General features: G+C 41.1%; 1 long non-coding RNA gene across 1 annotated transcript; it reads left to right on the forward strand.

Annotated features, from left to right (window-relative positions):
* The first annotated feature begins 3595 nt into the window (after positions 1-3595).
* LOC140912127 (uncharacterized) lies at positions 3596-67534 on the forward strand. The gene is made up of 4 exons (XR_012159231.1): positions 3596-3667; positions 6317-6392; positions 66917-67063; positions 67231-67534. It is a non-coding gene; the product is annotated as an uncharacterized lncRNA (long non-coding RNA).
* The last annotated feature ends 76645 nt before the right edge of the window (positions 67535-144179 follow it).

Here is a 144179-nt window from a genome sequence, read left to right on the forward strand (position 1 = left end):
GAGGAGAGCAACAAAAATGGTAAAAGATTTAGAAAACCTGACCTATGAGGAAAGGTTAAAAAAACCTGGGCAAGTTTAGTCTTGAGAAAAGAAGACTGCCCTTATTGTAAGACTATTATCGAGAGGATAGTGATCAGTGGACATGGAGAACAATTGAAGGTCGGACAAGAAGTAAGGAGCTTAATCTGCAGCAAGGGATATTTAGGTTAGCTATTAGGAAAAACTTTCTAACTATAAGGGTAATCAAGCTCTGGAACAGGCTTCTGAGGGAGGTTGTGGAGTCCCCATCACCGGAAGCTTTTAAAAAAACAAGCTGGATAAATACCTGTAAGGATGGTTTAGGTTTACTTGGTCCTGCCACATCACAGGGGGCTGGACTTGAGGTCTTCCCTTCCAGCCCTACATTTCAATGAAAACTGAAAAACAAGAAGTGTTTGTTTCAATGAAACCTGATTTTTTTTCCAATTCTTTTGTTAAAAAGAAAAAAAAAGGGAAGTTTTCTCAGAATTTTTTTTTCTGGGCAGCTTTAGACTGTATCCTTTCTAGGGGTGTGCAACTTACTTAAGGTTACAGTTAAATTTTTGTAGCTGCTATGGAGAGGCTTTAAAAACTAGTTGCTGAAGTGGACAGTTGACATTCCAGTCTTTACTCACCTTTACATTATGTGGCTTTTGAACATATGGTGGTGAAGGCCAACCTTCTCTGTAGGCATTCTTTGATCACCAATGTTCTTCATGAGGCCAAGTGTGTAACAGATTAATGAGAACTCCTTTAATCAAGGCAGTGAGACGTGATGGTGAAGAACAAGTTTCATCTTATTTATTATACCTTCTATAACACTGAAAAGGTAATAGAAGGTATGCCCTAGAATAGGGTATACTGCTAGTTTCATTAATATTTTACTTCACAGTAAAAGTATACTAGGAAATTCTCCCTCTCCTGCACCTGCCCATGTACCAATAAGTTTTGTTTATTATGACTGCACTGTATGCGTATCCCCCAGCACTCACTATAACTTGCCAACTTCCATCCCCACAGCCATAGGGCTCAATGTAGGAAGGGTTCTTTGTGGGAGATCTTTTCTTTGGCTGTTCCAAAGTAATGGTAAGGAACTGGAGGGAATGTTGCCAGGGTTACATGAGGCAGAGCCACATCTAAAAATGAATCCAGCTGCTTTCACCCCATTCCATCTGTCATGTGTATATGCGTGATTGTTCACAAAGGTTTGTTCAAGTCAACAGGGATCAAAAGTTTCATTACAAAATCAAAAACTGAAGAAGTCTTGAAATCTTATGCCTTTCCAGAGGCAGCAAACACATTTTGTTTTGAGCTTTGATTAGACGTTTGAGGGGGCCTAAAAATGGTTCAGATGAAACTCAGCTATAGTCGTTTAGTTTCTAGATTTGAACCTAAGATCGAAATTTACTCATCTGAGTTTTGGAATGAAACTTTTGCACACTGCTAGTATTTCCTTCTTTAATTTCACTTGTGACCAGCAGACAGAACTTTTGTTGTTGTCCATGTTTGCTCACTGGGTTCATTTGCCATATGCAAGTGTTCATCCTTTTAAACAGTACAGAGCTCTGCAGACAGTTCACTTGGGATCGGTCTTCTAAATGATGCTGCTGAAATAGTAGAGCTTGTGGGGGAAGGAGAAGTGGTCTAGGGAAATTTTGTTCTCTATAGTTCAATATTTCATACCTGATCTATTGTAGCCCACTGGCTGGAAAATACTTTATTTTAGACAGAACAAACTTTTATTCTGGGAAAGCCATTTTAGAAGGCTGTTACCATACCTGTGATATTTGAAATATGAATTCATAATTCACAGCTTATCAATAAAAACACATTGACTTTCACAGAGGTTGTCTGGTGGCTTCTAGTACAGCAGTACAAACATTTACTTACATCATGTTCACAGCTGATAAACTGCAGTTGCTAACAGTTTGTTAATTAAATCTTAGTTAAGCTTTGTCCTTCCTGCTTTTGAGCAAACCCTTAACATCTGAGGTTGCAATTTGCATGTATCAGTCAACACAACCGCTGAACAAAGTGCTTGTTTAAGTAATAAGATAAGGAGGTACTCTCTCCACATTTCAGCTTTGACTGCCTCAGAGGTACGGTTTCCCAAGATTCCTAGCTGCTGCTTGTTCAGGCAGCTCTGTGGTTTGCACTGCATATTAATTTCTGTCCAACACGGGAATTCAATTTGTACTGTACATTTCATTTCTTCACAGATTTAGATTTATTTCATGTTCTCTGCTTTTAATTAACTCTCTGGCACAGCTGCTGGACAGGATATAAAAACTCATTGCTCTCCCTGTGTATGAGTACACCACCAATCATTTACCACTTAGATGGTGGTGCAGTAGCTATCAGTTTCTATGGCAACCAGAGCCGTGGTGATTGATTCCTTGCCAGTATGGCATCACCACAGGGAGTGAAGCTTGTGATTTTTGTATGCTTGCAACATCCATCTAATTAAAATGGGATTAGAGAATCATCCCAGTATATGTTCAACAACTACACTGCAATCCATTTATGTAAATGTCAACACTATTCAACACAGTAGTCAGAGTGTTTATGAAGAAATAGTTGCTTTGCTCTTTGGTATTTTGCAATGGGTGAGAGAGGGAATAAAAGGAGAGAAATGCACACAGCATTATTTTGGCTAGTAATAAAGGGAATAAAAGTAGCCTTTGACTGATGTTAAAGCTTTAAACGAATAACATCCCATTTCTGAATTTGAATTGTGCACACAGGAAGCAAAAATGACAGGACTATTATGGCTCTGCTGATGTTGTGATGGCTAACCTGGAAAACCGCACTAAGCCTGTCTTGGCAATTGGTTAATTAATTTAGCATGAATTATTTATTTGTCAAAAGCTCTTAATTCATATGATTGATTTTAGTTCAGTGGTATCCCCCGAGAGCAAAGTAATCCTTGTGCTCTCATAATTTCTTTCATACAGCATTCCTCAAGTCTTCTAGCAGTTACTTGGAATTTTGTGAAACCTTATGTATCAGGTAAGATGACAGACACACAGTATGCAAGGAGACTCCAGATGAAAAGAGAAACTCAGGGATTTTGTGAAGGACTAAAAGTGAAACTAGGTTCTTTGGAGGATTGTTAGATGTAAATGAAAAGAAAAAGGGAAAAGAAAGGCCAGAGGGTAACAGATCTGATGGGAATTTTTCTCTCTATATCAGTGTTTCTTCTGCATAACACTGACAAAATAGTCTGTTAACATGAAATATGGTACTTTGCAGTACTTAATGGTCTCGTGTCAGTGTGCATTTCACTTTGCAATGTATTTATATATTATAAAACTTAGAAACATTTTATAAATGATAGATAAACCTAATAACCCTTGGGATTTTATCTAAAATCCCATTAATGTTGGTCACATGGTCAATTTTAAAACATAATTCTATTTGCCACAGGCAGCAGGAAAAGGATTATGTTGAGGTCAATACTGCACAACACATGTCAGCACTCCCATGTCAGCACACAGCTGGGTCTAGCCCAAGATAAGAATCAGTACAGGGGAGGGAACAAAGTGGCACCAGCTCAGGAGCAAATCCAGCCTCAAGTCTGGAGGCAGAACGCACAATAGGGGAGAGAAGAAGCACTGCTGACTCCTTTGAAGAGATGACTTTGGTGCAGGTAGGATACAGAAAGGGGAGCAGAGTGAGAGTGGGGAGGTGGACACAGAGCAAGCAGAAGGGAAAGAGATGGAACTGAAAAAAAATAGTTGTTTGAATTTTAAATAAATGCATACAGTCTCCAGGTGTTAATATGCTACGGTGAGGGGCATGGTGTAAGAACTTGAACAGAATAGGGACAATAGTAATTGCATGCATTGTCCCTCAAAGGAAAACAGTTCACTTGATTGTACCTACTGCTTCCAGCTTCCAACAATGTACCACAAACCCAGGAACTATTTTGACAGCACTGCTGCCTCGGAACAGTGTTAAGTGCTCTTTCCCATTGCGCTAGTGAGTATTTATATTTTGTAGGTATGCATTAATTTAAATACCTAAAAATAAACAGAACATATGGCTACACCCCACTGAAGTCAATAGCTGTCTGCCCACTGATTCCAGTGGGTTTGGATCAGGTCCAGAGTGAGTATCTACAGACTATGGGTCAAATGCCAGCAGCTATTTGATACCAACAGGAGACTGGACACACCTGAATTGTGGCCTGGGACGTGTATACAGGTTGGAGTGACAGCTGGTTGGAAAATAACACACCATTTCTGTGAAGCTATAGGATTCTTTCCACAAGAATAGCTCTGCCCAGTGGGCTGGGTGGTTACAAAGCCATGCCTTCTTCCCCATCCACACCGTGCTAATCGCTCCACCTCAAGAGAAACATGTCTTATTTCTGCTGATTCAAACACGTAGGGAAAAGTTAGAGGTATATATTTCAGACTAACCAATTTATTTGAGCATAAGCTTTCGTGAACTACAGCTCACTTCATCGGATGCTGTAGCTCACGAAAGCTTATGCTCAAATAAATTGGTTAGTCTCTACGGTGCCACAAGTACTCCTTTTCTTTTTGCGAATACAGACTAACACGGCTGTTACTCTGAAACCAGGTATATATTTTGTTATATATTTTTTATGCTGTGTAGATGTGTTTTGGCCTTATGTTATCCATAGCATCCATGACTGAATTTAAAAGCTTACATGTAATTAGTTATATAAAACTCCCAATTTCCATGTAATGACAATAACTTGAAATCTTGTAGAAAATTAACAGAATTTGACAAAACTGAGAAAACATTAAAAATGAGAAACCCAGTATAACCAGTGTGTATGAAACTGGGTCATAAGCACAGTTATGTTACCTATAGAGCTGGTTAAAGCTTTTTTTGCACAAAAAGAATTTCCTTGAAAAATATCTAAATCAACTTTTTCCTTTGGAAAATGTCAATTTCAATTAATTTTTTCCATTTTCCAAATAGAAAATTCTAAAGAAAAAAAATTTTCAGTTGACATTTTGAAATAAAATGAGAGGTTTTGCTTTGTTTATATTTAAGATGTCATTTGAATTTGGTTTTTGAAAATCAAACTTCTCATTTTCAAGTTTTTGGAATTTTGGTTTCCTCTCTTTTTAATCACAAGAGGGGTAGATGTGATTTTTAAAAAGAGATCAAAACCAGAGAATGGAAAACCGAACTTTCCATTTCCAAAAGCTTTAACAAAATGACAATTAAAATAGAAATGAAACTAAAAGTTTTGTTTCATTTTGACAGTTTAAAATGAAACAGAGTCCTGCATACTGCACACATACAATCAAGATGAAAAGTGATGAGAGGGCATGTTTGCAGTAGAAACCAATGCCTCATAAATCCCAGCACTGGTGTGACTATCATCTTTCTATGGTCTGCTAATAGGAACATAGTGTATAGGAATTGCTTAGATCACCTTAACCTTCATCCAGTGTTGAGAAAAAAAGTTACATTACCTGTGTCATGAGGGAATTTTGTCCCCCAAATAGTCAGAAACTGAGAACAATTCTTTAATGTCTTTAAACTACGATTTGAGGACTTCAGTAGCACAGATATAGGTGTGAGGTTTTTTGCAGGAGTGGTAGGTGAACTTCTGTGGCCTGCGTTGTGCAGGAGGTCAGACTAGATGATCATAATGGTCCCTTCTGACCTAAATATCTATGAGTCTATGAATGTTTTATGTGAAAAAACTTTAACTAAGCAACTAAAAGAATTAACAGGAATCTCATTCAGTGAGAGCCTATATGCAATTTTCACATACCATCATCAACAATGTGGGGTGCTCATTGCATACAAATTCACTGCATAGTGCACACTGCTTGGAGCTCTTCTAGTAAGCAACCTTGGGCGAACGTGGCAGCATCCACTGTCGAGTTTTCTAGGTGCTCCTGTGGTGGCTGGTTTTCAATGATAGCCCAGGGATAAAAGTGCTGCTTTGATGGGCATCAAGGATTCTTCTTTTTAAAACCTGCATCCCCGTGTTGTTCCCTGAGATGGATAAGGAACAAGCACCTTCTTTTTCTTGGTCAAGCGTGATGCCAAGCAGGGTTCTCGCTGACCTAAACAATGACCCTTGCAATGCCAGCAAAAAGCACGTCAAAGAAAAGAAACACTGGCTGTGGATTTATCTTGCACCTGCAGGAGTACATGTGTGCAAGATGTTCCATGTTATGGACATTACTTTTAGGGTCTTCGTCGTGAAGAATCGGGGGTTTTCTTTTTATCCCCTTCTACAGTCGTGTCATGATGTATTGTCAATAGCATTATTACTGACTTGCCCTTCTTTGGAACATAGGAAACCGGAGTGAATTGCCTTGGAAACCCAAACACTGATGATTTTTCTCTGCTGCAATTTGGATGCATCTCACCAGGTATGTCTAGCTCTTTTCAATGGATTGTTCCAACACAGGTCAAATTTCATTCAGCAAGCTGAATACTACTGAATAAGTTATCCCCAAATACATTTCTTCTAGTCTTATGCTAGGGCTGAACTCAAGCTTTTCTCTGTTTGTTTATAGATGAAACTGATGTACAAACAAACAAACAAACGTGTTTTTCCTTCTCGGAGAAACTCTCAACACCATCTACTACAAAGTCACTATCATCTAATACATTGTCATCACATTATGACTCCCTTTCAGAATTGAAAATCTTTTTAATGTAGTCAGAAGCAGAATATCATGCCCATTTGTTCACCATCTCAAATTGCACAACACAGAAAATCACCTCAAGAGTCTCCTGAGTGTGCAGTATTTGGAGCACAATACCTAGACCTAAAATCTCTTGCAAGTGTTGGGCAAAGGCTACCAGCATCAATCCACTGCATGTTGAAGATACCTAATAAGCCAGGATTTGAAGGGACTAACCTCCCTGGAGCACCTTCTCCCTTAGGGTGACTATATGCAGCAACCAGTGTCACTGCAATTCATTGTTAATTAGCACATGCTAACTATCCTTCTCACTAAAAGCAAATGTGCACACAGAACTACTAAAATAGAGGATAACAGTGCAACACATTTAGGGTACATTTGTACCCCAGATACTCTTGATTAGAAAAAATGTTTTTAGTGTTAAATTAATTTTTTTCACTGAGTTGTATTCATCTGCTTAGGTGACAAATGTCCTAAAATAGCATAGCTGGAGTTCATGAAATATCACAACATATATGCTTGTGGGGTACAGCATTACCCCACAAATGTAGAGAAGGGTTATGTAGTTTGAGCCCTCCAGTGGCTCCCACAAATGGTCTTCTGTGTTCCAGTCATTGCCAGACCAGCATGTAGCTAGGCCTTGTATGATGTTTATAGCTACTAAACATGGCTATTTGACCCCAACTGTGCCCATGCAGTTCCTTCCCATTATGCATGTTGTATAAAGAGCAAGAGACAAAAGCTGTCATTGTAGTGAAGGATGGTATTCTAATCTAAGAACACAGTGAAATAGAGACTGATTACCAAGACTTAGTGTTATTGAAGAGAAAATTGCAGCTTGCAGCCACTGAATCTGAGAGTTAACTACACATTTGGCAAAGAGGTAAAAAAAAAAAGGGGGGGGGGATTGGTTTGATAGGTCAGAGGACTGGCTTACATATACAGAGTGTTTGTCCAAGTTTAACCTACCTGATGCCTAGCTACAAATGAAGATTGAAGAGCATTAAAAAGGGAACATTAGCCCATAGCTTCCTTAAAAACATGTCACTCAGGTGTCCCCTAAAATGTTATTGTGCCAAAGTTAGGGATTCAATTAAATCACTGAAGTGCAAAAATGAAGATCTTAACTCTGCTTCAAGTGCTTTTCTCAACATAAACTTCACTATCGAGTCACTATGTCACCATAATATTGTGGACAGGGCTGGCCCCAGGTGTTTTATTATCCAAAGCAAAATGTGGTTTTGGTGCCCGCCCCACATCTCAAAAGATGCAAGCAAATAAAAAAGAAGTGGAGGAGATTTGGCAGCCCCAAGTGGGATGATTTGACACCCAGGCCAGCCTCCTGGTTTGCCTGCCCCTGAGGCCTGCCCTGATTATGGAGCTGTACAAAACTACAGGGAAAATATACATCAAGTAATGAACAAACTGTTGGAACAAAATGAAAATTCTTTAGTGGTATAAGGATGATTCATGGGGTATCACTTCTGAAGATGATTCAGCTTTTCACAAACAGACATTTCTGCATATTATATGTGTCATGCATCACATAACGATGAAAAAAATCAGCAAAGATCCCACAGAATGGACTTCTGAAGTTTTACAATGTACCATCTATGAAGTACTGGTTTATAGACTGGAAAAAAAGAGTTTTTATAAAAAAAATGGAATCCTTATAAACTTTTAAATCGACTGTTCCTTTCACTGTACTCCCTATTACCCCAGCTTTGCATCACAGGATCTGATAGCTTGGACCTCTGTGCCCATCCAGAATCCAGTTGATTCCACAGAAATCTGTGGTAGTGGATTCTGATGCTGGGTCAGGCCCATGTTTATAAAATCATACTCGTTGCTGTCTGTTCGTATACTCATTTCAATAGAGACTTAAATGCTATAGATCTAATCAGGGAGCAGAAATAGTCCAATATACTGTAGGTAACCAATCACACACAATAAATGAATAGCAAATTATCAGATAGAACAATCCATGGGAAGAAAATCATTTGTTCTGATTATGTGTCTAGTCCCTTCCAAGTAATGAATATATTAGCAGAAATGAGGTTCAAATTGCAAATGATTCATTAACATAAAATAAGGGCAATGAGTGCAGCATTTGTAGCAAATGTTGCTCACAAAGAATCATCCAAACATCTGCACTTACCAAGAAAGTTAGGCACATTCCCTCACAAAGAGAATGGAGACCATCTCCCCACACATAGATCGTTTCCAGCTCCCTGCATGCTCCAACAGACACACAGTGGTCTGCACCCGGTGGTTTTCTTTTTTGTTTTTAATTCACAGCAAAGCAGTCAAATTGTCTTTCCTCCATTACTAGCAACTAAATGTAACGATTGTGAAAGGTGCCAGCTAGACAGTCTCACAAACAGAAGACGTCTGTCCACAGAAGCAAGTCCACTCAAGGATGATAAGGCCATTGCAGAGAAACTAAATGAATTATTTGCATCAGTCTTCATAGTTGAGGATGTGAGGGAGATTCCCAAATCTGACCCATTATTTTTAGGTGACAAATTGGGGGAACTTCCCAGATTGAGGTGTTTGCAACTAATTGAGGAGGTTTTAGAACAAACTGGTAACCTAAACAGTAATAAGTCACCCAGACCAGGTGGTGTTCACCCAAGAGCTCTGAAGGAACTCAGATGTGAAATTGCAGAACTACTAACTATAGTCCGTAACCATAATTTAAATCAGCTTCTGTACCAAATGACTGGAGGATAGCTAATGTGACGCCAATTTTTAAAAAGGGCTCCAGAGGTGATCCAGGCAATTATAGGCCAGTAAGCCTGATTTCAGTACCGGGCAAACTAGTTGAAACTATAGTAAAGAAAAAAATTGTCAGACACATAGATGAACATAATTTGTTGGGGAATAGTCAACATGGTTTTTGTAAGGAAATCATGCCTCACCAATCTACTAGAATTCTTTGAGGGGATCAACAAGCATGTGGACAAGGGGGATCCAGTGGATATAGTATATTTAGATTTTCAGAAAGCCTTTGGCAAGGTCCCTCACCAAAGGCTCTTAAGCAAAGTAAGCAGTCATGGGATAAGAGGGAAGGTTCTCTCATGGATTGGTGATTGGTTAAAAGTCAGGGGAAAAAGGGTAGGAAGAAATGGTCAGTTTTCAGAATGGAGAGAGGTAAATAGTGGTGTCCCACGGGGTCTGTACTGGGCCTAGTCCTATTTAACATATTCATAAATGATCTGGAAAAAGGGGTAAACAATGAGGTGGCAAAACTTTCAGAGGATACAAAACTACTCAAGATAGTTAAGTCCCAGTCAGACTGCAAAAAGCTACAAAAAGCTCTCTCAAAACTGGGTGACTGGGCAACAAAATGGCAGATGAAATTTAACGTTGATAAATGCAAAGTAACGTACATTGGAAAACATAATCCCAACTATACATATAAAATGATGGGGTCTAAATTAGCTGTTACCGCTCAAGAAAGAGATCTTGGAGTCATTGTGGATAGTTCTTTGAAAACATCTACTCAATGTGCAGTGGCAGTCAAAAAAGCTAACAGAACGTTGGGACCCATTAAGAAAGGGATAAATAATAAGACAGAAAATATCATATTGCCTCTGTATAAATCCATGCTATGCCCACATCTTGAATACTTCATGCAGATGTGGTCACCCCATCTCAAAAAAGATATATCGGAATTGGAAAAAGTGCAGAAAAGGGCAACAAAAATTATTAGGGGTACGGAATGGCTTCCGTATGAGGAGAGATTAATAAGACTGGGACTTTTCATCTTGGAAAAGAGACAGATAAGGGGAGATATGAATGAGATCTATAAAATCATGACTGGTGTAGAGAAAGTAGATAAGGAAGTGTTGTTTACTTCTCATAACACAAGAACTCGGGGTCACCAAATGAAATTAAGAAGCAGCAGGATTAAAACAAACAAAAGGAAGTATTTTTTTCACACAACGCATAGTCAACCTGTGGAACTCTTCGCCAGAGGATGTTGTGATGGCCAAGACTATAACAGGGTTAAAAAAAGAACTAGATAAATTCATGGAGGATAGGTCCATCAATGGCTATTAGCCAGGATGGGCAGGGATGGTGTCCTTAGCCTCTGGGTGCCAGGAGATGGATCATTTGATGATTATCTGTTCTGTTTATTCTTTCTGGGACACCTGGCATTGGCCACTGTTGGAAGACAGGATACTGGGTTAGATGGACCTTTAGTCTGACCCAGTATGGCTATTCTTATGTTCTTTTCTTCACTCAGCTACAACCAGGGCTTTTTAGGACTCCTTTATACTGCTACAGCCCTTCTACATGATGCAAAGGGGCCAGAGCATGGATAAAGGTCTCACCTATTTCTAAGGCCATTTTATAAGTGCCTGTCTTACACCTGTGCTCCCATTCCATAAATAAAAATACATACATAGTATTTTCCTATCTCTACCTCTAATTTAGTTTTGGAAATGGGAGTGATATTAGTGTGTTTCTTTTGTTCAGAAAATGTTTTGTCTGTGGTTTGTTTGAATCTTGGCTCCAGGAGAAGTATTGCCAGAATAAGGACAAAGGCTTGGGCCCCTTTAATATTTGGGTATCAAGACACTTTTATTTTCAAAGCACATCCAAATGTTTCACCACACAGGCCAACCCACACAGGCATTTAAAGTAAAACATGAAATCTGTACAAAAGGCAAACCTGTGATAAATCTTATATATTTTACTCTTATGTGGGTGATAGAAATAATTACCTCTAGACATATCATTGCACTGCGCACAGTTGGCACACAGGAGATAGCCAGGTGTTGGATGTGATAGGAATGTGCAGCCTGATTATACCTACTAGAATCCAAGTGCTGCAAAATATCTCTTAAATGAAATGGGGGCAAGAATGTAAAGATACCACTTAATTTTTCCATCTGCAGCTAAGTTATGGCAGTGTTTCAAGATGAATTTGTTAATCACATGGGACTTGGGCATGTATGTGGTAATTAAAGGCTAGAAAAAATTTCTAGCAGCCAACAATAACTATCCTAATATGATTAAGTATTTTTTCTTCTTCCTTTGCTAGTTTCGTTTTCCTTTCCCTACTATCTACCCCAATTTATTTATGAGTTTTAAATTTAAAGTCAACACGCTGCTTGTGAAAGGCTCCAGATTCATGACAGTGGAAGCGGAAGTCATTCAGTCTATGATTAAATGGAATTCACCCCTGTGCAGAGGGCCCAGGCAAGATTCGTATACAACTTCAGTCACACTTAATCTCTCAAGATAGTGTGAGTAGTGCACAGGCCTTGGGTAGGCCCTCTCCACATGAGCGGATTTCTCCTAGTCAGTGTATCCACAGTGGCAGTACAAGCTTCTCCATGCTATCCTGCCAATGTCCTCATCACTTTCATGCAAGGATGGGAGTCGGATAACAAAGTTCACTTGTCTCCTCACCTCATTGCTGAGATTGCTTGTACGGGTGCTAAACAGTGTTGATTAGGATTAGTTCTTAAGATATGGACATTTGTTCACTGAGACCATCAATTCTTTGATAAAGGCTCCTGAAGAACCATCAGATGGTAACGAATTTGTATATCCACTGTATTTAAATTATAAAGCTATCTTGCCTAAGTCCACAGCTAATTGCATACTTTATGTATTATTGAGCAACAATGAGGTCTAGGCAATTAAAAACAGAACATGGAGACAAAGCCTGCCCCCCGAGACCTGTGTTTGCATGTGAACAAGGTTTTCCATGAAGGAACAAGAGTTCTCATTCTTGGTTATATTCTCTGATGTTCATTTTTAAAAAAACTTTCTGCTAGACAATGAAGAAGCAGAAATGCTACCATATAATTTAGGTCATCCCAAATAATGAACAATAGTCAAAGTAAACCGTTCACAAACAACTCCTATTGTGAAATGTGCTTGTGTAAACTGTTGTTATGAATGGACTGAATAAGGTCCTGATCTCAAAATGATCTTTATTATGGATACAGAGGTCCCCCCACACAGAGCTCATAGTAATGTTGAGGCCTATATGTGTAAAACTCTGTCAATTTCTATTTGTGAGCAGGAAAATAAGGGATAAATTAGTCAGATCATTTATTTTCAATGAATAATTTGACTAGCTTTAGTAATATTAGTGCATGTCTTTCTCATGGGGCTCACTCATCATTAAGGCACTGCCTCCAGGCCCCTCTGGGGATTAGCTGCTTCAGATACCTCCTCTGGTGGTGTCTCCACCCATCTCTGCAACTCCAGGTGCTCTTTCTTCACAACTTGGCTCTTTGGTTAGATTGCTGTGTGTGTTTGCCCCTTCTGGGGTATCAGAGTCTTTTAAGGCAAAATATCCCAGGCAGTCTGCTCTCCACTGCCTGGTCCGTGCCACTTCCCCAGATCCATCCTGTACTCCAGCTTCCAGCTCAGGGACCCTCTACTCAGCAGCCAAGATGTTTCCCTGAGCCTCTTCCATATCTTCTGGCTCTCTGGATTTGCCAACCCAAAGTCTCTCCTCCCAGGGAGTAACTGTAGGCTACTTGCCTCTATAGCCCCCAACCACCACACTAGGAATGACTGCAAACTACTTCCCTACAGCTAGCTCCCTCTGCTATCAGCTTCATGCCTTTATAAACTGAGCTCAGCTCCTTCCTCCTCAGCTGCGCTCCCTCATTCCATCAGAGGATTACTTAATCCACCTGATTCCACTCAGCTGTGGCCTGTTTGGTTAAGTGGCCCCCTTCTTACCCTACATTAACCCTTTCAGAGCAAGTGTGGGGTGAACATCCCATCACAGTCTTCCATAGTATATGTCTACTACCTCTGTGATAACTAGCTGGATGTACATTTATCACAGGAGAGTGCTTCACATACAGAGTAGATTGTAAGGAATGAAGATCTATATCTTATAGCCCTCGATTCGATAAGCATCTAGAAATTAAGCACCTCACCCAGCACCTGTTGAAGTTAATGGTAGACTCCAACACAAGTGCTGGAAATTGGCATTGTGGAGGTGCTGCCGCACCCCCTGGCTTTAAGTGATTTCCATCATATACAGGGTTTACAATTTGGTTCTGCATCCCTACTATACAAATTGTTCCAGCACCTCTGAATTCCAATTGACTTTAGTGGCATTGTAATAGGCCGAGAGAATCATTTGCAGTAACACATGCATTTCTTTTACATCTGGAATTTTATGTTTACCTAATTTCCTTCAGTTCTTACAACTTAACAACACTTCTCAGATGACCTTGTGGCAAGTAACTTCAATAACAGTTTCCTTTTCATATTGATATTATATTTTTGCCCCTCCATTCTTGTGCTCTGCAAGAGACCTTCCTTTCTTGTTTTCTTCTAAATTCTGTTTTATTTTTATCTGACACTATGAAATACAGGGCATATTTTATCCACGATAACTAGGAATTCTTCACAGTGCAAGGTTTTTGTTTTTCATCTTTTTGAAGAAAGACTTTTATTGATTTTTGCATATCAACAAGTACAGAATGCTTCAAAGAATGTTATTACCGAGATAAAAAGTAAGGAAATCAAAATCACTGTGGCTTTGAAGAACATGAATAGAAAGCCACAGATATTGTTTGGGTGAAGCATCATACTAAACATTGACTATAATATCATTAGCATAGGTCATATAGTTGAATCCAATGGAGTCAACAACCCAGAGAGTCAATAATCAAATAGCAAAAAGCCCGGAAATCACACTGCCAAAAAGATGACAGGACAGTAGACTTTCATTAATTAAGAGGATGAAGCAAGAATTAAGTGTCCCATTGCTAGGACATGGGCCTCTAAGCAGCAGCATCTTTCCCTTCCAAAAGAATCAGACTAGGCCTGAGCCAATATTTCACAATGAACAATGTATCCAAGGATTTTAACCTCTTTCTGCTCACCATGAATCTGTGAATAAATTTCAATGTACTTGAACTTATTTGTTGTTCAGTCTTATCTGGGGACAGGGCTAGATTGTCACAGTTCTTATTCTGTTTTGCAAGGGAGTAATGGGGAGGAAAATCCTTCTTTGCTTTCCTGCTCGGATTCTGCTTCTGGTTCTGTAGAGGACATTAGAAGCCATTTGCCCAATACTACCCACCACATGCAAGTGGGCAGATTGGGAAGGGGCGGGGAGAGGAAAGAGCCCTGGCTCCACCCTCTATTCATTGATGAAAGTACCTGGCTATGCACACAGCGGAGAGTTAGCTGCTCCACAAAAAAGAGTAAATTAAGTTATTCACCTACCAGACCAAGGGGACAGTCGGAGAAGAATTGTGACTCTGAGACAGTTTCTTCTCTGCCCTTATTGCCTGATCTATTAATTATGTATTGATTATATTGATTATTCAATAATTTCTAATCAACACTCTGAGATTTGGTAGGTTCTTGTCCCAAGATCAGGCCCAGTATTTTAGCTGGGAACCCCAGGGTGCACAGTTGCAACACTCACACTTAGGAAAAATCCCTTCTGTATCTACAATAGTTTTATTAACACAATTAGCAAAGTTACAAACATGCCAGGTCAGCAAGGTAGATAGAGACAATACAGAATGTGTGTCTGAGCATCCATATGCTCACACCATCCCTTGCAGAACAACCTGAAGTGTCAGTCATTATATTCCTCATCACCATAGCCAGTGGTTGTCATCCTGGCGCTTCCCAAGAGTTACATCTCCCAAGGCACACAGGCCGGGACACCACTACACCGAATGCATATTCAGTAGGGGTTTCATCCCCCTTTCCTTTTGTGCAGTTCCTCACCCTACTACCGGTGGGGGCCCTTCTCCCATAAGTTACTAGACCTTTTACCTCAAGTCTATTAACATATACATCAATTAGTTTCCATGGCACTCTTGTGGTCAGATATCTGATCATGTTCCTAATTTAAAATATCCCAAGCTGGTATAAACTAGCATCCTGTGGTTACCTGTCAGCAGTTTAGTCATTACAGCATTCTATCTTGTGATATGTTATAATCTCCTGGTTAACTGCTTATGTCAAGGCTTTAGGGGCATTATATCTTGTTTAGCTAAGCTATTATCTTACAGGCCTTGTTGGCTCATTACCTTACTGCTTTAACTTATACTCACGCCATGCCAAGCAAATACCTCTACCCATAGGCTATCATCTGCAAGTGGGCCACTGATGCTACGTGTCACCCCTAACTGAGGGAGGATTTTGTAGTCTCCAAACCCTGTTCAGCTATGCCCTAAATGAAAATCTGATTTTTTTAATGCTAAGAATTGATTGCCAATATTCAGCATTTTAGCTGTGTTTCTTCATTGTTGTTTCGCAATTAGTCACCTGGTATTTTTTCTGTTTCCTGATTGGATGAGGATGCAGAGACTTCTGGGCCACATGCTCGCCACTGCATATTTTTGCAAATAAAATGATCACTCAGGTTTTTGCATAAAATAAACATGAAAAGGGGTGTGAAAATGCTTGCCAGAGTCATTTAACGATATGTTGCTTTTATTCATCTGGCTGAAAGCAGAGCAGGCAACTGATTTTTGAAAATGTAGTTTAGTTTTGTGAATCAAAGTGATTGCAAATAAGATTTGCTTTGATGTGCAAAAATAAAATGCATTTACAAAAAAACAAAAAGAAGTTTCTGTTCCTTTAAGGAAATTAACCCTGGGTCCAGAAATTTGTTTCCTAGGAATGGGACACTTAACTCTTCTTCTTTCTTTCAGATGTGGGTTATATATTTTATTAGCTTCTCAGTGGTCAAATATTATTAGAGTGACAGGTTTTGAATCTATCAAACTGTATGGGGCTGTTGTCTAGCATACTAACCATTATATGGGATTTGAGCACATCTGGATTCTCTGGGACTGGTATATGGAATGCATAGAGGTAATGTATAATGCAGAAACCCTAAATGATGGTGTGATGGGTCAGCTGCCCCTCACTGGCAGAAAAGGGGTTACAAGCACCCCTAACGAGGCTTCTCCAGAGGCAGCCAATTAGAGAAGGGCTGAAGGGAGTAGGCAATCAGGGCCAAACAGGCCCATATGAAAAGGGAGCTACAGGGCAGAGGAAGGCAATCCTCTGCTGGGAGCCTAGGGTGGAAGGACAGTGTCTCTGAAGGGCTGAGAGAACTGCCAGCACCGTGGACAGAGCAGTGCTGCTAGCAAGAACCGGGGTAGCCAGAGACAGCGCCTGGCTGGCTGGCTGCTGGGGTTTGCAGGCTGAGGCTCTGAGGAAAGGAAAAGAGAATGCTGGGGCCATGAGGAAGTGGCCTGACAACTTGCTGCAGTAGCCACTAAGAGGGAAGTGGCTGAACATCAGACTGCAGGTCTCCTGAAAAGGAGGAGCACAGTGTGTGGCTCGGCCAGAGGGCTGCGTCACTGAAGAGGATGCTGCTGTCCTTGGAGAGATGTGGGCCCTAGAGTAGGAGTGATGGTGGTGAGGCACCACCCGAAGAGGGCAGACTACCATACAGAGCTAATTCCCAAGAAAATCAGCAGGAGGCACCCCAGTGGTAAGGAACGCCATTACAGATGGGCTAATCATGGATCTCAAGAGTCCACAACCAAAGAACAAAAAAGAAATTAAATCTCATTTAATGTCAGGCTCTGGGTTGTTGTAGACAATTAGGGTCATATTTATTAACATTCATCAAGATAATCCACATTACAAAGATGGTCTAAGGTATCTTTTTCCCCCTACATCTGCTAGGCTCTTAGTTTGAAACAGAAGAGATGATATCTTTAAGACATTACTTTATAAAGTCAGAGGGGTGGCTCTATTCCCAGGGCTATCCAAAGAGGAAAGTCTATCAATTGCCTTGTATTCTTGCTATGGAATCAACAGAGTTTTAAATATAGGAATTTGGCTTTAGAGTCTGTGTCAGCTCAGTTTAGTGGTGTTCCTAATGGTCTCACATGTTTCTTCTCTGAAGTTTCTTACCCGCGAATAGCTCTGAACCAAATGCTGGAATATGATGCACAAGTCGTACAGAGACTATCAATGGCTCCTAGATATGATGACACTAGGCTCATTGGAAATACCAAAGCAACGGACATATTTGGCCTGGGTGTAATAAAAATGAACATCTCAGATAAACTGTGCAGTGTAAGACTAGCACAGATATTTACATTTCCTTAAAAAGCAAAGTTAATTTCTTTCTAATCACTCTTCTCATGAGGGCCAACATTTTTATCCTTCTATCTTGTGAACTGGATCAGAATGAAAAGTGAGTGCAACTGACTTGATGTCTAAAAGAGAGAGGGGGAAAATGGTCAGATGGAAAGAGGAAGTTGATTCCAACTCCTGTTAAAATAGTGACAGGAAAATTCCCCCCCCCACCTTCTCATTTGTATAATAAATTTTTACTTTATGTGGGTGAAAATATCATCCATAGAGCCTTCAGAAGCTCATATCTGGACCCTACTGTTGTGTTCATGGCATACACACAGAGAAGCTATATAAAAACTTATAGTATTTATACTCTAACCTGACTTTCAGGGTAGTTACCAATGACATTATTTCCGCCCCAGTTCCATTACAGAGATGTGTGAGGCAGGGCTCTCCCCCTTTTCCTCTTCTGTTTGATTTAGCTCTAGAACCTTTAGCTATTGCCATCTGAGCAAATCAATACATACATGGTTTCAGGATGGGCGAAACAGAGCACAAGAATATGCTCTACACCTCTAACCTCTATTAATAAGTTTGGATTCCTCTCAAAATATAAAATTAATTGGGTCAATCAGAAATCTTAGGCATTAACAAATATGCCCATACATTGGGATTTTCAATGACAACCCTCTTTTATGAAATATTTAGGAATACTGATTCCCAAAAACATTCAGGATGTCCTTAAGATAAATATAGAACCAATTATTGCCAAAGTGGCTAATGATTTGGGGGCAATGGCATTCATTGACCCTCAGTTTGAGAGTCAAAATTTATGTATAGAAAATGAATGTCCTTCCCAGAATTTTGTATGTCCTAAAGGGTCTAGTCCTCAAAACTTATTTTAAGTAATTCAGTAATATTTCAGAACGTTCCACTGGGGTGCAGGTAAGAAATCTAGATTGACTCTGAAGAAATTACAGCTCCCCTTATCTCTAAGGGCATTTTGCTTTCCCAGCTTGGAAAATTATCATAACTCCATTTTGGTAAGCCAGGCATCTTTGTGGCAGTTAGAGATAGAATAGAGATCTGGCTACACAACTATATCTAATGTTAAAAAACAGCTATTGAACTGAAACTATTGCTTATTCACTAAAAGACATTTTTTCAAATACACTGGTCCCCACGTAGGCTAATGGTAATGGGCCTCATAGATGCTGACCACTGTTGGAAATGTAACTCCCTTCATGCTACCTGAGCTCTTATTTTTGGAACTGCTCCTGTATCAAAAATTTCTGGTATAAGGTGGGTCAAAGGACCAATTTGATATTGGATGCTAAGTTGGAGCCGTCCCCAGGAAGTGTCATTCTTCTTGGATATATTCCTGATACATGGAGATTACTTGATAACAAGGGTAGTGTGTTTCCAAAGTGTACCTTTGGTTGCTAAAAAATGTATCCTGCAAAAATGGAAAAGACAGTCCCCACCAAATATTGTTGCCTGGTTCAGTGATATGGATGACCTCATAGCTAATGGATGACTGACATTCTGCAGAATAGGAATGCCCCAAATACTGAAACTATTTCAGCTGGCTTTTTAGAGGTCTATTATTAACATAGATTCAGAAGATATATATGTTGCTTCCCTTCCCCTACCTTTATCCTAGCTGTCTTTATATACTTTGTATATTATGATGAACCTGGTATATTAGTGTATCTGTTGTATTTGGAAAATTAATAAAAATTATAAATATGAAAACATGAAATATTCTTCCTGGAAGGTTGCAACATAACACTAATTTATTACTTAGAATTCTGAACAATAAACACACAGAACCCCAAAAGAGAGAGCGAGCGACAAAGCTCCCTAAAATAGAGAGGCACAACTCACGCCACCTGTCTGTCTGCAAACTAGCTGCTGCTAGCTCCAGGTCGTATGCTTCTCTATAGTCTCTTGTCTGCAAGCAGGATCAGGAAAACCACAGAGAATTTAAAGTTATAGATCACAACTTTAACGGTTTTCAATACATTACACTTACCACTGCAATACCTTGAAAAAGTCTATAATATACAAATCTCTGGACTTGATTTGCAAATTCTCTACTGACAGCTTTTTCTGTTTTTCTGCTGGACTGCTGGTAGTGTCTGGGTTCTTTTCCTTGCTGTTTACATAGGCCCTAGCTTTTGACTGCCTCCGGTTCATTTAGACAGTAGGTGTTATCTGGATATTGTAGACTTTAATCACCAGGCCTCTGAACAAGGAGGAAGATAAATACCAGAGAAGGAAGAAGGCCAAAAGGCTAACCAACAGGAGGTCATTGTTATCTGAAACCTTCTGCTGCTGGAATTAAAGAGGAGAGTGCTGAATGGACTCTTTCCTTCTGAAGCTGCTTCTCTGAGATCTATCTTCTTGAAAAGATTCATAGGAGTCAGATGCCCCCAAAACTACTCCCCCTAGTTCAAACAGTTTTTGGTTGCTGTGGACAAATTAAATACAATTTTACTTAACTAGAGTATGTGAACTATGCTTCATTGGTATTTCATTCACTATGTAGGAAACCTGTGAATGAAGTTGGGCAAATACATAAAAAATGTTCTGCAAATATTACCTCAGATAAAACATTTAGACCCTAATCTTGCAAGTTGTTTCATGAGATCAAACTCCTGCATCCACACAGATGTCAGTGGGGCTCCATACCAGTATAAGGTCCATTTACTTAGGGCATTTTTAGGATCAGGGTCTTAATTCATTTCCATTTCATACATAGCCCTTTTGTGCTCACCTATTTCTATGAATATTCTATTAAATTAGTTTACTTTGCAAGATTGTTTGCTGAAACAGATAATTTTAGGCTAGTGTTCGAGAACATTGTGAAAGAAAACAATTTTTGAATTCATAATCATATATGCACAGGAAAATTGATTCTAAAGGTTATGAATCCCCAGTCAAGGAACAGAAACAATAATAGGTTACCCATGTATTCAATGAAAGTTGATCAACATGTTTCCCATTTTGGCAGCTAGTTAATAAATAATCTATAGACCAAGTACTATAGAATGAATTAAGTGATTTTCAAATAACAAGAATGAGAAAATTGTAACCTGCTTTCAGCCAATTTGAAAACAGGAAAGGAGACAAAACTGACTGAATAAAATATTCACTACAGAGTAATCAGAGGCCAAAGCTTGTCCATGAGGAAAGCTGGTCCAGTGGCTGGATGACTAGTCTAGGACTTGAGATACATTTGGTTCAATTTTCTGCTCTGCCACAGACTTCCTGTGGGACCTTGGACAACTCACCTAATCTTTTTGTACCTCTGTTCCCCATCTATATAATGGGATAATAGCACTTCCCTACTTTACAGGGGCTGTTGTAAGGATAAATACCTTAAAGGTTGTAAAAACATGCTACGGTAATGGGAGATGTATAAATACTTATGCTGGATCAGCAGTCAGGAAAAAACATTTAGTCATACAGCAATGGCAATTTTTGGCTTTATGAAGTAATGGGACAGATTATCAGTGGGTGTAAATTGGTATAGCACCATTGACTTTAGCAGAGCTATACCAAAGTATGTCATCTGAGAATCTGGGTAAGAACCGTTGTGCACTGTACCAGCAAAGCACTAAAGTATATGAATAGCCCCAGTGAAGTTAAAATAGGTCTTAAGTGGAACACAGGCAGCTAGTAATTTTTATGCTCTATGAAGATAGAACCTTTATTCTCCATGTTCTGTCTTCATCTTTTTGCTCTGTTTACCTTTTTGCATTTCATTCAGCTTACATACAGTATCTAAAATGGACAGTTTCACTAGCTGTTTATAATTAGCTTTCACTGACTCACTGTAGTGGGGTGGATTGGCCGCCCACAGATCCAGAGAGGGAGGAGCCCCTCATTGAACCCTGGTGGGCGGAGCCACATCATGCTCCACCCTCCCGCTGGAAGTCAGTGAGGGGGACCGGAAGTACAAAAGGCAGGCCAGAGAACCCAGTGGGGAGGCAGCCGCTGGACGAGCCAGATGCCTCCTGTAGCTCCGGAGCTGGGAGGCTGCTGCAGACCCCCAGGGAGCCGAGGACTGGCCAGGACCACCAGGGCCATTTACGGACCCAGGCACGGAGGAGCTGCAAGCCCTGACAGAGGTTTTCTTCCCCGACAACCAGGATGACCCTCTACAGAGCCAGATACACCCTGAGGGGGAGATGGGAAGTGGCGCAGGGGTAGCCGACCCCTGTCTGGCTGCAACGCTGATAGCAAGAGAGTCAGCTCTGGGCTCTGGGCCAGGACACAGTGGAGTGGGTGGGTCTGTGTCCCCACTTCCACCCCAACCCATGGGTGGCAGTCTCCCCCTCTCTTAGGCAAGACTCCTGCACTTGCTGGCCCTCTGCCAGAGATAGGAGGCCCGACTGTTTGCTACCAGCCTGAGTGCAGGCCTGAGCCAGAGACTCTTTGCTGCCCCGACCAGGGGTTGGGGCTCCGTAACTGTGTTTGTTGTTCAGCCCTGATCACAGGCCCAAGCCCACGCTTCCTGTCACCCCATGGATTCCCCATGTCAGGCGACCTCCAGAGACATAGTGGGATGGATTGGCCGCCCTCAAACCCGGAGGGGGAGGAACCCCCCTCCCCAATGGACTACACTCAGACATTAGCACAATGTTGTTGTGTTTGGGTTTCCAACACTGTGGGAGGAGGGGACTATTTAAATGTGATCTTAAATTAAACAATTTCCATTGTTCAAATTTTAATCATGTTTAAACTTTTCTATGAAGAGTAGATTTGTAACTGTACTTTAGAGCTTTACATCACCTGCCAGTTTCTTTAGCTATTTTTAAGTTCTTCAAAATGCCCTCTTTACCTACTTAGTTTTGTCTTCCCTTCTAACATGGCACAGACAATCTTATCGAGAGCTGTTGATTTTTAAACAGGACCTGGAAAACTATAATGACAGCAGTAGTTTTGTACCCTGGGTAACAGAAATATATACATTTCTGGCACATGGGCTAAGTTTTGTATGCTACACCCAAGTAAAATGAGACTTTGAAACAAATCTGGAGACAAGATTTAATTATTTCCTCATCCCCTCAGAAGACACAGTCTTGAGACTGCTCTTCAGATTTTGATGGGTCAGTAGTTTTAAATTGAGGCTGTTAATTGCTTTTTGTTTAGTTGATAAATGAATAAGGCAGAAAGGTTAACAACTTCTTCAGTGCTCATTGCTTTCTTTTAACTGCAGTCCTGAAAGGGGGGAAATCATGATAGAAGATGTACTGATGTTAGGAGGAGGCAATGTGCTTCTACAAGAGAATTTTGCAACCAATTAGTCTTTAGTCTGCACCAAACATTGCTGTTGCTGTGGGTTGGGGAATATTTGGTAAGTATCTGAGGGAATCGTATTTGTAAAATAGCCATTAAGTTTTTGTCTGTATACTGTAATCATTCTGCATCTGATCCAGCTCCCACTGACATCAGCACAAAGACTCTCATCTACTTCAGTGGGATATGATGCACCATGCCTCTAACCAATGAGGATTTTACACATGGGCAGATATATTAAAGGCCAAATCCTACTGGTTTTATTCATGAAAGTAGTCCCGTTGATACACCAACTATGCCTGCTTTGGGGTTAAGGTTGCTCAAGTATATTTCCTATCAATGCAACAAATATAAACAAGGAAATGGCCAATTAAATCACTGTTAACATCCAGACCAACATCTAATCAAATGTCTTATCAACTAAATATCATCATACCCAAATGTACTCAGAGTCAAATCCGCAGTCGGTGTGACTCAATGAAGCTCTCTTGACCTCAATGAAGCTATACTCATTGGCCTCAGGTGAGAATCTGGTCCCCTCACCTCCACAGCAAACTCCTTTTCAGTTCCAACATGGTCCAGTTCCTCCAGATCAAACACATAACCTTTGTTCTAAACTCAGTACAATTCAGAGCTCGTACCAGACACACTTTAGAAAGATGTGTTGTTTCTATCCTAAACCTAAACTTACTGGGGGTCAGGTGGGAAGCCAAGATGTTGGGAATGGGGACTGAAGGTGTCTGGCATATAGAGAATGTAATAATAGTGGGTCAGGGGAGCAGAGCTCTGATAGGAGGCATCAGAGGTTTGGGGGCCAGTCTAAGGGGTAGGGTTTGAGTTCAGGCAGGTGTATGCAGGGACTGGCATGGGAATGTGGAGATCTGGTAGGTGGGGAAATGGCATGGGTCAAGATCAGGCTGCATTTAGAGATACAAGGTTAAGCTATATTTAGATTTTAGGCTTCCAATTGAGCTCTGCATGGATGAACACATTGGCCTAGATTCATCCACCTTTGCTAGCATTGAGAAGTAGCTAACTTCACAAGCATCCCCCCTGAAGCCAATGGCTCTACATACTGAGAGGAGCTACTCAACATGAATAAAAGTGTCAGAATCTTGCCTATTATAATTAAGGCATCTGGTTTGGCAGGTGGAGGAATTTATGATTTAACCTTTATAATGCAGCAGTGCCTAAAAACTATAACCAAAGAGGGGACCCGTTGTGCTAGTCACTGTACAAACATCATAAATGACAGTTCCAGCCAGAGTTTAGTCTGAAACATAGTCCCGATTGTGGTTGTTTTTAAATTGCTCTAAAATGTTACAGAAAAAAATAGGAGTATATGTGACAATGAATAAAGGTTTTATCAGCACTCATTGGCAAGTCCTGCATAACTCACTCATGGCTTCACCCCATGTGAGTAATGCTGCCATTTTCAATTCATGCAGAAAAAAACTTTTATATACAATAGCAAGCATTCCAAATATAGTGGCAAAATCTATGTGATATACTGTGGAATCATATATGATGAGTTGTGCCTACCATGCCCCTTTGAATGTCTCACCTGTCTTCTGTTCCAGAATACATCTTCCCAGGGACTGTTTGTACCATCTGCAATTCCTAAACACATTAACAGGTTTCAGAGTAGCAGCCATGTTCGTTTGTATCCACAAAAAGAACAGGAGTACTTGTGGCACCTTAGAGACTAACAAATTTGTTTGAACATCAGCTTTCATGGGCTACAGCCCACTTCATCAGATGCACAGAATGGAACATATAATAAGAAGATATATATACACAAACAGAGAACATGAAAAGGTTAGAGTTGCTATGGCAACTTCCAGAGGCTAATTAATTAAGATGAGCTATGATCAGCAGGAGAAAAAAAATTGTTGTAGTGATAATCAAGATGGCCCATTTCAGACAGTTGACAAGAAGGTGTGAGGATACTTAACATGGGGAAATAGATTCAATTTGTATAATGATCCAACCACTCCCAGTCTCTATTCAAGCCCAAGTTAATGGTATCTAGTTTGCAAATTAATTCCAGTTCAGCAGTTTCTCATTGGAGTCTGTTTTTGAAGCTTTTCTGTTGCAAAATTGCCACCTTTAAGTCTGTTACTGAGTGACCAGAGAGGTCGAAGTGTTCTCCTACTGGTTGTCTCCCACTGACAAGCCATTTACAACACAAACTTTGCTTCTCTACAAAGGAAGAAAGGACACTAAACTATCTAAACTGCTACATGCCACAAGGAGCCACAACAGTAGTTCCCTTATCCACCCAAAAATATTGTTAATCTTTCCAGCTATACTCTTAGCGAGCAGAAGAGTCTGTCCTATCTCAGGGCCTCTTCTTTTGTCTCTGCAGGCCCACAAACATGATACAGTTCTGCAGTGACCTAGAATCTGGCTTTCAACGTCTCCGAATCAAAGAATATTTCCAACACACCTCTGAACAACATACTAACCCACAGAATCCTTCCTACCAGCACTACAAAAAAGAAGGATTCTGCATGGACTCCTCCTGAAGGTCGAAACAACATACTGGACTTCTACATAGATTGCTTCTATCGACATGCTTGGGCTGAAATTGTGGAAAAGCTCCATCACTTGCCCCATAACCTCAGCCGTGCTGAACACAACACCATCAACAGCCTCAGGAACAATTCTGACATCATAATCAAAAAGGCTGACAAAGGAGGTGCTGTCATCATCATGAATAAGTTGGAATATGAACAAGAGGCTGCTAGGCAGCTCTCTAACTCCCCATTCTACAGGCCATTATCCTCTGATCCCACTGAGGATTACCAAAAGAAACTACACCATCTGCTGAAGAAACTACTGAAAAAGCACAGGAACAGATCTGTGCAGACACATGCCTAGAACCCTGAGCAGGGTTATTCTATCTGCTACCCAAGTTCCATAAACCTGGAAATCCTGGACACCCCATCATCTCAGGCATTGGCACCCTAACAGCAGGATTGTCTGGCTATGTGGACTCTCTCCTCAGGCCCTATGCTACCAACACTCCCAGTTATTTTCAAGACACCACTGACTTCCTGAGGAAGCTACAATCCATTGCAAAAAGAAAAGGAGTACTTGTGGCACCTTAGAGACTAACCAATTTATTTGAGCATGAGCTTTCGTGAGCTACAGCTCACTTCATTGGATGCATACCGTGGAAACTGCTGTAGACAGTATATACACACAGAGACCATGAAACAATACCCCCTCCCACCAATGGTCTCTGTGTGTATATACTGTCTACAGCAGTTTCCATGGTATGCATCCAATGAAGTGAGCTGTAGCTCACGAAAGCTCATGCTCAAATAAATTGGTTAGTCTCTAAGGTGCCACAAGTACTCCTTTTCTTTTTGCAAAGACAAACTAACACGGCTGTTACTCTGAAACCTACAATCCATTGGTGATCTTGCAGAAAACACCATTCTGGCCACTATGGATGTAGAAGCCCTCTACACCAATATTCCACACAAAGATGGTCCACAAGCTATCAGGAACAGTATCCCCAGTAATGTCACGGCAAACCTGGTGGCTGACCTTTGTGACTTTGTCCTCACCCACAACTATTTCACATTTGGGGACAATGTATACCTTCAAGTCAGCAGCACTGCTATGGGTACCCGCATGGCCCCACAGTATGCCAACATTTTTATGGCTGACTTAGAACAACGCTTCCTTAGCTCTCATCCCCTAACGCCCCTACTCTACTTGCACTACATTGATGACATCTTCATCATGTGGACCCATGGAAAAGAAGCCCTTGAGGAATTCCACAGCCTGGACCAATCCGCATAAGCTGTCCATTTCCTGGACACTACTGTGCTAATAAGCAATGGTCACAAACACCACCCTATACAAGAAACCTACTGACCACTATACTTACCTACATGCCTCCAGCTTCCATCCAAGACGCACCACATGATCCATTGTCTACAGCCAAGCTCTAAGATACAACCGCATTTGCTCCAACCCCTCAGACAGAGACAAAGACCTACAAGATCTCTATCAAGCATTCTTAAAACTACAATACCCACCTGCTGATGTGAAAAAAACAGATTGACAGAGCCAGAAGAGTACCCAGAAGTCACCGACTACAGGACAGGCCCAACAAGGAAAATAACAAAACGCCACTAGCCATCACGTTCAGCCCCCAACTAAAACCGCTCCAGCGCATCATCAAAGATCTACAACTTATCCTGAAAGACGATCCCTCACTCTCACAGATCTTGGGAGACAGACCAGTCCTCGCTTACAGACAGCCCCCCAACCTGAAGCAAATACTCACCAGCAACCACCACACAACAAAAACACTAACCTAGGAACCTATCCTTGCAACAAAGCCCGATGCCAACTCTGTCCACATATTTATTCAAGTGATGCCATCATAGAACCTAATCACATCAGCCACACCATCAGGGGCTCATTCACCTGCACATCTACCAATGTGAGATATACCATCATGTGCCAGCAATGCCCCTCCGCCATGTACATTGGCCAAAGCAGACAATCTCTATGCAAAAGAAGAAATGGACACAAATCTGACATCAGGAATCATAATATTCAAAAACCAGTAGGAGAACACTTCAACCTCTCTGGTCACTCAGTAACAGACTTAAAGGTGGCAATTTTGCAACAGAAAAGCTTCAAAAACAGACTCCAATGAGAAACTGCTGAACTGGAATTAATTTGCAAACTAGATACCATTAACTTGGGCTTGAATAGAGACTGGGAGTGGCTGGGTCATTACATAAATTGAATCTATTTCCCCATGTTAAGTATCCTCACACCTTCTTGTCAACTGTCTGAAATGGGCCTTCTTGATGATCACTACAACAATTTTTTTCTCCTGCTGATCATAGCTCATCTTAATTAATTAGCCTCTTAGAGTTGGTATGGCAACTTCTACCTTTTCATGTTCTCTGTATGTATATATATCTTCTTACTATATGTTCCATTCTATGCATCCGATGAAGTGGGCTGTAGCCCATGAAAGCTTATGCTCACAAATTTGTTAGTCTCTAAGGTGCCACAAGTACTCCTATTCTTTTTAAACACATTAAGACAGCCACTAGTTAAAAACAAGCAATTGACCCGCTCCACTCCTTCCCTTCTATTTTTCCCCAGTTATGCTGGTCTGACATACAGGACAGGCAATATTCAGTGCTACACCAGTGAGGTTTAGGGTGAGATTTGCAAAAGGGTGTGATTTTAATGGTAGCAGACGTAAACTAATGAGGAGCATTTCAAATATCCCTATCCTTAGTGTCCAATACCTTGCAAATGATCGGGGCTGGAAATAGGCATGATTATACCATCAGAAAGGGGAAATTCCCAGCTTTGAGTATTTTAATAAGGAATAAAGTTCTCTTATGAAAAGTGCTAGATTGAAAAGCTGTGGGAGTGATGAACGGGGACAGCTTTTTCTATCACACCACCCCAATGGTGTGCCTCAACCCTGACCTAGTAAGGCCACCTTTCAGGATGGGTAAGGTAACTCTGGCTCCATATGCAGAGACTGCGGAGGAGGATTCCAGCAAGTACCCTTGCATTGGTGTGAGGTTATAATAATACAATAATTACTTAGCTCATGTCTAGTGCTTTCAACAGTAGATTTCAACGTGCTTTACAAAGGAGGTCAGTATCATCATCCCCATTTTACAGATTGGGAAACTGAGGTACAAGGAAGGCACTGACTTGCTCAAGATCACCAAGCAAGCTAGTGGCACAGCCAGGAACTGAACCCAGTTCTTCCACACCCCAGTAAATACTTTGTTCATTAGGTCAAACTGCTTCCTGATATGGTCACCTATCCACCAGGAGCAGAGTAGAGTCCCCTATACCTCCCTACCAATTCATTTAATTTATCGCCAGACAATGTTCTGATAATCTGTGATTGGTTTATTAGATAAGTTGGATCTTTTTCTGTATCTGCTGTGATAAATGAAGGGGTGTGTGTGTGTGGGGGGGGGGGAGCTCCCTTTTATGGATGCCCAGCCAGCCAGTTAGCTATAAAGTCTCTCTTGGTGGCTGCTTGCTTTACCTGTAAAGTGTTAAAAAGTCTCCCAGGTAAAGAAAAGGCAGTGGGCACCTGACCAAAAGAGCCAATGGGAAGGCTAGAACCTTTTAAAATGGGAAAAAAGCTTTCCCTTTATCTCTCTATTGTTCTCTCTGGGCTGGGGAGACAGGGGCAGCTGGAATGCTATGTAAAGTTTGGACCAGATATGAAAATTCATCATCCATACCTGGAAGAATTCATTGGGACATGGAATATTTAGATAGACGCGATTAGGTTTATTTCTTTTATTTTCTGTAAGGCTTGTGGACTTATCTGCGCTAACCCCAGATGCTTTTGTTTGCTTGTAACCTTTAAGCTGAACCCCCAAGAAAGCTATTTTGGGTGCTTAATTTTTGGAATTGCTCTTTTAAAATCTAGCAAAAGCCTAAGTTCCAGATGTATTGTCTTTCTTTTTGTTTTTAATAAAATTTACCTTTTTAAAGAACCTGATTGGTTTTGTGTCTTAAAAGGTCTGTGCATATGTTTATTTTTTAATTAGCTGGAGGCAACAGCTGGGTTTCCCCTTTGCTTGTTTTCTTTCTCGGCTTCCCTGAGGGAGGGGTGGAAAAGCCAAGGGGCCTCAGGGAAAACTTCCCAAGTGAGTTTTTCCAGGATTTGCAAGAGGCAGTTTTTCACTTGGGTGGTGGCAGCGTTTACCAAGCCAAGGTCAGAGAAAAGCTGTAACCTTGGGAGTTTAATACAAGCCTGGAAGGACAAGTATTAAATTTTAAAAATCCTTGTGGGCCCCCACCTTCTGCACTCGAAGTGCCAGAGTGGGGGATCAGCCCTTACATCTGCAAAGATACAGCATAATTATCTCAAATTGCCTATTATTCAATGAAGGTTTCCTTCCATCCAAAAATACCTTTCCTTATGGCTTGCTATTCATAATTCAAAATCTAAAACTTAATGCACACAGGTGGTGGGTACTTACCAAAGCCTAGGCTATGCCTCCCACACAGTATGCCAGGCAGCACAACTAAACCATTGTGGAGCATACCCTAAGCCCCACCAGGTATAGGGTTAGCATACCTTACTCTTCCCTTGGGGTAAGCAAGTTGTGATTGAGTCACAGTTCAGTCCCTTGTTTGATCCTGGAGCAGCACAAGTCCATGTTCTCCTTTACTCAGGGTTCCATGATCTATCCCTTTAGGAATCTCCCCCATCCTACCCTCCATTGTCTTCCTCCCGCTTAATGGATACGCAGCTAGCATGCTGACATTTTTGTTGTCTCAGTGTTCACTGTTAACCTTGTCCTCTTCCCCATTTGCTTTTTATCCACCTGTTGCTGTCATTGTCAGCGGTTTGGGGCAGGATCTGCCTTACACAATGTGTGTACAGTGTCTAGTACAATGGAGTTCTGATCCCCATTTGTGGCTTCCAGACTTTATCTTAAGAGAAATAAATAATAATAATCAGGGATCAAATAATTCCTTTTCCTTTCCCTTTGTTGCTAATGGGAAGAACATCTGTCTCTGCCATTTTCTCTTACTTATGGCAAAAATACCAAAACCCTCCTGATGTTTTTGTAGCCTTCCTTAAGGAAAAACAAAAACACTGCAAAAACACTCTTTCACTGCAAGAGTTACTTATGAATCACCTTTCCTTTCACCTCGTCGGCTTCCTTTGTAACTTGCCACCTTCTGATATCCTTTATCTTAATGAAAATACATGAACCTCTGTTTTAACTATATGCTTTAAAGAGGCTTAACTGGCTATTCAGTCTTGTGTGCGCTCACTGCTCCTGATTAAGTCTCTCTTATTCTACTTACCCGCAGCAACAACACTTCCAAGGATCAGGAAAAAGGTATATTTTGTTCTATTTAATGAGCTTGGGTCAGAGAAACTCCCTCAGCAAGGAGTCCAATTCATTTTAACAATTATAGAGCACCATCCAAAGATGGAAAGACACATTGTATTAAATCAAGCCTGAAACTTTATATATGTGCTTTGCACTGATAAAGGATAAAATAAGAGTGAAATGTTTGCAATAGGCTCCCCAGAAGTTTTTGGTATTTTATAAGAGTATTTTTGAAGGATCATTTTGGGGGTCTTTCCATTTGTACAATGCTTGCAACTTTCTAGAGTCTGCTCAAATTCTTTTATCACTAAACTCGTCTTACATAACTATTATTATTCAGGCTATCTTGGAGTTTGTTCCATTAAAGTTAAGGCTGATTTCATTTGTCATGTTACAAACCATTGTAGTCTCTCATCACGTTGTTATTTTTTGCTTTAAGTCAGCTGATCATGCAATCCCAACTGATTTCGGAGATGATTTGATACATCTCAGGTGCTGGTGTAATCCCAAAGGGAAGTTAAAGATGCAGTGTTGCTCTTTTTACTGAGCGTCTGTTGTATTTGTCGTATATAGTCAGAACACTGATATTTCATTCTTAAGTGGCAGCACTCTGATCTCAGAGTTAAGTCAACCAGCCACAAACCTTCCTCTCCAGTTCATTTGCATGCTTCAATTCTATTGGATGAAATGAGGCAGAAGGGTGTGAGTAGCCCTTTCTGAAATCCTTTGCCTATGGTGCTCAATCACAAAGGGGCTAATCCCTTCCCAAGTCATCAGTGTTGTGGGTGTATTTTCATACCATCTTCCACAAGCAAGCTGCAGTTCAGTCCTAAATCTGGTTCCTCAGTTCCCCATGTTTAAAATGGGAATAATAATCCCTCCCTCCTTCAAAAGGGTGTTGTGAGGATAAATTATTTAACATTTACAAGCTGCTCACGTAATACAGCGATAAAGACAGAAAAACCTATACAAAAATATTAATCTTCTGAAAAAGGTTAACATTAGCCTGGGTTGTATTAACAGAACTGTTGTATGTAAGACATGGGAGGTAACTGTCCAACTCTATTCTGCACTGGTGAGGCCTCAGCTGAAGTACTGTGCCCAATTCTGGATGCCACACTTTAGGAAAGAGGTTGACAAATTGGAGAGTCCAGAAGAAATAAACAAAAATGATTAAAGGTTTAGAAAATATGACCTATGAGGAGGAAAGGTTAAAAAATGGTGCATGTTTAGTCATGAGAAAAGTAGTGAGAGGGGCCTGATAACAGCCGTTAACCTATTAGAAGGCTGTTATAAAGAGGACGGTGATCAATTGTTCATGTCCACTGAAGGTAAGACAAGTAGTAATGGGCTTAATCTGCAGCAAGGGAAATTTAGGTTAGATATTAGAAGAAAAGAAAAAACTTTCTAACTATAAGGGTAGTTAGTCTCTAGAATAGTCTTCCAAGGGAGATTGTGGAATCCTCCTCATTGGAGGGTTTTAAGAACAGGTTAGACAAATGCCTGCCAGGGATGGACTAGATTTACCTGGTCTTGCCTCAGCATAAGGGGCTGAACATGACTTCTTGAGGTCCGTTCCAGCCCTATATTTCTATGATCTTAACTCTAATAGACACATGAAATTAGCTCTTACCAGATGTAAACCTGTGGAACTCCACTGAAATCAGAGGGATCTGATCCATGATTTTCTAATCTTGAGTTACACTGACAGAGTTAATTAATTACCAGAGAGAAACAAAACATCTGGCAAAGCAGTTTTTCATTGATTATTTCTGCTAAAATGCCTTAATATCAGAGACTTATAAAATGTCAGTAAGTGAAACAGCATGCACATCTTTTGATAATTTCTTACTGTAGCAGAGTTAGACACGATACAATTTCCTCTAGTAAAAAGGAATCAAAAAAGCAGCCTAAGAAGTCTGTACTTAGTGCTCATCTCTCTAATGAGAATTAATGGGAGTTACACACTTATGCAGAAGAAAGAATAAAGCCCGGAAAGCAAAGACGTCCGGAAAAATATCTACAATGTTAAAAAAAAATGTTCTATACATTTATGGTCAGATTAGTTTCACCTGGAAATGCACTGTGAAATGCGTGAAGTTAACTGAACCATAAATCATGTTTATAGTTAGCACTGTTGTTGTAATTGTTAGAATTGTTTTTAAGCAATAAAAACAGTTTATTGTATACGCTGATAATAGACCAAGTGACTCTGCCTCGCAGCTACACAAACTGTTTGTGTCAGTCTAATTGTGAAAATAGGCCTTTTAATAGGGCACAACAGTGGAACCAAGCCAATGTTACAGTTACAAATATTGTTTTTGACCAGCAATGTAGAATGTTAAAGCAATTACTTGGCTGTTATCAAACCGATGAAACTGGGCAGTTAGGATGAAGCTTTAAATAGGGATGAACAAACCTGAGAGGAGCAATACAACCTTACAAGAGGCCTGATCAGAAGCCCATTGAAGTCAGTGGAAAGACTCCCTACTGACTATTTAATTCTATAGAACACTATTGCTTTCAACCTTATTAATTTCTACAGCTGTTTTCCATAAAGTGGTATTTGTATCCCTTGAGAATCTGTCATAGAGGAGTCCAACTCCACCCCCTTCTCCTCCTTTTGTTCAGATACCATATCTATTCCCAGTGCTGAAATAAATCCCCCAATGAGAAATGTATATTTTTACATCCACCTAGGTGTTTTTCCCACCCAGATTTCCTCCCTGCCACTGCTGTGGCTTGCTTGCAAAGACCTCTGGCTTACATCCATCAGTCCACAACCATGCTTCCAGTATACTCTCTCTCCAGCTGTTCCCTGACTGAAAATCCCTTACCCCTAGGCAGAACGGTCTTTGCATAAATCTCTCTCCCTGCTATCACCCATCCACCCCCCTCTGGTTATTCACTCAAGAGTCCATTTCCCACAAAGAGAATTGCCCCAATATAGCCTCTCGCCACATGTTAAACTCCTAGGGCCATACTTAACTCTAGCATTCCAATTCCACTGAAATCAATGGCTGAAACTGTCCTTATGACTTTGCATTATAAGGCCTATTTCATATCCCTATTGCATAACAGAAGAACACTATGGGCTACACTTTCAAAACTACGTAAGTCATGTGCATCCCTAAAACCAGAATGTGTGTGCAAATGCATACTCAGATAGGCATGCAGATTAATGACAAAACAAACCAATTAAGATGTATGTCATTGTTTTCAAAATGGGCTCATAAATGAATGCAATGGGCTGGCAGGAGAAAGGGGACAGGGATCTTTTAAGGATCTGTTCTGAATTTGGGTTATGGGAGAGGGAAAAAGGGAGACAGACTTATCTGAAGAAAACTAAGGGGGGGAACAGGAAGTGGCCAGCCCAGGCAGGAGCAGTGACCGATTATGTGCACGGGGGATGCCCAGCGCGTTCTCTCTCTCATCAATTACTAATTAGCAGCAGCTACAACGAAGCAGCAGAAGAGCTCTAAGGAAATTAGAAAAAATGGGTTTCAGAGCTCCTAACATCCAGTACAGCAGGGAGCCTGCCCCCCCTTTAACCCTCAGCAACAGACTGGGACCTGGTGCTCAAGGCGGGTGAGCAGGATGCCAGCCCTCCTATATAGGTAGAACTGATTAAGGAATGAATGATTACTTGCATTGTACAACTGTCAGGTATTCTGTGAATAAAGTTGCGGCCTAATTAAACCACATCCATTGCCTTTTGTCTGCCTTCCTGCATGGAGGGGACAATTATTATTGGTGCCCTTTTTTGCCAAGCAATAGTTGAAATCTGGGGCCTTGTGGGGCAGTTTCAGTTTGCATGAGAACTTGGGGATAGAGTTAGGGTATTTAGAAAATGTACATGCCCTATTTCCTTGAACAGGTGCAGCTGTCTTTTGCCAAAGCCTCTGACCAAGCATCTCTGCCCTATTCAAACAGGTCTTTTGCCTCGTTCTCTCCAGAAAACCTAGCAGACTCACTTTCGGCTCACTGCTCAAACAAGTTTTGTCTCAGCCCTCTTAGCCCCAGAGTTTGAACATAGGAAACCTCACTTGTGCCACTCTTCCCTCTGAGTCATACGATCTTGCCAAGTAGCTCCAGGCATCCCCCTAATGGCAGGCCATTAATGCCTTTCATTACATTTAGAAATAAGCAAGGAAATAGAAGCCCCTGAAAACAAGCAATGCTGTATAGGAAGCTATATCTTCTAGATAGTAACGCAGGGCACATCTACACTGCACCTCAGAAAGCATCCTATCCTGTGCATGGAGCTCAGTATAGAACTCTAAACATTACTGTGTAATGTTTGATCTATTCATTATGTATTAATTATGTTGATTACTTAAGAATTCCCAGTTAACACTCTGAGATTCGGAAGGTTCTTGTCCCAAAATCAGGCCCAGAATTAAAATTACGGTTCATTTGGGAATCCTGAAGTACATGGTTGCAACATTCATACTTAGGAAAAATGTTCTGTATTTGTAATTTTTTTTTTTTAGTTAGTGAAGTTACAAACCCACTAACCCAGTGAGGTAGGTAGAGATAATACAGCATGTGCATCTGAGCACCTGTATACTTACATCATCCCTTCCAACAGGCCCATAAGTGTTAATCATCCTCCTCATCACCACCAGTGGTCATCATCCTGGCATCTCCAAGAGTTACATCTTCCAAGGCACATGAACTGGGCTACAACTTTAACAACATGTCATGCTGATGCCATGGCATGTTTGGTAGAGGTTTCTCCTCTTTTCCTTATTTGTAGTTCCTCATCTTACTAATTCTGGGAGGGGGTTACTAGCCTGTTTACCTCAAGCTTATTAGCATATATGTCAATTAGTTACCATGGCACTCTTATGGTCAGATATCTGCTGATGTTCCTAATTTAAAATATCCCAGGTTGCTATAAACTAGCATCTTGTGGTTATCTGTCAGCCATTTAGTCATTACTGTAGCACTGGCAACAGGCTAGCTCAGGTCAAGACCTCAAAGAAGTGTTAAGTGTACCAATTCACTGATGGGCAAACTTCAAAGGAATGTTAAAAGGTACTATTGTATATCTAGCCCAGAGGTCTCCAAATTGTGGGGCGCACTCCCCTAAGGAGCCATGAAGGAACATTCAGAGGGGAAGGGAGCAATGCAGGGCCTAGGCCAGCCCCCACGGGGGAATGGTGAGGGAGTGCCCCTTGGTGACGGCTCCCATCCACAGCCTCTGCCCCCGGCGGGGTGTGGGCAAACTACATTAAGTCACGCCTCCCCCTTACCACTAAAAAGTTTGGGGACCATTGATCTAGACTATTCACTTGTTTAGGTGTTTATTGTGTTTGTCTTCTTCTACCTCCATCCTGTGTAATGTATTTTAGTGTAACTCAATTAACCTGTTGTGCTATATCCTTTTTCAGGTCCCGTAACTCTGTAATTATATTTGCATATTTACTTAATCAGCATTAGATCAAAAGGCCTATATTTAAAGGTTTAGATGTGAAGTTACTTCATATGTAAAATCTAATGAAGAATTGTTCCTGGCTATCACATTGTGTTTACATTATCTCTAAATGACCAGAATTGAAGCCTTAGAACTTTGATTAAGAAGGTTGTTGACTTCTAAGCATTGGTCATTATGTGAAGGACAACAGAAGACCCACAGACGGTCTGCTTTTAGTAAACAGAGCAAGACCCATGTGGTGATGAAAATACCAGACTGATTTCAACTATCAAAAGGCACATGGGGAACAATTCTGCATCTCTGAATCATCAGAATGCTGTCGGGGCATTCTAGATAACAGACAGAGGTTTCCAAAAATTTTTTGGGAAGCCCTGAGGAACTTATGAAGAGATTGTAAGAGACTGGCAGACTATTAAACCTCTGCTATAATTTGGACTACAAACTCTGATCCAACTGTAATGTATTTTATCTGCTTTAATCTTTTAATAACTTTCTTTTCTTAGCTAATTTTTAGTTTAGTTCACTAAAGAAATGTCTTTGGTGTGAGATCCAGAAGCATCCAGTGACCTGGGTGAGTGACCAATCCTTTGGGGTTGGAAGAATCTAGTATATGGTAAAGAGAAGCTAGAGAGCGAGTCAGGGGACTATCTGTGACTCCAAGGTAAAACTAATATTATGATCCAGGAGTACACTTTTGCTACTGCCTTGGTGAAATCTAATGATAGAACGTACCACCAATCTGGGATTTTTGCCATGGTTTCTGACAGTCTGGCCTGAGTTTAGCACTCTTAGCTGTGACCCCCTCTAGGTACCATGACAATTACAACATTCTATCTTGTGATCTATTATATTCTCAAGTTACCTGTACATGCTAAGGCTTTTGGGGCCTTATGCCTTGTTTAGCTAAGCAATTATCTTAAAGACCTCAAGCCTGTAGGCTCATTGCTTTTCTGCCTTAACTTATGCCTAAGCCTTACCTAGCAAATACCTATGCCTATAGGCTACACTAGACATTACAGCTCAGGCTGGAGCTTGGGCTCTGAAGCCTGGGGTGGAGGGGGATAAGCTTTAGAGCCTGAGCTCTAGTCTAAGCCACAAGATCAAAGCAATTTCTACAAAGCTAATTTAGAGTTCTAGAATGAGCCCCAGTAGCACAAGTCTGTGGACCCAACCTGGGAGGCTAGCTCCCAGATGCAGGGTAGCCATGGCCTAAACATCCTGAGTTCTTCTGCCCTTTACCCACAGTGCCCGTTCTATTAATGGTCTTCTGTTTCATTGCCTGTGAATACATGTATCAGAAACAATGGACATGGAAGGGGTAGGATTAAGGTATAGATATATTTAGAATGATCACTGAGGACATAAAAGGACATACAAACCTGCTAAAATGTTTTAAGTCCCTCCTGTAGGGTCAAGCCCAGAGTGCAGTAATGAGAAACCACCTCTGCCACTAGACCCCTTACTTGTGGAGCCCTATAAGTATTAATTCTCTATCGGGTCCTATTCAAAATCTACATGCAACCACTGAGTAAATTGGTATGATGACATGGACTAAAGTCCCAGCAACATGTAGAGGATACATTGTTGTTCTTACCATTCACCACATACAGCTATGCCACTATCACCAGCATAGCCCTGCTGATTGGATGAGATCAGTTCACAGATGAACAGCTAGTTGAAGCTGGCCTTGTGGAAGATGGATTTTGTTTTACAGCAGTGCTTAGAAGCTCTGGCAGAGACTGAAGCCCAGTTGTGCTGTGCACTGTACGAAACAATGAAAGAGTTCCTGTACCAAACAACTTACAGTCTAAATACACAAGACAAAGGGTGTGAGGGGAAGACATAGGCAGAGAGGGGAAGTGGCTTGTCCAAGGATACACAAGTCAGTGGGAATAGAATGCAGGCTAATATGGAGTCAGCTGACTCCCACTCCAATATCCTGTCCTTTGGACCATGCTACCTGTACGTTTCTTACTTTCTCCTTAGTTTAGATCTGGATGGGTTTGTTGTTCTTAATTAAAAGAAAGTGCTGGGAGTGCATAGTGATTTGGTCTGACTCTAAGACCCAGCTGATGGCTTGCTCCCTGACAATCAATGAGCCCAGCTGCACTGCCTTGGAACTAACAGAGTGGCCAGAGTCCCTGACTGGCTGCTGGTTTAGCAGCCCTGCTAATAAGCCTGGCCCCCAGAGCAGACCAGTGACTGCTCAGTGTGTACCATAGCTGTAGGTGCGCTCACTCTTGTTACAGTCCCTGTTCTCTCGAGCTTCAGATTTCTACCTTCAGTCCATGGCTCTGCCTCTAGCTGATCCCTGGGATCTGGCTTCTGTCCTTCTAGTACAGATTCTTGGCTTGTTTCCTGGACTCTGCCCATCCTAAACCCAGCTCTAACTGGTAGGCTGGACAATTGCTTCCACCACTAGGACTGACCACTCATAGCCCAGTTGGCTATACCCCACAGGTATCTGACTCTCCCTCATTGGCTGCAAATTAAATCATCTGGACTGGCTACTCAAATCAAGAAATTGTATTGGAATCAGAATTTGAATGGCCCTTATTGGCATATAAATCTAAAATAGCAGTTGTTCTCATTGTACAATTACATCTTTAAGGCTCTGAAATTGCAAGAACAAATGGCTCTGTCAAACATGGTTTTAATACATAAAAGGGGGAAGATTTATTCAGAGTGTTGTTGATATAGGCCAGCTGGCTTACTCTGTACAGATCTTGAAATACTTACCAAAGCACTAGCCAACAGAAACACTGATAGTGTCATGTCCTCAATATGTATAGACGAACTAGGTTTGATGCCAAGCAGCTTTTCTAATACATTCAATGCTGTATTCAATTAAAAATGCTATACATTCAATTAAACATTTGATCACAAGGTGGATCAGTCCTCTGTGAACAATGGGTAAATTGTCTTGAGTCTGGAAAATTATTTGACTGGATAGAGTGGGATGAAACTCTGGAAATCCTCCTCAAATTAATTTTTGGAAATAATTTGTTTAATCTCAGTGAAAGTTCTCTATACTTCTCTGCAAACCAGAAACACTGTTGGCAGTATTTTTGTGCACCATTTAAATTCTCATGGGGTTGCAGACAAGGTTATCCCCTCTAGCTCTCTCTGATCGCCCTCCCCCTCCCCCGCTTTTTGTTTTGCTTTTAACTAAATATTTTACAAGAATGCCGATCTAGCAAGACTTTTATAAAAATCAGTCTGCATGCTGACAACATAGTTTGAAGTCTGAGATGCAAAAAGCTTTCTGCAAGAGAAATTATAATTCGATTGTCTCAATTTTCAGGACGTACCATCAATATTTTCCTAGCCTCCTTTTGGCCCACCAACTAAACAATCTCTCAAGTAATTGCCCTTTTCACCAGGCTTCAACTAGATTAGAGCATTATACTATTTATCACAATATTCAAATTACTCTTGGTAGAGAGAATCTCATTCTTCCCGTTTTCCATCCTTAAATCAGCAAAGGCAGAATTTAGCAGGTGGGACTGACTCCCTTCCAGCGAGGTGTAAATTGGACTATGCTCCTGTGCAAGGTAGTAAGATGGACTAAGCATCCACATCATATGTCAATATGTAGGCTACTTAATCCTACATGCCTGTACACAATGTTTAAGCAGAGCTACATACCCACTTACTCTCTCCCCAGATTGGGAATGGGAGGAGTCTTAGCCCCATTCCCCTACTCACTGGCCAGTGCAGCTGAGCCAGTTTGAGTTATGAGTAGTAATTTACTACTGGAAGCAATAAATCACTACTCCCCAGAGGCAAGTAGGAAGCAGGGGAGTAATTGTGACTCCTAAGAGTGCTTTAAGCCATCTGGGGCTACTCCTTGGGTAGTGCAGTTTACAAACCATCCCTCACTCAGCACTGTGCCTAAAGCCAGAGTCTAGTCCTTAGATGCCAAATGAAATCACTGTGACAGGTTGGATCACAGAAACCCCCTTGGGACTGCCAACTGATGTGCTGGGACTACCCCTGAGCCCGTTTTCCCTGGCAGCTTGGGATTTCAGAACCCTGCCTGGTTGAGCCAGAGACGGCTTGCCTGCTACAACCACAGCCCCAGGTCTGAACCACGTCCCTCAAAAGCATCAGGCTTAACTGAAAACAGCTTAAGAAGTGTTCCTGTCTCCAACACCCAGATGCCCAGTTCCCAATGGGGTCCAAACACCAAATAAATCCATTTTACCCTGTATAAAGCTTATACAGGATAAACTCGTAAATTGTTTGCTCTCTATAACACTGAGAGAGAGATATGCACAGCTGTTCCCCCCCCCCCAGGTATTAATACATACTCTGGGTTAATTAATAAGTACAAAGTTATTTTATTAAATACAAAAAGTAGGATTTAAGTGACTCCGAGTAATAACAGACAGAACAAAGTGAATTACCAAGCAAAATAAAATAAAACATGCAAGTGTAAGCCTAATACAGTAAGAAAGTGATTACAGATGAAAATCTCACCCTCAGAGATGTTCCAGTAAATTTCTTTTACGGATTAGCATCCTTCTAGTCTGGGTCCAGCAATCACTCCCACCCCTGTGGTTACTGTTCTTTGTTCCAGTTTCTTTCAGGTATCCTTTGGGGGTGGAGAGACTATCTCTTGAGCCAGCTGAAGACAAAATGGAGGGGTCTCCCAGAGGCTTAAATAGACTCTCTCTTGTGGGTGGAGACCCCCTCCTCTCTCCTATGCAGAATCCAGCTCCAAGATGGAGTTTTGGAGCCATAGATATTAAGGTCAGAAGGGACCATTATGATCATCTAGTCTGACCTCCTGCACAATGCAGGCCACAGAATCACACCACCCACTCCTGCGATAAACCTCTCACCTATGTCTGTGCTATTGAAGTCCTCAAATCATGGTTTAAAGACTTCAAGCTGCAGAGAATCCTCCAGCAACTGACCCGTGCCCTGGAGGAAAATTCCTTCCCGACCCCAAATATGGCGATCAGCTGAACCCTGAGCATATGGGTAAGATTCACCAGCCAGATACCCAGGAAAGAATTCTCTGTAGTAACTCAGATCCCACCTCATCTAACATCCTATCACAGGCCATTGGGCTTATTTACCATGAATATTTAAAGATCAATTAATTGCCAAAATCATGTTATCCCATCATACCATCTCCTCCATAAACTTATCGAGTTTAATCTTGAAGCCAGATAGGTCTTTTGCCCCCACTGCTTCCCTTGGAAGGCTATTCCAGAACTTCACTCCTCTGATGGTTAGAAACCTTCATCTAATTTCAAGTCTAAACTTCCCGATGGCCAGTTTATATCCATTTATTCTTGTGTCCACATTGGTACTGAGCTTAAATAATTCATCTCCCTCCCCGGTATTTATCCCTCCGATATATTTGTAGAGGACAATCATATCTCCCCTCAACCTTCTTTTGGATAGGCTAAACAAGCCAAGCTCTTTGAGTCTCCCTTCATGGGCAAGTCGCATGTCCATGAATGACTGAGTTCCTTATCATCCAGACCACATTCCCAGGAAAGCTCAGATGTGGATTGGCATCTCCAAATTCATGGTTAGCTTAAGTGTTTCTTGATTGGGCACTTACTGAGAATAGTCTTTTCTCAGGAAGTTGACCAACTGCTTCACTGAGGCTACTTAAAATTAAACAAGTACATAGCCAATATACATAACTTCGAATACAAAAATGATACATGCATACAAATAGGATGAATATTTCCAGCAGATTATAACCTTTGCAGAGATATGTTACATGTTGGCATATCTAGCATAAAACATATTCCAGTTATGTCATGTTTACTTTCATAAGCATATTTCCATAAAGCATTATGGGGTGCAACGTCACAATCACAAAAGCAGTTATTCTTCCTTGTGGATGTGCAAAAGATTCAGATTAATTCAAAATGCTTGTATCTCTACAAAAGAGGATAGGGGGGTTAAATTTCCTGTTTCAAAGTGCCATTGCTGGGCCTGTAAATTATGCTATATTCTAGATTGAATACATACCTGCCATGGCTTTAGTTGTGCTAATATTGCACATTCATGTTAATTGGTTTGTACTAACATCTATCTCTCCTTGCTGTAAACCTGAATAAACTTCCACAATGGGCCAAAGAGAACTGAACTATTAAAAACACCCTCGAGAAAGAAATGGCTTTGCACTATAAATATTGTGTGAATATAAAACAGACACAATGCACAACAATCCAGTTTTATCATAACTGACACATAACTAAACTGCCTAGCAGTGGACACACAATGGTCTGGTCAGTTTAGCTGACTAGAAATACTTTGATTTTCTTTCAAGAAAATCTATTCTTCCCTCTACTCACTGTTTCAGGTATTTGAAAATGAGGAATGACATAAAGTAAATCACAAACTTTCTCCTCCTGAGTTCAGGCTCCTCCTTTATAGATACTTACTGAGAAACAATATTTGTCTGATTTTTTTCTGTTCTGAGTCTCTGGGTTCATGGGCCTGTAGTTCCCTCTCCCTTTCCCTTTCCCTTGACTTAAGGCCAAGTGGAGAATAAAAGATTTTTTGTCTTGTATGCTGATGATTCCTGGGGATTTCATTAACCCTCTTAGAGCAGCCACATAGGTTTATTATAAAATCAGTTATAAACAGTTTACTAGACTAGGGGCTACATTTAAAACCTTTAAAGCACAGCCTCATAGAAGAGACATTGTGAAGGTACTCCACCTCATCAGCAACTGCTACAGACACCAGATTCTGTCCCTGGGAAAGAGTTCAGAGTGCAAAAGGACGGAATCAGATGCAAGTTTCCATTTCACACATTCATTCTATTTCAGAAAGTCCTATTGTGAAATGTTACTGGACAACAGTACTCAACTTTGTTAGTGCTGCACTGGAGATTATTCTAATTGTAAGAGCTATCAATGGATACATTGTAAACAAATAAAAATAAACAAACTTAGACCCATGCCATGTGACCTAAACAGTATTCAGATCATTTGTTTTAAAGTTCAAATAATGTTACAATGATTGTTAGCGCTCTCCATCTTCTGCCTTCCAAACAAGAATTCAGAGACCTTGAATTTAAGAGCTATGAAGATGATACATTCAGAAAATAAAGGAGGAAGAGTATTATGCAAACAGGTCCTTACATTTTGGGGGTTTTGCCTTTTGAGTACCATCAACTCACCAACTTTTCCTTTCATATGATTACTCCAAACTTTTGAAGGATCTTTCTTACCTTATTTATTACCATCGATTGGTTCTCCTGCCATTGGAATTACTTTAAGCAATTTCTTTGTTGACTTGGCCTTTTAAACCTCCTGACCATTGACTTTGCATTTAAATTCTCATAGAGCAACAGACATGTTGGAAACTATGCATTGTCTGTGTCTCCTTTCTTCTGTGTCTATCCTCTTATCCCCCTTCCTCTTCTTTTGTCCTTGTTTCTTTCTCTCTCTCACTGTTGCATTATGCCATTGTGGATCCGTGATTAATGTTTGCACAGTTATTGCTTTTACTTATCCTATATCAACATTTTCAATAAAAGATTCAGAAAAAAGGTAGAGAGTGAGGCCTAGATGGGATTATACAGGGGCTGAATCAACAAGATACTTAATTGCATGTGTACGTTTAGTTTAGTTGGTACTATCTTATGCTTAAAGTTATGTGAGTCCTTAGGTTCCTTGCCGAATCTAGGTCATAGGCAGGGGAGGACTGTGCCTCATGATTACAGCTGGCCAAGTATTACAAAAAAGAATTCAAACATTTATTTGAATGGAAACCACAATCTATTTCCACTGTGTTTAGAGCTCCTTTTACTTGCCTTCCTCCAACAGGAAAGCAAATTTTTATTCAGAAGAATATTCACTGAAAGGAGAAAATGCCAGAAATGCTGGTGTGAATGCATGTTTGCATGGATATTCGCACTGGAACCATCTACATGGCCATCTGTAAAACTCTGTAGGTTTGGGAGTTATTAAAAACTAACATGTGACTTGGGGACCAATTACACAATGCAAATAGTACATTACAAAGAGCTAATATTTTAAGCAATAGCTACAGTGATTCATCCAAGAGCAATCCATAGGTTGAAGTTTCCTTTTTAAAATGCCAGATTATTTTTTAGAAGTGGTTAAAATTAAAAAAAAAAACCATAATTTGAATAAAATGTCCTTATGCAAAATTTTTCATCATGAAAAGTATCACCATTTTCCAACCAGCTCTAGTTGTTACAAACCATTGATCAAATAATTTTGAATATCTAACAAATCCATAAAATTCTGAACACCCATTCCTGATCTCTCTCACTTTGGCATAAAGCAGAAAGATCAACATCATCAAAAGCATTACACAAGTGTAAAATTGATGTAAGTCAGAGTAGAATTAGACTGAAAGAGACTTTGCAGGAAATTCAAAAAGAGGGAAAAATGTGTCAATCAAATAAATGGTTTCCTGCAAACCCTTTTTCATAGCTTCACTCATGATGGCTCTAGTTGGATAAGGAGGGCCCCTGTAACCAAATGAGCAGGTAGATGGAATCAATTTGGGAGACTCACATTTAAAAGGGTTTAATGCTACAGGTACACCCGTAGAACTATACTAGCAAATCCCCCTAGTGATGATGCAGCTTATACCAACAAAAGATCATGTAACTTATATCAGCGCCTCAAATGGAATAAACTACAAGCAAAAGGACTTTTTTGCCATATATACAGTGTCCAAAATAGGACTTTTTGTCAGCATAGGTATGTTGGCAGGGAGTTTGATTTGAGCGTACTCCTTACTGACAAAGCTACGCTGGTACAACTTTCTAGTGCAGACCAGCCCTTAATAGAGACAGAGGCAATATCTCAAAGATCTACCATTTCAGGGAAGCATCCAAATGTGTGGAGGATTATGAAGATAGACTAAAACTTTGTGATGTTCACCATTGCCAATTTGAGAGTTCCTCTCAAAAGAGCCCTGTTGTGGTTGTTAGTGGCTAACGTCATGGTGGTATTTGGCTTTCTAATCACTGAGCCTTTATCAACAATGTAATAAAAGTACAAAAGTCAGCTTAGTGCTGCATACATCACGAGTTGCTGCATCTACGTTTGTGTTATTCTGCAGAGAACAAGCCCATTTTTCACAAAATACACTAGATTCAGATAGAACATGACTGTGTTACATCTTAGGTAATTTTCCATTAGGGCTGGGAGCTGTTGATTTAGTCATTTGGACATGGTGAAATGAGTCTTACTAAATGGAAGCGGAATCATTCCATCACTAGAATTGGCAGATTTTTTTTCCTATGGGAAAAATGCCCTTTAAAAAAAATTGTTTGTGGACAAAAATGTCAACATTGCTTTTTTACTTTGTGTGTGTGTGTAACTTTTTGCCCTTTTCCTCTTGATATATTTTTCAAAATGTTTAGCCAAATCCCTGGTTTCAGTTAAAAAAAAATAGAAAAACCTCATGAAAGTCAAAAAAAAAAAGGGGGGGGGGGGCAAAAAATCAAATCAACTTGAAATGTAAACATTTTGATGAAAGTAGTGTTTCATTTTTTGACCAGCGCTATGCATCACAGAACAGACTCTAACCGATGTAAACTCCCAAGCTTCAGTAATTCCTGGAGTAAATGACTATTCTTTCTCAATCCAGTGAATATCATGCTCCACATCTTTGAACTTGCATATGTGCATGAATCCCAAACTTGTAGGTTGTTTTTGCAAGCATCTTCCATGTGCAGTGTATGCTTTCTCTCAACATTAAAAATGTGCAACAAAACCCAGTTCTTCACAGCAATACTCATATTTAGTCATTTTGAAAATCTATCCCCACTGTGGGGTAAATCTTCAGAAAGATGCATCTGGGTTGTTTCTGCAAACATGTAGTTCCGCATACAGAAAAAGAAAATGTGAGCTCATTTATATTTTCAGTAAATGTTGCATATGACTGTAAAACAATTCCATCCCTAAATGACAATGCACAAATGGATGAGCTAAGGTGTGCGGTCATTTACCCAAGGGCCAGTTTTGAAACCTTTACTTCCAGTAACGAGCACTTACCTGTGTAAGAAGCTCCATTGTCTTTAAGAGTTCCACATAGGGACCTTTAATCTCCCAAGTGGATTTTCAACACAGTTAAGGGACAAACTTCCTTCAAAATATGAAGAGAGGCTTTTCACACTTCCAGCTATATGGTACTGTTAAGACACAGCCTTATGTTGCGGCTGGTTCAGAGGCACCATCTCCATGGAAGTCATCATAGTGAAGCTTCCCATAGGTGTATCAAGTGGCTTCTTGTGCATTCAGCCACTTCCCTAATCTCTTTGGAAATGCCAGTAGTCAGAGCAGTGTTAGGTTATGTCTACACTACAGTCACACAGCTATGGCACTGCAGCTGAAGCACTGCTGTGTAGATGCTTTCTACAGCAACAAAAGGGGTTTTTCCATTCATGTAGGTAGTCTACCTGTCCGAGAGTTAGTAGTATACTTCTCTCAACCGAGCTGCTTCTACAGTGAGGGTTAGGTTGACCTAACCATCTTGCACAGGGCACAACACTTTTCACAGCCCTGAGCGACGTAGCTACGTCAATCTAAATTTTAGGTGTAGACCAGGCCTAAGTCTCACCTGCTTCCCACAGTCTCTGAGTGTAAGGACTGCTCTTTTGCCTACAAAGGGCTGAACACCCTCAATTCAACAAGGCCAATGAACTCAAATTAAGGTGGCAATGTGAGAAACAGCCTAAATCCTGGTTTCAGATACAGTTGGACGGAATGAGAGCTCGGGTCAGTACAGTGGAGGGAAAAAACGGATTGGTTCCAAGTCAGAGTCAGGAGAGTCACTCCTCAAAAGCCTGTTCCAGAGAGAATGAAAGAATGGGGGGGAAGAGACAGAAATGTGTTCTAACTGGTTTGCCCATTCCTGGCCGAAAGCTAAATTGAAACTGCTACAATTAACAATTTTCGTTGTCACAGTGAATACTTGCTCAGATGAAGGAGTTAGTCACAAGGAATGGAAGTTTAGAACTGTTAATTTATATGTTAAAAAGTTCCTTTTAATTAGAGATGGATGAAAACTTTCCCATGCAAAGCAAACCTGACACATTTTGGCTTCTTTCCATGCTGGCAAAAAGAAAGTGTGTGGGGGGTGGGTGGGGAGGGGGGGAATAAAAAATTACATTTTTTCCATGTTTAGTTTAATTTGAGGGTTAAAGAAAAAAAAAGAGGAGGAAGAAATGGCCTGATTCTCCTATTACTCACACCACTATAAATCAGGAGTGATGCTATGAAAGTCAATGGAGTTACACATCGGTAAAACTTGACTGAGTATGAGAAGAATCAGGTTCAAAATTTGTGCATCCCAGTGAGGGGAACAAGTCTCAAGTTTGGCCAGTCTGGGAGCAATATATCAGATGCTGTACTTATGGCAGGGACAGAGTGAGCAAAACAAATGGGAAAGTAGGTGGGAAAAATCAGGAAGAAGAAACATTTGAGACTGGATTAACTGGTCTGCCAAAATCACTTTGTGCCCCTTTGACCAAATGCACCCCCATATTCACGTCCTACAAACCATTGTAATAATCTTTGTACAAAATATGCCTTGTAAGGCATCATTTGAAAACCAATAACTTGCTGGTCAGTAGTATTATGGTGAAATGTATGTAGCAACATTATATGTAAAGTTATGAAACCCCCCTGAATGATGTTGGAAGCACATGTTCAAACCCATGTAACCCCTATTAGGCAGGTCTGGTCAAGCAAGTCTTAAACAAAGGAATGTATGTTTACCTCAATTTACATATAAAGTAGTAAACAAAGTCCTGGAAACAGCAAGAGGGAGACAAGGCAAAACTGCATTTTAGCAAACAACAACATGAAACTTCTTTTACCACAAGACCCCATGTCTCCATCCTCACAGCTGGAAGGAACTTTATCTAGGGGTTACCCTCAGGAAAATGCATTTCAAAGGGTGACTGAACTATACGGGTATGTCCACTTTGCAATTAGATATCTGTGGCTGGCCCATGCCAGCTACCTCAGGCTTGCAGGCTTGGGCTGTGGGGCTGTTTAATTGCAGCATAGACTTCTTGGCTTGAGCACCCTGCGAGGTGGGAAGGTCCCAGAACTTGGGCTACAGCCCAAGCCCAGAAATCTACACTGCAATTAAACAGCCCCACAGTCTGAGCCCTGCAAGCCTGATTCAGCTGGCATGGGACAGTTGCAGGTTTTTAATTACAGTATAAATATACCCGAAAAATGAGGGACAAAACCACCTCAAGTTCTCGCTCCCTATCCATCTCTCTCTTTTCCACCAAAGATGACAAAAAAAACAACCTATGGACCTTGGGGGCAGATCCTGACCTGAAATTGGTCAGTCCTGTTGCTGGGAGCATGTGGTAAGAACTTCTCCTTGAACCCAGTCTAGTTTGGCAAGCCTTTTATCTTTATTTCTCTTGTAACTATTTCTGACTTGAATGCCTTGTACTTGTATTCACTTAAAATCTATTTTTGTAATTAAATAAATTTGTTTTATTCTTTAATTTAGACTAACCCAGTGTTGTCTTTAAACTGAACTGTGTGAGTAATTCCATTTATGATAGCAAACTGTTGTGTATTGATCCTCTTAGAGGGGGAAATGAACCTAATATATCTGGACTGTCCAGGAGAGGGCTGAACAGTGCAAAACACATTTTTGGTGGAAAATTTGGGACTGGAAGTGTGTTGGGATCACCCCACAAGTAGGAACCAAGGCTGCTGGAAGTCAGAGTGTAGCTTATGTTTGCTAACAGGCTGCTGGGGTTAGAGTTACTGGACCAGGGCTGGGACTATACACAGACACTGAAGGTGTAACCTTCCTGCCATTTGGCTGTTTGTGAAGAGCCCAGGTTGGGAGCTACAGCAGCAAAGCATTGTGAGGTACCCCAGGTTGCAGAGCACAGGGAGACAGCCCCTCACTGGCCTGAATTGCACCCCAGAGTGTCACAGCCACTTACACAAGACAGAGAGAGACTAAAATAGCTGGAGAGTACCCCTGGTGTGAGTGAAAAGAGGAGACCTGTCACAGATGCAAAGGGAGTGCTGGAGCAAGGCTGCATTATGCCGGATTCTCTGCTATTGCAGAATCTCACTCCAGTGGTGTAAATTAGAGGTATCTCCCTTCCATTTAACAGCACCAGGGCCAGGTGGCTAAGAATCAGAGTTTGATTGCAGTGAAGAATCTAGGCCATTGACTACTCTAGTAAAGCTAATAGATTAAATTGGGTAATAATTAGTGTTGGGCTAGATCCTCTGCTGGTGTAAATCAAAAAAGCTTCACTGACTTCCCTGGAACCACCCCTATTTAGCATGGTAAAAATGACTTGCTGAGTGTGTTTCATTTAGGGATCCATAAGCTTCCAAGGTGACTGAGGCACAGCCTCTATGGCTAACCACATTCCAACAGGTTTTTGTTATTACTTTAAATTGGTTTGGATTGAAATAAAATATACTGAAACTCAATAACTTCCTGCTACCCACCTCTAGCAAATATGCTGGGCAAAGACTCTTGTTTCAGACTGATCCAGATAAGTACCCTACCTAAATTACTTCATGTAAGGCCATGAAGTAATTCCTTTCACCAAGACAACTACCCTGAGAATCTAATCCTTTGTATTATATCCATCCAGCTGCTCTTTCCATCACGAGATCTTCCTTTGACTTGAACACAATGTTCTGTCACTTCTCCTGTTTGGCTACAAACTGATTCTCCACCACTTGCACCATTTATGGCTGTGCAAAGTAGATGTAATGTGTCACTATTCTGGTTCAGTGGATTTCAGCACCCACTTTGCACTGGTGGAAGTGGCTGCACAAGGAAGTGGAAAATCATGCTTTCATCTTTTCTAACCTAGTCCTAGGGCTTCATTCTCCACTCAGTTTCTTTATGTTGATGAAACTCCATGGAGAAAATCAGGCCCTTTCCCCCTTTAGGGAGAGCTTTTCAGAAGCACAAAGGACAACGGTTAGGCACTGAGTTGGGTGCTTCCCTATCTGTATCTTTCAGAATCTACCCTTTAGCACCTAACTATGGAACTAAGGCACCCGGGCAAAGCTGGTCAAAATGCTCCCTTAAAAAAGAAAATCTGCCAGAAAGTGTTTTTTCAACTAAACAGAAATTTTCTCTCTCACACACACATACACATCACCATTTTTTGTACAAAAGCTTTGTTGAAAAAACCCAAACCAATCTTTTTTTTTTTTGAATTTCAGATTTTTTCATTTTTCAATGAAAAAAGCCACCAAATAAAGTGATTGTTGTTTACTTCAAAAAATTATGGGGGGAGGGAAATGGAATGTCCTAACTAGCTCTACCCTCACATTTGAAAAATTTGGTCGGTGTTTTTATTTTAAATGGAAACAATGAAGAAGCCTTTGCCACTAAATACACCTGTTTCCTTTTCAGTAACTAACTATGGCAGCCTTTGCAAACACTCATATAAATGGTGGCCACTCTTTGTGGAATGCCCTTTATATGTGGAACCCAGCTGCTGCTGCTGCTAAGCGTCACTCCAAAAAAGAGTCTCTTTTTTGATTCTAACCCTTCACTGCGATCTAAGTGTTTGCTTTACAGCATCGCTTCAAGTTTCTAATCTAAGGCTAATGAAATGTCGACACTTACAAAAGCCACGGGTGTGATCCGCAAGGAACACAGCAGTTCGGTGAGCATGTGAAAAATGAAATCAGACAATGAAAATAGACTATGGCACCGAGAGCTGTAAGGCCAAATTATCTGCGGGTGTCAGTGCACTGATTTTGGTGCAGTTGTGCCAGCAGAGAATTTGTCTCAAAGAGTCATTTTGAGAGTGAGTGAACTATAAGCAAAAGTGTGTTAACAACCGCCTGTCTAACATATGATGTTGGGAGGGTTAGACTTGACTGACCCTTGTCCAGTGTGCTATGAAGGTCACAAGAGGCCTTCTCCCATTACTCCCCCTACGAAGGGTAAGTCACAGTTGCTGGTCCTTCCACCACCTCCTGGTATACTACCCCTCCACTCCAGCCAACTGAGCTGGCCAGCTGCAGATAGAGGAGCAAAAAAAGGGATGGTGCAGCACCCACACTCCCCTTGTGCTTGATGGCACAATTCTTCTCAGAGCTCTCCTTGGGGTGATGCAACTCTACACTCTCCCAAACTGGGTCAGTGTCCAGTGGGCAAAATCGGTTCCTAAAGTGTAAACTCGCTCCCCAAAGAGCTTGAAATTTCATATAGTGTAGTATGACAGTAACTCTGAATTATACTTCCGGCAGGTTACACTGGGGTTCTGCCTTGCCTTATGCAGGAAGCAGTAGCTACTCTCCATTTCATTATTTGTGTTACAGTAGTTTCCTTTCACTTTATTCACTTTGATTCTCTGGTTCTTAGACCCTCTAAGCCCTGGTCTACACTAGGACTTTAGGTCGAATTTAGCAGCATTAAATCGATGTAAACCTGCACCCGTCCACACAATGAAGCCCTTTATTTCGACTTAAAGGGCTCTTAAAATCGATTTCCTTACTCCACCCCTGACAAGTGGATTAGCGCTTAAATCGGCCTTGCCGGCTTGAATTTGGGGTACTGTGGACACAATTCAACGGTATTGGCCTCCAGGAGCTATCCCGGAGTGCTCCATTGTGACCGCTCTGGACAGCACTCTCAACTCAGATGCACTGGCCAGGTAGACAGGAAAAGAACCGCGAACTTTTGAATCTCATTTCCTGTTTGGCCAGCGTGGCAAGCTGCAGGTGACCATGGAGTCCCAGAATCGCAAAAGAGCTCCAGCATGGACCGAATGGGAGGTACAGGATCTGATCGCTGTTTGGGGAGAGAAATCCATGCTATCAGAACTCCGTTCCAGTTTTCGAAATGCCAAAACCTTTGTGAAAATCTCCCAGGGCATGAAGGACAGACGCCATAACAGGGACCCGAAGCAGTGCTGCGTGAAACTGAAGGAGCTGAGGCAAGCCTACCAGAAAACCAGAGAGGTGAACGGCTGCTCCGGGTCAGAGCCCCAAACATGCCGCTTCTATGATGAGCTGCATGCCATTTTAGGGGGTTCAGCCACCACTACCCCAGCCGTGTTGTTTGACTCCTTCAATGGAGATGGAGGCAATACGGAAGCAGGTTTTGGGGACGAAGAAGATGATGATGATGATGAGGTTGTAGATAGCTCACAGCAAGCAAGCGGAGAAACCGGTTTTCCCGACAGCCAGGAACTGTTTCTCACCCTGGACCTGGAGCCAGTACCCCCTGAACCCACCCAAGGTTCTGGTGCTGCATATACTGCTGGATAATGTGTGTGGTATTTAATGTGCTCCTAATTGCCAAAGTGAGCTGAACGGCCTCTATGCTTGCCTTGGTATGGCGTCCGCACAGAAAAAGGGCGCGGAATGATTGTCTGCCATTGCTCTGATGGAGGGAGGGGCGACTGACGACACGGCTTACAGGGTTGGCTTCAGGGAGCTAAAATCAACAAAGGGGGTGTCTTTACATCAAGGAGTATTTCAGGCAGGACTTCACAGAGGGTTCCAATAAGAAATGGTGCACCTAAGTTACTGTTCTTATTGGAACAAGGAGGTTAGCCTGGCCTCTGATTGATACATGGCTAGATTCACCTCGCTGCACCTTCTCTGTGAGTGACTGCAGTGTGACCTAGAGGAATGAGTCCCCTAGACAGGGGAGGAGGCAAATGAGTACAAAACTAATCTGGTCTATTTCTTGTTTTGATCCACTCCATCTATCTTTTTTCATCTTTGGCTGGCAGCAGATGGTGCAGAAGGACTGCATGCCATCCACATCTCATGGCTGCTCGGCAGAAGATGGTATAATACGACTGCTAGCCATCCTCATCTCTTGCCTGCCCGGCAGAAGATGGTACAGTACGACTGCTAGCAATCCATATCGCCTGCCTGCTCACCATAAGACGGTTCAATAGGACTGACTGCAGGACTAAAGAGAATGACCTGGTCAAGTCACTCCAAATTTAGTCCCTGCGCCCATGTCTGCGCAGGCGCTCCCAGACGACGTGGCCAGGAGCACCTCGGACATGACGATGACGGCTACCAGTTGTATTGTACCGTCTGCTGCCACAAGGCAAGGGGTTGCTGCTACTGTGTAGCAATGCTGTACCGCGTCTGCCAGCACCCAGGAGACATAGGGTGACGGTTACCTGAGCAGGCTCCATGCTTGCCGTGGTATGGCGTCTGCACAGGTAACTCAGAAAAAAAGGCGCGAAACGATTGTCTGCCCTTGCTTTCACGGAGGGAGGGAGGGAAGGGGGCCTGACGATATGTACCCAGAACCACCCGCGACAATGTTTTAGCCCCATCAGGCATTGGGATCTCAACCCAGAATTCCAATGGGCAGCGGAGACTGCGGGAACTGTGGGATAGCTATCCATAGTGCAATGCTCCGGAAGTCGACTCTAGCCTCGGTACTGTGGAAGCACTCCACCGAGTTAATGCACTTAGAGCATTTTCTGTGGGGACACACACACACTCGAATATATACAACAGATTTCTAAAAAACCGACTTCTATAAATTCGACCTTATTCCGTAGTGTAGACATACTCTAAGGCAGGAAAGGGAAGTCACTTGTCCCTGGCAGTGTACGTGCATCCCCAAGAAACTTAGTGTATTCTGCTCCTTTAATTACTGTCTCTCCAAAATGAAGGCTTTTGTTAAGTCAAGATGAAGTCCTTTAGCATTACAGGAGGAAAGCTTTGATATGGAATAAAAGGTATTGCAGATCTGAAATTGTACAGCTCGATCTGCAGTAGCAAAGTAGGAGATGAATGCATTTGTTTTCTCTGACCTTATCAGGTTAAGTTAATAGCCTTGGTAAAATTAATCTATATTTTAAAGTTTCTAAATATCTCTATCAAAATTACTAGTAGTTATTTCCAGCCTGAGAGGAGAACCAAATGAGAATTTAATTTTTAAGAGAATTTCATTTTCTAGTCAAAAGGGATCACAATTACAAAGAATCAGCTGACTTTTCCTCCTTAAATTCTATACAGTACTCAGGGGACTCTGTACAATGGCTTGACACAGCATACGGGAAAAATGTATTCAAAGGTCATTGCTAACAAAAGCCTGAACTCGTTTATTGTACCTCTGTTGGCAAAAGAATGTCCTTCCTTCCCTGTTATGCAGAGGATAGGAAATGGCACAGTATGTGCATGCATGCATGTACTGTCTATGTACAGTAGATGAGCAATGGAGATCATTCACTATCACTGAATAATGAAATGCAGCTATTTGAATGGCTATCCATCATTTTTTTCCCTGTAGCTATATTAGCCGCATGACTTCAAACCCTTTCTCCAAAGTCATGAAACAGCATTTGGAACTGAGCCCAAGGAAGCACGGATTCTATTCTTGTTCACACAGCTTCACACATTTAAATGTCTCATCTGGGGGAAGGAGGTGGGGCGGGGCGGGGGGGAATAGCAAACTTTTCACTTAGCATTGATTTTCGTTAAGGCCATCTAAGATAATCAAAGTATGGAAATAAGATCAGTGACAATAACAGATTATATAAAGAGTGTCTGAAATCTATGCCCACTCTTGCACAAATCAGAATGCCCACAGTCAACTGAAGCCTGTATTATGTACAAAAAGGGTCATCTGCTGGCATCAGAACACCCAGTGACTTCTGGGAAGCTATTTTTTTTTTAATATACTGCAGTGTGGGCATGAAGGTGGGTGGGAAGAGATCACCTCTTTAGTTAATGATGCTGTATGAGACAAGCATGAGGGTTACACAAGCATATTGAAATGACTCTGCTTTGTATAGTACACTTCTTAATGAGCATAATCATGAGTGCCCAACATATTATCTACATTAGAACTTGGTTTTACCGCACACAGCTGCTGTTGCTCAGAGGTTTTAATGGAGCATTTGCCAATCCAAAGGAGATTTATGGGTTTCTTCCATATGCATCTTATACTTGCTTATGCCCACATGGACACAGAAATAACCTTATATATATATATTCAGTATTTTGCCCTTGTCTGTTCACCGCTAGCTCTGAGAGCCCTAGTTTATGTAACTAATCCCTTGATGTAAAGTATGTATAGACCCACACAAATAACTGGTAACATCTAATTAAACTAAACTGCAATCAACAGATTTTATCTTTTGACTACTGTGTAGCAGGGAAGCTTTATCTGTTGAAAATTAACTGTAAGATTGGCTTGACTTTTTAAAGGCACTATGTGAGTTTCTCATTAGCCTTATTATCATTTCTGAATCATAAATATGTAAATGATGAGTTTCACACGGGAGATTTAATTCTGTGCTCTTATTTCTGATGAGCTGGAAATACACTCTGGCTCTGTCAGATAATTGGTAACACTGCACACCAAAAGGCATTTCCCTACGCTTCATCAGAAACAGCTGAAATTAAAGAAGGCAGCACTGTTACATCTTTGACAGTTTTGTAACACCAACTTGTTAAAGTTTTAACTCAGCCATTAATATAGCTTATGAATTATTAATACAATTTCTATGTCATAAATTTAAAAAAAAACTGGAGGTTTGAGCCTGGAGTATAAACGCTCTGGGAAAGAGTTCTCCCCCCCCCTTTTTATTTTTTGATCTGCTTTTGAAACAAAACACACCCATTTAATTTGAGTAAAGGGGAGGGAAAGTCTCCAGCTAGTATTTGCAATGAGTTTGTCTAAAGATTGCAAGTCCCAAACCAAGCTCTTTTTGCTGGCAACAATTTTTTTCCCCTGAGCTGTGGAGATAAATGTGTTTGTTTCAAGTAATAGCCTTACAAATTGATGGAATGACAAAGTGAGTGGATGTCTCAAAAGTAAATGTTTGTTTGGCAAAGCTCTGTAAAATATTCGCCATGAAACACAAAACCACGTGAAATGCGGATGACTTCAAGTTTCATTAAAACACTGAATTTAGACCAGGGTAATTGAAACATTCAGGGATTTTTTAAAAAACAAAAAGCAAAAACACAAAACTGGGCTGAGTTATGGGTTCACATCAAAAGCATGTCAGGTCCATGGTTTTGAATGATTTCAATGTAAAACAAGGTGGAAATGTAGCTGTTTCCATAAAGTTTTGCAGAACAAAATGCAAAATTTAAAGAGGTGAAAAAGTGTAGAATGGAGTGAAAGTTCAGAAGAAGTCCCTAAGCCTGTTCAGTTCTTGGCCTCCCATATGACGGAGGGTTCCAGCTGTGATTTTGTGAGTGAGAGAGAGCGTGTGCGCACACACACCTGGGTGAGTGAACTGACACATCTGCACTAAGAATTGGATTGAAGCCACAATGTCTACACTGCACAGTTAGGCCTGAGGGCAACCATCCAGGTTGAGCATCTGGGGTCTCAGCACTCCCACCCCTGGAAAGCCATACCTGCGTTACTGTGTCCTCAGTGTTTCTGCACTTACCCATCTGTGTCTGGGGCATAGGGTTCTTTGTGCTGAGACACTCTAGGATTCTTTCCTAGTAAACTGGGTCAATTGCTGGAGAACTTCCAGTCTTCCACCAACTCCCTGTTTGTCTCTAACATATACTATGGAAGCACATATAAAAGGCTTACCGTCCAAGTGCATACCTACGGTTCTGGAAAGGTTTGTAAGCCCATTCTGATGCCAGTACTGATGCAGCTTTACTGCAACTGGTACCCAATTTAGCTTGGGTATGTCTACAGGTGCTGCAATTACAACTCTGACTGCAGTGTAGACATATCCTAAGAGCCTACACCGATAGGTAAACTAGAAAGAAGACTGCTTCACCTTCTCTAGTATTTAGGGAGCACAACCACCATTCTGGCTATACCCTGCGCAGGATGTTCATGGGATGGGACTTCCTGTTTCTGTCTCTCCCTTTTTCACTGTTCCTTATGATCTGATCAGAGCAGACAGGACAACGGCTTTTAAGGTGCACCTGAAATACCCATACCCAGTAAACAGCTTGTGTACTCAATTTCTCTCTCTCTCAAAAGAGCATACACAATGAAACAATCAAAACCATCGTTGTCTAATGCTAATCAGTGGTACCTTTGCCTTCTGGATACCTAAGCTATGTTCAAGGTAGAGCTGGGTTTGGGGAACACCGACAAATTACAGACACTTTTTCTGAACTTTTTTATGTCCCACCCCCCAACGTTTTTCAAAAATTAAAAATGTCAGCCATCTTTATGGCTTGTTGGCAAGTGGAAAAAAATTCCTCAAAATAGGTTTTGGGAGCTGGGTTCTTTGTCAAAAATTAAAAATATTTTGACCAGCTCTAATTAAATGTGACCATTAGTAAACCATGTTGAAGGAATGAGAGTTAATATACAGTGCAAGGTTTTGGCATGACATGAAAGGGCCCAATGTAATTTGAAGGCCAATGTTTTCATACTTGGCTGCCTAAAGCCACTGTAATAAATGGCCTCCATTTAACAGGTGTTAAGTACAGATAGCCTACATTGACTTCAGTGAGAGTTGCTAGTGTCTTTCATCTTGAAATGGCCAATTAATTTCTTAGGGTGAAAATCAGTTGTTTTCTATGTGGCTTCCTTTCTTTGGCCTTATACCTTGGTAATATTTATGAAATGCAAGTATTAAGAAACAGTAAAATAGGGACAACCATAAATTATCTATGAAATATTGACTTGCTCCATAAACTGCACAGGTATTGAAACTGGACTTTCCTACTCTTATTTCCACTGGAATAAAAATTTACAACCTTTCAGATTATATTTTTTCCAATCATAGTGTTTCCTGGCTATCAAAGCTACGTGAGCCAAATTCACCCCAGAAGAGCCAAACTGAGTGTAACTATTGACTCCAACAGTGACGTTATGATTGAGTTTATTGAAATTCACTAATCCAAAGTGCTGGGTGCTGAATTTGCTAATTAAACTTCTGGTGAAGATACAATGCTCAGTTTGTAATCTCACTATTATTTCCATGGTAACAAAATGCAATGTCACAAGCAGAGGCTTATTGGTATCTTTGCTGTTTGGCATGCAGCCTCCAGGGTTGCCTAGTGTCAGATATGCCATGGGGCTACTTTGTGATTTCAGTAGAACTTGGGGGGTGGGGTGAGGGGAGAGAGGGTTTGAGAGAAATCAATGGGATGCTGCCACAACGGAGAACTACCTGTTCATTAGTTATGGCTACAGTAAAGGACCAATTCAAGTACAAGAAGCTGCAGCTAAGCTGTGAGAAAGCAAATGCAATTATCATCACTAATAGCAAACAATGTCCCAATATATCTGTATGGATCAGGTAAATGACAGACAGATCCAGGTGATGGATGCAGCATAAAATAGGTGTTAGATTAGGGATTCTCAATCTTATTCATAGTGTGGCCCACATGGTAACATGTTCATGGACCATCTCCCTTTCAGCTGGTGACCTAACAACATTCTTGCTGCAATTGCTTACATAGAAAACTAATATTAGGTAAGTATTTAAGCTCTCTTTGAATTCAGTTTACCAGCTGGAACCCAGTTAAGGCACTAACTATCATGTGACGAACCAGAGCTCTATCTGCTACAGGCAAGTGCTCTATAAGACTACAGTTTGCAACAAACCACAGAGGGAGAGAGAGGATAACAAGTTCTCCTTTTAGTTGAAAAGTGTGTGTTAAATGTGTGTGGACTCCACTGCAGCCTCTGAAATTGTGGCTGCAAAGTTTTCACAAGCAATTATTTGCTCACAAATGAGTATCGTATATGCAAGGTTTGTAGTTTTGAAAGCACAGAACCTGTGTGTACAATTTTAAGAGTCAATTTTACAAGTATAGCCATTTGCGGAAGATTTTAAAAGGAGGCCTGAAGTTCGTGTGCAAAAATATGAGTAGAGAGTTATCACAACTCAGCGCATAAAAAAAATCAGACTTCTGCACATACAAATGAGTATTTAAAAATCTAAATGCTCTATTTCCACTCACAATTGTGGTTATCACATGCACAAATGTTGAGAATGCAAATACAAGTTCATATTTATGGAAGACCAGGTTTTTCCATCTACTTAAAATTTGGCCTTTTGTGACATCATCAGCATAATCACTAGTAATTCAAGATTTGACAAATGTTCATGGAGCATGAATGCCTGGAAATTGGGGTGGTACCAAGACAGTACAAGGAATTAATAAAGAGACACCCTGCAACTACTGTCTCAGACAGAAAAAGCCTCACTGACTTATCCTGTGGTCTCATCTTTCAGCTGAAGTAATTTTTAGCCATTCTACATCTGAGACAAAGATGGAAGTTCTCTTCTGCAACCTTGAGCTTTCATGGGATGCCCTGCCTTTAGTTCGGATCCTGAGAAAATTACAGCCTCTTGATTCATTTAGCAATTTTTTTCCATATGTTTACTACTTTCACCAGTGGGATTCTGTAATATATATTATCTTTTCTCCCCTGTAGCCTTGTTCTTTAATCTTTATTCAACAGATATGCATGTCATCATTTCAGGGAGATAGCAATCTAATTTTAGGGAACAGAGACAGAGAGAGAGAGAGAGAGAGAGAGAGATGCACTCAGGTTCAAATGGAAGAGACTATAATCAGGGTGACATGGAATCTCTAGGTCTAGTCTCAAAGTATTTTAATGTGGACTGCCTGTGGTTGAAGGAGAAAAGATGACATTTGTTTTATGTCTGCGGAAATCAGTTTACACTAGGCTTAGTCTCTGTAGTTTGGTTTTTTTTTAAATTCATCCTTCAATAATTTTTTAACATCTCAAGCATAATTAGCAGTTGATGCGGTAAACAAAGCCAAGCAAAGCACTGCTTTTGTCTTGTATTACATTTGTTTTAAAATCACAAACCAGCAGGGGCTGGTTCCTTCTTTCCACCCCCCCCCCCGACTTTCAGCCTGCTCACAATTTTTCTCTTGTTATTCAAGGGAACAAATATATGGCTTTAGTAGGGTACAACAACAGAAATACCCAAGCCTTCAAACTAGCGTAAACCTAGATGATTCCAACTTGGTGTTCACCCCCAACCCTGAATCTCACATCAGGGAGAATTTCCTCAAACATTAGAGTAAGCCATACATTTGCCCTCTTCTGCTTTCTGAGTCACACAATGATGATCATGGATTCTGGTGTTTCTTGCATAATAATGGCACTGATGGCAAGTTTACTTCTGAATTTTTACTATGATGAGGGAGTGGCCTCTCCAAAATTAAGATTTACTGTTCATTCTAAGCCTGATTTTGGCCCCCCATTTTACAAACTTTAAAAAAAAGCTTCCAAGTTTGCATATGTGGTTTGTGGACAGCAGGAAACATTTTTGCCCAAATGTAGGATGACTCAGATAAATCATTTTTAGAATATTAGGGTTGGAAAGGACCTCAGGAGGTCATCTAGTCCAACTCCCTGCTCAAAGCAGGACCAATCCCCAGTTTTTCCCCAGATCCCTAAATGGCCCCCTCAAGGATTGAACTCACAACCCTGGGTTTAGCAGGCCAATGCTCAAACCACTGAGCTATCCCTCCCCCCAAAGACTGAATTCAGGAGGGGCCTGCGGGGGAGGAGTAGGGAGAGAATGTTCATGTATTGAAAATTATTCAAAAACTATTTTTGAAAGGTCTTATTTAAAAAAAAAGGACAAGGTGAAACTTATTTGTAAGACCTTAATAAGATCTAGGGCCACATTCTTGGTCCTTTTCTATCCTGTTTGTGCTTCCTTGGTGGAGCACAGGGCACAAGGAGCTGTCTTAACTAGGCAGAGGAGGATTCCCCTTGCTTAGGGCTTTCCCCATGTGGTAAAACTAGTATAGATGTCCTTACACCAGCGTCTCATGGTCATCCCACCATATGTTTTATGCTGGGTGGGGCAGGGGAGGAAGTAATTCCAATACAATAACCCATTCCTGCCATCTTCTCAAGCACCCATGGAATCTTCATCACCTCTGCACTCCTTCCTCAGCTTCATGGCTTCTGTGTCTATGGCAGCAGAGCCACGGGGAGAAACAGTTAAACCTCTCTTCTTGCCAACTCCACCTACTGCTGTCTTGCGAAATGAAGTCATGCCTCTGCTGCTGTCACCTGGAGGTATTTTGGGGCAGTGAAAAGGGTTCAGAATCCCCCTCTCGTATTTGTGTGTGAAACAGCTCTCCTTTACCTCCATGTCCCTGGGTCTAATACACCACGTATCTTTCCCATCTCTGTCTGTAGCCTTCTCTCACTAGGGATCCCTCAGGGGCAACATGTCATGGAGGTTTCTCCACCAGCAGACTCTTCACTAACACTTCCTGCAAGGAACTTTGCACTTGGACTCCTTATCAAAGAAAACAAATAATTGGTCATGAAGAGTATATGGTTCCAGTCTGGAAAAATTAAGATCCATCAGATTTGAGCTAAAGAAATTGAAAGAGGGGAGCGAGTATACCGCGGACACTGGTTTTGATAGATCCTTGCTGTGGACCTGTCTATCTCAACTAATTTATAAAGGTAATATTTTCAGAAGGGCCTCAGTGACTTGCGTTCCTGAGTCTAATTTTCAAAAGCAAAATAGGCATTAGGAGCCCAAACCCTTAAGGGTGTGGCTACATAACACCTCATGCTCATGGGGCTTGGGCTGCTTCATTGCAGTGTAGACCTATGGGCTTGCGCTGGAGCCTGGGTTCTAGGACTTTGAGGGGTGGGAGAGCGTGATATAAAGTTATGAATTTGGGGTGGCTTTATTACTCACAAGGAGCAAAGTGACAAGTGAGTTATATGGTAATTCCAAGTAGGTGACAAAGAAAGACAGTCCAGTGGTTAGGGCACTAGGTGATTTGGGCACCTTTAGTTCAAGACCCTACTCCTCCATACTCTTCCTGCATGACTCTGGGCAAGTCACTTAGCCTTTTCGTGCCTCAGTTTCGCATCTGTAAAATGGGAATAGCAGCACTTCCCTACCTCACAGGATTTATTATGAGGAGATATATCTATATAAAGATTATGAGGAATTCAGGTACTACAGTAATGAAGACCAAAAAACCAGCATAGCTAATAATGCCTCTGATGTGCAGAAGTGCTTTGCTAAATCAGAACCAAAACCTTTCAATCTAACCCCACAGTCAGGTATTTTCTGTATACCACACAATCTACAAAAAGATATTTAGTAAGGTTTTAGAGGGTTTTCAGTGGCTTTTTTGTTTGTTTTTGAATTAAGACCACTACTTGTTTTCCTCCACCAATAAAGCCTGGTGACTAAATAATCATGAGTCCAGTGCTTAGAAGGAGGGTGCGGGTGGGTTGATGGAAGATTAAAACTAAGGCATTCTAAATAGCTTTTCTATACATACCACTGACATATTTATAATAGGACGATTTGGACAACTCAGGGAGAGAAGTGCAGTATTGGCTAGAAACAAGTACTGTATCTAATTCATTCCTTGCCAGACGTATGAAGTCCCTTATCTAGATCTGTGGTGTTATAAGATATTGGACTTTAAACCTGTCACTGGTCCAGGACATTCCCATCCTATGCCTCAAGCCAGTGTAACTTTTGGGGGATGGGGGAAAAGAAATTCCACATTTGAGGGAAAGGATGACATTTCTCTGGTACATTGCTGTGGTTTTTTTTTAAATAAACAGCTGATTGAAGCAGCTTACAGAGGTTTTGGATGTTATAGTTTCAGTGGAGACAGCTCAGCAGGCAGAATGCAGGTGATGCACATAAAGGGGCATTGTTAATACTTTTATTACATCTGTTGCCTACGTATATGTGTGGTAGGATTTTCAAAGGAGCCAGACACCCAAATCCACTGACATTTGATGCCCACATATAATACATACATGTGTGTGATCACACACAAATATGTAATGTAGTTCTGTGTTTACCTATATACTCCATTCAATGCATGTCAGTGTCAATGTTATTCTTTTGTGTAAGAGTGTTGTTGTTATGTACCTAGGTCACTTTTCTTTGAATTCTCCTCTTGTCATGCAAATTGTCAGCCTGGTCCACAATTATGAAGAATCCCTGATTGTAAAATAATAAGAGTAAAGTCAGTAGGAGACTGACAGGTGAATTTATAATGCATTTATAGTGTGAAGCTGTCCATTTAACCCTTAACAATATTCATTTTCTTCACAGTGTGCAAACCTTGTCAGTGGTTTGAAAAAGCTATGAATTTAAATAACCTTAAGCAGTTTGAGAAATTAATAATTTGATAGGTATATCTGGCAGACATTTTAAATGTCTCACTTCCTCCCCATCACCACCGCCCAATAATTTGCTTCAGGGTTTTTGCCAAATTTGGGATTACAAAGAAATGGAGAGGGGGAAGGGGTATGTGTGGAGGGAAATCAAACAATGTTTTTTTATTTGCCAAACGCCACCTTTAGAATGGATTCAGAAGTACAGACTCAGCCCTCTCTCTCCTCCTTCCTGCATGGATTGATCTGAAAGTTAAAGGAGTGTTAAAGAAGAAAAAGACTTTTTCAGAGCTTATCAAAATGAATATTTAATCTGATTCAGATTAAATTGGTGAGTTGTTGGCACCTCTCAAGCCAGTCTTTATTGTTTTGTGATGCTTAATGCTTATTTCAATATTAATGCAGATAGTGACAGCACTTTGACTGACAGCCCAGAGGTGGGGGCTTTAGTGAGAGGAACAGAACAAATAGTTTCCCCTCTGGCTGCAGGCTGTGAATGCAGAAAAGCCTGATAGCGACAGGTGAACCATAGTTACCAGGTTCAGATCAACTCAACCTGCCTGTGTTTTTGGTGATTTACACACCAGGCTCTCTTTGCTGAACAGAGGGTTTTTGGCTGAGCAGGTGTAAGACTAAAACATATCTGTCTCCTGCTGAAAGTGTTCCCACTACAGTACAGTTAAAGGTTTATTTGAATTGGATACACAGGACAGAGTAGCCAGTGCCACAGTTTACAGAGATGTGCACAGTATAAACCGCAGTAAGTATAGCAGACAACTCCCTGCTCTAAACTTTCATCTTTTTATATCCAGCAGGCAGAGTAGGTGTGAAAGAAGACTGTGTAAGTGAGTGTAGGTGGAAGCCAAGGTTCTGCACAGGGCTGTGAAAGCTTCACAGAAACCTACTTTTATGAGATGCTAGCTTTTAAAAAAGGAAATTAGAGGGATGCAGTATGTCAAAGGGAAAGCTACCAGCATGCTGCAGTGAGACCAGGTGGAAGCTGTTGACTCACCTCTTACAAGGAGCTGGAATTAACACAGACTCTTCATTAATATAGCCAACTATCAACTGTGCTGAATACATTGGGTCAGATTCACCACTGTGTTGTGAATGCCATGTAATGCCAACAACCCAGGTGGGCTGTCAATTGTGGGGATTGAACCTTGGAGTTCTGAATCTTGATGTGGGAGCCTTTACTGCCTGAGCTAAAAGACCTACCACTCACAGCTGAATTTGTAGCAGGGTCATTCATCGCTAGGAGACCTAGCCACTACCAGCAGAGGACAGTGTACCTTATGGAATGGACACGGCTTCCATCTAGGGTAACCAGGTAGCAAGTGAGAAAAATCAGGACACCTTTTGGGGGAGGGGGGGCAAGGGGTGTATTTGCATATACAAGACAAAACCCCTAGTATCATGACATATGGTTACCCTACTTCCATCCAGTTTTAAGCTAATCCAAACACAGTGATAAATTAAGCCCAATGAATGCTATCAGCTTTATTTAGCCCTCTGGTTTGATTCCCATGTAAACCAAGGCACCTTTACATCACTGACAACATAAAGGAATCTTAAAGTAGAGGTGACTGTAATTTACTCCCAGTTTAAAGCAGCCTTAGTGTAAATGGGATGAGACTCAGGCCCTGGGGAGTTAGTGTCCTAATAGAAGGCTGCATGGGAGAAGACCCAAGCCCTCTGACTGGGCATCTTGCCAGAACTAATTGGAAACCCTGTCTCACAAAGCACTGAATCTTGCATAGAAGGTGGGACTAGAGTGTTTTGGTAAATGAGGTTTTCTCCCCCAATGGAAAATTCCAACTTGTCACCAAAAAACAAAATGTTTTCAGACAACAACATTTATCCGTTTGACGGTTTTCACCCAAAATGCCCTCAGTGAAGCTCTTGGTTTTCAGATGAAAATTTGATTTTTTTGGGAGGGGGGAGAAATAGACAATTTGTGATTTTTTAAGTGAAAAACCAATTTTTGGTCAAAAAAGTTTAAATGGAAAATTTTCAGCTAGCCCATATTGGGACAGGTAGTATGGGCTCAGTTTCTACTTGGGCTGGTTCAAAGGTCTACTCATCTTTTGAAGAGGATCACTAGTTTTCTGGGGTTTAATGGACCTAATACCTGATATGAGTAATTCTCACTTACAAGTACCTCCTGTTGACTTTGGCTCCGTGTCCTTGCTACATATATCAGGCAGGTTGAGGGGAGTACTGGCAGTTACACTAGCTGAGAGGAATGGGCTTGCAGTTTGCAAATAGATGTGAAAAACTCTCACCATGGTGTTGGGGTGATATGAGAAGTGAATTGAGATACATACATTTGGGAAGTGCAAGAAGATTAAGTGAGGAAAAAGCAAAGTAGTGACAAAACAATCTCCAACTGGTTTTATATAATTTTCATCCAGCATTTTGCAAACTATTTGTGTTTGAGAAGATCTCCTGTTTGTAAATTTTAAGTTAATAGTCATCACTCTCTCATGTTCTATTGCTGATAACGTGACAGGAGCCACACCATACCATTGCTGTTGAAAACAGCACAGTAACTAATTATGCATTAGGAATGAGCAAAATGTACCTTTTTTTTTTCAAAGAAAAACATTTGGAGTTCTGTAATGGCACGGCACCCACCTCTCACAAACACCCCATTTGGTCTGGTGTGTCTGCAAGTCTTTAATAGTCCTGGCAGTGGTATTGGGCTGTACCCACAGAGCTTCCTTCCTTCTGTATCCACAGAGGCAACAGTGGCCCAATCTGAGGCCAGAAGGGCCCAGAGAATGCAAAAACAAGTAGTTCAGATCCCCTTCTTGGGGTTTATCATTGTCCAGTTATAGGCCACTTCCCCAGTAGTGTATTGGGGTACCTGGGCTCACCCATTACTCCAGGTCCCAGCCCAGAGGCCCTAAGAATAGCAGTGTCCCTGCAACAAAACTGCTTTCAGTTCCCCGGGCCACTTCTCTCCCCCCGCCCCCGCCTTCACCAGAGCTTCACCCTTACCTCAGGGCTCTTTATATTCAGGCCCAGCAGCCAGCTGGCCATCCAGGAGCTCTTCCTGCTCCCCAACTCCCTGCCAGCATTGAGCTATCCATGGTACTGCAATTCCCTTTAGCCAGCCAGGAACACTATCTGCACACCTCTGACTCCAACAAAGAACTGACTATGGGCTGCACTTCAACTCCTTTTAAACTATCCTGCAACTCTCTGATTGGCTAGCCCCTTGCAGCCTCTCCCGGATTGGCTGTTTCCTGCGCAGTCTCTCTAGGCTGCTTGGAGGACTTAGCTCCAATGCTCCTTTCCTGGGGAATCCTCAGATCATTATTTACAGACTTCAAGTTACAGAGAATCCACCATTTACACTAGCTTAAACCTGCAAGTATCCCGTGCCCGAGGCTACAAAGGAATCTCCTTCCCCCAGGGAATTGGCTGGTTTTAATCAAACCTTTCCACTAAATATCTTTTGTCTCCTCCTCCAGGTCAGCAGCTTGGTGCACCAACCTACTGAGATAAGATGCCTTCCCATTAAGATGCCTTAAATCCAGTCCTGCTACCAGAGAGGAATACCAGGCCAGTCTGAGCTCTATGAATCTATGCAGTACCCAAGCAGTTATTTCACTACTCAGGTCAGTCCCATCCCTACCTATACATTTTGTTTTTAATTAACAATGTTCATGTGACCATTTGCTATTATTTTCAATAGGCAATACAATACTTTTGGAAATAATTTAACTTTCTTATTTGATCCATTTAAAAATAATTCTTTTTAACATTAACATGCATCTTTCTATAGAGGACTAAAGACCTGATACAAAGCCCACTGATGGCGATGGAAGACTGTCTCTTTCCTTCAACAGACTTTGAAGCTGACCTTAAATGTGTTGCTGAGCTAGGAGTAATAGAGGAGTTGCCAATCCTGGTCCCAGTCTGGAGAGTTCTGAGTGCCTTCAGCTACTGAGAGTTAAGCTCAAATCAAGCAACTTGCAAGATCAGGTACTCTCTATGATACAGGCAACATGAACCTAGGATCTACCCTTCTCTTCCCCCCCCCCCATATCTTCTTGTTTCTGTCAGTTTCAACAACTCTACTGGATTCATACTAGGAATTATGTCTGTTTATATGAAATTCACTGGTGGTATTTTAGTGATTTCCATAAGCCTGAAGAGGAAAAATAGTTTGACCTCTGAACACACACAAGCCTGATGGTCTCATGGCATGGAGGGGCTTAAGACCTCATCCCCCTCCTTTTGAAATAAATGAAAAGAATGACTACAATGGGAGCTGGGTAATGTCCTCAATTTTCAGAGTTCACTTCTGCGTCATAGTTTGCTCCAGGCCCCTGGCCATATTGTCCCACTTACATTGCGTGCAAGTCCCTATGACAGAGTTGCTCCTGCAGATTAAGGACAGTTTATGGAGTCCAGTAAGCAGTGCATGGAGCCCATAGTGACCAGACAGTATTGTGGACATTAGTCAGACTGCATTTGTTGAATGAACCTTGCTGAGCAAGTTTTTTCCTCTTTTTTATTTTTCTCCACATTCATTTTAGTTCACATTGCATACTGGAGACCTGAGACTTAATGTTGTTAAGAAGAGAGTTTATTATGAAAGGACTAATCAACTGACTGCTATGTATGTAAGAGGGATTTACAGCTGAGAAATGCTTTGCAGAGATCCCAAAAGCTCACCCACAGAGAGGTTTCCTTATAGCTCATCATGTATAAACAACCCTGGCTTCAGTCCTGCAATGTGATCTAAGTGGGTGAACCTTTACACCTTTGACTTTCGTGGGATTTCAAGTAGGAGTACCGCCCGATTACAGATGTCTGTGCACATAGATCAAACTGCAGAATTAGGGCCTATGAGAGTTCCAGTTCAAGTCTTAACTGTGCAAGTGTGTGGACTTCACACACACAAAAATCCACTCACACGGAATAGGCAGAAATCTCTGCAAATCAACTAAAATAAGTTAGATTTTTTTTAACTTAACCAAGTGCAGCATCTGTACAATTATTTTAGAAGAGAAAAATATCCCAATAGCTTCTCTATGGCATTTGCATGGCTGAAAATTCTACTGTAATAAAAATTATGCTGCAAGACTGGAAGTGACATGATGTTTGTAGCCCTAGCCTACACTTAGATCAAGCCTACATTACAATTAAAGACAACAACAATGTACATTCTGCTCAATTTAACCACCGTTGTTCAAAATAAAGTTACAGTGAACAATGACAAAGGGTTGATACGCTACACGAGAGAGCTTGCCTTTTAAGTCAAAGCTGAAGAAATACAATGCAAGGGAGGCAGTCTTTATTGTGAGCCTCCCAAACAATTTAATTAGGGTAAAAACAAAGAGAAAAATACCAATCAGGAGTTATTTTTTTTGTTGATTCAATCTTCAAAGCATCTTCTTTTCCAAAAGCTGGCTCTTTTCTTGCAATAGTCAAAGGGGTAAAGGGAAATCTGTCTCCATTTTATGTATGCTAACACCTGACAAGACTTACATGTGCATTAGGTCTTTAGAACAGACTGCAGCCTGGTCTTTGTGCTGGGGTCTACTTAAGTACAGTGGTATATATGAATCTTTGATCTCCAAGAAATTGTGGGATCAAAGTATTCACTGTTTTGGTTATAAATCTGTGCTAAAATCAACTGATTATAGTTCTGGCCAAGGAAAAGAACCTGGTACAAATGCCTTTGAACTCATGTCATTCCAGGTAGTCGGTGCACTTTTGAGTTAATTAGCATTTCTTTGAACTTAATTTCTTTACTGTTGCATGGTCTGGAATAGATATCAGTCACTAATAATCTATTTCAAATTCATTTTCAGTGCTGCTATTTTGCAAGCAGAGTATGAGATATGAGCAGAAATTTGCTGCTGTGTAAAGCTAGTCTAACAGTTCCTAATGTGTAGTTCTCAACTATTATTAATTGGCAAGCCTTCATCCTAAAGCAAACACTCATTTCTACACTATAAAATGAAGTTGTTAGGTCAATTTACAACATTGTTAGTGTCCACACTATCCTCCTCATCTGGAGTGCTTCCACTGAATTAAGAGGGGCAGTGCAGGGGTCTGAGAGCCCTAGCTCTCAGCTCCACAAGCAGCTCCCTGCCAGGAGCCTGGCTTCCCCCCTAGGCTGTCGGTGCCGCACTGCCAGGAGCCAGGCTATCCCACCCCCCCCACAAGCTCCTGGCAGGGAGCTCTGCACCTGGAGTCCAGGTGGCTCCCATGGGGAGCCTGAGTGGAGTCACTGGGCTCCCCAGGGGAAGCTAGGAGCCTCCAAGGCAGCACCCAATGGGGAATCCAGGTCACAGCACGGCTAGGAGCAGGGAGTCCAGGCAGCAGCTAGGCTCTGGGGAGCCGGGACCCAGGGACAGCCTGGCTCCAAGTGAGAGCAGGGTGGGCACAGCCTGGCCGGGAGCGGGGAACCCAGGGGGCATCTGGGCTCTATCTGGCACCCCCATCTGCACAGGGGTGACAGCCTGTCTTTCTTGTCAATTTCATGGCTCCAGAAGAAGTGGAATACTGAGACTATATTAAGGATGTACTCCTCTTCATCCATCACCACCTCCTGTCTAGTCTCTTTATCACATACCCTACAGAGGTGCCCTATGCCTGTTAGAGAACATCTACACAGCAATTAAACACATGCAGCTTCCCTGGGTCAGCTGACCCAGACTCGCAAGGCTTGGGCTGCCAGGCTGTAAAACTGCTGTGTAGACATTCAGGCTCAGGCTGGATCCCAAGCTCTGGGACCCATGCCATGGGTCTATTCCAGCGTATATGTACCCTTAGGCAGCGCCTACTCCCTAATGCTGCTCACCAGATGACATGGGGCTTCCATGCGGGTATATTGCCTACTGCATAATTACAATGAGGAACTCTTCCCATAGTTAGTTTTCTCTTGCAGTCCAAACTCAGTGAGCTTAACTCCTGGAGCACATATTCTTATTCAGGCAATAGCTGTCCACTTCAACACTGGTAGCTCCATCTTACACTCTGTGCTCTACTTCCTTCCCATCCCTGAGGGCATCTTACTAACCCTGTTGCATTGGTTTTATACATACACATTATATATGTGGGTTTCAAATATTTCCAAATCACTCTGTATATGACTGCTTTTCTGTGTGTGAGTGTGTATTGTTATGGGTTGAGTTAAATCTCACTTAAGCTGGTGAGTGTAACAGTCATCTTTCATTCAGGAGAAGTGTAAAAGCAATTGAGCTCCTTTATGGAACCAGATAGCAGAAAACAATAGGAGCACCACCCAAAACATGGGCATATTGCAAGACTCCAATAGAAACTATCATAGAACTGCAGAGTTTTTCTTGGGGCTGATATAGCAAGTGCAGGGACTAGGTATTGATTAGTGGAGGTGTGCGCAAGAGAAGCGGCAAGAAATGCCAGAGAAACAGAGAAGGAGAAGAAAGCCAAGGACACAGAAGCATTGGTGGGGCAGCCCTGAGAAAAAGCTTAGTGAGAAGACTTTGGGGGTACAAGGATGGTTGAAGAGAGACTTGGAACTGTGAGCAAAGAAAGAATCTTGCTAGATTCCTATTGTATTCAGGGAAACAGGGCTTTGTTTACATTCTTTGTAAATAAACAGGATGCCATTAAAGAAACCTGACTCTGCCATCAATTTTTCCAAATGGAAACAACCTGCTAGACCTAATTTTTTGATAAGTACTCAGGCATAAAAAGGGTAACAGTGTTCTAAACCCACATGCATACATACGTGCGTACATGCATACCACATGCATACATACATAATATACACAAAAAACCAAATCATATGCAGGGAGATGTGCAAAAATTCAAACTCACATACACACAGCACAGATTATCACCACCTGCGTTGTCCTCTTATCAACATCTTCATGCCACCACTTTTTAGCACAAAAGTCATGTTCTTAACGAGAGCCACTGGGAGAGAAATACACAAAATTCACTCACAAACACATGCAGCTCATTAGAAGTTTAGCATTATAAATACAAGTAATACTTTGTCTCAAAGAGCATCTGTGGCTCCTCCATTGCTCACCTCTGAACCTCAGTAGAATATGGTTTTGATTTGAAAGGAAGCACAATTTTTTTTAGGTGGGGAATGTACGTAATTTGGATTCTTTCCCCACTTTTACAGAAAGAGAAATTACTATTTAAATTACAGATTTGAAGTTGTGTTTGAGGTGGGAAGATGCCATAAATTGTAACTTCACCCTAGGGTACTGTGGAAGGGTCACTCACTACCCATAGCACTGCCTTGTGGCCAGGCATGGTGTAGCCAGGCATGCCTGTGGCCAGGCATGGTGTAGCAACCTCTTCAGCTCTAGCTCCCCTGTCTACAACCACTCCAAGTCTGCCCCTTCTCGTCACTCAGCCATCCAACCAGGTCTGACCCCTTCCACAGTAATAAACAATCCAACATACGAATAGTCCAGTGACTTTATGCCAGATCTTCAGCCTTACCTGGGCTCAATAGTCCTGCATCGCACCCCTGCATCAAAAGGGTTTTACACTCCCTTCCTTGGAGGCAGGTAGAACCCAGGCCCTCTCTCTTCTCTGGGTTCCAGGCCAGGACCCTCTACTAAGCAGCTAAGGTTTGCTCCCTCAGACTCACTCTCGCTACCCTACAGTCACTTGCTACATTCATCTGCCACCAGGGTCCTCTCAAGCAGCAGCTGCTCATTCCAGTGTTTTGTTCTGGGAGGTTCCAGCTCTTTGCACTGCTTCCTCCCCTAGTCTGTGGATGGTGAAGAGTCCTCCTCAGATACCCTGACAGCAGCCCCTCTCTGCCTGAGCTGCAACTTTTTATCCCATTTGTTGCTGGTCAAATAATTAGCTGCAGCTGGAGAAGTAGCCACTCAGTCCATTATCCCCTTGGTGGCTGTTGCATCATCAGGTCTATACATCCCATGACAGGTACTACTCTCTTTTACCTTCCCCAGACTCCAAGAACGAGGAACACAGACTGTTTTGGTGCACGCTGTGATACATACAGTTGCGTTCCTGGTCAACGGAGGGAACTGCATACTGTTAGTTTTCAGACATTTGACCAATTGTTAGCCCTAACTGCATTCATGACATGGAATCCTCATCTGCGTGCCTCCTATATGGCAATGCACACTGGGGAACTTTTAGTGCACAGCAACAGGGTCCCCAGGGGCACTTAGTGTGCAGCATGCTTGAGCACTGTAGTTTTACATTCCAGCTTGCTGTGTACCAACTGCACATTTAGATATTCCCCATGTGATGCAAGGCAAGTCACTTAAACCAAATTTTTCACCGACTGTCACAAATTGTGCATTCCTCATTTCCTAGATGACCAACTTGAGACCTTAGGGCTTTATAGAAGTGTTGAGCACTCAAAACTGCAGTTGAAGTACACGGGAGCTGTGCTTTGAACATACGAAGCGCTATATAATGCTAAGCATTCTGAAAACTGAAGTGTCTCAAATTGGGCAACCAAAATTAGTGGGTGCTTTTTATCCTTAATCTCTCTGTGCCTCAGCTCCCTGTCTGTAAAATGGGGACACAGTAATTGTGAAGATAAATTAATGAATGTTTATGAAGCACTCAGATACTATAATGGTGAGCACCATAGAAAACCCTATGAAGGAATTAATAGTTCTGTCTTCAGAACAGAGTTTGAATAGTGTGCAGCAAGTAAGACGCGGGGCTAAACATCAAACGTAGAGAATAAAACAAAACATTGAATAGTTGCGTATTAACAGAGTACTATCCATTCTGTGCACTGAATGAAGCCTGTGGAAATTTTTTTATGTAATCATGTAATTAAAGACTGTTTCATAATTCATATGCACAAGGAGGGCAAATTAAGATTGCAAAGTCAAGAGCACAAAAATGTTTTCTACATGAGTGCTATAATTATTTATAAACAGTCTTAATGATAAGTCCTGTGCCAGCAATTATAAAAAGTCTGACCAACATTTTTATGAACATAGAAACCAAGCATAGAGATCCAAGATATCTATTTCGGCCCCAACTCTACTGCTTCTTGATTAATAGTTTTCATCTTTTCTGGACTAAAACCATTAATTTCTCCAGCACAATATTCAATCATAAAGAGAATCATAGAATCACAGAATATCAGGATTGGAAGGGACCTCAGGAGGTCATCTAGTCCAACCCCTGCTCAAAGCAGGACCAATCCCCAACTAAATCATCCCAGCCAGGGCTTTGTCAAGCCTGACGTTAAAAACCTCAAAGGAAGGAGATTCCCCCACCTCCCTAGGTAACACATTCCAGTGCTTCACCACCCTCCTAGTGAAAAAGTTTTTTTCCCAATATCCAACCTAAACCTCCCCCACTGCAACTTGAGACCATTACTCCTCGTTCTGTCATCCTCTCCCACTGAGAACAGTCTAGATCCATCCTCTTTGCAACCCCCTTTCAGGTAGTTGAAAGCAGCTATCAAATCCCCCCTCATTCTTCTCTTCTGCAGACTAAACAATCCCAGTTCCCTCAGCCTCTCCTCATAAGTCATGTGTTCCAGACCCCTAATCATTTTTGTTGCCCTCGACTGGACGCTTTCCAATTTTTTCCCATCCTTCTTGTAGTGTGGGGCCCAAAACTGGACACAGTACTCCAGATGAGGCCTCACCAAAGTCGAATAGAGGGGGACAATCACGTCCCTTGATCTGCTGGCAATGCCCCCTACTTATACATCCCAAAATACCATTGGCCTTCTTGGCAACAATGGCATGCTGTTGAGTCATATCCCGCTTCTCGTCCACTGTAACCCCTAAGTCCTTTTCTGCAGAACTGCTGCCTAGCCATTCGGTCCCTGTCTGTAGCGGTGCACGGGATTCTTCCATCCTAAGTGCTAGAGAACAAATCCTAATCCACTGGGGTGGGTCAAACATATGTCTTGCAGAGTAATTCAGTCCAACCCAGTAAGGGAATAGAAAACAGGTTCAAATCCTATAACATGTATGGTAGGCAAAACTCACATGCAGTGCTGCTCAATGTACTTGGCATGTCCTTTTTGAAGTAGAATGTAGCACTTAAAAGGATGGTGCTTGAAAACTGCTGTGGTGAAATTCTGAAGCAAGTGGGTTCATAATTCTGTGGAGAGAGCAAGTTAGAAGATGGGAAGTTTTCCGTGGTAAATATTTACCATTCATGCCTGGTGGTGTCAGGATCTCTCCTCAAGGAAAAGGATTACAGGAACACCACTGCAATTTTTACTCCCTTTGAAACAAATGTACAACTTCCCATAGTCCTGTTGAGTTGCTGTCTTTGGAGCCTTAAATTTATAACAAGTTGGAGGAAGAATATAGTGCCTATTTGCTCAGAACTAGGGATATTCCATTGTCAGCTCCGGGAACGACGTCAAGAGGAAGCAATTAAGCACGTGGAAAAAAAAAGATGTATGCAATATTTTAGACTAGGGCTTTGTAAACAAACTATTAAATATATGATTCATGTACCTCATTCATCTAGAAATGTTCAATCTATGCTGACACAGTTCTGTAACACTGAATAAATTAGTAGTGCATTTGGCATGTGTAACAGTTTCCTTCCACCACATCCCCTCAATAAATAAATAAATAAACTTTAAAACCCTTTGCTTGAGCATTCAGTTTATTTCCTTCTATTGCCTGTCAAGAGATTTTATAAATTACAGAAAAAAGGATATTTAGACAGAATTTAAACTAACTGAATTATTTAATAAACAGATGCCAAGTGGATGCATAATTTATTTTAAATGTGTGTAATGGAGCTTTAAGGATCCAGGACTCTTTAATCAGGAAGCCTCTCTCTCTTTCTTGTTTGTAGCACTCAGTTACTGCCCTACAAATACCCCCACCCCCACCATTATGTAATACAGATATAATTCAGGTCCTTCCTCTTTAAGGGTCACCACTTGCAAAGTTCTGAGAGCTTTCTAGGACGTGCTGAGCACCCTCAACTCCCAATGAAGTAATTAAAGATTGAGAGTGACCGTAACATGGTTGTGAAATGTCACCATTCTGATTTGGTTGTATTTAATATACTCTTTGTATATGTACATCAGGGGCATACAAGGTGCAGAACAGTGGAGATCAGGTCCTTGTTTCTCTCTACAATACTCCCATTTCATACCTAAGATCTGCCCAGTCTTCTCATCTTGTTTCTCACTCTGTACCAGATGTGGTGACTAGGGGCAGGCCCACAGTGGGGAAAGTGTAGAGTTTCATCACCTTAGGGGGATCTCTGGGAGGCATTGTTACTCAGAGATCCACGATGTCTCCCTGAGCACTCAAACTCCCAGTGGGAGTACAGTGTATTGCTGCAACCCTGAGGAGAGTAGCTCTCTGCCTACTCCTTATTTGCTTCTTCATGTTTTTTCCACTCACTACCACCTATGGTTGGAATGACCTTCTTGCTGTATATCATAAAAAAGTAGGGCTAGAAGGGACCTTGAGAAGTCATCAAGTCCAGCCTCCTGCGCTGAAGCACGGCCAAATGCCAAGACCACCCTGACAGGTGTTTGTCTAACCTGTTCTTAAAATCTCCAGTGATGGGGATTCCACAACCTCCCTTGGAAGCCTATTCCAGGGCTTCATTGTCTGTTGTAGTTAGAAAGTTTTATCCTAATATCTAACTAAATCTCCCTTGTTGCAAATTAAGCCCATTACTTCTTGTCCTACTTTCAGTGGATGTGGGGAACAATTGATCACCGTCCTCTTGATAACACCCTCACATATTTGAAGACTTATCAGGTGCCCCCTCAGTCACCTTTTCTGAAGACCAAACATGCCCAGTTTTTTTAAAACTTTATATGTATTGAAAACCTGACATATGAAGATATATATCTATATATAAATATAGATATATATTTATCATTTTTGTTGCTTTCTTCTGGACTCTCTAATTTGTCCACATCTTTCCTACAGGGCAGCACCCAGAATTGGAGACTCCACTACACTAGCTGAGGCCTCACCAATTGCCTCCCACATTTTACATACAACACCGCTGTTAATATATCCCAGAATGATATTAGCCTTTTTCACAACTGCATCACATTATTAACTCATTCAATTTGTAGTCCACTATAACCCCCAGATCCTTTTCACCAGTACTACCACCTAGCCAGTTATTTTCGATTTTGTAATTCTGCGTTTGATTTTTCCTTCTTAAGTGTAAAACTTTGTGCTTGTCTTTATTGAATTTCATCTTGATGATTTCAGACCAATGCCAGTGTTGTTCTGAATTCTAATCCTCTCCCCTCCAAAGTGCTTACAATCCCTCCCAGCGTGGTGTCATCTCTCCACTTCATTATCCAAGTCATCAACGAAAATATTTAGTAGTACTGGACCTGAGAGAATCCTGTGAGGTTCCACTAGATACATCTCCACATTTTGACCCTGAACCATTGGTAACTACTCTTTGAGTAGTCTTTCAGCCAGTTGTGCACCCACCGTACAGTAATTTGATCTAGACCGATTTCCTTAGCTTGCTTATGAGAATGTCATGTAGTACTGTGTCACATCTTCACTTCCTCCCTCAAATTCCTCCTCTAAACACACTTGCCTCACATCGCTGTCTACTGTGGACTTCCACTCTTGTGCTATTTTTACTTCTATTCTCCCTTCCTGCTGCGTACTCACTTAAAATAATTTTAAAAAGGACTTAAAAGCTTTGTACACAACATAATGGGATTCACATCATCCATTTATTTATACCCTTGTCCTTCCATTCCTTATTCCACACCCATCTTTTGTCCATTGCCATCATTCCCTCCGTTTGATTAAAGCACTGATCCTGCAAAGACATACAAATGTACTACTAAACTTTAAACTCAGGACTACTACTGAAATTTATGGGATTGTTCAGGTGCTTAAAATCAAGCATATGGTAAGTTTTTTCAGGGTCTTACACTGTAGGCTCTTGAGGGTGGAGACACCAATATTTAATGATAATAAAATATCTTAATGATAATGGGCCAAATTGTGAAGCCCTTCTTAGTCCTTACTCAAAGGGAACAAACTCCCATTGGGTCCAAAGGGATTTTGACTATGAAGTTTAGGATTTTGCCCAATAAATAATAAAGGGGCTAGACTGTAAACTCCTTACCCTCATTAGTTAACAGTTGCCCACAATAGGAATAATCCCACTGACATCAGTAAGACTACTCACATAAGTAATTGCTTGCCACTGTAAGAGATTGACAGGCTATTCCATACTGTAGAAAAGTTGGAATCCCACCAACTGTATCAAATAATACTGGTCAAGGAATGGGTGCTAAGATATACATATTTTCATTAAAAAGTGATCTTTGATAAGCAGCAGAGCCACATATCCACTGATACTTCAGCTTAGAGCCTTTCTCCCAGGAAGGAGTCCTAAGCTTACTGTGGAAACTAGAACGAAAACAAACAATGAGATCTCAAAAGTTGTCACAAAACAAAATTGTCATCCTCTGGCCAGCCTCTGACACACTCATTTGTTGTGTCTTGTTTCAAATTAGATGATATACTATCTGCAGCAGGGACTGTCTATTCCTTTATGCAGTACAGTACCCGCCCCATGAATTCACCCAGACCACAGTATTTAAATCTGGGAACTGGCAACCAGAGCATCCAAGTTGATCTTCAGCCTTGAGATGGAACGGATATTGAACTAAATGTATCTTCTGATTCATTTGAGAACCACAGGGCTGGTTAAAACAGCTCTGCCCTGGATCATAGGGACCCCATCCCACAAAGGACAGGTTGAAAAGCTAGTGTGATGTTTACTGCTCTTGTGCCATGGGGCACAGAGTAGAAGCTGATTCATGCCAACTGAGAACTCAAGGCACTGAAGAGAGTATAGTGTCTCCCCCTTTATCATGGTCCTGGCTGGAATATATGGGAGGTTTGCCCTTCCACCTGTTTAACAGGAATCCTCCATTCCCCAAAGTCCTTCCCATAAACACATGCAGTTTTGGATACATTCCCTGTTATCTCTCCTGTAGGTCAAAACCATTCTGCTTAAGGAGTGTGGGATGGAGGAGGTTGCACACTGAACCTCAGTCCCTGTAGACGGGGTGATCCTCATGAGGCCACAGATTTGTTTGAGTAGTTCAGGAAAATAAGCAGAAGGCTATTTATTAAAGGCGCTGTCCTTTGGATAGAAATACCACAATGCTTCTGCCCTCTCTTAGCTCTCACAAGTGAACCAACCTGGAGATGTTTCCACATATGCTGTACAACAGGTAAACAAACCCTGACGTTAACAGGGGCCTTAGGTGGGAGTGAGTTGTTGCTTACAATACAGTACACCCTGGGCAAGGCTAGCTGGAAAAACAGTCACTTCTTGCTAACAACCATTTGTAAAGCACCTGGCTGAAAAGGAAAGATTTCTGCAAACATCATACCCCATGAGAGCTCATATACCTGGTGCAGTGGATTTCAGTGGCTATGTATCATCATTTTCTGCTTCCATTAGAGAGGAACATGGGCATTGACATTGATTGACATGCACACAAAAAGTCATATTTTGTAGGCATTTTAGCTGGTAACTCAAAATAGTATTCTCACCATTTCCATTCCCTCACTAATTTCCATTTTCTGGTGTAATTTTTCATTTCATTATCACTCTGTGTTTTCTCTTTATATACTGCACTCACTTCATTTCTTCCTTTCATTTTGCTTCCTTTGATACCCTAACAGCTGGGTTTAAGGAAGTGTTGCTTTTATTTTTTGTCACTGGAGGCAAGGAAATTAGCACCTTGATGGAAGACATATTGCATGGCGCGTATCAGCATTACAGAGATCTTAAACACATTGCACTTTACTGTGATTACAAAAACTTAGAGCTGGCACCATAGTTTTCAGCCATTTTACCTTCCTTGCCCCCCTCCATAACTCTTGCAGAATTACAGCCATAAACATATATGTTAAAAAAAAAGGCAGGCCGAGCCTCTCCCTTGACATTATCAGAGAATGGCAGCAATGGCAAACCTTTGGCATTACTGATTTTAGAAATACTTCATAGGGCTAATACATTTATTTTACGTGCTCTCTAACTACAGTCTTGCAACTAAAAAAGGCTGCAGTGTGGTCCCATTAAGTGTCCTAGAGATTAAAATGATGCATATGATTCTATTTTCAGAGTAACAGCCGTGTTAGTCTGTATTCGCAAAAAGAAAAGGAGTACTTGTGGCACCTTAGAGACTAGCCAATTTATTTGAGCATGAGCTTTCGTGAGCTACAGCTCACTTCATCGGATGCATACCGTGGAAACTGCAGCAGACTTTATATACACACAGAGAATATGAAACAATACCTCCTCCCACCCCACTGTCCTGCTGGTAATAGCTTATCTAAAGTGATCATCAGGTTGGGCCATTTCCAGCACAAATCCAGGTTTTCTCACCCTCCACCCCCCCACACAAATTCACTCTCCTGCTGGTGATGATTCTATAGGTCAGAAGATGGATCATGAGCTTTGTGAAGGGAGGGGACAGGTGAGAAAGATGCCCCCCCCCTTTTGAGATGCTCAGCTTCAGGGACAAAGAAGCTAGTTGCGCTTGCTCCTGTTCCCAGGAATCAAGGTTCTGAAAAGGGGGCTGGAAGGGGTTTACGAGCCCACAGAACAGGGCCAGCATGCCGGGGTGGAAATGTGATGGAGGGAAAAGATTGCCCAATTTCACGTGGAAGAAGCAGCCATGTCGGCAATTGTGCATCTTTTCATTGCCCTTCCTGGGGTGGTGCAGCTCCTCAGCATTCCTTATGCAGGGCTCTGGCTTCAGAACCATGACCTAGCTTCCAAAATACACACATCTCGAGAGAGAGAGAGAGAGAGATGAGTGTCTGAGCTCGGAAGGTCCTCAGAAGTCTGAAATCTCTGGGGGGAAGCCTGCTTCTGAACCAAAGACCAGAAAAATAAATGGCTGCCTGTGGAAAGTCAGCAAGCAATGCAATTCTTTTAGACAAAGGTTTATCTAGCCTGAAAATAAATGTCCACTACAATAACTTCAGGCACTGTCTGAATAGTAACTAAATTCACAACACCCTGAAAACTGGAGTCCAAAGGAAACCATGTGTCAAACAGTGATCCCAAACCACAAACTAGTAATATGTAAAATCATAGTAATCACTTCACACTTATATGTGCACTTTTCACTCTGGAGAAACCCAAAGCATTTTACAGATTGTATGCCATAAAGAGAGATCACTCACCAAACAATGAAATGTAGCCAACTCTGGGGAAAACAGCAGCAAATTCTGTACCAGCAGCCCATATCCAGCTGGGCTTTTTTTTAAAATGAGAAGCAAATAATTGTACTCCAAATAATGCCACAGGGGAGAATTAGGGGGGCAGAAAGTAATCAGCCAATTTGAAATTTGACCAGGATGAGCTCTTAAATGACAAAACTAGTAACGACCTTGGGGTAACAACTCATTGGGGGTGTGGAGCAAAGGTCCTCCCCCAAGAAATTGCATTGCAACATCAAGCAGGGAAATTAGTTCAGTTCAAAGGAGAGAGTTGACTCCATAATCCTGATAGACATCTTCAGCATTCAAATAGCAGATTCTGCAAATATGGGGCCCAGTTCACTCCTTGAGTTTTGCCAGTGCAAGATAGAAGAACCTTGCTTCAGGGCACCAGCAGCAGAAAGTCCATCAATCCCTTACCCTCTGTTCTCATTCTGTCACGGGGCTTTTAGTTTTATGACACAGACCTATGCAGGTGGGGTAGACCTCAGAGGGGGAAGGGCCAGGCAGGCCACGCGTTGTGCTGGTTCATCTCCTCTCTTGGACACCCTCCACTGACAAAGCTCCTCTACATCCCTGGCTGGAACTTAAATCTGCTGTCTCCTGGCAGAACTCCCAGAGTCAATACTAATGGCTGCCACTCCCCCCTCCCCGAAGGGGTAAATCCACCATTTGGTGCACGTGTGGTGAATAGAAACTTCAGCCCCATTGTGCCCATGGGGAAGATCTGGTGCATGCTCTGTAAATAGGTTTACCCAAATCAAACAAATTCCTCTTTTTTGTTGGAAGGAATAAACCTGCTAAAAACTCAGAAGTTTGCTTTCCAATCCTCCACAGAAATATACAAAATGATGATAAATTGTTACCTGGAAACCAGAGGGTTTATTCTCTTTTTTTAATGTGTAGATGACAAAGTTGTGATCAGCAGAGGCTTTCAAGGATGACCCGCTCAGGATATAAATTAGAGGGGACTGCTGGCAAAGAGTTCTCCAGGATGGCCCCTTTCTTTAGGAAAGTTCTTCCTCCCTTGGGGCCAATATAGCCCAGAACGGTAGAAGTTCAAGGTTACGCTGAAAGGTTCATCATTTTAAGGGAGGCATTAGAGGATTGGAAGAATGCTGCCTGAGGTCTTTAATGTGGGATGGGTATTCAATTACTTTATCTGTGCAAAAAGAAAAGGAGTACTTGTGGCACCTTAGAGACTAACCAATTTATTTGAGCATAAGCTTTCGTGAGCTACAGCTCCGATGAAGTGAGCTGTAGCTCACGAAAGCTTATGCTCAAATAAATTGGTTCGTCTCTAAGGTGCTACAAGTACTCCTTTTCTTTTTGCGAATACAAACTAACACGGCTGTTACTCTGAAATTTATCTGTGCAGTATGTTTTATCTGGTGTTTGGTTCCACATTAAGGGCTAGCTGCGGGTTTTCTCTTGTGTGCAAGTAATTGTGCTTTTAACTGTCTGGGTGCCTAGAGCATTAAATAGGTGCCCTGTTCGGTTTGGTTCTATAAATAATAAATAAGTAATGGTTGACTTCCATTCATGTAGTTACTGAACATGTGGCCCTTGAAGAGAGAAATCTCAGGTTGCAGCTAATTGTGTGCAGAAGACTCAGCAAGGCAACTTGATCTAGATCAGTAGTTCCCAGCAAATGGCCTGGACCTGACTAAATACTTAAGAACATGAGTTGTCCCACTGTGATCAAACTACTCATGTGCTTAAAGTTAAGTATGTTTTTAAGTGCTTTTCTGAACTGGGCATATTTGAGCATTTGTACAAATTTATCCAACTAAGACCTCTGTTGGATCAGGCACCATTTCTCATTCAACTGCTTGTAACTCCTGACTTTCATTGGAACATGGGATAAAACAACAAGACTGGTGTCTGAATGTTCCCAGCCCCATTGGGCAAGTCTACACTGTGCAGTAAGCCTGGGCTCTGACTCAGGTTTGAGCCCGAGTCCCCACTTCTGTCCACACACAGACCAGTCTGACTCAGGTCAGCAAGCACTCAGGACCCAGGTCCTAGATCTCTCTTTGTGGGGGAGGGGTTCAGAACCCAAGTCAGACTAAGACTCAGGTCCAAACCCTGTCATTTTTCAGTGTGGATGCAGCTCAAGCTTCAGACTAATGTCAGAAGGTCTGTGTAATGCAGTATGGATGCATTAGCACAGCTCCAAGACCCAGGTCCAGCAACTGTGAACCAAGATGTACAGTGCAGTGTGGATGCTCCAGGGCAGGCGAAGAAACTCCAAGTCCAAGTTTCAGAGATCTGGGTTGACAATGCAGTATAGACATACCCATAGAATATTCGGGCATGTACAGGTGAATGGGAGGTGGATAGTGGTCGCGTACCAGCATAGAGTATCAAGACTCATCATGAAAACTGGGAGGAGGATCTTAAGGTTGTCTAAGGACTGGTGAGTCACAAAGGCTGGAAGCACCAGTACTGGGATGCATATCAGTTGGTAATCATTCCTATACTGTACACTATTAAAACCTGGGCTTCACCAGCTCACTTCTGACACTTTTGACTAGAATCTGAACCTCTTTGTTCTTGTGGATTCTGACTCCCTATTTAAATGCAAAAGTCCCTGACTCTCTATTCCAATCTAAAAAGGAAATTCCTTCTGCAGCCTTTTTTCTTCTATCCTCAGGCAGAAAATGCATCTTCTTTTCAGCAGCATGTTATGTATTCACAATTTTGGAAGACTCTGCCTGCAATTCAGAATCATTTTGGCTTATTAAAAGGGCACATACTGTACTTCATTATCAGGGATGCTGTAAAATTATGAAGCATTTTGGAGAAAATTGCAGGATATTTAGACTCATTTCTTGCTGAAAATATGCAAAATCCTTTGGGGGAAAATGCAAGCAGATGGTGTTTGAGGCAGTCATTGTTTTCTTATGTAGCTGTAAACAAATATTGTAAATTAAAAACCACAACTGATCTTTAGGAAAGCTAATCCCAAATAAATACATAAAATTATTTCCAACAAAGAAAAGAAACTCTAAACTCTCAGCAGTTTTAGCTCCTCAGTGTTTTATTTCTCCCATTCCTCAGAGCACCTTGTTTGGGGATCCTTCAAGTTTGTGGGTGAAACTCTTGGGATGCATTGTCACCTGGTGGAAACTGTCATAACTCCATTTGAGTTGATGTGACAATTGACACTCAGTGAGGATCTGCCCCATTGTGATGAAGGCAATAGTGCCTCTCTTGTTCCCAAGACTGCCACACTTTTAGTCATTCCATCATACCCATCCTTTTCCTTTTTTTAGTAAATCATGACTCCTGTGTTCTATTCTCAGCTCTGTGTGGCCGTGACAATTTACTAATAGCTCTGTGCCTCGGTTTACCAGTCCATAAAAGATGTATAATACTACTTCCCTACTTCCCAGGGTTCTGAGAAGCACTTGGATCACAGTCTATAATATTTGTAATATTAAACATCCATTGTCTTCAGTGGACAGCATCAGGTGCTTCATAAGTGCAAAATATTGTCAACATTATTATTTATCCCAGCCCTCTTGCCTTTTGTGCCTGGGCAAACCTATGGTATTCAGCAAAATAATAGTAATAGGAACAAGAAAAGAACTCTTTGCAGAAGAGAAAAGGAAGGGAAGCTGGACTTGCAAAAGCTCTTTATATTGATTATTTTTATTATTTCTTTAATAAAGTGCTTTTGCAAATCAACAAATTGGTATACAGAAGTCTGATAAAACAATTAACAACAACTCTAAAATTGAAGATATTTTCTCAGTTACATTATTCTTGGTTGTATTAGCAGGAGTATTGTAAGCAAAACACGGGAATTAATTTTTCCACTCTACTCAGCACTGGATAAGGCCTCACCTGGAATATTGTGTCCAGTTCTGGGCACCACTCTTTGGGAAAGACATGGACAAACTGGAGAAAGTCCCATGGAGAGCAACAAAAATGACTAAAGGTCTAGAAAACATGACCGATGAGGAAAGATTGAAAAACTGGGTTTGTTTAGTCTGAAGAAGAGAAGACAGAGGGGGTGGATCATTATAACTGTCTTCAAGTATACAAAAGATTGCTAAAAAGAGGAGGGTGATATAATTTTTTTCTGTAGTAGTAGTAATGGGCTGAAATTGCAACAAGGGAGATTTACAGACTTATTGTGGTATAATATACTACCCAACATGAGTAAGGGCTTGTTTATACTTACGGCTAAATCGGCACTGTGTGATTAATGCTAAATAGGTGTTGATTTAGCAGGTCTGGTGAAGACCTGCTAAGTCGATGGGAGAGCGCTCTCCTGTCAACGTCTGTACTCCAGCTCCCCGAGAAGAGTAAGGAAGTTGGCTGGAGAGCGTCTCCCATCAACACAACGTGGTGTAGACACTGCTGTAAGTTTACCTAAATTATGTTGACTTCAGTTATGTAATTTATGTAACTGAAGTAGCGTAACTTAGGTCAAATTACAGCTTTAGTGTAGACCAGCCCAAGGTGTATTAGAATCTGGCTCTTAGATGGTAAACTCTTCAGGGTGGGGACTGTCTCACCATGTGACTTTACAGTTCTTAGCACCATGGGGCCATGATTTCAGCTGGGACATCTAGGTGCTACAGTAATACAAATAATAAATTATAATAAGAAGAATAAAAAAAGACAAGTCAGAAACCGAATAGAGGTTCTGAGCAGATGTGTAAATAAACAGAAATCAGGGACTGGCACACCTGAATGCTAGGATTAAAACTAGAAAAATTAATCACAATTGTAGTTTTAATTGCACTGTTAAACAATAGAATAACAATTGAAATTTATTAACTATTTTTGGATGTTTTTCTACATTTTCAAATATATTGATTTAAATAACAACACAGAATACAAAGGGAGAACAGGCATTCTTGTGGCACTTTTGTAGCCTGCACTGCAAGGCATTTACATGCCAGATATGCTAAACATTCGTATGTCCCTTCATGCTTCGGCCACCATTCCAGAGGACATGCTTCCATGCTGATGATGCTCATTTTATTTGTGACTAAACTCCTTTAGGGAGAATTGTATGTCTCCTACTGTTTTACCCGCATTCTGCCACATATTTCATGTTATAGCAGTCTTGGATGATGACCCAGCACATGTTGTTCATTTTAAGAACATTTTCATTGCAGATTTGAGAAAATGCAAAGAAGGTACCAATGTGAGATTTCTAAAGATAGCTACAGCACTCAACCCAAGGTTTAAGAACCTGAAGTGACTTCCAAAGTCTGAGAGGGATGAGGTGTAGAGCATGCTTTCAGAAATCTTAAAAGAGCAACACTGTGATGTGGAAACTCCAAAATCTGAACCACCAAAAAAGATAATCAACCTTCTGCTGGTGGCATCTGACTGACTCAGATGATGAAAATGAACATGCGTCAGTCCACACTGCTTTGGATGGTTATCGAGTAGAACCCGTAATCAGCATGGACTCATGTCCTCTGGAATGCTGGTTGGAGCATGAAAGGATATATGAATCCTTAGTGCACCTGGCACATAAATATTTTGTGACACTGGCTACAACAGGACCATGTGAACGCCTGTTCTCACTTTCAGGTGATATTGTAAACAAGAAGCGGGCAGCATTATCTCCTGCAAATGTGAACAAACTTGTTTGTCTCAGTGATTGGCTGAACAAGAAGTAGGACTTGAAGCTCTAAAGTTTTACATTGTTTTATTTTTGAATGCAGTTTTCTTTTACATAATTATACATTTGTAAGCTCAACTTTCATGATAAAGAGATTGCACTACTGTACTTGTATTAGGTGAATTGAAACATACTATTTCTTTTGTTTTTTACAAAGCAAATAATTATAATAAAAATAAATATAAAGTGAGCACTGTACACTTTGCATTCTGTATTGTAAGTGAAATCAATATATTTGAAAATGCAGAAAACATTCAAAACTATTTAAATGGTATCCTATTATTGTCTAACAGTGCAATTAATCACAATTAATCACGATTCTTTTTTTAAAATTGCCTAACAGCCCTGTTTAGAACCTTTCATTGAATTCTTAGCATCATCCAAATGTACATATCAGGCTGATGACTAGCAACAAATAAACCATGGCATGAGCATAAAGAATGCTGGAGAACAAATGTAACTCTCTCTTGAAGGTGGGAGAGCGTCACAGTCTTAAGGCTCTTAAAAATCCGTAACATGACCTTGAAGTTAATTCTCAGTTTAACGGGCAGTCAATGTAATTGAATTAATAATGGCGTAAGTAAGCCGCATGAATATAAACAGCCTAAAGTGTATGGACACAGGAAAGAGGGAGTCCAACAAGCAGGTGAATACTAAACCAGTCCCTTCATTTCTTCTGCATTGTGCATTTCCAACCCTCCAGATCCCATATGAGTCTGTGATCAATTGTGTAGAGGCTGCCAATTAGATATAAAGCTTTACAAGTTCATTGTTGATAATGTCAGTGCCACGAAGAAAATTCAGGCCGGTTACAATGTGTGGTACAAAGCTATCTAAAATTGTAAGTGTGGGCGTTTCAAGCATGGGTCTTATCTCATTTGAAATTGAAATATGTTTGCAATGCTTGAATGTGGGAAGATTAATTATCACCTCTGTTTCAAAATAAGAAGCAGTAGAAACCCATCACAGGAAAAAGGGGAAGTGACATTGTCGACAGCTAACAAGAAAGGTTTTTTTTCAGCTGGAAAATAATGCAAAAAAAGAAACAAATGCATTCATTTCTCTAATCTGCAGCCATAGGAAAATGGTATTGGATAACAAACAACCCTCCAACACAATCCCAAGACCACATTTTTGTTAATTGACAAGTAGCAGCAAACTAGGATATTGAGCTCATTTTCATAAGCCTACTGATTTAACCATGTTTCAAGCTTTCTACTTTCCTAAACTGATTCTAGCTCCTGAGTCCTTCAAGCAGGTAAAATGGATGCCTGAAGGTATCATGATGCAAGTTAGAAGGTTAAAAAATGCACACTACAGTACGTTGCACTCTGATATATTTCAATAAAAGACCAGGAGGCAGCAAATGTTCCTGTGTACTGTTTGAATACAGCTGTCTTTCAAACTGTAGGTAAAAAGCTCCCTCTCATGCTCCAATGGTTGGGATCAGACCCCTTTGATATTTCATATCCAGGGTCACTTACAAAGATGCTTCTCTATTTTTTTAAAGCAATCTGAAGTTAGTATTACCCTAATTCAGTGTCAAAGTTTCCTCATATGATTTCCAAAATGGCACTGAAAAGCATCCCTCTCTTGGTTTAGTTAATGGGGTTTGAAGATAGCAAGGTCACTCCCTGCATCACATATTACAATAACGAGATGAAAGAGACTTACATTCAAGACCGTGGAAACAAGAAACCCATCTGTGTTTCTCTGTCTCATTTCTGGTTGATCAGTGACAATAAGGTACCATTTTAGAGGAAAGTCGACACAGTGATTAATCAGAGTGTAATTGAGCATGGGAGAGGCTTGTGTTAAAAAACTGTCAGGATTTCAGCTGTAACAAAAAAAAATTGATAAAAAAAACCATGGGAAATCTGCATGCACACTTTCCCCATTTCATTTCACATAACCTTGCACACATGCATCCTTCCCTCCCCCCCCAACCCCCCGTTTGCTTTCCCTCCACCTCCACATTTTGTTGGAATACCCATTTTTGCACAAAAATGCTTACTTTTGCATGTTTACAATGTAAAAGTCACCTTTGCTTGGAAAAAGGGGCAGTTTTCAACCCAACTCATTTTTATGGGGATTTAGTGACATTTCCCACATAAATGGGCCAAGTTTTCAATACCTAGTAGCACATGAAGAACCTCGAGTTTCAAGTCATTTTTCATTTTATTATAAATATTTCACATACTTCTAGTCATGACTCAGATGAATCTATTACATTTGTCCTGTTCACCTTCCTTTTGTAACTTGGTATTTGGTATAAAAAAGAAAAGAAAAGTTAGTGAACTGACGTTGTGCATATGTACTGTCTTTTGAGTTTTCCTGACTTCCCTCTCAAGTTTTTTCAGAGCCACTATAAGCCCTACAGGGACAATTTAGCTTAGTCAAAGTCAAGCTGCCTTCTATCAGCCTCTTACATCTTAAAGAACAGTAATCATTCCTGAAACTGAACGAGTTTTCTGATATCTTGATATTGCTGATGTTGAATGAGGCAAACAAAGTCAGCTTGATTCTCTTAAATTCAGATTAATCTGTAGTGCATAAAGTAATAAAAACATTATTTTGACTATCAAACTGAGCAGATATGACAGCAGTCATCAGGGGAAAACGTGTGTCATACACATACATAAACATGCCACAACAACAAGCTGCAATGTTTCATACCGAGTCTGCTTTCTTCGCAGGAACACTTTGCTGCAAAATTGCCTCTGGAGGGGGAAAAAAGTAATGGCTTGTATTGTCTAGAAAGAGGTAATATAAAAATGGATTGTTTAGAAAAATAAACAGCAAAAAGAGGCTTTTACAATGAATCACCTGAATGAATGTTGCCAACCTGCCACCAAGGGCTGCATCATGAGTGGCTGTGTGCATGCAAAGCATGTTGTCAGCAATGCAAATTTAGGGGCATACAGCTAGGGCTGTGCAAAATCTACAGCTGGAACCCTGAGCCCACTTGAAATCAAGGTTCTAGCAAAACCTGTGGACAATCAGCTAAGGATCATGAATAACTAGACTTTGACTTACGCATTTTGCACCAGCTAAAATGCAAAAGAGTTATGGAGAGAGGCCCTAATCCTGCACTATTGAGGTAAAGCTGAGCTTGGCAAATGACTTCAGTGGGTGCAGGGTCAAGGCTGGAGTCATTTTTGATACCTACTAGCTTTTGGGTGAGTAAAGAGTAAGCATTAGCTGCCCCTCCCCTTACAGACATTTATTAGACTTTGGGGCAGTGGTGCTTACCTGGTGCTTGCACCAAATTTAACAGATAGGATAGTGGCCACTTAGGAGAGGTCCTGCCTGATCAGATGCTCCTATCATTGTTCCCCTGTCAACCAACACAATAAAGGTAAGGTTGGGAGGATCGGAGGACATAGTCCTGACCTTGATAGATGGGATGGTGTGCAGGTCACTGGGCAAGGAGTGTCCCACTGGGCAAGAAATCCCCCCGCGGTGGGAGTTTTTGACAGTTTGGGAACTATAGAACATTCATAAACTGAAGCCTTCTGACAACTCACCCATGCAACACTTTAAAATGTTACCATGTGGATACTCTGGAGGCGCTAGTGACTGGGCACACAGCATATACTCACGTTGCCTGGTGTGAGGAACATTCCAGGCGGATGATCTGTTCTGGAAACTAAAGTTACATTGAAGGAGAAAATCTTCTGGGATTTACACACCAATATGAAAAACATATTTGTGAGTGAAAATATCCTGTTTGTTCAGGGGCACAAGAATGCAAAACATTTTTATTGCTTGCCACCAATTAAGTTTTGCAAAGATTAAGTGCCAGACTTGTAGGCAGTAAACTAACCACCCCACCCCTAATTCACTTCTTTTGCCCAAATCTGGAGATAATTCAATCATTTACCAGGGCAATTGCATGCTACATGTGCTACAATTCTACTTATTTCAGAGTAACAGCCGTGTTAGTCTGTATTCGCAAAAAGAAAAGGAGTACTTGTGGCACCTTAGAGACTAACCAATTTATCTGAGCATAAGCTTTCGTGAGCTACAGCTCACTTCATCTGATGAAGTGAGCTGTAGCTCACGAAAGCTTATGCTCAAATAAATTGGTTAAATTCTACTTATGTTGGTGTGGAATTAAGGATTGGCCTTCCGCCTTAAAATCTTCATACTTCCAGCTAAACTAATGCTTATGAGGTGGAGGACTCATGTGTATGTGTGCGTGTACCTGACTCACTAGATTAAGATTAAGCTGTGCAGGACACTTCAATACACCTTCATGTCACATCACATCATCATGAATTGTAATTAGTATATTTTACAGAGAAACTAGTTGAGGCTCTGATCCTGCACTAGGCTCCATTTGCATGGAGCCCTGCAGCTGTAGGTAACCCTGCTGATATCAACAAGACTTTGTATAAGCTGAGGGGGTCCATGCTAGTAGAACCCCTGATGCAGGAATGGGATATCAGGGACTTTTTAAAACACTGTACTGATACTATTTTTCATGTCTACCAGAAATAGAAACAAAAGACTTACACGACTAGGAGGTAGGTTTTCACAGCTCTTTTCCAGTGGTATAAAGCACCTGGTTCTAGCCCTGATGGTTTAGGAGATATTGAATCTTAGAACTGTTACTGACCCAGGTCCAGATTGAACAATGCCCATTCTGTACCTCAGACCAGTGTAATTTTTGCAGGGAAATTCCACTCTAGGGGACAAAAAGAAGAACATTATCGTAGTTGGATTTTTGTTTTAATTATCACTGTTTGACAGTGGTTCAGAGGTTTGGAATGTTAGCAGATGGATTGTAGAGTGCAGGTAAAGCAGTGAAAGATGCATGCTAAATGCATGCATCACATGGTTCTACAACATATCACATGGATGTCACTATCACATGTATGATGACAGCTATAGACATAGATAAAGTGAGAGAGAACATGGCGTTTTCAGGAGATTGAACTAGACCATAAGTTCCCACTCTGAGGATCATGATTATTGTTCTTTCCCCATCCTGCTAAATAGGAATGGGTTCCTGTCTAAACCCTGGCTATACGGGGGGGGGGGGGGGGGGGGGGGTTGGGGCGGGAAGAGGCATCATATGGAAAAAAGATTGAGTACCAATGAACTAGGCATTCAGAGCACTCTTCTCTAATGAGTAGGCTCCTATTGAAGTAAGGCTCTTGGAGATCATGTGGGGGGGTTGGATGCAAATTTTCAGTTTTTTTTAATAGAGTAGCTGTAAAAGCAAAAAAAAAAAGAGCAGTCCCTCTAATTTTTATTTATAAAATATTTAATTTGTCTAAATACTTCTCTGACAGACTTTAATGGTTTTAAAGAACTTGTCACAATCTAAATGAAAACAACACATATGTAATAACATTTTAAAAGCCTTGCTACTTACCTAGTAGACCATACCAAAATCTTTAATGCTGTCGTAGTTGAATTTGTGAATGTAGATAATTTTTAAACATGCATTGTGTGTCACATGGAATAAATCTAAAGGAACCATTATACTTTGTCCTGTGAATCCCCATGTATCTCCTCCAAATCAAGTACACAGTATTGTGTCACTATTTGCTTTAGGGCCATACAGTGCTCTGTACTCATTTTACACATGGGACCTCATTCGCTAAAGCTGGTACAGAAAGATCTACACTGAATTGCTCCTCCTTGCACCAGCAAGGTCCCCTGCATCCCCAGAAGGGCAGGTAGCCAGTGACAGCCTCCCATAGGTTTTATGTTGAAGGGTCTTTCTCTCTCCATGGGGGGATCCATAAGATTTGAAACACCATCCGTTGTGGTGCACCTCAGATCAGGGAAAATCCTTAAGTGCTTGGAAAGCATCTATCACATACTAGGCACCAACATAAAGAAACAGTGATAATCAACCAATATACTCCTCACCTACATTTCCTTTCTGGACAATGCCACCCAATCTTTTGATTGCCTTGTTCTGCTGCAGCCTGATGCCTCAGGGGAAAAGAGGTTGCATCCATTTTAGAGGGCTGGGAAACCATGTTATCGGCTTATTATTATGGGTTAATGAATGGTTTACTTGCAGTTGTTCAGAAGACAAAGAAACAAGGTGTTGGGTTTTTTTTAAGGTAGTGACTTATGTACATTAACAGAAAATTAACAACAGCCAACTAAAATGGTAAGCCACCCCCTCACACTTTCCCATTAAAAGAACACCAAGTGATAAGAAGGCACATTGCTACAGAGGGTGTTCCTGGAGGAGGTGGTGCAGGAGTAGCAGCAGCTACAGCATTTGACTTGGAAGGGTACAGAGGGATATGGATCCTACCCACATTTCTCAGCAATCCCAGTTTAAAAAAAAAATGGAGGAGGATGGGAAGATTTAGAAGAAAGGCAAAAGCAGTGTTGCATCACTTCTCCACCATTTCCCCATTTTATTCACTGAATAACCATGAACATCCTGGAACAGGTCTGGGCCCTTAGATTGCAGATGTATTAAGTGAAATCCTGGCCCCGCTGAAATCAATGAGAATTTTGACATTGTCTTTTGTGGGGTCAGGATTTCACCCAGTGTGTTCAGTACAGAGGATCTGAAAGAATTTTATTTTTTTGAAGTAAGCTTTGTTCACTTTTAAAGCTGAGTTAACAGAATGGCTCGTCCCCTTTCCGCCCCCTCCCCCACCCCCACACCTTCCCAAGGGTGACTCCTCCAGATACTCTTTCTTCAGTGTACCATTTGGTTGAACAAAATTCTTCTGATGTGTCCTCTGTTGGAAAAGGAGGGGAAAGCCCTCCAATAAGGATAAAATAGAAAAAGCCAACCCCCACCTGGATGCGAGTCCACACTCACATTTTTTGCTAAACGCTATGATGTGCAAAGAGTCTAAGGATGCTAAAATGATCCATGCCCACTGACAGAATCAATTTCTGGGCATATTTTTCACCAAAAGAACTATAAAGTGACCAAGTAGATGGCTGGAAAACTTACTGGGTTTGCTGATGGGATATAAAATCTTTCATTTCCAATATAAGTCAAATTGAACTGAGATGGTAATGACAAAAAGCTGTCACTGGTCAATGGCTGGATGCTATGCTATATGAAATGAGTTTGGTGGTCCAGTTGCCACTCACTAAATGATCACATCAAAGCAATCACGCCCTCTATTGGCACGCATGGTAGAGGTAAAAATAGCAAGGCCAGGGACTGAAAGGCATAGGGCATGGCCATAGTAGTGAGGTACAGTGTGGAGGGAGTAGGCACTATTTGTTGTTGTACCCATTGTGCAATGGAACATAGGTTTTCACTTTCCAGGGATGTCAACCTAGCTCTCTTCAGGGGCATCAAGTTCACTTAAAATATTAAATTTGCTTTTAAAAAAATAACTAAATAGATCTGTAAAATAAAAACACCACCAGCTTTTGCTTTTGCTTCACATTTCACCTCAGAGCAGATTTATTTTGCAGATGAAAATAAGGGCTTACAATACAGTGGAAACATTGTCAGAACCTTAATTATTGTTTTGAATAAACAAGGGATTTTAACAAAGCTAGTGGCTTCGGAAGCAAATCCGTACAACCCGACAAATATCCATTGCATTACAGTTTATAAAACACGGCTACAGATCACCATTTAAGGTAACAGAGATCTCCATAAATACCCAGGAAAACCATAGTTTTGCAAAGATTTTTTTTATCACACAGACTTTAAAAACTGGCACTGTGAAACAAATGTACATTCTTATCAGCATCATGCATTACAGGGGTTATGCATGCAGCCCTCATCTGTTCCGAGGCAAGTCACATTGTGGTTGTTTGCAACTTTAACCCAACTGCTATTTCAGCAAATGCTCCTGGAGGGACATCTTGGAAACTGGAATGGAATGAATAATCTGACTGGAGAAATAATCCACTGCCTGGAGAAATTCAAATAAAACTTCCTTCAGATGTCATTTACATTGCTGCAGACTCCTAAAAGATAAAGCCTGACCTATTTTTTTGTTTTAAAATTTGCTTTGCTTTTTTTTAAAACTTTTTTTATTGGTAATTGCTGCATAGCCAATTTTCTCTCCATTGTTTTGTTCATTATTGTCATATGTTTATGCTGTGCTTTCACCTCCTTGGCTCCATTTTCTTAAAGGAGTGTGACAGAACCTGCTGAGAGTCTGAAACTGAAACAGCCAGAAGCTCCCCAGTACTCAAACTTGCCAGAGACAGCAGGGTGCAATGGTTAAACATCACAAGATGAATGCAAGTTTTCCTCTAGCTGGGGCAAACACCTTCTCCATCACTAATGCAAGTCAATAGCATATACATGTATTTTCATCACTTACTTCATCACATGCTGAGCTGTGAACTCTCTGAAAGTAAAAGGCCATTCTCTAATTTCGCAAATCAGATGTGCATTGAACTACAAGCTGATGTACACAGTATGTGCAGCTATAACAATGCATATCTGGTGTTGTACACACATGGTACATACTGTTCCAGCTACACAAAATATTTATGTGGTAGGAAATGTACAGTAATAATTTCTGCATAGGCATTTCACCTCCTTGGACTAATTCACCCTTTGAGTTATTTCCTTTTATCACCTGGTCCTCATTGCTACTCTTTTCTCTTTCCAAGTCTTTTACGTGCAGTCCATATGCAGTGCTGAGATATTATTGAATTGAAAATGTTTTCATGCAAATAATATTAACTATAGTTTTTAAATTCCAGTAAATCAGTTCTTTCTGAAGAAGCTCCTGTTTTACATAAGCAATGAAACTGGCCACATTAGCCAGCTGAATGCCAGAAAGGGAAAAGGCCCTTAAAGAAAATACATTTTCCTCTTGCCGATAGGTTCAGTTAGAAAGCAGTGCTTATCTGCCCTATAAATGATGATTTTGAGTAATCTCACCTATGGGAAAAGGGCTTAATTGATTATTCTGAGGAAAGTGGCAGGAAACTCAGCCCTACAGATGGTTCATTCTTTTATCTTGGTTTGTTGAACTGTATATTTGACATGGCAGTGGATTATATTTAGTACTTCACAGTTTTTGCAGAAGAATTTGTGCAAGCTTTTGGCACAGGTAGGCACTCAGGTAATGTACAGTTAAATTGTAGGAGCAAAACTAGAGGAATGGGTTGCTGTATGCATTAAGAACGTTTGCAATGACATTAAATATCTTCTCTGCTTCTCTTCCCATTCACTTCTCACTGCTGCCATATAGGGAAAATCAATGCTCTTTTATTGTATATGATTTAGAAGTTATGACACAATGGGCCTGATTACTCCACTGTCAAAGAGGGGGAACAATCTGAAAACACTTACACTGCCACGCCCCCACCTTCCCTCTGCACGCTGTCTCTGTAGCAACTTCAGCTCATTCCTCATCAAGAGTGGTCAGAAAATGTTTGAACCACCTTCCTCAACCAGGCATCTCACTACCAGGGCTGCCCTTTACATAATATAATTCTATAGAAGCCCAGCCAGCAGAGCAATGCATTACATTGTCATATCCCTTTGCTTCCCACTGGCGCAGCAGAGCTCAGTTTTGGGGATGTGCTGGACAGCTGCATGCCCACCCTGTACAGAACAGGGATTGTGGGTTTATACACAGCAGCACCTTTTCCCTGGGTGGACTCTGCTGCGCTGGGCATTGCACCCTGAGTTACACTGACAGAAGCTGGCATAATCTGGGACTCTCATTATTTGCTATTGTGCATGCTTCATTCTCCTTTTATTTACACCAAAGTAACACTCTTAACTCGAACGATTTACACCACTGCAACTGAGAAAAGAATGAGTCTCTGTGTTTCTACCTCGTTACTATGGTGATGGTGCATTAGAAATGCAGACGGGCAACGATATAAAAATACATAAAGGGTAAAAAAAATCCCTCTTACACACTTTTACTAGCTTCACTGTCCCATAACAGGATTTGTATTGACAAATTTCCTTCTGCTCACTAAGCAGCAGCTGGAAAGGATTTTAAAATCCCAGTTTAGAGCATTTCCTTGCTTAGCTGGTGCAAAACAATTCAAACGTAGCTCTCATCAATATCTGATTTCCTATGTCTAACTCCCATTTGTGCTTTTGAAAATCTCCACCTAAATAAATACCTGACTCACCCATAAATCAGCGTATAACTTCATGTCCAGAGCTCAAGGTAGTTTTGTCTTTCTCTAAATATTATATCATTAAGAAGGAGAACAACGTGAGAGAGACAATAATATTATATAGAGGGGGAATTGAGGAAAAGTCATTTGTCAAATACAAATAAGGGTAAACCTCAATAGAACAAATAACCCAGTAAAAACACAAGGTAGCTAATAGGAAGGAAGGGCAATCATGGTTTGGATAGAATAAGAACCTTCCATCCCTCCTGAACCATCATCTAAAACATAAATCGATCCATTTCTGAGGATCAAAAAAGTTCATTTAATAACTTTCCCACCTACTTCCCTTCATTATTTTTCATTCCTCTGTTCTGGATGGGAATGGACACAGAATTGTTAAAAGATCAGGAGAGAAGCTGCTCTTATGTATTCCCAGCTCAACCATTGCAAGAGCCACTGGAACTCTCACAAGATTGCAGAACTCTTTCCTTCTCCCAGCTGGCAAAACCAAGGTAATAAGCCTCCAGTTTAGGTGCTTATCAGTGCCAAACCCGTGGATCAAACTCTGGAATAGATTAAAAGCATTCAACAAATGATACCTCTCATGAGATTTTTTATGTGATTTTTAGTCATTAAGTTAGGCTTTCTCCACTCCTGGGAGATGGGAAAGTTTAGTAGCTCTATTTTAGGCTATGCACAAACAACATGCCATATAAGAAAGGAGGTTACAAGGGCTGAAGAATACAATGTAGTATTTATTATTTGTTATACATTGTTTATGTAGGCCCTGATTCAGCAAAGCACTTACATGCTTAACATTGAGCACTTAAATCCTATTCAATAAGGAACTACTCATGCTTAACTTTAAGCACATGCTTAAATGCTTTGACGAATTGGAGCCACAGTAACCTAAAGTATTTTAGACACTTAAACATACACAAAATAATACAGGTCTCTGCTCCAAAGACCTGACAATCTAAATTGACAATATATAGACTAAATGAGCGAGATCCTGTTGTGATCCATGACAATACCTATTTATTTGTACCATTTTCCTTACTTATTCTCTGTGTGAAAGGCTATGCATTTGAAAATTATATGAAGTGGTAATTATTAAGGCCAACATCCATTTCTGGTAATGTTCTGCATCTTTGTAATAAAACCTGAAACCATGCACAAATCTCCTAAATTTAGAGGCTTAGCACAAACCCGAGAAACTTAGCTGGATTTGTCAAAAGGGATGTCAAACTTTCATATACCTCAGACCACTTAAGAGCAAACCAGAGGCAATTATGTATTTGTCAGAAAAACAGGTGAAAGTCAGAATCAGCTGAGCAAACATATTAAAATTAAATTCAGAGGTTGCAAAATGATCTGAGTTGAGGCTTTAGAATGTGTTTGTATGGACTCCTGCAAAATGAAACTGCCAAGTTAAATTTGTAAGGATATCATATTTATGGGCTTTGGAGAAAAGTCTAGATATACGTAGAAGCATGCTCTTTGCACTCATCAGTACTGCCCTCAGATTTATAGGCCTATGTGTTAGAATGTATCTTAGAGACTTCACTGACTCACAGGTGTGCATGGCTTCATTTGAGAAGGGTGTGTTTTGGTATCCAAATGCATAACGGACAATGGAACGGAGCCCTGGCTTTCTGCCCTGCAGAGCCCAGGGATCATTGTAACCATTCTACTTATTTAGGCTGAGATTTTCAAAGTAATCTTGAAAATGTACACACCCACATTCTATTGAGATGAATGGAGGATATGTGTCCAAACCCACTAGATTGCTTTGAAAATTTCCGTCTTACAGGTTAATGAAGACAAAACATTATTAATTCTGCCTAACAACATTTAAATGATGAAAAGCTCTTTTTCTCTGCAATGCTCAGATACCTCAGTGACAGACTTCAACATAAGATGATGGATGGACAGACAACTGTGCTTAGAAAGTAACATTTACTAAAATTAGCATTTCTGAGCCTTCTGCTGGCAGCTAATCATTCTTGCTAAAAACTGGACTTTGAGGTGGGGAATTGAAACCCAATATCAAAGATGCAAACCAGTTTCCATCTTGCTTAAATAGAATTTTAGAACATTAAGTCCATTCCTCTGCCCACAGAAGATTGTTCCATATGAACATTTCAACAGCTTCATCTGGACTAAGTATGAATAACTCCAGTGATGCAGTTTCTGCCCACCCCTGGTAGAGACTATTCCATATTCTAATTGACCATGTTGTTGAGACATTTTGCCTGGTGTCCAAACTCACTTTTCCTGACTTTCATCCCATTACTTCTAGTTATTCCTCCCCAAACTGCTCTAAACAATTCTTCCTCCTATTTTAGTATGCAGAAAAAGAACGTTACTGTTCTAACATTAAACATTTTGTTTAAATATTAAACAGTAATGTTCCTCTTTTCATGGTTAAGCCAGTTATAAGGCAGGGTTTAAATTGGTTTACAAATATCTGACATTGAGCTCCTGTACAATTGGTGTCACAAATGATGCCATCCCTCCTCCCCCGCCCCTCCCCCGCTCTCCAACAACATGAATGCCATGCTGAAACTTTCACACAGGGATGTTTCTTTATTGACAGGACTGAGGTCAAATAGAGTCAAAGTGAAATTTTTACAGTGCTGCCTTAGAACTTTCAGAAGCTTTGTTATTTAAATATTTATTTATTAAGAAAATGACATGACGTGCATCTTTCTAATCATAATCAGTCACCTGGTGATTATTTTAGAGAGATGAGATTCTCAAGTGTTAGAATATGAATATAAGTATGCTATTAAAATTTTCATGCAGACTGTGAGAATACCCACTGAGAGCATTTCCTCATTTCACTGTTTCTGAAAAATAATCCTAAATGTTTAAATATGGGCTAAATACAGAAACTTCGGTCTTAACCTTTGAAGATTTTAGGAAGAAAGGCTAGATTTGAATCCTCAGATCCAGCCCTGTGATTTAAATCTGGATCTAAACACAGAAGGAAGGAGACAACTTTCTTGTTCTTTTTCAGATGTGGTAAAAATCTTTCAAGAACCATTGTTTTTACAGTAGAACCTCAGAGTTATGAATACATTGGGAATGGAGGCTATTTGTAACTCTGAAATGTTCATAACTCTGAACAAAACGTTATGGTTGTTCTTTCAAAAGTTTACAACTGAACATTGACTTAATACAGCTTTGAAACTTTACTATGCAGAAGAAAAATGCTGCCTGATTGCGTACTTTCAGTTCCAAATGAGGGGTGTGGTTGACTGGACAGTTTTAACTCTGGTGTTCATGACTCTAAGGTTCTACTTTATAAGATTTCTACTGTGCTTGATCAAAATCTCAAGATTTCAGCTCCTTCTAATATGAACCCAAAATTTTGCTCTGATTAAGTCACAAACCCAAACCTAGCCTAAAACTAATCTGGATTTAAATATGGCTTCTTCAAGGACTCGATTCAACTCAGTGTAAAAACTCCCATTGACTTGAATGATGCAACATCAAACTCCAGGAGATCTGACCAAATACCAGCAGGGAAAGGAGGGGGCTTGCAAATGTTTCTCAAATACGGGGGTTTTGGTTCTATACCATCATATTTAAGCTCTTTAGTATTTGAGAATTTATGAAGCTTTGAAACTGGTCTGCAGGACCGAGTCAAGTACACACATTCAGCTTTAAATAAATGTGTTTGATAGAGAATACATGGATTTAACATTAAAGCTTGTTAAATGTAACTGCTGACACAGCTGGCAATTTCTGAAGCTCAGATACCAATATCGGACACTTTACAAAGAATCCATAATCTGCCATTTCTTCGTTGGTGATTTGTGTCAAAAATTCTCAAACACTCTTTTTCACTATTTGTGAATCTAATGGTTTGCAAAAACTTCACAATAGAGTAAGCTCTTTGGGGCAGAGACTGTCTTTGTGTTCTGTGTTTCTACAGCACTTAGCACAATGGGCTCCTCATTCAGCCCCCAACCCAGGTGTGTTTTTGTGTATGTGTTTGTTTTGAGTTTTTTTGTGCTGAGGAGCTGAGTTGGTTGAACAGGATTTGCAGAATACAAAATTCAGTGAATTCTGGCTCATTTACTACTATTCTTTCTTTATTTGTATCCTGGGAGCCCCAGTCATGAACGAGGAGCCCATTGTGCTAAGTGCTGTAGAAACACAGAACAAATACTTCATTAAGCCCTATAACACCCTGGTGAGTTAGAGAAGTGTCTTCACTCTTTTATAAAGGGGGAATCGGAGTCAGAGCAAGATTTGTGACTTGGTCTGAGTTAATGAGAGCTGAGAATAGAACCTTGGAGTCCATTCTATTCCTCTAGCCACCAAACTACAGTGCCTCACATATGAACAATAAATTTTATTTAAAAACATAGAATATTCGCCAGTATATTGGAGCACAATACATTTTTATCCCAACTTTCTATCACAGTTGACCTGGACTGGATTAGAACGATCATTTAAAGGAAAAATGGCTCAATACCCTACTACCATGAAGTATGATTAGTGAGGTAATGGGTGCCCAATCTGGGTTTCCCACATACAGAAATCCAGCAGTTTTACCTAATTTGTCTTCATACAAAAGCACATTTGGAGAAAAAGACTGGGATTTTTAATACTCGAAATGGCCCCTGCCACATAGCAATACCCTTTAAAACTATGGTCCAGCCATTTTGTTAACTCCATGGCCCACAAACACTCCCCCTCATGGTGGTCGCCTCTTGCATTATCTTCTGCATCCAGCACTGCTCATCCATATAACCCCTCTACCACCCGAATCCGGCCAGAGTTTCAGTATAGCAACCACTCACTGCCACTGCACCTCTGTCAGCATCACCACTGCCCACCCCTTGCCCTCCTTCCTCCCTTGCAGTGGCCATCAATTACCTAGCGCCACTCTCCACACTAGCTCCTTTTATTTCTCCCTCCCTGTATCCGTATCTCAGACTCCGTACCCTTGATGGATACCAAAGCATAAGACTGGCTACTTGATGATTTCCAATGTTGGAAATCATTACTTCCTTGTTTATTACTGCAGAGAATGGGAGTTTAGTCCAAAGCTACTTCAAGTACCACATGTCTTTTGAAAGACCTACCAAAGCAGCTTCAGTATTCCACAGCAGTCAGAGTGAGGGTGTACAGATATCAATGGAGGAGGACAGGAAATCTGTGCAGACTTCTCTACAGACAGCCCTAGGCGCTGGAACACCTCCAAAAGAAAGTTAAAAACACTCCTATGCTTACCTTCTTCACAACCTGCTGAGAGTCACATCTTTATAGCAAGTTTCGGAGGAGCAGCCGTGTCAGTCTGTATTCGCAAAAAGAAAAGGAGGACTTGTGGCACCTTAGAGACTAACCAATTTATTTGAGCATAAGCTTTCGTGAGCTACAGCTCACTTCATCGGATGCATAACAAAACATTCCCCAAAGTACCCAAAGAGAATAAATACCAATTTAAAAAAGGGGGGAGGGGAGCGTATACCTAATGGATCAGATCCAAAGATCATTGAAGTCAGCAGAGAGCCTCCTGTTAGGGGGCTTATTCCTTCACCCACTCACTTCCCTGGTCCTTCTCGCATGAACAGAGAGCAACAATACCCGAAGTCCAAAGGTGCAAACAATTCGATGTTTATTGGGGTGAACTTCCAGCAAGCACGATTCCAGTTTCCTTCCTTAGTATCCTCCTTCCCAGCTCTGACACCACAGAGCCTTACACCTGTGTCCCTGTTCCCATTCCTACCCTTAGCAAAACATGATTCCAATTTCCTTACTCCCATTCCCTGTTCTCATTTCCCCCTTTAGCAAAACATGATTCCAATTTTCTTACCCCCATTCCCTGTTCCCATCTCACACACCCACATGCCCATGCCCACCCCCACCCACACCCAGTCACTTCCTCATTGACTACAGATTATATAGTAAAACTTGAGTTCTGCTTAGCTATACCTTAACCAATCATTTTCCTGAAATTTAACTAACCAATCCTAACATATTGTAACATGATTATGTAACCAATTATATCCCACCATCTTAATTAGTTTACACCCAGCAAAATTAATTATACAGCAGACAGGAACAATCACAGAACCAGACAGAGATTATACAGACAAACAACAGCAAAGTGGGAACTATAATGACAAGACAATACAGAAATGAGGATTTCACATCCCAGCTATTGATAAGTGAGTTCTTGCCAGACAGGATGCTATCAAACTAAGTTTCCTTTTACATTTTCTAGGCACTTCCCTTTCTCTGGAGGTGATAGGAACTATCAGGACAGGATTGTATTCCTAACAGCCGAATAGCACCTTATTTCAGTGTGACTAGTTTGGAATGTGAGGATGTGACTGTTTGCTTCCCAGCTTATGGCTGCCTCTGCTGCTTAGCCAAAGAACAGGGCCTCAGACTGTCACAGTAAGAGAAGGCCCTTACACCAGCAGACAGTGATTTTGATTCTTTCTTTTATACCTCTATCACTAGACAAGTGATAAGAATACACCTAAATTCTTAGAGTATAGGCCTTTACAGACAGGCCTGAATATCTATATCCTAACACCTCCCATTGATTTCAATAGGATACTTCATATTAGGAGTTAATTAAGGAATTAATTTTCCCCTGGGCAGTTATCACTGGCTTTTATAGCCTTTAAGCAGCCCCTAGGTATTATGATGATAGGCACGTTAGAAGTGTGGACAGAGATTTATTATTTGTTTAGTGCCAAAAAAGTGCTCAGTGCTGTACAACAAAGAAATCCCAAAATAGTGTGTGCCCAGATGTTTTATTACCAATGAGACATGTGTTTTCTTTAGTATAACCCTTCGGCAATAAAACACAGTAAGTGTCTGTGCCTACAAAAGCAGAATCTGATTTACTTGTTTGTATTTACAGTATTTGCTAATCTTTGTTACAACAGGTTCCTGACCACTTTTGTTCTCTTGGCCAGATAAGGTTAGTTTTTGTTGTTGTTTAGTTGTTGTTGTTGAGGTTTGGGGAGGGCATGGTGGGTTGACTGCAGGATACTGTTGCTCAGCAATTTTTCTTCAGTAATCAATGACCTTTTGCTACATTGAATCTCTGCCAGCTATTGTGTAACATTCTGTGTGAGTTCTTGGGGTGACGGGTGCAGAGCTGAAACAGAGTCGGATTAACATTCCTGCTCTGCGGTAGTTTGACCTGTCCCTAGCATTTCCTGGGGGAAAAGGAAAGCCACAGATGCTGCTCTATGAGACCGTGTGAACTCTGGTTCCACGAAAGAAAATTTCATTGAATTTTGCTGGAACGAAGTTAAAACAAAATTAGACTGTGGAGTACTCATTAATAGATGGTCTAAATGTGATTTTTTTAATGTAGTGACAGCAACGCCATCAACAGGAAGATCCAAATGCCTGATTAATATTGGAGTCTTTATGCAATATGAGTCACAGATATTTTCACCTTATGTGCTTCCTACTGTTTTCTTGCTGTGCTCTAGTGTCCTGCTGAAATGTCACTGGATCCTTACAAAGAGACATCTCTTTGATCAATCATCTTCTAACCATCAAAGACATGCTAGAAATTTTATGGGAGATGGATACATGATGAAATATACCTGATTATTTATTCTGAAAAAAACCACTACTGTGTCTCACAGTTCTGGGCAGCTGCACCTGTATTCCCCCTCCTTGGTCCATTGAGGGAAGAGCTTAAATTTTCAGAAACCATTTCATAGAATCATAGAAGATTAGGGTTGGAAGAGACCTCAGGAGGTCATCTAGTCCAAGCCCGTGCTCAAAGCAGGACCAACCGCAACTAAATCATCCCAGCCAGGGCTTTGTCATGTTGGGCCTTAAAAAACCTCTAAGGATGGGGATTCCACCACCTCCCTAGGTAACCCATTCCAGTGTTATTTCCTGGAGCTCCCCATGACACACACACCCCCATTCGGGGGTCTGGGCTTTAGCTGTGGGGCTCGGGGTCTTGGGGCTTTAGCACCGTGGGGAGGCACTGGGACTTGGGGCTTCTTCTCTGTGAGGAGGCACCAGGGCTCCTGCGGGTTTGAAACTATTTACTGGCGCTCTGCTCTGGATGGCTCCAGCTGAATTTAAGCCTGGCTCAAGGGCACACATTCTAGACTCCACACTTCTCAGACATTATGTCTCTTGAGTGGAGGCCTACATCTCTCTCTCTCTCTCTCTCTCTCTCCTGACTGGGGTTTTTCGAGGCTGAACAGTTCCTTGCATACACTATGATATTCCCAGTGAGCCAGACTGCCTATACAAGCCAACCTCTTCACTTTGCTTTCTCGTCAAAGGCTATGAACAGCTGTAATTGTCAATAATCACAAGTCACCACACAGCTCTTTATAATCAAGCACATTTATTCTTAAGGTGAAAGCATCACATAAAAATATTAAAAACAATTGAAGAACCTCCAAGCATGCTAACAAGCTTACCAGAGACCACCTCCCACTCCAACTTGCTGAAACTAGTGGGTATGTACTCGGCATGCCTCAACGGGCCTCCGCTGCCATGAGGAGTGCTACCACCGCAACACTGTTATTTATAGTCATGCCAGTTTAGTGAGAGCTAGTGTGAGTGTATGTACATACACTGGGAAATCACACCCCTAGCTCACAGTGTAGGCATTGCCAAAGAACAAAGGTAATGTCACCAAAGGCCTGGTGCTCATAAGAGAGGTTCCCAAGAAGCCAATAATGAACTGACTAGCTGAAGGGCAGCATCCATGTGCAAAGGCGCTATTGGTCCCAATCAGAGAGAGAGGGGGGTAGAGGCAAGAGGTATGGCCACTCTTCAGCGAGTGTCCATGAACCTGTCATTGGTCTATTGAAGGGGACCTTGCTCTGTTGGTATCGCAGCTCTGGCTGTACCATGGTAGTGAATCCTGCCTGATGGGGTGTGCACCATGATCCAAGCATAAGCTAAAGGCTGCTCTGCAGCCCTAGGCAACTGTTTGTACAGCATCCAAAGATGCTTTCTCATCTGGTGGGAACAGTAATTCGCTTCAAAAGGAGCTTGTTTGTTTTTAACTAACAAAAACCAAAAACTGAAATCTAAGCACAGTAATTCTGCATCTTATCCTTCAGCCACACAGATAAATCCAGAGATCAAGTGCTGGAGTAAAGTTCTACCCAAGTTAATTCATTTAATCAAATATTACAGTTCACTGTCTCCTAGGCCTTAGCCAGTATTTGCCTTCCAGGTGGAGAAAGAAAACTTTTCTAAAACTTTCTTTTCTTTTCCTGAAAAGGTGACTCAAGCAGGACTTTGATGAAGTATCTAGGTACCAATTTTCTGGATGTACTGTATTTATTTATGACTGTGTATCAGACCTTTCCCCTCAGGTTATACTAGCTTTATAGGTGACATCCGAAGTATAGCCAAAACTACACTAAAGGAATACTAAGGTTCCAAAGCAAAAGACTCAAAAGTTAGGAAATGCCAGAATTAAGATTTCCTGTCAAAACCTGATCTGGCTCCTTTGTGTGTATGCATTATGATACAGTCATTAATTACATAATCACATACTAGTTTTTCCACAGGACCTGCCTCATTCAGTGAATGGGTAATAATTCAATATTTCTTTATCCTCCCCAGCCAATGTGTGGCCCCAGGCCTTATTTAATGCAAGCCATCCAAACCTTGTACTGAACACAAAATTATTCATTTCCTCCGGGTGATTTCTATGGTGCTTTCACAACAGTATCTGAGATCTTCACAACCATTAATGAATTTATCTACACAGCACCTCTGGAAGAGTAGGTAGTAGTATTATTTCCATTTTACAAATGGGAAACAGACACATAGGGATTAAGGCCAGAATTGTCAAAAGCGTCCACTAATTTTAAATGTCCAACTTAACACACCTCTGGACTGATTTTTCAGAGAATTTAGCTTTTTATAACACTTTATTTGTTCAAATCACAGCTCTAATTGACATCAGGTATAGTCACGAGTGCTCTGCCCTTCTGCAAAGCTAGCTTCAGAGTACTCAACTGGTGCACTCAGAAAATGAGGAACACAGAATTAGTAACGACTTGTGAAAAGGTTGGTTTAAATGACCTGTCCAGCATCACATAAGAACTCTGCGGCAGAATCAGGTATAGAATCCAGGGTGGCATTCCATTTTCTTAATCATGAAGCCATCCTTTCTCTTCCTGCAATCCCCTGCCTCATTCACTCCACACCTTTCAAATTCTGCAACAAATGAGGCAGGGGCTCTACAAACAACAACCTCCTTCACTGTACAACTCTGCTCCACCCCTAGAACAGCTCCATCCTGTGCACTGAATGAGGCAGGAGTCCTACGGAAAACCATAGTAGGCAATCATATAATTAAAGATGTGTATCTTTATGCATATGCACATCGGGACCAAATTAATTCTAGCATTTCCTAACTATTCAGTGCTTAATTCTGCAACCTTGATGTTCTTTTGACATATTTTTTTCTGTAATTGCTTAATTAAAATATAATGAAAAAACTCCCAGAAATTCCATCAAGTGGAACTATATTGACATTCAGCTTGGGTCAGCAGCAGAATCGGAACCTTTAGATCCACAGCACGGATATCTATTACTTGACCTAATGAAGTAGTTCTCTATGTGGACTAGCCAAAGAGGGGTAAGACAACACTTAACCAGTGGGTTTCACAACTCGTTGCTGATAGATATGGAATGTAGAGACGCAGAACTCTTGGGTTCAATTCTAGTGAGAATAGGCTCTTCTTCCTCATGTGCCCAGCATATTCCCATCTCCCTCTGCTTTTATCCAAGTTTGTCACCTCCCCCATCTCCTGTTCCCATCACCTCCTCTCCACTCCAATCCACTGCACAGTTCGATGGCTCCTACCTTGCTCTTCCTCTGCTGCCCCCACCCTCCATCTCCTGCTCCCTCTTCCTACCCTGTGGTTTCTGCAACCCACTCATCCAATATGCTGCTCTCCTCCTTTTCAATCAAACTGTTCTTACTTCTCCATCAGTCTGGAGACAGTGTCAGCAGTGGGAGCACTACAAGCACAGGAGTGACTGTCTCTTTGCTTTCAGTTCCTGTGCCCTCTGCCTCAGGGGTCCTTGGTGTGCTGTTAGCTGTGAATGTTTACTGCTGCCATGAGGTGCGTCACAGAGCAAGGAGGTAAAACAGGAAATAAAGTCAGTCTTGCATTCAACCCCACCATGATGTGCTGGGTCTCTAATCTCCACACTTGGGGTGGGGGCAGCAGTGGCATGGAAATTTCTGCTAAGTCCCCACAGTCCTGAGATATGGAGCATTCCCAGTGTGGACAGAATCTTTAGAGTTTGCCAGCTAAAATCTCTGAGTCTCTCCTGAGCATGTGCAAACTGCAATTATTTAGAGGCTTATAGCTGTCACATTTTAGCAGATTTTCATTCAAAGGCATATCTCTAACACCCCCTGCCAAATTTCAAGCTCTTCCTCCCCTCCCCTCACAAAAGGAGGTGTGTATCCTGCTCAACTAAATGATTGTTAAAAGTTTTTAACATGGGCAAAATGACCATTGTCCCCGTACCTTGTTCTTGTAAACCACTTTAGCTGAAACTTTTAAAAAAAAAGAAGCAGCAGCAGACTTAAACAGACACTTGGCATGCAGAAGCTCAACCTGAACAATTAAAGTTTGACAAAGATACAAGCAGTTTAAGGGGAAAAACAGGTTCATATAATGGAAAGTGTTAGGTAAACTTAACTATATGTCGGGCTACCAGCTCTGCCTATAATACAGAAGCAAAATTAAATATTAATGATGTAAAGATATTATATTATTTGCCTCTGTAAAGATTTTACATTACAGAATGAAGCAAAAACAAAAACTAAGCAGAAAGAAAGTTAATACTTGGATGTAGGGAGAGTGCATAGTTCAGAGAATTGGAAGTAGAATGATGTATGAAGCCTTTTACACCTTTAAGCCATGGTTTGAATTTGGCTGAAGTGTTTGTTTACCACAGTTACTGCCATCTTTTTAGCCATAGTTAGTCTATACGTAATGAGTTTGGTGGTTCCAGTCTCCCTTAAGTACTTAAATGGCCCCCATTACTATCATATGTGAGAGCCTCTCAATTCTTAATGTATTTGTCCTCACAACAGCCCTGTGAGGGAGGGAAGTGCTGTAATGCACTCTTTACAAATAAAAGAAGGAGGCATTGAGAGGCTAAGTGGCTTGCCGAATGTCTCACAGGAAGCCTTCAGGAGAGTAGAGATTTGAATCCATGTCTCTCAAGCCATAGGCAAGTGCCATAACTGCTTAACCTTCCTGCCTGTCTGTATTACAAAACCATAGCCACAACCTACCCCTTGTCAACAACTTCAGCAGAAAGGCCAAAGATTGTGCGGACAATGAGACTGAACTATCCTCTCACCTTTACAAGTGGTGACATATCCTTTCCAGAACAGGATATGTGTCTATTCGTCAAGAGGCAGCCTTGACCCACTGCTGGCACTCACCAGCACTGTCAAACCTGAGAAAGAAAATGAAAACTGGAGGTATAAGAAAGTCAAGAGCTATGAAAAGTATGAAGCTTTTATCCCAGTAATATATAGAACAATTTGAGACTTTCTTCTACACTGGGCTTGATTTGCCTTTATGGAAAACAGTCAGTCAATACTGTTTATTTTTCAAATGTTAGCAAATATTGGCATTTGAAAGTGAATGAATGATTGATTAGTCTAGTGACAATTACTGACAGAAAACTAATGAGAATGGATACAAATCAATATTCATGAAGTGCCAGAGTTCTGTAAGTATAGGAAGTCATTTACTATCACTCAAACTTTTCCTTATTTACTGACAGAACTTTCATATTTAAATGCAAGGGAAGGCTCTCATTTGTTAAATCATTTAAAATAATAATAATACTTAGAATTTACCTAGTAATTGTAATCTTCATGTTGCTTTACCAATACTAATTAACCCTCTCAGCACTCCTGTATGGCAGGTGAATAAGCATTACTAACTTTGAAAAGAAAAGAAAAGAAAAGAAAAGAAAAGAAAAGAAAAGAAAAGAAAAGAAAAGAAAAGAAAAGAAAAGAAAAGAAAAGAAAACTGAGGGAAAGGGATTAACAAAAGCAAAAGAGGGTGAGTGTGTGACAGCAATGGGAGTTAGAACCGAGGATGATCCTGTCTCCCAGTCATGTGTTCAGACAATGTCTCTGAAAAGTCAGCACCTTCTTCCCAAATACACCTTATTACCTCCAGATTCAACTCTTTTCCAGTTCACGTATCAGATCCTTCTCTAAGGACAGAGGTGCATAGCACCGTATCTCAGAGCATCTAGAGTTCTATTCACTTTATGTTGCAAGTTTATGTGCCTTTTAAACCAGGCCAAGGTCCTGTCTACTCTCCATGAAAAAACTTTTTAAATGGGCCTCAGAGTTCTCAGAAAATGTGACTCTGCACTAGGGTGACCAGATGTCCCAATTTTAGAGAGACAGTCCCGATATTCGGGGCTTTGTCTTATAAAGGCTCCTATTACACCCCCACACCCTGTCCCGATTTTTCACACTTGCTATCTCATCACCCTACTCTGCACCAGTTTATGTATAGATATAAGACATAGCTGTTATGTAACTCCAGCAATTTGCATGGTGCTCAACACTATAGTCTGAGCATGCAGGTAACCTCATTACCATTTTGCACACACAGATTCCTATTTGTATATATAAATATGCACTTGCACATGTTCACTTTAGAGACATGTTAGAACACATGGTCATATTCTCCACTTCACTTCACTCACATCTGGATTGAGTTTCACACAACTAACTTTCCCCCAGGCCCCAATATCATCCGAACACTGGACCAGACTTGAACAGCAGTGAACGGGTCAGGTAAGGTATCAATTTGGAGACGAGTATCATCAGCATACTGAAAGCACTCCAGCCCTTACCTCCTCACTAGCCATCGGGGATCCCATATACATGTTGAATAGAATAGGAGATAGTCTGGAATCCTTTGGAACTCCCTATGACAGCTCCCTTAGGGATAAACAATTGTCTTACCCACCACTTCCTGGGAATGCTCAGCAAGAAAAAATTGGGTCAACAGCCCCATGCACTCCTGGTAAATTCCACAGGCGGGTCAGGAACACTTCAATAGCAATGAAGGCAGCTGGTGTGTGGATCTAACAATATCAGCATGGACATCCAATTTTCTTCCATGTCCAGGAAGACCATCTACCAAATCAGAATTGCCATTTCTGTGCTGTAAATAGAAAAACAAGGGTCAAGGAGATACGAGACATCTAGGTACACTGTCTCACTACAGCCTTCTCTCTAATCTTTACCAAAAAATGATTAGATTTAACCACATTTCCAGATGGATGCATTGATTCTGACAAAGAAAGCAACTAATCATAAAAAAATTATTATGTGGGAGCTGGTCACTGACAGCATAGTTAAAGGGAAGCCAGAGTTTTCAGTTTAATAAGAGTTTTTAATTTTAATTTTTGTAAAATCTCTAGCAAAAATTATTCCAATGATTGTAATCCTCCAGTGTCATTTGAATTTCTCATAGTGGTTTGATGAAAATCGGGTTAATAAAGTAACAAAGACGTAAGAAGAAAAGGAGTACTTGTGGCACCTTAGAGACTAACCAATTTATTAGAGCATAAGCTTTCGTGAGCTACAGCTCACTTCATCAGATGCATATCGTGGAAACTGCAGCAGACTTTATATATACACAGAGAATATGAAACAATACCTCCTCCCACCCCACTGTCCTGCTGGTAATAGCTTATCTAAAGTGATCATCAGATGGGCCATTTCCAGCACAAATCCAGGTTTTCTCACCCTCCACCCCCCCACACAAATTCACTCTCCTGCTGGTGATAGCCCATCCAAAGTGACAACTCTTTACACAATGTGCATGACAATCAAGTTGGGCTATTTCCTGCACAAATCCAGGTTTTCTCACATCCCCCCCACCCCCATACACACACAAACTCACTCTCCTGCTGGTAATAGCTCATCCAAACTGACCACTCTTCAAGTTTAAATCCAAGTTAAACCAGAACATCTGCGGGGGGGGGGGTAGGAAAAAACAAGAGGAAACAGGCTACCTTGCATAATGACTTAGCCACTCCCAGTCTCTATTTAAGCCTAAATTAATAGTATCCAATTTGCAAATGAATTCCAATTCAGCAGTTTCTCGCTGGAGTCTGGATTTGAAGTTTTTTTGTTTTAAGATAGCGACCTTCATGTCTGTGATTGCGTGACCAGAGAGATTGAAGTGTTCTAGACAGCCCCGCAACCTGAAGCAAATACTCACCAACAATCACATACCACACAACAGAACCACTAACCCAGGAACTTATCCTTGCAACAAAACCCGTTGCCAATTGTGCCCACATATCTATTCAGGGGACACCATCACAGGGCCTAATAACATCAGCCACACTATCAGAGGCTCGTTCACCTGCACATCCACCAATGTGATATATGCCATCATGTGCCAGCAATGCCCCTCTGCCATGTACATTGGTCAAACTGGACAGTCTCTACGTAAAAGAATAAATGGACACAAATCAGATGTCAAGAATTATAACATTCATAAACCAGTCGGAGAACACTTCAATCTCTCTGGTCACGCAATCACAGACATGAAGGTCGCTATCTTAAAACAAAAAAACTTCAAATCCAGACTCCAGCGAGAAACTGCTGAATTGGAATTCATTTGCAAATTGGATACTATTAATTTAGGCTTAAATAGAGACTGGGAGTGGCTAAGTCATTATGCAAGGTAGCCTGTTTCCTCTTGTTTTTTCCTACCCCCCCCCCCCCCCCCCGCAGATGTTCTGGTTTAACTTGGATTTAAACTTGAAGAGTGGTCAGTTTGGATGAGCTATTACCAGCAGGAGAGTGAGTTTGTGTGTGTATGGGGGTGGGGGGGATGTGAGAAAACCTGGATTTGTGCAGGAAATAGCCCAACTTGATTGTCATGCACATTGTGTAAAGAGTTGTCACTTTGGATGGGCTATCACCAGCAGGAGAGTGAATTTGTGTGGGGGGGTGGAGGGTGAGAAAACCTGGATTTGTGCTGGAAATGGCCCATCTGATGATCACTTTAGATAAGCTATTACCAGCAGGACAGTGGGGTGGGAGGAGGTATTGTTTCATATTCTCTGTGTATATATAAAGTCTGCTGCAGTTTCCACGATATGCATCTGATGAAGTGAGCTGTAGCTCACGAAAGCTTATGCTCTAATAAATTGGTTAGTCTCTAAGGTGCCACAAGTACTCCTTTTCTTTTTGCGAATACAGACTAACACGGCTGTTACTCTGAAAGACGTAAGAAGAATTCCAAAACTCCCTTGTTGAAGTTTTTCACTGGATTGTCTCGCATATTTTGCAAATATAAATAAATTTGAAAACATTCTGGGATCTGTGCTTTGCTCCACATATTGCGTCCCATGTGTTGAGTAATCGAATTCCAGTTATAAATATATCGTGTTGGTCATATGCCATGACTTGTCACTTTTTCTCCATAACTGAAAAGGCATGTGCCAAGATAAACCTACCGTATCTTAGTCTACTCTCACCCATAGCAATTCTGTGCCAAACATTCTCTTAAGAGTTACATGGGTCACATATTGTTTATACAGCAATAAAGCTTTATTCACTTTGGCTACTGTGGTTCATGGAGGGAGAAAGAACCTGTGTTTCAAGGAAATATCTTTCCCCATCTGTGGTTGGATGACCCATTTTGCTCCATTAATGCGTTGTAAAATCTCTGATTTTATTTAATTAGTCTAAAAGTCAGGTACATCTATTTAAAAATAAATACTAGTAACAGTTACTGCGCTAGCTGCTCTAACTTTTTTTAATAAAAATTTTAATTAAAAATGGCCTTTTTCAAGATGGGATTATTTGCAAAAAAAATTGTTTTTTAAATCCACTTTCATAACAAAACTAGTGAGTGAAAAATGTAGTCAGTCTTTTCATTTTCCATTAATTTCATTGTTTTCCGTCCCCTTTTTCCATGGCAAAATGAAAATAATAAATGGGGTCAAAGGAGAAAAATGAGGCATTTTTAAAATTTATCAAAACAAAAAAAATCAATAATTTTGTTTGTAAAAGTGTTTTGAGTAAACCAATTTTTCCTTTTTGAGTTGCACAGGAAAATATGCTTTTGACATCGTTGGGAGAGGGAAGAGGATTCCTTTCATACCCGTTTGTCACCAGCTCTACTTAAGCACTTATATATCATTTTTTGCAGCACAAGACTCCAACGTGCTTTACGAAGGTGGGTGAGCCTATTTTTCCCGATTTTAAAATGGGGAAACTGAGGCATAGTGTGGTGAAATGACTTGCCCAAGGTCACACAGTGAAGCATTGACAGAGCCAGAAGCAGATCCCAGATCTCCTGACTTCCAGTTCTACCCTGCACTTATACAGCTCCAATTATTGTAGTACTGGCTCATATCACAATCTTTAATCCTCACAACACTCCCGTGTGGTACGGAGATATTGTCCCAGTTTTACAGATGGGGAACATAAGCACAGAGGCCAAGAGCCCCAAAGACATATAGGCACCTAACTTGGGAGAAAGTAGGAGCTAGATTTTCAAAAGAAATTACATTCCTAAAGATGCAGATAGGTGCCTAGTGGAATTTTCAAAAGCATCTATTCAGTTTAGAAGCTTAATTCACATAACGTACATAGGCACTGTGATGCGGGAAGACAAGGTGCCAGCTCATGCCAAGGCCCGAGGCCTCACTGAACATTGACAAATGCATGGCCGGAAGCCAGTCTAGCTCACTTGTGTGTTAATATTGTTAAAATAGATATTAAACGTTCAAAGACTGTGTTTGGATTTAATGGAATGCTTATAGGATGCTGCATGTATTAATCCTACTTCTCTTATAACATGGGATATGGATATTATAATGTTTAAATGTTTTCTTTGTAGCTATAAAAATGTTTGCGAAGACATTTCGGGGAGAAGCATTATCAAGTGTGAAATGCTAGTTTACCAAAAGAGATGTTACTTCCTCCCCAGCATAAGAAGGTCTACAGACATCAGACAAGCCATTGTGGACAAAAGACTTTGTTGATTGCTTCCTCCAAGCCCGTGGAGAGGATATGTGCACAAGCCTTCATCCCATCACAGCTTGAGCGCTGAGGGGAGGGAATAAAAAAGCCTGTTAAGGAGAAATTGGTATCACTGTGCTGCTTGAATTCTGAGGAGCAAAGATTTCTAAGCATATAAGAGGAGTCCCCAGCTGTTAAGCTTGGGTTAGCCCTAAAGGAAATATAAAGTTACTATCATCTTTTGGAACCCAAGGTTATGTTTACCTCTTTTAACCTCGTAAATAATTTACTTCCTTTCTTAGTTAATAAACTAACTAAAGGTTGATTATAGGATTGGCTACGAGCATTGTCTTCAGTGAGAGATCTGGGGTAAGTGACTGATCCTTTGGGATTGGGAGTAACCTGAATATTGTTGTGATTTTTGGCATAAGGACTGCCTATCACAGAGGGAGGCTTGGCTGGGTGGCAAGACAGATTGGCGTACCCAAGGGGACTGTCTGTGGGGCCCTATTAAGGCTGTTACAGTGCCTGAGGAGTTCACACTTGTTACTGGGTTGGTGAAATCTAAGTACCAAACACACAACCAGTTTGGGGTTTGTGCCCTGTTTCTTGACAGACACCCTGAGGTTGGCACCCATGGTTGTGAGCCACTTCAGAAAGCATGAGAGGCACTTCTGAAAATCTCCCTATCTGCATCTTTAGGAGCCTAATCTCCTTTGACAATCAGGCCTTAAGTGACTTTGATCACAAAGGAAGTCTTTAGGAGAGCAGTGACCTGGTCTCCCAAACTCAAGAACAGTGCCCTTACTACTGGACCATCCTTCCTTTCTGGAAGATTAAAAGCACATAATCTAAAATGGGAGCCAGCATGTGCCTCACTTCTCAGATACTGTCACACTATTATTTTTTAGGCCAGCTGATGCCACAGTTCAAACAGAGAGGCAACAGCAGGAAGTTTCATCTATTCTCTTCACCCATTCTATCAAGTAAGATTCCAAAATCACCCACTTCTGTGAGCGGCTGTCAAAATCCCACCTTATCAATTGCGCTAAAGACCTTCCTCAGCATCCATCAACAAGAGGTGACTGGGCCTAATGGATTCACCTCAGGAGGCATCTACTATGATGTCACTTTTCTCCCTCCCACAAAGCTGGCTTGGGCATAGGTTAAAAATAATGTAAATGCTTTATCAGAACTGCCCAAACACCCTGGGTCTGCACAATTAGCAGGGATACATTTGTGGAAAGAGACTCAGTGAGCAAATAATTGTAGGGAGCCACCTAGAAGGAGCTAAAAGTAAGGGGAAGGGGAAGGAAGTAGGAAATGCATTTGAAAGAAATAATGCTTCATACCTCAAAGCTATGCTTCATTTTCTGCTTTTGCTGCTTCTTCCTCCATTTCTTTTCCACTCTCTCTCTCTCATCTCCATGTGGTTTCCTTTCTTTTCTGTTTTGCTCCTGTGATTTTCTCACCTCTTTTCCTCTCCCCGCCAACTAGCACTTGCCCTCCCTTCCTTCAATGCCTTACCTATTGCCCTTCTCTGTATTTTGGTTTGCCCCACACTGCTTGCCCTGCCCCATCTCTCTTTACTCTCCACCATCACCTCATGAAGTCTGTTCACAGAACCATTCTACCCTCTCCTCCTTCCACCCCTCCCTCCCCAGAGGCCTCTTCCCCTTTCATCTCTGGTCCCCTCCACCCCAAACCCTTCCTTCTCTCCTCCACTCTCTGCACCCTGGAGCCTCTCCAAACCTCTGCCCCTTCATTCCTCCCTCATCCTCTGCTACAAAGAGCCCCTCCTATCCTCTTTCCCCCACATTCTGTCCCCTTCCTCCCATAAACCTGCCAGCCAGACTTCCTCCACCCTTCCATCCTTCCCTCACCCTCCACATGCTACCCCCAGACCCAAGCCACTCCTCTGCTTCCCCAGAACCCCTCTTCCAGCTAATGCATCTTTTGTGTGAGTAGATAGATAAAGAATGAATGAATGAATGTGTGATGGAGAGAGCAGAGTGAGGGTATGTGATGGATGGGGGAGAGAGTGCACACCCTTTCATGCTCTCCCTCTCTCCACCCATCTCACATATGCACAACTCATTCTCCTTTTCTCCCTACCCAGGCCATACTCAATTTGTTGAAGAGAAAGAACATACATGAGAAAGCTTGCAAATAGAGTTACTAGGCATTTTTCAATGAACCTGTTTTTTCACCCAAAAATGCCAATTAATCTAAACTAAATCTATCTGTGAAGATGGGTCAGATTCAACAAATGTGATGTGACAAAATTTTGGGGAAAAAAGAAGTTTGAATTTGTCAATATGTCCTGTTTCAACACTTTCAGACCAAAAAGTTAGTTCTTTAAGTTGAAATAACTTTTCATTTTGAAATTTTAGTAAATTCAGACAATATATCAAATGCATTTGCAGGACGAGAAAAAATGATTCCCAGCAAGCTCTATGTGTGGGTAAGAGAGTGAGTGAACTTAAGTGTACGCTTAACAAGATGGAGGGAGCCCAAAGAGGAGGAGAGAACTGGAGCATGTTTGAGCAATTGGTGGACACACACACAACGGGTCAGGGGAGTTGAGAGAGAGCTAGGTAGAGAGAGCAATAGTGAGCAAGTGAGGCAGGTGGAAGAAAGGGACAGTGTGAGTGAGATCATGCATGTCTGCCCGACATGTAGAGACTGAGTCAGAGCCTAAATTGTCTTAATACTTTTCAAAATGCATGACATTGCACCTAGCATTTCAGTATTTTCCTGGGCAGAACCCTAACTCTTTCCCCACATCTCTACCCTCTTCTTGTTTGCCTCCCCACTTCTGCTTGGCTGCTTGCGCCCAAGTGCCCTGAAGTCACATCCCAACAGCTCATCAGTATACCCTTGCCATGGGTTATGGGTACTTCCATCACAGAGCAGGTTCTCTCTTTTCTGCTCGACTTTGCTGATCATCCTTGTAACCAAGGCTCTTTTCATTCTCTTTGACAAATTGCCATCTGCGCGGGGGGGTGGGGGGGAATATAGGGTGCAGCTCCAAAAATGGACTTTTCTGCAGCTTCCCACAACCCTTGATTAAACTCTGTTTAAGTCGAACGATCTTAATAGAGGCAATTACCTGACACAGGGTAACTGGCTCAGCACTCACTTCTAGCGATTTTCTTGAATACCAGCAAGATTTGGAACTGGATGCAAAATTCCACTGAGATGCCACTGTGCACAAGCAAGGAAAGCCCTGCAGTGTCCATGTATCCTGAATCTGATTGTTTGTCAGTTGTTTTTCTCTTACAACCTCTGTTACATGTACTTCTCAACATTCTGCATCAGGTGCTCAAGTTCTTTTTTCTAATCCACATTGTGCCTTGCGAGAGGGAGTGCATGCTCTCACAACACAGATAAGATCTTATACCTTTCTTCTCTCATCACAATAGAGTGGGAAGAACAGCCTGCACATCTCATGGCTTCTTTATTTTAAATCTATTGATGGAAGCAAAAATGAAACCAGCAGCCAAACCCTGCAATAGTAGCCAAGACTGTATGGTTCCCTGATCAATTCCTCTTAATACTATAGGAGATTGATCTGAGGGGAAAACCTACATTCAGAGGTAAGCCAGAATCCTAGAGTTTTCATCTGCATTACATATACAAGAAACCTAGAGATACAGAGACTAACATCTAGCACAGATGATGTTGGTCTGACCACGTATGTTGCCAACTGCATCTTTTAAAGATTAAATTCATTTTCAAACTGAAATAAACTAAATTCAATACCCTTCAGAGATACTTACTGTAAGCCTGGAAAAGTATTCCCTGATTAGTATGATACAATACTTTCACTCAGGTAATCTAACAAATATCTTGGCCTATGAAGGTTCTTAACACTGCACACTTCATCAAAGGTCCAAGAGATCTGAAAGCCTTTGATACCTGTATATTACACTTTGCTGTAAAACTCCAGAGGCAAAATCCTGACCCAATGAAGTTAATGGCAAAAATCCATCTATGTGTCTAGGATTTCACCCTGGGTGAGGTGCCAAGATTTTAAAGTGGTCAGCACATTAGATGCACTACAGAGACACAGATTAGCTTTTGATATGGCAACTGCTTCAGAATGACATGCCTTGCAATCTGGAAAACAGGCCAACTCCAAAAGGGGACCAGGAGACACTAAGGAAGATAATGGGAAAATTGGTTTATTTTGAGCACAAAGTGGAATAGCCAGAACTAGGTATGGTTTTCCCATCACGACTGTTGGAGAAATTTGCCGTGGGTGAATGTTTGGCCAAATTTGCTTGTATTGTTATCTCAAACTCACACACAAGACACCCTTAGATTGAAAATTGCTCTGCTCAAACAGTTTACAGAATGATAGATGTTTAGTATGCATTGTCTGTGCATAGAGGCCCAATCCCTGACTGAGGACTGCAGGTGCTACAAATAATTAAATAAAAATAGAGTATGGGCCAGATTCTGCACCCATTGACTTCAGTGGAAGCAGAAGCAGGCCCTAACTGAAGGAAATTCTCTTTGGTTCACAAGTGGTCATGAGTGGTAACTCCTTTCTCATTGTTATATATAAGTACTTTTCGTGGCAGCATGATATGGGGTATTTATCACTTTTTCTTTCATATATTCCTTGCCTTGGAACAAATTCAGCCCTGGTGTAACTGGGCACAATTCATTGTTTCTCGTGAACCTAAGACTTGTTTTCAGTTTTAGACTGAAAAAAATCCAAAAACTTTTGTAGAAAAGTTCAGCAAAAACTTATTTACATATCTATTAAACCAATTAGCTGTCCATGTGCCTCCAATAGGTCACTACATAATCTTATTAACTGTGACCACTGTTTTTCCTCCTCCACTCCCTTTTTACCCTACCAACTTTTGCCCTTGCTTTACATGGTGTGAAATTAGGTCTCGGTATTGCAAAGACTTACAAATGTGCCTAATTTTAAGAAGACTAGTCACATACTTAAAGTTAAGCATGGACATGATTCTTTGCAGGACCAGGGCCTTAGGTTACAAACTTTTCATGGCTATAAAAGAATGAAGAATAAACAGTGGCTTTTGCTCACCTTTATATAGTGAGAGAGAAGACAGACAATGTAAAGTGGTTTATATAAAGTTATATATTTTGGGATAAATTCTTCCCTTGTTATCTTGGCAACTCCTCCATTGACTTTTTGCCAAAGTACTAGTGTCAGCATGCCACTTTTTCCTTGTGCTATGAAGGAACAAAGATTTGACAGATTGTTAATATACTTTTTGTAAAACTAAAAAGAAGCAAATATTGGGTTATATAAACCCAGATTACCAGACGGTATAGAGAGAGTTAATTTTCCAGACTCTGAGAAATAGTCTTTGGCATATATTTTAAAACAAAGATATTTTTGGCTAATTCCATTAGAACATACCAGATGCTTCCTATTTGGTTTAATATTGAATAAACCCAGGTTTCTGCTCTCATGCTGGATGTTTTGCTTTAGACTCAACAACTGTTGAGCAGAGCCCAGACATTACAGCAATTAGCAAAGCTTTTCAGGGCCTAGGTTTCAGTACAGTATTGCAAACAAATACACACCTTTTAGTGTGCATGCTTACTGCACGTGTGTTTAACATGTAGTTTGCATGCAAATATGGCTAGACAGAGACCTATGAGGCTATGTATCGCATGCATGCAGAGTGGTCATACAGTGGCATGCTGACCCTAAGGGCCAGATTTTTGAAGGTAATCCACTTTCCAAAATAATTTTACCATGGGCCAAATTCACCTCATACATTCAAATATGAAAATGCTATTGAAATAGAAGACTAGAAGACTAGATGCAAATTTTGCAACTATAAATCACAAAGAAGGCTCATGTTGTACCATTGTTCTGGAACTAAATGAAACATCAATTTTACAATGCTCTAAAATATTTCATCTCTATGGGCATATGTCTGTAGTAGGAAAACTAATATGGGCAGATATAATCTTGAATGTGCATCAGTAGTAGGTAGATTGAACTCTGAAATAAGACTCAAAGATAATTCATCTCTATTGGGTGATACATTTCTTAAAAAAGAAACTATGATTTTGGGAAGGAAGGAAAGGGAGAGGAATAATTTAGACCCAAATTTGGTTGTTATTGAAAGTGACATGGAGGGGAAAAGAGAGAAAACCAGATTTATTTCTGTCCAAGAGTCAAATCCTAAACTTAGCATTAAGTCAGACAAGCCTATTGTGTCAGATACTGATGGGTTTAGGCTGAATCATGGACACATCTGTATATATACTGAATACAGCAGCTGAAAATATAGCCATCTATCCTGAGGAGAACATCTCATACCCATGTGATGAAGCAGTGTGAAATTGTAAAGAGCAGGACTGGTCCCTTAAGGGACTGACCAATATAACTTTTTGTCCTGGCATTTTTTGTAAATTGGGCTTATTGAGGATCACATTTATGTTAGTTTATCCCACCAAATAAGGATCAAAGGAACCTAGAAAGGAATGTGGATAGGGAGAGAAATGCAAAGAGGCTGGGGAAGAAGCAAAGATCAGGAGAAAGATTCAAGGGGAAGAGGAGGAGGAAGACAAGAGACATGTCAGACACTTCATGAAGTCTATTGAGGATATCACTAGTGCTATCAATTTGACATGAAAGTCACTCGGATACCACAGTAATGGGTGGAGTATAAAATCCTTGGTAGACAGAAACAAAGGAAACTGCCATATTGGAACAGAGTAGTCCAGTATTCTGTCTCCAGTTGTAGCTAGTGCTATTTGATTTATGGGAAGCTTGCAATAGATTGTTGTGGAATTTACTCCTAACTCACATTAGTTCAGAGCATAAGCCTGTCTCCAAATATGAGGGTATATATCCATTCCAAAACTTTTGTTTTTTTCTTTCACTTTCCTTTTAATCCTTATTATAACTGGATACTCTTAACCACAAATATCTAGGCCCTTTTTTGAATCCTACAAAGCACTTGGTAGGAGATAGATGAGAAAGCAAATGAAGACATACAGTACTAATTTCAGAGGTGGAATTGGGCATGGTGACAAATGTAGGTTGCAGACACTAATAATTTTTTCCTTGGAGCTTCCAAATTTGTAAAAGGTAGCTATTGAATTGTGATTATGAGAGCACAACTTTACAACTTTTGTGCTGTATTAGTATCAGTAGAAGGCTATGAAAGGTGATGAATGACTAGGGCTATCTTTACCATTTCCTTGTTTACACTGTTTTTCTTTTCTTAATATTCTTGCATCTGTCATATCGATACAGTTAACTACATTTTTTTTTTACTGGAATTTGGCAGGAATCCAAGCAAATAGTTCTTTATTTGCCTCACTGTTCTCTTCACTTAGAGGAGTTTGTCCCTTGAAAGAATTGCCTAACTGCTCTGATTTTGTTAGATTTTATTAATCTGTAGAGATACCAGCTGTCATAGACAAAGGGCCAAATTCTGCACTCAAGACATATAAGCACACAACTCCCAGATGTGCATCCGAGATGGAGGTCAGAATCTGGCCACAAGTAATTTGAGACAAAGGTAATAAAGTATGAAAAGTAAAAGTATACAATAGATGCAGGTTAAGACAAAACAGGGAATTCTACAAGTAGGATTGAAATGTATTTAGAGTTTTACCTATCTGGTAGCTCAATCTTGTTCTCATTGCAATTAAAGGGAGTTTGGCAGCCCTTTATTATGATGGAAGTGAGTAAGAGAATTGAAAAGATGGAGAAAGTAGGGAAGGAAGAAAAGAAAAGTAAAAGGAAGAACTACAACAAACAGAAAATAACTTATCAGTAATGCCTGGTTGGAGGCAGAAGGGGATGGAGCATAAAAGATCACTGCCTGCTACCAGTGAATGACAAACCTTGTTTCTGCACAAGAGTTAGAGGTGGATTAGATTGAGCCATGGGCATATTTGTATTTACGCTAGATAGAGTGGTTGTCATTGCAGAGTCAACATTTCCTCAATGGTACGTTTACCACTCCTGTACATAAAGCAGGCCACATACACTGAACATACAGAAGTAAGTAGAGTGATCAGGTTGAAAGTACTAACCCAGAGATCAAGTTTCTATTTCTAATTCTGTTATTAATTCAGTGTGACCTTAGGCAAGTGACCTGCAACTCCTGAAGTGACCAAGGAGTACTGCCAGGTGTGCTGAGTTCTATTTCCTGAAGCCTCCTCCCTGTCGTCAGTAGCTGCCATTCCAAACACGGCCACTGAAACAGCCAAATTCAGCCTATTTAGGGTTTTGTAAATGAGCTTGTGTTAGAACTGGAGCTGGATAGGTAGTCAGTGTAAAGTTTGAAGTGTTGGTGTGACATGTTCTTAATGATTATTTAGTCATAGTGCCAATAATGTGCTAAGCACTTTACACAACAGATAGGGATATTCCCTGCTCTGAAAAAACTGCCATGAGGACACAAGTGAGAGCTACAAAGAATAGATGGGGGGAAAGGAAGATGATCAGATTGCGCTTACTTAGTTATGTATCTGCTTGTTCCAGGAGTATGTAGGTGCTGCATGCCAGCCAGGTTTAAGTTCCTTGTAGTTTCATGGTTCTCTCTCATATAATACATTATAATGGTGTAGACATGGGATGGGTGGGAATAAAAGCATGGATCACAGTGATTAGATCACCACGTGGGGGTGGGTAGGTGAGTGAATACAATCTCCTTCACGCTGCACCCAGACACTGTAGTCTGTGATTTTTCAGTATCTACCAGATTATAACAGTAGATAGGACCATACTATTTTAGGCTGAAACCAGATAAGATAGAAGTGGTGCTGATAGTTAAGGGGAAAAGGTCTAGGGATGGTGTGTAAGTTTAACCAGCCTTTGTCCATAATGCTCTTGCAGTGATTGGATCAATCACTGCTTCTGGACTCCTAGGTGGCAGTTGTGACATGTAGAGTCTTATTCTGATTGGCCTAGAGGTTCCAATGTAGGTTTTTGTTTTCTTTTTTTTTTATATATATACCCACTATTCTGTGAGTAGTTAGAGCAGGTAGGATCAAAGTGGTACTCTTTGCACATGGAGCGGAAGGTGGCAAGGTTTGTGATGGCCCTTTGTTTCTGTGGGAGTTCATTCCACACCCTCGGACTGGCCCAAGAGAAAGCTCTGTCTCCTGAATGGATGAGCTTTACCCTTGTGGTAAAAACTTCCATTGTGCCTGAGGAGTAGAGAGCTGTTGACCACGGTCTTCATTCCAGAACTTTAGGCAATATTCTAGGTATCCTGGGCCCAGGTCATTGAGTGCCTTGAAGAAAAGGACAGAGATCTTGAACTTTCTATGGGAAGCCAGCATAGAGAGGAGAGGACAGGTCTGACTTTCTCACAGTAGCCAGTGTTGCTGAGGAGCTTCACTGCAAGCAGTCAGTACTAACTGGAGTTTCCTAAGGGATGATGGCTTCATGTCCAGGTTTATTACATTGCTGTAGTTCAGATGGAAGATAATGAAGACATGAATAACTGAGACCAGGTCATCATCCACCAGGATGGGACAGAATTCACTAGCCAACTGGAGATCATAGAAAGTGTTACTTGCAGAAGCGGCTATCTGAAAGCAGAGAGACAGTTAGGAATGCAAGAGCCCTCCTAAACAATGGTCTGAATTGACCAACTGTGGGTGGGCACCTTCAACCAAAGGACTATGCATCCTGGCTGTATATTCCTCAAAATCCTTTCCTCTGTCCACCTGTATAACCTCTCTCTTTCTCATATTCCCCTACAACCAGCTGTTCTTCATCCATAGGCACTGGGCTATCTTGGGAATAGTGGTATCTAGTAAAGAATAGATATAGCTGCGATTCCTTTCTTCTTCCCACCCTTCCTTTGCTTCAAGTTCCATAGTGAGTTAAGGCAGAAGATCCTCTTCTCTGCCCTCCACAGGCCTGGATGCTATTCCCCAAACCCTTGATCAGCACTGCTCTTAGAGTTGGCTGCAAAAATTAGTTTTTATCCCACAGAATTTTCATGAGAAAGATCCTAATTCAAAATTTTCCTATAGGAAAATTTTAAAAAAAAAACATAGGAAAAATTTGTATGAAAGGATGGGAAGAAGAAGAAGAAAAATTTTTTTTCCAGGGAGGAGAGCTAGCAGCTGAGGTTTCGTAGAGAGCAGCCATTAGTGACCACATGGCTAATACAAAGGAAAAAACTTTGTGTTCTAGGTTTAGATGACAATACACAGATTAAATTAAAAATCAAACAGAGGATGTGAATCTGCACGTTACATATGGGGAATATCTGAGTTAGACACTGCTCTTCTATCAAGTGCCCTTTTAGATCTAGAGAGAAGAGTGGAATAAATATATGCCGGGGAACCAAGAGCTACTGAGTTCTAATCATTACTCTAACTCCATCTTTGGCCTTGGGCAAGTCTTAATCTCTCTCTTCTCAGCTTCCTCATCTGGAAACTGGGGTAACAGCCTCTCTCACATGGGAGTTGTAGAGATTAATTAGCAGGTGTTCATAACATGCTTTCAATGTAAGTGTTAAGTACTAAATGTACCACCACAAGAATCTTCCTCAAATCCTTTTTTTTAAAAGGGTAATTTTCACTTCAGTTAAATATGGTTCAAAATTATATGGAAAAAAGTTCGTATTATTCAGTTGACCTCCTTCTGCCTGGTGCTTAAGGCCATGCTGATGAGCACTAGTTGTGACCACGTCAGATCCTCCTTAGCCAAAAGCCAAGTTTCAATAAGATTGTGTTCATAAGAGTCACAGTGGCAGAGGGTTACATGGCCCCAGCAAGAGTAGCCAATAGGGAAACGTCACAGGGCAGGGTTAAGGGGAGGGAAAAGGTAGGCAAAATGAAAGAAAGGCAAAGACCCTAAGCTTGGCACAGACAACAAAAATATCCCCCTATAAAACACAAGTAGGTTTTTCCTTTCTCTCCTGGAGTTTTGGAGGCTCTCCCTTTCACTCTGATTTAAAACAATTCAAAAATCAAACAAAGGGGAAGCTACATACAGCTGGTCCCCAGGCTTTTTCTTACCTCAAGGAAATCTGGCCCAATCTTCTGTCTTGCCAAATAGGTGAAGAGTGCATAGTCAGAGCTTTGCCCTACTGTTCCTTCCCTGTTGTCCAGGCAGGCTGTGGTTTTCTCAGGCATCTGGGATTCCTCTAGGCTTACAAAAGAGATTCTCCCACAACCAGCTGTCTGAAGGCTGCAGCTTCCTTTTTGTTTCCTGTGCACCTGCTGAAGCATAACATTTTGGAGAGTTTTATAGGATTGAGCCTATCGGCAGGCCCTTCCCATGGCCCAGTGTGGCATTTGTACTTCCCAATCACATTAGGCCTTTCAGGCGGGAGAATTAATAGAAAATAAATGAGAGGGAAATGGAAGGTCTTACAGGATGCATTAATCAGGGGGAAAAAGTAGGACTAGAAAGCGGTAATGTTATTAAACAGAGAATACCAGTTGTTTGCAGCTGGTGGTAGACTGTGATACACATTTAATAAACAGCATGATTAATTTCACCATTAGAACTTCATGCTCACTTTTGGGTCGGGGGGAGGGGGAAGGAAGGTGCACATAAAGAGATTAGCACTGTTTGTTTATGAGACCTGAAACCTCTCTAAGACAATTTATTCTCCTGATATTGCCAACAGATGCTTGTGATCAGAGTGCCAGACTGAAGCCTGAACTGTTAGCCAATGGAGCAGCAATTTAAAAAATAAATAAAAAAAATAAAGGATTAGCCTGTATGCCTGATAATTCCATTATTCTACAGGTAATTTATAAAGTGGTCTATGCTGCTTGTTTGTGGTGTTGTGGGTTTGGTTTTCGTTTTGTGTTCTGAGAGAAAGTGAAGCTGCCAGCTATTTGATTTCAACACATTAAAAATAATCAACAGCTGTCATTTTGAGACAAATGTATTTCCTTTTCCAAACACCTGCATTTTATTTTCTGTCAGACACAGGCACTGTACGTCATGTAGGACCTAAAAGCATCACTGTTGTTACATTTTAAAGCCATTTATTCCATTGGTGTGTAACACAATGATGTCAGCCATTATGGCTGGAGAACTGAGAGTTGTTTACTGAGATAGTTGGTCAACCTCTTAATCTACATTCCTATAGAGACAAATACTACCCACCCATCCCGCTGCTATTGGGGAGGAAGAGCATGCATATCCAGTGATGTTCAGCTACAGGGCAGGCACAGTACTGGGAGCCCACACAAGGTGGCTTCTTCCCCCACTCCCCCGCACTTTCACATCACCTCAGAGAAGAATTTCTGAGATGCACGAGGTGAGAGGTAGAACCATGACAATACAAATCTACAGGTCACTCTACTTTTCCCCTTAGGAGGATCTCCCAGGATCAGAGAGGAGGTTTCTAGTCCCTCCTAACTCATACAGAACTCCTCCTTGCACAGCCTGTTTACCCATTCTTACTGTGGTCTCCGGATATGGCACTAAGGTCCTAATCCAACTCACAACGAAGTCAGTTGGAGTCTTTCCATCAACTCCAATAGCATTTGGATCAGAGATTAAAAAAAGAACAATGGCAAACCAATCCATCAACTATCTGCTGACACCAATACAGCACTTCCAAGGATAAACATTGAACTATTCAAAGAAAAACCTCTGAGACAGGGGAATGAAGAAACATGCAGAACAATTTATTCTGATATCTAGGAGTTGGTGGTTACGCATGTAGAAGTATGCACATTATCTCTAATAAGTTGTGTATATATCTTCACTAAATCTGAAAGCTGCAATTTAAACAGTACTATACTTAGTACCCATAAGGTTATATTATATGGGAAAGGATACTGTATTTATTTCAACTTATTTAAAATGCACCCCTCCAAAGCTCTAGATTTGCAGGCAAAATATTCATACAATGACCAAATCGAACCACTGTTCAAATGAACAGGTTGGGCTCCCTATTGTCAGCAGCCACCACCGTGCGCAGGCAAGATACTCCATGGCTATCTGCAGCTGGCAGAGGTTAAAGGGAATGGAAGGAACTATAGAATAATGGGTTTGGGAGCTAGTGGGAGCCAAGATATTTAGCAGCAAGAAATTAGGAATGAGCAGGTATCTACAGAAATAGGCAGGCAGGTGGGTAGGCCCATTTGAACCAACACCAAGCATGGAAAATTTCCTCTGTTCAAAAAGTTATGTGCATGTCAAATGGGATATGAATGGACGTTTCTTTCTCTGTATCTCTTTTGAACCCCACAAAGGGAAAGACTAGTGGAGGAAAGGAAGCTAGTGTCGCTGAGGGGGGTCTTTTCCTGGGCCACCTCAGGGGATGGGGCTATCTTCATTGCTACTACGTGCCCCCATTTTATCTGTGTGCAGGAGGAAGGGAGTGCAGTATTTGCTCAAAGTTTCCCCATACTGCTGCTGGAGGGAATCCTGAGCAAAAGCATTCACTTCCAGCTCCACAAACAGACCAGGATGTAGAGCTTCTTTATCAGGCACATACCCTGACTGAAAAAAGAGATTGAAACAGCTGGCGTTTTGCATTTCATGGTAGGTGCCCAACACCCCTGTTAGCGGGCTTATTTGAGGCTTCAAATAAAGAATGAACAACCTTGTCACAGGCTCCACTCACTTCTAGGGGTACCTCCTCCTGGTCTCTGTGGGGATAAGCTCCTTCCAGGTCCAGAGACCCCTTCGGCTGCTCACTGCATGCCCTGCTGCTGCCCTCTGAGTCTCTGGGATTCCAGGTACTCCTTCTTCATGACGTCGCCCTCCAGCCAGGTCATTGTACATGTTTCTCCCTTCTGGGGCATCAAAGTCTTTCCTCACTAGCAATCTCAGACAGTCTTTCTATTCACTGCCCCTATTGTGCCACTTCCCTAGTGGATGGCAGGGGCACCCGGGCCCACCTTTTACTCCGGGTTCCAGCTCAGGGACCCTCTAAATCAGCAGCCAAAGTCTGCTATCTCTTGGACCTTACTGCTTTTCCATAAGCCTTTCCCTACCGTCTGGTTCTCCCCCATCTCTGGGTTTGCCAGGCTTCCAATGTCCTCCCTGAGGTAGTAACTGTAGCCTACCCCCATTATGTGGCCTGCAAACAAACCTTCCTTCTCCCAGGGAGCGACTGCAGCCTACTTCCCTGCAGCATCTCTCTGCTATCAGCTCCTTGCCTTTATAAACCGAGTCCAGCTCATTCCTCCTCAACTGGGCTCTCACATTCAGTCAGGGGATTAAACCACCTGATTCCCCTCAGACATAGCCTGCCTGGTTAATTGCCCCTCTTCTTAGCCTACATTAACCCTTTCAGGGAAAGTGTGGGGTTAACACCCTATCACAAACCTTAATATATTTTAATGTAAAGAGAAAGAATATATCATAATGTGTACTGGTATTGTATAAAATATCATGCCACAATAAACTTATGTGGGCCCAAAGTTCCATCTACAAAGAGCTCAGTGCTATATTGGGATTTAAAGATTTTATGGACATGAGTTTGGGACATAGCATTACTCATAAATAGTGAAGCCATAACTCTGTTTTGCAGGGCATCCCAGAAAAGTAGCAGTAAACTCTTTATACCACACTAATTTTCAGTATATGGCACATATTTTTTTTTTAATTCCCCCATCTGTAAATCTGTATTACCTTAATACCAGACGTCCAGCTGTTCAGGTAGAGAAATAAAAGAATTGGTATTAATTCACTCAAGAACCACTAGTATAGGAGATAAATTAACCCTGGGGTTCAGTCTGTCAGTAAAATAATCACTAATCTGTGTAAGCTATTACTGAGTACAAAACTGGTACTTTTGCCTAGGCACACTTATATTATTACCAAAGCTAAAAATGTTATGTGATAGCTTGAGTTGGAAAACTGCTTTTGGCAATGGCAGATTTACATGTCTGCCTCCTATTAATGCCTTTGAGAGTGGATCATCTAAATCCTCCCCATTTTCTGATACAATCAATATCCCCAAGATTTTTCACTAGACTTTAAATCCCTGAAAAGAAAAAAAAAATTTCAATGAAAGGCATGAAAAAAGTTGATTCCCCATGTGTGACCCTAGAATTGTATTTATGGTCATGAAAGACACTTTCATACCTAGATTCTATTGTGATTGACACATTAGAGACATATAGATGACCAAAACTGCATGTATTTGTTACTGTCTTTAATTATGAGATGCCTTAAAACTGATGTAAAAAAATATTCCTTGGAAAACTCTAACCATTTTCCATAGGTTTTCTATTCTAAATACCTCTTGTCAAAGACAGTCACTGAAAAAAAAATCATCTCTTGAATCTGACAAACATTGCATGTCAGCTAAAATTTAAAAAGAGATTATTGATTTTTAGTTCATCTTTTATTAATCATTCCTCAAACTAGGTGTCATCCCTTAAAATAAAAGGCCAATTTATATTTATTAGATTTGAGATATATTTATGATATGTTCATGTAAGGCTATTCTAGTTTTATAACAGAGTTATATTGAAATGGCTGGAAACCGGCACAAAGTAACAATTTATCTTGACAGATGTGACCTTATCAAGAAAATAAGGATCATACTTTTCATTTAAATGTTCAATGGCACAGAAAGCCTGTTATTGTAGATTGCTGATTCTGTTTATTAATGCAAAACTCTATTCATGGACTAGTATATAAGGGAAGTTAGATGTAGGGGACAAACTATTATATATATCAGCAAAACTACAATTGAATCCTGAAGCCAGAATGCTTAATTGCCAGGTAGCCCACATGCATATATATCAAGGGTATGCAGTTACAGGACATAATTCTAGCTTCAACAGATATAATCCATCCAAAAGTTAAAGAACCTCCCAATTTTGTTCTTTTACTTTTGTTATATTTGGACCCAAGCAGTAAGAAGAATCTAAATGGATTTCCCCCCCACACATCTGCATCAGCAATACCGATTTTGCTGAGATTTTCAAAGGTACATATGACAGGCACCTAAATCCAATATTTCCCCTTGACTTTCTTTGCTACAAACCAGTCAATCTGTGAAAAGACTAACACAAATATTTAATCAGACGGTCACACTTGGAAATCACTAAATCATACTGACTAACTAGTAAGAGACCTGCAGGTGATAATGGAGAGTGTGTCAGATACTTGTAATGTGATGTGTTAGCAAAGAAAGCTAATGCAATTTTTGGCTGTGTGCACATCATGGAGCACCATTTACCCAGTGGTGATGAGACCACATCTAAAGTACTCACCAAGCCAGATAATCTGAAAGTGTTAGAGCAGAGGACATTAAAAGCTTTGAGATGATCTCACCGGGGAGGGAGACTGGATTACCAGGAGCTCCATTCCTGTAAAGTTTAGAGGCTTTGCAAGGCTCAAGCTAAGCTAAATTCTTGTGGAGCTCTTTATCTTTGTAGCAGTGGCGCTCAAGGCATGGAAGGGGGTCTAGATGGGCCCTGAGCAAGGAGAGGTGGAGGAAGAGAGAGTTACACAGAGCTGCTGCAGCAGCTGCCAGCCAAGCGAGGTTTTGTGCCTCCACTCCTGTGAAGATTAGATGCACTAGATTTCAGCAAGTGTTTCTAAGCTTCTCAAGATCAGAGGCACTGTGCTAATGAAGCCTGCCCATGCTCTGCTTTTCTTTCTGAATGCAGGTAAACCCTGTGGCACATTTATTTAACTGAACAATTTGTACCTATAACAACAATCAGTGGTAAAACTTTTTTTTTTCTCCTGAGTTTTCCAGCCCGTTTGTGCAAACCAAAGAGGTCTGGATAGTAAAAGAGAAGGCTCAGAAATGCATCTGGACTTTAGGATATTTATCTAAACCAGAGCTCCAGACACTAATGTTTATTCATCCTGAATAATAAAGAAGCCTGTTGTCCCTAGTTATAAAAGAAAAAAAACCCTCAAAATATATAGTTTGAATGGCAAGCAGACAGGTTTTTAACACGGTTTCTTAGCGCTGTGTAAATGTTTTTCATTAAAGCACTTTACTTTATTGAATCACCTTATGGACTAGTTTCCTCTGCCAAATTTAATTGTTTTTCTTCCTCAATCAAAGCTGGTTTTGTGCAATACAAATATAACACACTTTATAATGAATCACATTTTTCTTTCAGCTCTTGTAACTCAAATCCATGGGCTCTTCACTGAGAATTCTCTTCTACATGCTCTGAGGAGTTAAACCCTGGAAACAGACCCTCAGAGCATTTCATCTGATTGGAACTGCCACAGCATGGCATAAAGCAAGGGAGGGCCTCAGAGGTAAACATGTTCCAGGCCAATTAGGTCTTTACAGATTATCACTACAACCTGGGTTTGCAAATGAAAATGGATGGGAAGTTAGAACATAATGCCTGTGCTTTGTGCTCTGCTCTCACATCGACCTGCCCTACGCAAAAGGTAGGTGACTATATTATGTACTATCTGAAGCTTCCAAATGATAGCCTCAGGTAAAATGCTAAGTGCATCATGGTTGTGAGAAACAGAACTGCCATCCAACCTTAAACTTCCTTTCCCCACCATGCTTATTGCCAAAAGCTACTTTCAAGCTTAACTATCCAAAACCTATCCTAGACCCTGTGCAATCTAGATTTGGACCAGGAAAGGGTATGGAAACAGCATTAGTTGTGCTGATGGACCATTTTGTGTTGTAAATGGATGAAGGGTAGACATCCATTCTTACACTCCTGGACTTTGCAGCATTTGGCATAGTCAGTCACAGGAAAAGAGCTCAATTGTGCAGGAGACAAAGCTCCCTAAGTGGCAAGACTGAGTTTGGGGAATTCAGGAACTGAGGCTCTCCTCGATCCTTTCTGTTCTAAATGCAAGGCACACTTCCATGAGAAATCGAAGCACACAGCATGCTCCATAACCACCACCAAACATCCAGAACCAAAGTTTTCCCCGGGGAGAGAAGAAGAATGGAGAAGACACTGTGACATATGCTAGTTACATTGCATAGTGCATCTCTGCAAAGTCCTCAGATACCATAGTGACAGGTGTGCTATAAAAACCTGACCAAGGTAGTAACTGTGGAGATGATAAACGTGGAGATCCTCACTCCCCACCCACTTCTTCAGAATTTTGTTAAGGATTCCTGAACTAGAAAGGATGCTGTCGTCAAATCCCCTTTACACTCTCAGGCCCCAGGTGTGGGGAGAGATTGAGCTTCAGGAACAAACCTCCCAGGAATCTTTTTGTTCAATATCTTCATTAATGATCTGGAGGATGGTGTGGATTGCACCCTCAGCAAGTTTGCGGATGACACTAAACTGGGAGGAGTGGTAGATACGCTGGAGGGTAGGGATAGGATACAGAGGGACCTAGACAAATTGGAGGATTGGGCCAAAAGAAATCTAATGAGAGGAAAGTGATCAGGAACAGCCAGCATGGATTCACCAAGGGAAGGTCATGCCTGACTAATCTAATCACCTTTTATGATGAGATTACTGGTTCTGTGGATGAAGGGAAAGCAGTGGATGTATTGTTTCTTGACTTTAGCAAAGCTTTTGACACAGTCTCCCACAGTATTCTTGTCAGCAAGTTAAAGAAGTATGGGCTGGATGAATGCACTATAAGGTGGGTAGAAAGCTGGCTAGATTGTCAGGCTCAACGGGTAGTGATCAATGGCTCCATGTCTAGTTGGCAGCCGGTGTCAAGTGGAGTGCCCCCGGGGTTGGTCCTGGGGCCGGTTTTGTTCAATATCTTCATAAATGATCTGGAGGATGGTGTAGATTGCACTCTCAGCAAATTTGCGGATGATACTAAACTGGGAGGAGTGGTAGATACGCTGGAGGGGAGGGATAGGATACAGAAGGACCTAGACAAATTGGAGGATTGGGCCAAAAGAAATCTGATGAGGTTCAATAAGGATAAGTGCAGGGTCCTGCACTTAAGACGGAAGAATCCAATGCACCACTACAGACTAGGGGCCGAATGGCTAGGCAGCAGTTCTGCGGAAAAGGACCTAGGGGTGACAGTGGACGAGAAGCTGGATATGAGTCAGCAGTGTGCCCTTGTTGCCAAGAAGGCCAATGGCATTTTGGGATGTATAAGTAGGGGCATAGCGAGCAGATCAAGAGACGTGATCGTCCCCCTCTATTCGACATTGGTGAGGCCTCATCTGGAGTACTGTGTCCAGTTTTGGGCCCCACACTACAAGAAGGATGTGGATAAATTGGAGAGAGTCCAGCGAAGGGCAACAAAAATGATTAGGGGACTGGAACACATGACTTATGAGGAGAGGCTGAGGGAGCTGGGATTGTTTAGTCTGCAGAAGAGAAGAATGAGGGGGGATTTGATAGCTGCTTTCAACTACCTGAAAGGGGATTCCAAAGAGGATGGCTCTAGACTGTTCTCAATGGTAGCAGATGACAGAACGAGGAGTAATGGTCTCAAGTTGCAGTGGGGGAGGTTTAGATTGGATATTAGGAAAAACTTTTTCACTATGAGGGTGGTGAAACACTGGAATGCGTTACCTAGGGAGGTGGTAGAATCTCCTTCCTTAGAGGTTTTTAAGGTCAGGCTTGACAAAGCCCTGGCTGGGATGATTTAACTGGGAATTGGTCCTGCTTCGAGCAGGGGGTTGGACTAGATGACCTTCTGGGGTCCCTTCCAACCCTGATATTCTATGATTCTATGAACAAGGACAAGTGCAGAGTCCTGCACTTAGGACGAAAGAATCCAATGCACCGCCACAGACTAGGGACCGAATGGCTAGGCAGCAGTTCTGCAGAGAAGGACCTAGGGGTGACAGTGGACGAGAAGCTGGATATGAGTCAACAGTGTGCCCTTGTTGCCAAGAAGGCCAATGGCATTTTGGGATGTATAAGTGGGGGCATTGCCAGCAGATCGGGGGACGTGATCGTTCCCCTCTATTCGACACTGGTGAGGCCTCATCTGGAGTACTGTGTCCAGTTTTGGGTCCCACACTACAAGAAGGATGTGGAGGAATTGGAGAGAGTCCAGCGAAGGGCAACAAAAATGATTAGGGGTCTGGAACACCTGACTTATGAGGAGAGGCTGAGGGAACTGGGATTGTTTAGTCTACGGAAGAGAAGAATGAGGGGGGATTTGATAGCTGCTTTCAACTACCTGAGAGGTGGAACCAAAGAGGATGGATCTAGACAATTCTCAGTGATAGCAGATGACAGGACAAGGAGTAATGGTCTCAAGTTGCAGTGGGGGAGATTTTGGTTGGATATTAGGAAAAACTTTTTCACTAGGAGGGTGGTGAAACACTGGAATGCGTTACCTAGTGAGGTGGTGGAATCCCCTTCCTTAGAAGTTTTTAAGGTCAGGCTTGATAAAGCCCTGGCTGGGATGATTTAGTTGGGATTGGTCCTGCTCTGGGCAGGGGGTTGGACTAGATGGCCTCCAGAGGTCCCTTCCAACTCTGTTATTCTATGAATCTTGCTTCTTATAGGCCATCAAGGTTTGCAGTTGCTGTAGCTACATCACTGAGTAACAAATATCCCAGACGTACTTTGCCCCACACACACAGCCCAACTTCCCCACACAGGAACGATATCATCAACCCCTACTCCACAATGAATGTGTCACTCTGTGGGCAGGTCTACATTTCGGAATTACTTCGGTAGAACTACATCGCTCAGGGGTGCAAATATGCATACCCCTGAGTCATACTGACCTCAGTGCTAGTGTTGACAGCAATATGTCAGCAGGAGAAGCTCTCTGGCTGTAGCTACGGCCTCTCACTGAGGTGAATTAACTATGCCGACATGAGCGCTCAACCCCGTTATCCTAGAGCTTCTTCATTAATGTGATACAACAGTGCAGCTGTGATGGTGCAGCATTTTAAGTGTAGACCTGCCCCAACCTTGATTTCTCTCTCCCCTTGAGTCAGCAAGCCCACCTTCCCTCACCTACAACCCCAAAACACCTCATCTTTCACCAGTGAAGCAAAATTGCCTTGATTCTGACCATTAGTAGGTATTGGCGTGCCATATGTTGTTTTAATGTTCTTCCATGAGTAGCTTTGGAAGCCAAATCTGTGCTGAAGTTAACAAAATGCATGTTAAAACTTACAACTTTTCTTCTTATTTAGCTATTGAATAGTCCCTTGCTTGTATGCCTGAAAACAGTTTTACTACATAATTTATATGCCACTGTGTCACTGGAGAAGAGAGTCACTAATGCATATTTAGATACAACATGCCTAAATTCCTCATGTCATAATAATTTTAGTAGTGCTAGCAAGCCTACCCTTCCTTTAGGAAATTAAGTGCCATTGGATGTTCACACTTAGTTTTGTTTCTATCATGGGTGTCCATTTTGCATAAAGTAAACAATCCAGTTCTCCTTAGGTCATTTTTCTTTGACCACTTGGAGAACTTACAGTTTTGCCTCATTTCACCTCTACATGTGTTATTTGCAAACCCAGTCCAAGATCTTAAGGAAACTGAATTCTCTGATATAGCAGTCTGGGCTCAGTCACTGCAGTGGAGAGAACTTTATAAAAATAAAATCACCACATTTAGTTTGCTTGTCCTCCCTTTGATGTTGTTCACAACTCTAACATTGCTAGGAGTTACCCACGATACACACCGAGAAGAAACTAAACCCCTAATTAACTGGTCTGAATTGCTAAGGCCAGTTTTCACAAGGTTTTCTTTCCCCCCCCCTCTCCATTAGGCGATTTCAATCTCCCTGTTTTCAGAGATGAAGGATTCTTCAGAGGATGAAACAGGTGTTTGTAGCAACAGCAGCCCAGCAAATCAGCTGAGAGCCAGTGCAGAGCCCATCATTTACATTTACCTGGGATGATGGAGTGTAACCAGCAAGCAATAAAAAATAATAGTAATGATAATAAAAACCAGCAGAAAAGGACTGAGAATGTATCAGCTAGTAAGCAGGTTACTGTACACTTACTGTACAGAATCCATGTGGGCTGTACACTCAGTATCTGAACATGACATGACACACACAAAGTACTTAATAGGGTGAGACTGACTTTTGGATGCAGGACTATAGGGCATATTTCACCATTGATTTTGAAGCAGAACTCCCCACTGAAAACATTAGTGGCATTCTTTATTATTTTAGCAATACCTCAAGGTCACAACCGAGTTCAGGGCCTGCTGGAGTGGGCACTATACACATACAGTGAGAAACCATTCCTGCCTTGGGGAGTTTACATTCTAAATAGAAATGATAAAACAGATTATTATCTCCATTTTACGGATGGGGGACTAAGGCAGGCAGAGATTAAGTCATTTGCCCAGCATCATGCAGAAGGTCTTTGGGAGAGCCACAGACTGAACCCAGACATCCTGAGCCTCAGTTCAGTGCCTTAACCACAAGGCTGTGCTCTCTGACTGAGCTTCACAGTGCATAAATTCCTTTGTGGAGCTGGGCCTTAGTCTCCGCCACTGTAAAATGGGGATAACAACACTTCCCTACTTCATAGGGGCATTATGAGGGTGACTATATTAAAGATTATGGGGTCCTGAGATACTACAGTAATGGAGATCATATAAGTACCTAAGATAGACAGAAGTGGCTGTGCATTGGCTTCCAATAAAGGCCATAAGGGACACTATCATAAAGTCTAGTAAGCCACTGTTCTACATTGCCTACCATTTACAGTCAGGTCACCTGAGTTTATTTACAGATCCAGGTATGTACCTAAAGGGAGGCCAAAGGAATTATGTAACAATGCTACTGACAGAAGGGGCGGGGGAAGGGGGGGAACCCAGAGAGAGAAAATCCTGCAAAAAGAAACAAGGAGCCCAGCTTTAAAAATATGAGCATTTCACAACTGAACCGAGGGGTTTTACCATACCAGAGAAACAGGTGTGCAGTCAAGGTGAAAATGGGATTGTGAGGAATGCTGGGATAGTCCAGCAGCTACAGCCCATTAACCCAAGCCACTCTTCTGCATCGTGATTTTTTAAAATAGTATACTTAGAAACTGTTAAGCTGAGAAAAACCGTCTGTACCTAAAATGTTTCCCTTTATATCCTTTTATGGTGGTATGAGCTGACAAACAAAAATGGTGATATACAGTGAACACTGGATAAGGCAGATATCCATGGTGAGTGAGAGCCATTTTGTGTTAGCTGGTCTATTTGTTCTACTCAAGGGCCCCAAATTATATGAATGGGCATTTCGTGGAGAGGAAAGATGACCTCCCCAAATGCAATATAGAACAACTAAAAAGCAAAACAGTCTTCAACAGAGAAAGCATCACTGTAACTTGAAAGAAGAATGCCAAATTGACCATTTTGTAGATTTAGGATCCAATCCCACCCTGCTGACATCAATGGAGTGTCCTATTAACTTCAATGGGGTCAGGAACATACCCTTAATAAACTGATGGGAGAGAATGGTCATCTGCTAGACTAGGATATAAAACAGACCAAGTGATGTTTTTTCCACCATTTCAAATGAGAATAACCTCCAACAATATAGAAATCCATGCGGGGACGTCAAGATTCATATACATGAAACTGCATATCTGTGACTAACTATGCATTACTGTACCTGAAAAAAGTTAGAGATAATGGGCCAACTATTAAACTAGATGTAACACCTACTGGCTTCAGTGGGAGTTCTACCTTGGTAACGGAGTGCAGGATTTGACCTAATTCACACTTTTCTTTCAAAACTAACCTATCAAGGCATTCACTAAGTAGGACCACATAAAGCAGACACTATTGTTAAGTTTGTGGGTAGAAATTATAGACTGAAATGTGGACTAAGCACCGTTGATTTAGACATTTTAGGAAGGATGCAGACAGAAATAGAGAGAGTTGACATCTGCTTCTCGAAATTAAACTCAGTCATATGGACGTTTTTCAAAAATAAGTATTTGAAGCACCTAAAAGTGCTTAAATTCTGGCCCATTGAAGTCAACGGCAAAACTCGTATTGACTTCAGTGGGGCCAGCACTCTACCCATTGTCTCTTCCCCAAAGATCTTACAGGGTAAAATAAGACAAGATACAAAACATGATTGCAAAGCACAACGTGATGGAAATAGCAGGAGGGAAAGATGATTGTTATTAATTTATTATAATTTATATTTTAGTAGTGTTTAGAAACCCCCAATGTAGATCAGGTCATCATTGGGGTATACAAACACATAGTAATAGTGCCTACCCTCAAGGAGCTTACAAGCTACATAGAAAAGACAGAGGGAGTGCAACAGGAAGTGTTCTATTTTATTAAATGAAAATAAAGAATGAAGTTTCTAGGCATGTCTGGGTGTTCTCTGAGAAGCATTACATTGTGAAAAGAAGGGAGTCAGGTAGCCCCTAAAGCACTAAAACCATAGCAAAATGTGTTTGCCCATCACAGGGCAAAATTTCTCAGGAACAAAAAATTTACTTTCAAACTTCTAAAAGGAAACTTCCCCAAAATTTAAAGCAATGCAAAAAACGAAATGAACCAGTCACAGAATCACTCGGGTTAATTATGAGTGCACTCAACAGTTTAACAGCTTTGTACAATTTTAAAAAAATCCTATCCAATTTACATCTAAAGGAAAAGATTCTTGTCCTCAAACATTGCCTAGGTTTTAATGCTGACTAGCTCTTACCTAAAATCTATAATTTTCTGTCATCTTCATAGGAAGAAAAGGATCCTGTAGTTATCATATACAAAACCACTGTTGCAGAAGGAGAATAGAAGGTGGTTGTGAACTGTGATGAGAAAGAACTTGGTTAGTCTTTTAATTCTATTAGTAGGCATGGGAATTATTTGGCAGGAACTCATCCATGTTGGCTCTGTATTCAGTTCATTTGCCACTCTACATGGACATTTCAGACCTTTGGACAAACACAAATGCTGAACATCCAGTACACAGAGTGACATGCAGTCTCCTGATCAGCCAAGCTGTGTTTTGATAGGCAGAACTGTGCTTGGTCATGCCACTGAAAAGCCAAGCGTTGTCCAAGCAGTTGGTGATATTTGAATGACTGCGGCTACTAGTAATTTTCAGTCACCTCACCAGCCTGCTCTGTATACGTGACCTAACCTGGTCACTGATGAACATCTCCCACAATGTAGACAGGCTGGGAGAAGACAGAAAAGATATGGTGCCTCAAGGCTGATATGCCTCATCACAGACAGATGTGAGGTATAAACTACCAGCCTCCTGAAATAAGTTCATCAGCTAAGAAAAGAACAAATGAGACTTGACAATATTCTTGTCAAGAGAATTGATAGAAAAGGCCAAGCCTTTGCCACATGAGTACACACTGATTGTTGCTTGAGGCTTTGAGAATGATGAGCAAGTGGAAGCTTTATCAGAACATGTTAGCCACTTGCATTCAATTCATGAAAACGCTGATGGAAGAAAAGTCTTGAATACCCCAGAATGACACAAGAACTGGGCAAAAGTCCAGGTGCAGATCTTCAGCTGGTATAAATTGTCATAACGCTACTGACGTCAATGAAGCTATGACAATTTACAGCAGATGAGAATCTAAAAATTCTTTCAGTGTGAAGCTGGTGGTGGGGGTGGGGGGAGAATGGGTAAAATGTTACCAAAAAAATAAATAAAATATAATGTCAATTGGGAATATCATTAAAATTCCTAATTTGGCAACGCAAAACAAAGTTCTTGCTGTAATCACTTGTAGCAAAAGTCTGAAAATTTTTTATGGCCAAAGACTCTCTTTTCCAAATCTGACAGCAACAAAAAAAGAGACAATTTACAAATGTGAAATGTTTATCCAGTTATTGGATAGTTGGTTAGTCTCTAAGGTGCCACAAGTACTCCTTTTCTTTTTATCCAGTTATGTGACCCAACAGCCTTTGTATGGGTGTGTCACCACAAATACGCACAATCTCCAAAAACTGACAGCATGAGCAAGTTTAATAAAAAATTTACCATGCCTCTTTATTGTTAGAAGGGGGTACAAGAAGCAACTTATTCCCTGCTATTTATACTACACCATTTTGTGCCACACACATAATCAAGAAAAGCCTTTCGAAACAAGTACAACCAGAAGGGTTGATGTCCACAAATTGGCAAGAATATGGTGATGTGATCTCATGCTAGTGGGGAAGTTAATGCATGTTGACAACATATCCAACATTGTCAGCATGCATTAACTTCTCTATTAGCAAAAAATCACCACCAGCACAGTCTTGCCAATTTGTGGAAGTCAACCTTTCTGGTTGTACTGGTTTCCAGAAGCTTTTGTTGTTTACACATGTGGCTTGAAATGGAGTGTTGAAAATTGGATCTTGCCATTGCACAGGTGGGAGAAGAACTGCATGTCAGCATTGTAACTGGAGAATCCCAACCCATGTCGCAAATCGAGGTCCATAACATGTTGACCTGCCCAACCCCACTGAAATAGGGGATCTTGGTGATGAATGGAAGCCACTCTCCTGTTTTACATTTAAGTAACACAATATATCACATCACAGATATATAAATAACTGTATGCTTATTTTATGCAAAAGTCTTCTAGAATTTAACAGGGATTGGAACCCAGAGATTACCACGGAAATAAATAGGGGTCTACAGAGATTATTTTAAAAAACCTATACAATTTAAGAACGCTGCTCTTTCTATGGTTCCCCTGCTCACATCCATCTGCCCACCCACCCATCCTTATAGAATTCTATAAAGTGAGGTAGAAATTGTATAGACTGGCTCAAACAATATATTTAGCTTAACAAAGAGAAGGTTAAGGGGTGGCTTGATCACAGTCTATAAGTACCTACATGGGGAACAAATATTTAATAATGGGCTAGTCAGCAGAAAAGGGTATAACTATCCAATGGCTGGAAGAGGAAGCTAGACAAATTCAGACTGGAAATAAGGTATACATTTTCAACAATGGGTGTAATTAATCATCAGAACAATTTATCAAGGGTCAAGGTCAATTCTCACCAGAAATTTTAAAATCACAATTGTATGTTTTTTTTCTAAAAGATAGGTGTTAATTCATAAGGAATTATTTTGAGGAAGTTCTTTGGCCTGTGTTTACAGGACGTCAGACCAGATGATCATAATGGTTCCTTATAGTCTCCAGCTGGATACCCAAAAATTAGAACTGGTCAAATTTGGAATTTCCATTGTGCAGGAAATTCTGACCTTTAGAAATTTACTTTTTTCTCAAATTGTAATAAAAAGTTAATTTTGTTTTGCAGGAAATTCCCCCCTCCCCAAAAATTGTTTCATAAATATCGAAAGAACCTTGTCAAAGCTGTGCCTTTTATAATATCATTTATAATACAAGACATTATAGCATAAATGATATTCTATAAAAGTGTAAGTGAGGTGCTTCAATCTTATTAAAATGACACTTTGACCTTATCAGAACTAAACATTTCAATAATATTTTTTGTCAAACTTTGACAAAATCAATACATTTTTCCAAAATGGTTCAATTTAGTCAAATCAGCATTTTCTAAAAGACAACTGTTCCACTGGAGAGTTTTCAACCAGCTCTACCCCAAATCACTAGTCACTTATGAGAATCTTGGCCAATAAATCTTACTATATCTGAAGCCAGAGAAAAAGGGAAAGGAAGGCGTCTTCTCTCCTAATCTTTTGAAAACATGGTGCGTTTTTCAGTGTAGGCTGCACAGAGTATAGGTGCCTTCCCCTTCACTTGTCTTTTAGGCAGCCTAAAAGAGAAAAGGGGTTTTGTGTTGTATGTCTTTGTTTGTTTCCTGGGCTCGTCGTAGTCAGTTCCTTAATTTAAAGTTTCTGGGACATGGTCAGTTTTCTAAAATCTCTGAGTGTCAAATAGTGTAAAATAAATCAATGCAGATGTAACAAAGCAAGTCAGAAAATGAGGGGAAAAATGACTCTCTTAAGATCAACTGTTCCACAGAGTACAGTACAAGCTGGCAGTCTGAATAACACTATACATTAGCTAGCATAAGATCTGAGAAATTTCTGACAGTTAATGCATATCGGAGCTTGGAGGCAAAAGAATCAGTTGTCCCCAGGGGCTGGTGTGTTCTGATGCTACAGTAGGAAACCATTTCTGAATGGCAACAAAAGGTCCCATTCTGCTGCTGTCACCACAGTCAAGATTTTATATACCTGTGTATGTGCAAAGTTTAGAGCTGGTTCTGTTTGGGTAGAAAAGTTCAGGCTAATTTCTAAACCTACTACCCACAAATGGAAGTTAGTGCACGTAATAGTAATACTTAGTATTTTCTATCCACAAACTTCATTATCCTCATTTGACAGATGGGAAATCTGAAACAGACAAGCTGAGATCTGCCCAAATTCACAAAGGGACACATTGTCAGAGTCTGGATTAGAATTTAGAAAATTTTGGCTGCTAGTCCTGAGTTGAGACCAAACTTATTTTTCAGACCTGCCAAATCCTGACATGAGCATTCCATATATTTGGGGATGCATGTGGGCTGTCTCTTAAGAGAGGAAGTTCTTCATAGGAGTGATTTTTCATATACACTACATTGAATACTATACAGGATGAGCAAAGTAAATTTCAACATAAATTGTTATTAGTCATAACAATGGATAAAGTAACCCTTATTTTTTTTGTCTGTCTCTTACGTAGTAAGCCCCGAGCAACATTTTTCCATGTACTAAATTTAAGCAACCTGATTAACGTTGGGTGTTTTGGTGATAATTTGAGTGCCCAGGTGGGTAGGATGTTTAATTTCTTATCTATCCTTTTGATACTAAGCTACTTACAAGGTATTCAGTTATGACTGACAGCCAGCGGTCCAGGAACTTTTCTTCCTTGTTAATGTGCTCTGAAGTGACAGATTCTCAGTTGAAAGGCTTGGAGTTTTTTTAAAACAGATTTTTTTAGTTTGTTGGTTGTGGGGAGAGGAGGGCAGATTTTTTTGGGGAGGGGGATTATTGTTTCAAGTTTTTAGCAAATTTAATCAAATTCAAATCCCTTTTTTCAAATTAAATTCATCGCTATTCAATAGAACACTTAAGCATATGCTGAACTTTAACTGACTTAAGTATATACTCAAGAGTTAAGCAAGCGCTTAAATGAATAGGGATAGATGGCTGAATTCGGGCCTAATTTACGGTCCGATGCTCAAAGTCACTGAGCATCTGCAGCTGCCACTGGACTTAGCATTACTGAAAATCAGGAACTAGAGCCTTGTATTTTCAAATGTCCTTTTTATGTTGTAGAAATCATTCCTTGCAGATAAATATATAAATCTGCTTCCAATTCTCTTTCCATATAGTTTTTGTGACTGTTTTGCCAAGAAACTATACCTCGCAGCAAAGAAGAGTGCCAGTCTGGGAAGCTGGCATAGATATGCTATCGTTATTTCAGTCTTTCATTTTCTCCGAGGCTAGCTAGGGAATTTTTCCCCCTCACATAACTAACACCAGCTCAGCTGCTGAGATTAGTTTGTGGGCATGATACACACACACACGCTCACTCTACATCCTCTACCAGTTTGCTTTCATGTATCTATTGTTTTTATCCTCTCCCATCTGTGATTCACTGCTGTTTCCAATGTCTAGAAATGTGGCCAGTTCTGTAATCTCTACAGCCTGGCAAAGCAGTTTTGAGATGTCAAAGCTAAGAACAGGTTGAGGACTGACATAAAATAAGAGGGATATAAACTGAGCAATAAATTAGAATTAGAGTTAGGGACCTTTGTCAGGGATACAGTATTTAGTACCCAGGTCACTCACAGGAATGTTCAACTAGAATTCTTATGGAAACCTTTCAATGCCCGCAGAATACGTTTTGTTCATCCCTTTGACCTATTTATTGCAGAAAATTAGGTGCTCTGTAAAACTGTTTGGGAATCAGAGCTGAAAGGGCAGAAACACCATTAAACCTCTAGCCAAACAAAACTTCTGATTTCACCTGACACATGAAGATAAGCTTATTTGGCTGCAAAAG

Source organism: Lepidochelys kempii, chromosome 5, assembly GCF_965140265.1.
Source record: "Lepidochelys kempii isolate rLepKem1 chromosome 5, rLepKem1.hap2, whole genome shotgun sequence".
Taxonomy (NCBI): Eukaryota; Metazoa; Chordata; order Testudines; family Cheloniidae; genus Lepidochelys; species Lepidochelys kempii.